The 121896-nt window shown below is 40.2% G+C and overlaps 6 protein-coding genes and 1 long non-coding RNA gene across 21 annotated transcripts; 1 reads left to right on the forward strand and 6 right to left on the reverse strand.

Annotated features, from left to right (window-relative positions):
* The first annotated feature begins 29599 nt into the window (after positions 1 to 29599).
* LOC121632287 lies at positions 29600 to 47603 on the forward strand. Its single transcript, XR_006008904.1, has 3 exons — positions 29600 to 29610; positions 35430 to 35436; positions 47524 to 47603. It is a non-coding gene; the product is annotated as an uncharacterized LOC121632287 (long non-coding RNA).
* exoc7 (exocyst complex component 7) lies at positions 44868 to 59902 on the reverse strand. 12 transcript variants are annotated; one of them, XM_041973615.1, is made up of 22 exons: positions 59667 to 59902; positions 59448 to 59513; positions 57004 to 57188; positions 56813 to 56918; positions 56205 to 56427; positions 53662 to 53829; positions 53297 to 53308; positions 51255 to 51347; positions 49373 to 49441; positions 49071 to 49216; positions 48394 to 48546; positions 48207 to 48305; positions 48071 to 48133; positions 47818 to 47884; positions 47123 to 47161; positions 46951 to 47016; positions 46754 to 46874; positions 46555 to 46650; positions 46419 to 46482; positions 45492 to 45533; positions 45274 to 45407; positions 44868 to 45127 (listed from the first exon to the last, which is right to left on the reverse strand). In XM_041973615.1, the coding sequence occupies exons 1-22, from the start codon at positions 59724 to 59726 to the stop codon at positions 45025 to 45027; spliced, it is 2175 nt and encodes a 724-aa protein (XP_041829549.1). In that variant the 5' UTR covers positions 59727 to 59902; the 3' UTR covers positions 44868 to 45024. The 12 variants fall into 12 exon arrangements, with proteins under 12 accessions (XP_041829549.1, XP_041829550.1, XP_041829554.1 ...); XM_041973616.1 differs by lacking the exon at positions 53297 to 53308 and having other exon boundaries at positions 59667 to 59901; XM_041973620.1 differs by lacking the exon at positions 49373 to 49441 and having other exon boundaries at positions 59667 to 59900.
* Positions 59903 to 61116: 1214 nt separating this feature from the next.
* On the reverse strand, positions 61117 to 65699 carry tvp23b (trans-golgi network vesicle protein 23 homolog B (S. cerevisiae)). The gene is made up of 7 exons (XM_041973832.1): positions 65621 to 65699; positions 63699 to 63775; positions 63446 to 63590; positions 62135 to 62224; positions 61910 to 62032; positions 61674 to 61802; positions 61117 to 61595 (listed from the first exon to the last, which is right to left on the reverse strand). Exons 1-7 carry the CDS (start codon positions 65630 to 65632, stop codon positions 61569 to 61571), a joined length of 603 nt encoding a protein of 200 aa, XP_041829766.1. The 5' UTR covers positions 65633 to 65699; the 3' UTR covers positions 61117 to 61568.
* Positions 65700 to 66735: 1036 nt separating this feature from the next.
* Positions 66736 to 75374, reverse strand: trim16 (tripartite motif containing 16). Of its 2 annotated transcripts, none has more exons than XM_041973828.1 (6): positions 74270 to 75374; positions 71196 to 71291; positions 70706 to 70939; positions 68995 to 69166; positions 68070 to 68165; positions 66736 to 67530 (listed from the first exon to the last, which is right to left on the reverse strand). In XM_041973828.1, exons 1-6 carry the CDS (start codon positions 74942 to 74944, stop codon positions 66926 to 66928), a joined length of 1878 nt encoding a protein of 625 aa, XP_041829762.1. In that variant the 5' UTR covers positions 74945 to 75374; the 3' UTR covers positions 66736 to 66925. The 2 variants fall into 2 exon arrangements, with proteins under 2 accessions (XP_041829762.1, XP_041829763.1); XM_041973829.1 differs by lacking the exon at positions 74270 to 75374 and adding an exon at positions 73567 to 74254.
* Positions 75375 to 79377: 4003 nt separating this feature from the next.
* On the reverse strand, positions 79378 to 89654 carry fads6 (fatty acid desaturase 6). Of its 2 annotated transcripts, XM_041973831.1 has the most exons (7): positions 89092 to 89654; positions 87186 to 87190; positions 86563 to 86703; positions 84148 to 84328; positions 83820 to 84007; positions 80515 to 80694; positions 79378 to 80337 (listed from the first exon to the last, which is right to left on the reverse strand). In XM_041973831.1, exons 1-7 carry the CDS (start codon positions 89333 to 89335, stop codon positions 80188 to 80190), a joined length of 1089 nt encoding a protein of 362 aa, XP_041829765.1. In that variant the 5' UTR covers positions 89336 to 89654; the 3' UTR covers positions 79378 to 80187. The 2 variants fall into 2 exon arrangements, with proteins under 2 accessions (XP_041829765.1, XP_041829764.1); XM_041973830.1 differs by lacking the exon at positions 87186 to 87190 and having other exon boundaries at positions 86563 to 86729.
* A 4654-nt stretch (positions 89655 to 94308) lies between these two features.
* On the reverse strand, positions 94309 to 102002 carry LOC121632630 (Usher syndrome type-1G protein homolog). The gene is made up of 3 exons (XM_041974278.1): positions 101725 to 102002; positions 95821 to 96268; positions 94309 to 95333 (listed from the first exon to the last, which is right to left on the reverse strand). The coding sequence occupies exons 1-3, from the start codon at positions 101886 to 101888 to the stop codon at positions 94512 to 94514; spliced, it is 1434 nt and encodes a 477-aa protein (XP_041830212.1). The 5' UTR covers positions 101889 to 102002; the 3' UTR covers positions 94309 to 94511.
* Positions 102003 to 103706: 1704 nt separating this feature from the next.
* On the reverse strand, positions 103707 to 120667 carry hid1b (HID1 domain containing b). 2 transcript variants are annotated; one of them, XM_041974979.1, is made up of 19 exons: positions 120513 to 120667; positions 119582 to 119731; positions 118696 to 118866; positions 117109 to 117231; positions 112787 to 112893; positions 111907 to 112023; positions 110084 to 110315; positions 109952 to 110008; positions 109722 to 109862; positions 108149 to 108239; positions 107870 to 108021; positions 107616 to 107694; positions 107343 to 107507; positions 107048 to 107266; positions 106496 to 106644; positions 106342 to 106425; positions 106164 to 106255; positions 103993 to 104151; positions 103707 to 103906 (listed from the first exon to the last, which is right to left on the reverse strand). In XM_041974979.1, exons 1-19 carry the CDS (start codon positions 120576 to 120578, stop codon positions 103843 to 103845), a joined length of 2418 nt encoding a protein of 805 aa, XP_041830913.1. In that variant the 5' UTR covers positions 120579 to 120667; the 3' UTR covers positions 103707 to 103842. The 2 variants fall into 2 exon arrangements, with proteins under 2 accessions (XP_041830913.1, XP_041830912.1); XM_041974978.1 differs by having other exon boundaries at positions 108149 to 108215; positions 120513 to 120656.
* Between the last annotated feature and the right edge of the window lie 1229 nt (positions 120668 to 121896).

The raw sequence follows: 121896 nt of genomic DNA on the forward strand, positions 1-121896 counted from the left end.
TCTGTTGTTGATTCATCATCATGTCCATGTTTTACTAGCAGTGCTAAAACTATACTTTAGTTCCCAAACCCACCTCACAGTTTGGGAACTACTGCCTTAATGTTACAGGAAATGAAACAGTCTGAGTCTCAAACTGACAGATCGGGTTGAGCTGCTCATTGTCACTCCCATTGTTCTTGCCAGTTTTTTAGATTCCATACCACTGGAAACAGATGACTAAATAAAGACAGATTTGACTTCATTTCCATTTTTCCACTCAGACATCAGTGCTGTGTGACAGGTTAAAGACATGACCACTTTCAAATGGCAGCAACTCCATTGTGGAAGCAGAGACCTCTGCATGACCGCATTCTGCATGCAAACAGCTCCGTCTCTCACCTCAACATAATCCTACACAGCTGAATCTAGTCACTGGGAGACCTCTGATAACACCAGTGCATCGAGCTAAAAATAATTCCAGAGGATTAAATCTGGTCTGTGCTGGAATCAAGATGAGTCTGAGACTTCAGGCATGTCCTCAGCCGTGTACTTTTTAATCACAGCAATAACAACAAGCAGCAGCGTGGAGCAGGCCTTTCTGTCCTCATTTCATGCCTCCTCTTGCTGTTTTCCATCATCCAGTCTCATTTGATCGCAATAATTTCAGCTCTTTTTCCTGTTTCCTGTTTGGATATCTGGCCTACTGCACTGACCACTACAATTACTCAAAAGTGTTGTTGAGAATGTATTGGAAAAGCTTTGAGAGAAGGAGGGGAGGCGATAGCATGACAGAGGTGAATACTATCGGATGATTCTGTTGTTGCCTGGGAAAAATACAATAAACAAACCTGTGGAAAAAGATGTTTGTCCCTTGACAAAAATCCCTTTTTCTCATCTTCTGAACCCCTTAGATGATAAACCTTCTATTTCCTGGTAGAAGGAATGTTTGGAAAGTGGACATGGAAAATGGGTTGTTTTTTTCCATCCAGCTATCACACCTGATTTATTTGAGATATTCCTGGAAAGTTTTGCCACTGCTGCTGGACTTCTGGCTCGCCAGGTGCCCACTTCTGAGTGATCCAGGCTGCAGGACTGTATTTCAAGATATCATGATAACTGAAAAAGGAAAAGGAAATTATTAAAATAATAATAAATTTTACAAAAGGAAGGAAAGGGGGAGCAAATTAGACACAGCTGGAATGTCGGTGGTAGAGTCAACAGTTGGCTGATGCAGGAGCTGTGGTCAGGGAAGTGTGGTGGTGTGGGACTATTTAGAGTCTTGAGTGTAACCAGCCTCATTACTATCAGTATTGCTGAATGTCTGCCAGGGATGTTAGCTTTAAGATGTCCAGCTAAAAGACAGTAAAGCATATTGATGTTTTCAGCTTTTTAGGCAGCAGTAGACTCAGAGTGAAGGTTTCTGTGTCCATGGTGACAGCTGTGGACTCCGTGCGTCCTGACATTCCACAATGAGGAGAATGCCGACATGTTCCACACGGCATCAAACATGGAGGGGAAACTGAGAGCTGCTTTGTTTATTTGGCTGAAGAAGATAAAGAAATGAAAAAGTTAAAAAGGTCGACTGCGTTTCCATGAACGGATTCAATCTGTTGATATTTTGTATTCAGATATTAAAAACTTTGCTTAGGTTTTGCCTTTTGTCCACAGCCTTGTCGCCGTCTGGATTTATTACTGCAACTCCCTCTTCTTTGGTCTTACTGAAATAATCCTGCATAAAACTACCATCCACCACATCTCCCCCACTCTGCAACAGCACCACTGGCTTCCACTTAAACAACACACTCAAAATCCTTCTGTATACATTCAATGTCATCAGCATCACTCCCTTCTATATTTTTCTGACCTGGTCCAGATCAACACTCCATCCTGCTTCCACAGATAATTTACATTTTAGTTCAGCACATATATGATCTGCATTGAGTCGGACCAGTAAAATAACTGCATAATAACCTATAAATAATTCAAACTCCACATTTTCCCCTTTGTTTTAGTCAAACATATACAAGTACATTATCAAGTTGGTAACATTTGATTAACTATATTTTTATGAAACATGATGAACAATCCGAAACTTCTGGGGAAAATAATTGTGGTTTTAACATTATTTTGCATCTTATAGTAAATATTTTATAAAACAAAAAAATACTACATATTTATAAAATACATGTAAACTTACAAGTTGTTTTATGTTTTTAATTGAAAAATATTTAAAAAATAAATCAGTTTATATATCTTTTAAAAATTTAATTAACTTCATATATTAATACATTTTATATCATATTATATACTCTGTTTCTATAAAGATTTTTTACTTATTTTGTTTACATATTTGATTTTTTGACATTTTTACTAATTTTCACATCTGCATTTAATGATGCATCTAGAAAATCACCAACATTTAATCACAGGCATCTGGAAATGAAAAATCCAGTACTTCACAATAACTATTTAAGATCTAGAAGTAATTTTACATGAGCATACGTGTACATTTCTACATGTGTAGTAATCCTGACCTGAACTGACTCACAAACTGAAGTCAGGAAGTAAGAAAGATATAAAAGTTAAAACATCATTTTTTATTTTCTCAAACACTCCCTGGAGTGTCTTCAAGCACGCCAAGAGGTACGTGTACCCCCATTGTCCTGGAGCATGAGCTGGACGTCATCAGGATCCTTCTGTACTAGACAGACGACATCCCCACCAATCCAGTAGCACAGGAAAATTAAAGAAACACCAAAACATGGAGAAAGGATGAGAAGAAACAGAAAAGGGAAGTTGTCATCCCTCATGTGGCTGGAACATCTGAGAAACTAAGGAGGATTTAAAAAAAACAAAAACAAAACACTAAAACAGCAAGCTGCTTTTCAAACCCAGCAACACCATCATACAGAAACTGGTTCATCTTACGGATCCAACACATTCATTCAGTGCTGGTAGGACTGCAGTGAGTTCTACACAGAAGAGACAACTCATCAGGACAGGACACACTTCTGAGGACATTAAAATATTAGACAGAGACCTTTTTGATCTTCAGTTCACGGAACTGGACTCAAATGTCATCACAGGTATGGTCCAGGACATGAAGGATGGGCCAAAGCAAAGTGTCAGGTCACCATCATGTCTATGTGAAGACTTGAGACGTGCATCGTTCTTCCTAATCCACCTCAGGTGTTATCAATCTTTCCAGTCACACCAGCGAGCTTTGGAGGTTGCTTTGATGACCGTCCAGATCTGACACCAGAGTTTTATCTGCTCCCTTACCAACACTGTGTTTTAGCAACCAAACACAGCGCGTAGGACGTGGTTGTTCATCTTTCTGTCATGCACAAGTGAAGCATGAGTCATGTGAGTGTTGCTTGGAGTTAAAAGAAGGCCTTGAGCAGATTGTGGTAGTTCAAACCTAAGAACTGAATCTATCTGGTCTACACATGTAGTAATCCAGCTGTCCACACCATCTGTGTAAGTGTGGACCATTTTAAAATTGAACTAAAGGAAAGGGTCATTTTATCATGATTTATTATAAGAGCATTAAATGTGATGCTACAGCTAGCAGAGATATCAGTCTAATACCCTGTTTTCACATGTAAGTGTTCAGTTTGCAGACGTCATACCCCTTGTGTTTAGTGTAAGGAAATGCATTTTTCAGTCTGGACAGACTTTACTTTAGCAATGCTTAATTGCTTCATTTAAGTTAATTAGCACATTAACATACTGTATTTACAGCTGATCCTCCTTTCTAAGCATCTTATTGTTTTGTGATCACATTAAGAGTGAAAACTGATCCCTGAACTTTGTGCTGCAGCTTTGCCCCTCTGACTTAGTAACTGTGTGGACAGGCATAAATGTGGAGCCATTTAATCCTGATAGTAAGTAGTAATGTCCCTTTTCAACATGAATGCATTATAAATCATCATTAACCATCAACAAAGTGTGCTCTCATGTATTTACTGGCGTTTACCATAACTGCATAATTAGCATCACACTTCATTGTTACACGGGGGAGGAACTGGTTTGGGTGTTAACTTTTCTTGGTTGGTTTCCCATCAGCTCTTGCCATAAAGGAAACGGTTCCATGATATCAGATATTTAGTTATAACCCTTTGACTGTTTAGGAAATAAAAAGAAACTTTGGGCGTAGATTCCCAGGCATCTGATTGGTGCAGCTCAGCAGTGCACCCTGGGAAGCTGCGAGTGGCCCATTGTCCCAATAAATGAGTCGATTCCTGAACAGCATGACCTCATTCCCTTCCCAGGAAGAGGTCCCAGCTTAAAGGCAGGGTGTTGAAAACACACCTATCTGAGCTTGGTGTGCTATGATGGCACATGTGAGTGTAAATATCTAAATTTAACATGTTCCGTATTGTGTTGCGTGGTTTTCCAGCTTCCTAACATTGCCTCAGGACAGTTTAGAGGCTGACTGGTGAGGACTTCCGTGGGAGGACACACTCCTGATTTCCCCAGCTTTTAAAGTCCATCGATTGTACAAACCTGGTCTACTGTCAATTAAAGGTTTCCAGCCAATTAGGAGTCCAGCACGTCAACATGCAGCATCCCTGCAGCACAGCTGAGTTGAAAGCGAGGTGAGTGCCATGTGCACAGAGCATTATTGTCTTTAGCCCCAGGGACTGGGTCACTGGCCTGCTTTGCCAACTCTCAGGGGCTGAACCTCTTTTGGGGCTCCATGACATCCCAGGATGACAGTTGCATGTGCTGCTGAGGGCACGTGTTGGCAGCATAAGCACCTTAACGACTAAATAATGCACATACAGGTACAGGTCTGTGGAAAAAAGCAGGTTGAACATGGCTTAAATTGTAATTGAGTGTGGTTAACGTGAACATCACCCAGACCATACATATTTAAGCTAACTGGACGGTGCTTTTAAAGACTTTTAAAGACTGATATATATACAGTTTAGAAAAAATTATTTCTTTTAAAAACCTTACATTTTCATCAACACGTTAAACACTTTTAGCAAACAATTTTAGAGATCCAATACCTTTAGTAAGGGATAAATAACATCCAAATGAAGACTTCTGGGACAATGTCCTTTCAACAGATGAAATCACAACAGAGATGTTTGGCAGTTATACACAGCAGCATGTTTAGAGAAAACCAAACCACATATGGGTCTGTGTTACTACAAGATTTGATATCGATCTGATACCAAGTAAATAAAGGTATTGATGCCAACACTTTTTAATAGGACTGTCAAAATTAACGTGTTAATGCAGAGATTCATGCTTGGAATTAACGTGTTATTTTTTTAATGCATTAACGCATAAACAACAAAGTTATTCCAAAGAAATGCCAAAGCATCATCACAGCCAGAGAAGCTGATTTAGGGCATGTAGGTGCCAAAATCATCCCTGTTTATCTTTAACGGGCGACATGTGACTGCTCCACGCTGCGACAGAGAGGCCCTTCACACAGACACAGTCAGGTCATTTCTCTGATAAAAAAGCATATAGAGGAGAGGAATTGGAACTATAGTATCAATGTTACGTGTTATGTTGTTATTGATCGATATCGATAACAGCGTTGGTATTGATATTTTTGATATTTGGACTCATCCGTCCATCACTAATCAGCACAAACACCAAATCAAACCAACTTTCAGCACTGTTCCAACTGCCTGCTCATTCTTGCCACTTGTGCACCGTTCTGCATGTAAATGCTTCCTCACTGTCACTGGTTTTGGACACCTTGCAGTCATTGAGTGGACCATGAATTCCTCTGGACACCAAAGTACTCCAGAGTGAAGTGTAGGACATCTGTCAACGACTGGGTCATACAACCCCAGAATGATCCCAAACAAAGCAGCAGAACTTCAACAGAATGACTGAAAAAGAAAATCAAAGTGTTAGCATGACCCAGTCAAGTTCCAGACCTCAGCATGGTTGAAATGCTGTATATAACCTTTATTTAACCAGATAAGAAGCCATTGAGTTCATAATCTCTTTCATAGGGGTGTAAAGAGACCTCCAGGGAGCTGAGCAGAAATTAATGCTGGAAACTTAATTAAACTGAACCAGCCTGAAGAAGAGTGGACCAAAATTCCTTCACAACAATGTAAAAAACTAATAACGTCACACAGAAAACAGTTATTTAAAATTATCTCTGTTAGATCACAATGCAATAGAGTATTGATTTGGTTTATTATGATTCAATATTTGCTGATAACACAAACTCTGTCATATGATTTTTATTAGATTGTAGTGTTCAATATATCACTATATCACATGCTGATTTAACACAATCACATCCATCCATCCATCCATCCATCCATCCATCCATCCATCCATCCATCCATCCATCCATCCATCCATTTTCTATAGTTTGTCTCGGGTAAGCTGCAGGCTATCCCAGCAATGTGCAGGTGAGAGGCAGGAACACCCTGGACGGGTCACCAGTCCATCGCAGGACAATCGCTTCCTTTCATATTAAATCATAAAAAGCAATAAAAAATAAACATTTCTATTTGTAGACATGAAAGCAGGTTACAGTGTAGTACAATCTGACTTTATCATAGTTAAACACTACATATCCACAAAGAAAACAAAAAAATTACATGTTCTTTGTTAAGCACAACTTTCAAATAATGACTGTATAAATATTTTGGCTCAATGAGCGTTGATCATATATCAGTTTTAATTGATGTATTGTAACACATATAGTATTTACCTCATTTTTTTAAATGTCCTGATACATAAAAAGTTCAAAATGAAAGAGGGTGTTGTTTGTTTTCCACATGACTGTAACTTTATAATTATAATGCGTCGAAACAGTGGACGACTATTATTGAACCTGACATGTCTCAGACTAAACCATTAAAATTACAACAAACATTTTGACTCAGCAAACTGATTCATCTCCAGCAGACTCAGTTGTTTCTGATGACAACGGGCTGTTGTAGATGACACAGGTTTGGCCTTTCTTTTGTCATGACACACAAGTTAAGTTATTTTAAAGAGTCAAACTGGTTCTTTAGCTCTAAACTACATTTATTTCATGGGAGTGTAGTTGAAATTGGCTCTTTTATTAGTAAACATTGCAGATCCCTGATTTAGTCGATGTTGTGGGATTTTTGGTGGCTCACACAAGCCTGAGAGGTTCATCCATAAAAAAATGAATCTCCATTAAAAGGATCAAATCCAACAAAGAGCTGTTGGTTAATTTGTTTTTTTTACTGTTATATTATCAGTATTCTGTAGCAGATTTTTTTTTTTCACGAGGATAAAGCACATTAATGAACACTTTGTACATTTTCATGACATTGTGTAAATATACCAGATTTAGCTAGAAGCTACTTTCCATCCATAGTCCTCAAACATTTAAAAACAACATGACAATCACAAATAACATTTACAATACATATACAACAATAGATATACAATATATTATGTACAATGCTGATGCATTTGGTTGGTTTTGAGCCATTTCTTTTAGCTCTTTTCTAAAAGCTATAAAAGAGGAACCCGACTTGTCCCATAGCCGTTCATCTAAGTGGCACCTAACAGTCCCCTCTAGAAGCAGATCTGGTCCTAAGGTTACTATCCTTATATCTTATTAACTCCTCCAGGAAAGAAGGGGCTAGGTCATAAAGTGATTTATAGATGACTTTTAAAATTGTCAAAATTTTAAAGATACTATGCTAGACTTTTATAAACAGTATCCTGACACTCAGCAAGGCTCTTGGACTTCACTCTGGAGACTCGAGTTGCTGCTTGGAAAAAATCTGAATCAGAAATTAAACAGAGTTCAGGTCTGAAGGGGTTAAATTGTTTATAAATGTACATACTGTAATGCTGTTTTATCATTAAACAAAGGTTCTGTGAAACTCTTCTGACAATATATTCAGAACTTACGCCTGTCAGGTGGTAATTTTAAACACACATGGGACTCAAACAACCTCTTCTCCGTTGAGAATTTCTTCTCATTGGCATCACAAAGAAGCCTCTGGAGCCCCTCCATCTTTAACCCTGATGGCGTCAAACAGGACAAAGATTGCTGCTTCTGAAAAGATTTGGGTGAACAACAGTGAAAGGAGCAGCACGGGGCTTCATTCACCAACAGCCACAGTGTCGTGCATGGCATAAAGCCCACCTGCTTTCACGCGGTGACAGACGTGCACGTGGGTGTAACATGCGCATGGCCACATAACACACACACTGCGACCCATTTATTCCAGCGGAGTTAGCTTTTTATTTAGAGATATTATACAGCATCAGACCAGGAAAGGACAAGTCACTCTAAGCGTTCACACACAGCGATTGTTCCGATGTGTAATGATTTATCTTTATAGAAATTCAGCCTTGTGTTTAAATGCTGGTTGGTTGAATTGAGAATGGCTTCATCAAATATAGGCTTTAGATTTTGATATATACACAATATCAAAAAGAAAACCAGTGGCCAGTAGGTAAAGAACACCATTTATCTTAAATAATAATAATAACGGATTACATTTATAAACTGAATCCATTATTCATTCATTCTTGGTGATGGTCTGTACGTCACATTCACCCATTCACGCACACACATTCACACACTGATTCACACACGGAAGCTGCTATGCAAGGCGCTCAACCACAACCCATCAGAAGCAATTTGGGGTTCAGTGTCGGGATCGAACCGGCAACCCTTGGGCTACCCACTGAGCCATGCCACCTACATGTGTAGCCACAGCTGTCCCACGGCAGACTGGTGGACACATGGCAGCCAATCGACAGCAACGGGCACTCCGACGACCACCAAACACATTCGTACACCAGCGATGCCGACACTGGTGTCAAGGCGGGTGAAGTGTCTTGGCCAAGGATGACACAATGACAGGTGACTGGGGGAGTGGGTGTTGAACCGCTGCCTCCCCATCTTTGGCATTATTACTATGCTAAGTTGCACAAAAGATCAGTTTGAGCTCTCTGCTAGTGCTAACTGTTTGGTATCTACAGGGATAGTTTAGAAATATACCCTATATTGAGTATTTTGGTGATATAGATGCCACATTAACCCTTCCATGCAAAGTCTCCACTATAGTGGACACCTATTTAAAGTCTGTTTTCTTGCATATGAAGGCATGAGGGTGGAATTTTCAAAATTAACTACTTCAGTAGAAATTGGTGAGGTATCCAGTACACTTATTCATTTAATGGTAAATTGTGCTTACCAACCAATCAATCCATCAACATATCAGCCAGTCAGGGGTTTTTATGCAAAGTCTGTGATCTGAGTGTTTGTGACAGACTAATAAATGCAGTTGTCTTCTGCCTCACTCACTGCACTGTTTTTAATAAGTTGAAAGGGGAAAGATTTGACTTCAGTGAGGCATCTCTCCTGGATCAAAAACAAGCTTCATGCTGTCCATATGCACAGTTAATAACACACAGCAGTAGTGGAAAAAGCTGCCCTTGTTTTCCAGACAAGAATAGGAAATCAACTCGCGACCTTTAACAGCAGGGGGAAAGAAAATAAAGACGAGAAGGAGATGAACAATATAAATAAATAAAGCAACAACTGTAGTAACAAGTGACGTGATCCTTAGGCGATGTTATAAAATCATCACACAGAGCTGGTCTCTATCACTGATGCTCAGCGTGTGAGGAAACTTTTCAACCTCCATTTCTTTTACAGTCCATACTGCTGAAACCGATAATAATAGCAGCAACTCGTAACACTTTGGGCATATCCATCTTCATTTGTCAGGTTAATACAGTGCAATAGAGATAATTAGTGGAAAGAAAAGCAAGTGCAGCAGGTTTGATTGGGAAATTGTTCCATTTGCATGACTGAGTGACTCATTTTGTTTGGAAAGTTCTTCACTGTCTGAGTTGGGGCTCTAAAGATGACGGATTGTGTTTTCTGTGCAGATTGTGAAGCCTTTAAGACAAACCTGTGGTTTGTGATATTTGGCTGGAAAGATCAAACTGTCAAACCCGGGATTCAGGAGGAGCAGTGGGGTTTTCACCTAGGATGTAGAACAGTGGATCAGATCTTTGCATATTTATAGTTACTGATAGGGACATGGGAGTTTGACCCATGTACCTGTCCTGTCCCTTTGTGACTCTGGAAAAGGGCTTTGACTGGCTTCTATGGGGGGTACTGTGAAGCATCAGAGCCATTGTTGCAGGTTATTTGGTCCCTGCACAACCAAAGTCGGAACTTTGTCCACATCCTTGTGTGTGTCATTGACAGTATGTTCTGGACTCTGTCAGGGCTGCACATTGTCACTGATCCCTTTCTGGTGGTCATGGACAGGATTTTGAAGTAAGCGGGAGGAGGGTATCTCAAGGTTTCACATCTGCTTTATGCAGATGATGTGATTCTGTTGTCCTCTTCAAGGTTTACAGCTTAGAGTGAAGCAGCCAGGATGAAATTCAGCTCCTACTGATCAGAATTTTGAGCCCCTGCTTCATGTGGAGGATTTCAAGTACCTCAAGGTCTTGTTCAAGATCATGGTAAATTAGAGTGGGAGATGGACATAGGGATTCATATTTCATCAACGGAAGCGAGCAGCATCGCATCAGTATGTTTTTGTGAAGTAGGAGCTAAGCCGAAAGATGAAGCTTTTGATTAACTAGCTCAGCTCTCACCCATGGTCATGGTATATGGGTAATGACTGAAAGAATCATCCAGTGGCTGAAATAAGAATATTGAGGCTTAACCTTTGGGATAAGGTAAGAAACTTGAGCGTTTGAGTAGAGCGGCTGCCCCTTCACATTGAAAATAGTAGGCTGAAGTGGTACGGTCATCTGATCAGGATGCTTCCTTGTCACCTTCATTAGGAGTTTAGATCACTTCAAGACTGTGGTATAAATTCTAGTTCACAGCTTAACCTCTTCTTCATGAGGCCTGTTTTTTCTTTTTTTGGCACGAGGAGGCACAACACAACACTGAGGAGACAGTAAAGTTTTTGCTGATCAGTCTATGTCTGCACCCATGTATGCCAGTTCAACTTATTGTGTTAAGATCTCTAAAAATCATGCAAAAGTTGCTAAAATAATTAATTATGTCACACCTACAGATGTATATGTTCTGCTTTGGTTCCAACTAACTCATTTCTTTTAGAGAAGTCCAACTGCAGAGATGTGTAGCACCAGTCCACACATTAGACGCGTTTAATAGGAGACGCAGACAGTAGTAGCTTGGACCTGACATCTTGTTTGGACATGTGACTGAGCACTTCCAGCTGATGTCCTTATGAAGCCAGATGTGTAGAGTACTTTTAAACTGCACTCTCTGTGTCTAAATGTTTCTCATCAAAACATTCATCCATTACAATTGTATGACTCAGTCCTCAGTTCAGAGTAACTTTTTATAAAGTATTTGCGTATGAAATTGTGTTACATTCCCAACCATAACAGTGGGAATGTGCCTGCGCTCTGATCTGATTTGAACAGATTTATTGGAAGAGAGCAATGACTCAGATTTTCCTTCATGTGTGAGAGATATACAGTGCCTCTTCTGCTGGAGGGTGGTCCTGTGTGTTCCAGGGCATCCACCCAGATATAGCCATTTCTCTGTTTCAACATAATTGTTATGGTGTAAAGTCTGCTTAATGAAAACAAAGCAAGATTTCAGCGTCCTTAAGATCTCAGGTGATATTCCCCACCACAGACTAGGTCACATGTGTGTCGGTTCCTATGCAGCAGGTAAATAATCAAGTGTCATTTGGAGGATACAGACCAGAGTGGCCAGAAGGACTGGGTCTGGAGTCACAGCTCAGCTGTGAGGGCCACAACCTTGCAGTCTTAGGGGGGTGGTGATGGTCAGTGCTGGGGGCCTAATCCATTTCTCTGGCCCCTCTCTTTATGGGCTGTTGTCAAGCCTCAGGGTAGGCAACTGTATCAACACAATGTCCAGCTCCGTGTGGTCAAGTTCACTCAGATCCCTCTGAACAGTCACCAAAGCCGACTGCGCACATCAAGTAAACATGGGGAAAAACAGCAGAAGTTGAATAACTATCGCCCTCGGGGGGCAGCTTTTTGGAGTTGTAGACGGAGTTCAGAACTGGTGGAAAAAATGTCTGTAATGCAGACAGCAGAGACCTGGACACGTGAAGGTACGGGTGTATTTTGGCAGTGGAGAAAACAGAGTTTCACATAATTAAAGGAAAATATTGAAATAGTCCTTGAAATGTTATTATATGTAATTGTTATTACATGGCTTGATTTCATAGTGGTATATGGATGGGAAAAATAAAAACAGTGAAATGGAATACAAAAAATAAGAGTATTCTGAAATGTAATGACGAAAACATAAACAATCCCAAGACTGAAAGAGGAATATCTGAAATAAACTGATGAATGTGAAATATTAATCATCCAAACCCATCAAATGTACATACAATGGAAATGAAGCAAAACTGTTACATACAGTATTACAAACTGACGTAAAAATTTAACACGTTTAAATATCGTAATTACAGCGGTGCTGTATATAGTCCACACATGAAAGAATCACTTCTGCAACATGATTAAAGGGGTAGTGCACCCTAAAATGTGTTTTTTGAGCAGTAAACAACACAGTATTAATTTACTAACTATAAATAAAACCACCTATACTGTAATTTTTTAATTTCTTTAAAAAACTGGATTTTGTGGACAAAAATTAGGCTCATAACGCCCCCTTCAGGGTAATACCGGGTTTTGTTTTTCACAATGTAGAGCCGTGCTAGTGCTTCTCGACGTCAAGAGAAAATTTTAAAAATCTCACAGCCCCTCCCTCCAGATGCAAACAGGCGGGTCTTCGCCTTGCAGGCATAGAAAACCACGCCCACCAACATATATGAAGAGATGTGAACTTAAATGATGAAGATTTGCTATTTTCTGATTAAATAATCCTGTAATGGGACGGATTTGTGCTTATGAGGGGTGTAAAAGTAACTACAGACTTTATTCTTTACCTCTTGATCCTCATCTGGTGACAAACAGCAGCTCAAATCGTAGCAGCAGCAACTTCCTGGAGCTGCCACAACTTGCCGCGAGTCTCCAGAGCTGCTGGAGCTGCTGACAGGCAGCTAACAGCGCTAACAGCTCAGACTGATACATTTCAGGACCACCTTGTTCATGTGTAGCTGAGGAGATTCAAGAGGGGGAAAGTGTTATTTTATGTAATTGTTATTACACTGCTTGATTTCATAGTGGTATATGGACCGCTCTGTGGCGTAGCTGAATATGTGAATCTCAGTTTGCATCTTGGCATGGAGCTTAGCTGCTGTCTGTCAATGATTTCTGCCTGGTATACCCTGACCCGCCCACTCTCCACCCCCTGATCACCCCACACGTCCCACCCTAACCCTCACAGTTTCAGACATTTCTTAAATTTGGCATTGGGTGGAGTTACGCAAAAAGTAGGTAAAGGTAAAGTAAAGGGAAAGTTCAATAGGAAATAAAAAGATTCATTTCTGTCAGTGATACCAAGAGGCTATTAGCTTAGCGTAGCATAAAGATGACTACATAGTACCCAGTCTCCAAATGAATGAATGAATGAATGAATTCACTAAAAAATAATATTGGTTGCCACCTAGCATGTAAACTTAGGTCACAACCAACAAGTAGGGGCACAAGCCTCAGCTTATATATGGCCCTGTTTTTTACATTTCTCAATGATCTTTTGTCTGACATTTTTTGGACATTATCCATGTTTGAAATACCATGAAGCAGGTTCAACATATCCAGAATATCTTTTGGTGATCTGGATTTATTAACCCCAACAATGGAAAGTTTATGAAGTATGTGTAGGTGATCCGGTTTAATTAACTATAGTGATGGAAAGTTTATTAAGCAGTACTTTAGCGCTTTAAACTCAGTAGGTTAACCTAGATTTTCCAACTCTGGATGCGTGCACATTCATGTAAACTGGGTGTTGGTATCAGATGATTAATTGCACAGGCAAGAGCAGTTGTCTACCAACCGGAAATTCCCGGCTTCCCCTGACTACATGCTGAAGTGTCCTTGGGCAAGACACTGAATGTCACAGTGCCTCCAGGTGTGTCTATGAGTGTGTATAAATGACTGTGAAAGTCAGTATGTACACTGGCTGTTTTAAATTATTTCTGTACGAACTGAAAATTCATTAAAACCAGTCAGTGAGCTGGATGTTTAAGGTCAGACTGATAATTTAGCCATACAGTGATTTAAATTAGGACATTAAGATAGATGCGGGTATGACTATGAATGCAAAAACATCACTTGATGCAGTTTGGTGAGTTTGATGCACTGCACACACACAGAAGACAGCAGGAAATAATTTAGGATTCAACTTTAAAGTGATCATTGTAAAAAAAATTAAATCAATTTTCAAAAAGAAAATAAAAGTCTATGTTGTCTTCATGATAAAGATAGCTAAGACATGATCACAAATATTAGTTCATGTTAAAATTAGTCGAATTCATGGGTTATTACTTAGCAATCATAATCTTGAGGCGTAAAACAAGAAATCACCCTCCTCGGAGACCTAAGTTCGAATCTCACAGGGACATATTACAATGGGGCAAATATTAACACCTTCCAGTTGGGTCCTTAGGCAAGACCCTTAACGCCACAGCCTAACCACCTCATCGTGAGTGATGCCACAGCCTAACCACCTCATCGTGAGTGATGCCACAGCCTAACCACCTCATCGTGAGTGATGCCACAGCCTAACCACCTCATCGTGAGTGATGCCACAGCCTAACCACCTCATCATGAGTGATGACTAAACAATCATTCTTTTTTTCAAAATCTTAGTAGTCTGATCCATCTCTGATGCCATTGTCATCCATTGTTCAAGTGGGAGATGACAACTCTGAGGCTTTACCTAACCGAGAACGAGGCAGCAGGGGTAAAAGAACGTAACACTAAAAAATCTGTGGCAGCAGCAGCAGTACCTCCATCTGTTTCATGATTTGAATGATGGGAACAGCCATTCACCACACTCACTCTGGTCTACAGTAAGCTAGGCTGACCATCAACCATACGACCACACAACTTACGAGGCTAATGTGGCACCATGTGAAACTAGCCATAAGTAGTTACCCCTCAGCAAGGAAGAAAAGAATAATAAAAACCTGCAAAAGAAACTATCCCAAAATCACATGATACACAGAACTGGAAACACCAACACAGATTCCTCAATTACATATATTTTATTTTAAAGCAGTAAAAATAAAAGAATTAATTTTACAAAGTGATTAAATATTAGAAACAGTTTTTCATACTACACTTAATTATTATAGATTATTGTTGTTGTTATACGCTGTAATACTTGTTGCTTGTTAGTAATAGTATTGACCAAAATTCAGCCCACACTCCTACTTCATGAAGATATTTGTCTGGGCACCAGCTCTAAATATGTTTGAATCACACAGATTAACGTTAACATCTCATTTCTTTTTTCTGCTTTTAAGGACAACACGTGAACTAATGTTTCTGTAAATGAGCCAGCGGGTGACTGCTGGCTGATTTCTCTACTGGAGTCATCTGTTGAGTTGCTCAACTAGTAAAGTCAGATTAGGACATTAGAAATGAGCAAATGTTAACAAAAGCAACACAATCACAGCACACAAGACAGTCATGCAAAGCAGAAGAAATGACCCATGAATCCACTGCACAACACCACCATAAATGGACGACACACTACGCTGTTGTGTCACAGGTGAAGTTCAAAACTGTTTATTCCTGTGGAACTTTTTGATAGTTTTCAAGGAATTTGTGCTAGACATCACTTTCTGGGAATGTCCTTTTGTTTTAATCCCATCCAGGGTTTTGGTGTCTGTTTTTGACACAGCATGACAGGAGGTGCTTCTACTGTCAGCTACTCTGTTGTAGCTCGATACATCATGCTGGTCTTTACTGGTAAACACAGTCACAATGACATGAAAGCTCTGTGCATGTTGTGGCAACACTAAGATCGAGGTGCAGCTCCTTGCATTGTGTTTTAGTAGCATCTATTTGCAGAGTAACCTTTGTCCTAGTTTGAGTAAATCTTTGTCTTCTGAAGTCAGAATGAGCGCTTGTTAGCATTTAGCTCAAACTGCTGTAGTGTCTGTTTCTGTTGTAATCCTTCCTTATTATAACATCCAAATCATTTTCAGTTGTTTTTAGTGTTTTGTAAACCCTGTTAGCACTGGTTGTGTTCATTTTGCAAGTGTTGGTGGGTGTGCACACCTCTGTCACCGTTCTTAGTGGGGCATCAGCAGATGTGCTGGATGATACACTGAATGGCGAACAGCAGGGATCATCAATCCTGGTCCTCAGGGGCCATTGTCCTGCATGTTTTAGCGTTTTTTTTGCTTGCTTGTTTGGTTTTTTGTTTTTTTTATTTATTTAACGGGGACAAATGCATAAAACATTACTTCATAAAATTATATCAAATAAATGCCATGTATAGAGGTTTCTAGCCAAGGCTAATTTGCAACCCCTGTCCTTGGTTTTTGCTGCAGAGCTTGACATCAAACACAAGTCTGAGTCGGGTGTGCTGCAGTGGGAAAACTTCTAAAACCTGCAGGACACCAGCCCTCAAGGACCAGGACTGAGGACCCCGGTGTAAAGACTATTCACTTGACACAGGGCAGTGCAGTGATTACTTTTACACTTATGGTTACATGGAAGTCTGGCTTTGTTTCTGTGTATGAGATGTTAGTCTTTACAACTCTGATAGACTTCAAAACATGGGCTCAGTCTATAGCTTTAGAAATGATGCCAACTTTAAAGCCTCAAGCCTGCATTCTGTTCTTTGGCCAGTAGGGCGTAACCAGGGCTAAAATTTCATCTGGTGTGTGTAAATGATAACTTACTGTCCAGTATGACAGGTGATGAATGAAGCAAATAATTTTTATTTGTCCTGGGAATGCTGTCACATTTCCCATGATGTATCATAAATATAGTAGCTGTTTGCTAACTTTAGCACAAATGTTGTCGTTTACAAGCTACTGCCTGAACAAAATGCAGCTAATTGTGGAGCGAAACTTAAACCAAGTGACATATAGAAGGAAAAAGGAAAATGTGGTGGTGGTTGGATGGTATAAAGAACGAGGCTGGTTACAACAAAAGAAAAGAAGTAATGGAGAATGTTTCAGTAATGTAGAAAAATCTATTAAGCTAAAGTTTTACGTAGGTCATGTCAAATGAGATTAGCAAATTTTCCTTGATGGAAAAAAAAAGTTCGGAGAATGTGGTCGTTTGGCATTATCATTAAAAAAAAAAATTAAGAGACATATGTGATTAAATTCATTCAGTTGCACTTCTAATCTGATGTGTTTTCCTAGAAAAAAATGGGGTTAGGGGAAATTCTGATTAGTTTTAACTTCAGGACTCTACCAGTAACATTGACTGGTGATACCTGGGTGCATCTCCTGCAGCTGCAGAAAAGTAAGATAATTAAATAGAAATCAGCTGAAAACTGTACTTCTCATTTGAAGTGGGACCTGAGAAAATGTTTTGGTTTGTTGCAAACTCATGGTCTTAATGGCTAGTTTTACATATTTAACCCTTTAATGCCTGGATTTATTTACTATTATTTAAAAACAAAATAAACAGTAAACTTTTTTAAAAAGAAAGAAAAAGATTGGAATAAAATAAAATACTATTACATATTAAATTTGTAAGAATTTATAAAGACAAACAATAAATAAATAAGAGTAAATAAAAGCAAATTAATAAATAAAATATATTTATTAGATACAACAGAGTCAGAAGTCAGAAGGTGTCAGGGGTTTAAAGGCGCTTTGTGCAATAAAATCCTAGATTGGTTCATCTGAAGTGCAGTTAACATACAGTATATTACCCTTGCTTCACTGGTGTGTAGTGTGACGTGTGGTTTGCACCTTTTAAGCTTGTTACATACACCATGAGAAGTGAGGCCGTGATGATTCGGCTATGATGTTTGTCCATGTCTACACGGTGAATTAAGAAATGGTAAAGTAAAATAAAAAGTAATGGCGTTACTTTTCAAATGCAGTAACAGGTAAAGTAATTTCATTACAATTTACAGAAGTAACGAGTAGCTAGTAACTAATTACTTTTTTAGAATAACTACTCCAACACTGTGTATATATAGGTGTGTCAGAAAAGCCGTGGACATGAGGACCCAAGTGCAGGCTGATGAGGTGGGAACGAGCGGCAAACTCCGGCGGTAAAATGTGAAGCCTCTGCGGAAGTGCAAAAAATTGCAGTTCATCCCTCATCCACTAGGGGCTGACTCCAAAACAGAGTCATTCCCCATAGACTCCCATGTTAAAAAGACCAACTTTACAGCAGAAAAAACATGTTCAAAGCCTGGTACAAAAAAAAATATTTTAGGATTCATAGGTCAAGTGTACCTTCATGACAACTGTGAGGGGGGGGGGGGATTTTTTTCTAACTCATCCGTTTGGATGTTATTTAATGTTGAAATTTGGCATAATTAGGGGTGTGTCCTTTTGATTAACAGGTATCCAATATCCACCGCAAGAAGGGAGAGTGCAGCACAAACACGGTTTTTAGCCAGCTAACAGAGTGCCTTAGCTTTAGCCCACCTACCTCCGTTAGCTAGTTAGCTACCGTTAGCGCGGTTAGCTCTTAGCTACAGGCAGCTCGCACTTTGATGGGTGTCTATCATCCACCCCCACCTTCACAATGAAATAGTCACCCCCTCTGCTCCACCTCTTTCCCCATTTTTGAATTTTGAATGACTATATGCGTGACGCTGCCAAGATGGCAATGGTGGGAATGCCCAATGAGCTTCAGTTCAGCTCTTCAGAAACCTACGGGTGATGTCACGGATGCTTCGTCCATCTTTTATATACAGTTTATGGTCGGGAAGCAGACCGAGGCAGTTCAAGGTTTTAAGTAGAGCTTACAGAACATAAGACTTGGCTGGCAAAAAAAAAAAACTAAACTAACAGCACTAACAGAAAGCAGAGTACAAACAATGAACTAGCAAGGGAGAAATTGAAACCAAGGGCTTAAATATACTGAGAAACTAACAAGGCACAGGTGAGGTAAATGAACAAATCCGACCAGGTGAACTAATAAGCAGGACCCAAAAAACACAGAGCATGACCCTACATACAAGAAACCAAGATCAAACCAAAAACATGACAAAAACATTCTCCAGACAAGACATTCTCAGATAACTATTTTTTATAAAACACTGAGTGCATCTACATGCATTTCTGAAATACCATAACAATACAGTGTTTCCCCAGATTCACAGTTAGAAATGTCGTGATAAAAAACAACAAATAGAACACTCTTGAATCTTGCCTTGGTCCCACCTTTTGTTGCACCAGGAAAGAGAAAGTGAACCCCAGGTAACCTAAAGAAAAGGATCAATTAATACAATATAAAAGTGATTTGATCTTCCAGTGTTGATGTTTGCATGCTACATCAACACTGCAAGGGGTGGGAAATTAAACTAATTTGTTAAAAAATGACTGTGTTAAATGGTGCATATAAGTGTTGTTGTGACTGCAAAGAAAATAAAGAGGAAACACATTAGTGGTGAGATGTATATATTACCATGTGTGGCCGGTCATCACAGGGATGCATCTGCAAGCTCTTTGAAAACAAACTAAAATCCACACAAAAAGGATGCAGAAGAAGGACAGGCGGCAACGTTGAGCATAAATTGGGCATTACAGTCAAATCGATGGTGATGCTGGATAAACTTTAGGCTTCTTTTATGTTGCAACTGACAAGCTACAGTACATTTCTTTGGGTGTTTTCAATCAGATGCACTTCTTATTTGTAACTTCTGGTGTCTGAGGACAGTACAATTGCTCAACTTGACACTTACAAAGCAATGAAGGACATTATAGTGACTGCGTCCATCTGCTTTACACAGTCTATGCTGTTATCAGGAGGTCTTGTCATCAGCAGAAGAACTTACATTCAAGAGTCTCATCTGAGGCTCAGAGGCCTGCCGTGACCTCCAGCTGTACAGCAGGACTTGCAGTGAAGGTTTTGGCAGGTTTTGAGGTTCCCGTGCAACTGTTTGCTAATGACCTGCACAGCTGTGAGATCAGGCGGAAAGATGTTGAATAACACAACATGACAAGCCAAAAGACCCCAAACATTTTCTCTTCTAAGTATTTTATTTCTTATGATCTCATTGTCAGGGACTCGTTTTGCTCTTTCAAAGCTTTTCTACATGTAATAGATCATATTCTGTGCTTATTTTATAACTTCCCATCGCCTGTCTTGGCTATGACAGAAATCTGGCCAAAGATCTGCACGTTGTTTGGCAGCTGTTCACAGACATAACATTTACATGGACTGTAAATTTTCCAGCATTAACATGATTAAGACAACACCCTGAATAAGGAACTCATGCAAACACCATTTTCTGATTATCCTGACCTGACAAAGGTTGTAACCACATTAAGATGTGGAGTAGATCAACTTTCACATTAGTGAAGGGTGAATAAAATAATAGCAGTCATTTAAGTTTTTAATATTGCTCTTGGTTACATACAGCAAATCACCTGTTGATAGATTTGTAAGTTCAGATGCTTTTTGGTTGAGTTTTGCAGCAACATTAGATAAATATTTCTTTCCTTTTACCTGCTTTCACTCATCAGACAGCTCTTTTTTGCATCTGCTGTACATTAGGCAGCTTTGGTGGATTTTTTGCATCATGGCGCAGGTTAGGAGCGGTTTGAAGACAGGAAACCAACCTGTCAAAACTGCTGTGAGACTACAGTACTCTCCAGTTACAGGTCAAACCTCAGCTTTGTGCAAAAATAGACACACATGTATACCACAGTAGCAGTAACAGAAAAATGGAGGGGTTGGGGTTAATGCTGGAACATTTTAGCTAAGTGCGGAGGCCACGCTGGTTGCATAAGTAACCCACAAAAACAGCTTTGATCAAATATTATTTGAACATTCACTGTACTCACTGTACTATCAGTCCGCAGTGGATCAATGATCAGATCACAACCGTGTTCATGAATATTGTTTTGAGTTTATTATGTTTGACCTGAACTGATTCACTCAAATGCCACTGTAGCAGCACAGTAATAACATCGACACTTTGTGGTTGCCTCATCATGGAATCACAGGTTTTACTAGGTCAGTACACAGTACAGTACACATAACATACAAAACAGAATTCTTAGACCTTTTACCTAAATAAGCTAAAAATAGTTGTGATTATTTTCCTGTTGTATGAACCAGTTTCAGCCAAGCTTCAGCTGTCAGACAGATGGACTCACGTCTGACTCTGACATCTGAATACTTTGGTATCCAGAGGAGCTCATGGTCCACTCAATGACTGCAAGGTGTCCAGGTCCTGTCGCTCCAAATCCAGCCCAAATCATCATCCCTCCACCACCCTGCTTGGAAGGTGTTTGTGCTGATATGCTGTGTATGTATTCATCTGTAGAGAAGAGCCTTTCTCCTGCAACCATCCCAAACAAGCCATACTTTAAACATTTAACATGTTAACCAGGCCTGTAGAGTCGGAGATGTAGCTCTCGTTTTTTGTTTTTTGTTTTTTGTTTTGTTTTGTTCTTTTTTTTAAATTTCTCTGATCATTGCATGATATGACTTGGGCTGAATTTTGTAGGGCGTCCACTCCCAGGAAGTTTGGCAGCTGTCTTGACTTCTTCCACTTGTGAAAAATCATTGTGACAGCAGAATGATGGACTCCACATTGTTTGGAAATTATCTTATAACTTTTCCCAGATTGAGGGACAGTTGCTTCTCTGAGATGTCTTCTCATTTATTTTTCTCTTCAGTTTCATGTTAACACACACCTGGACGCTGCAAAGCAGCAAAATGTAAACACTTGTGTTTTTAGTTGAATAAACTGATGACGATGAGTTTGTCAGGTGGATTTGATGAGCAGCACCTGGCTGCGACTGGCCTCTTAATTCTTCTGGAAACAGTGAGGATGAACTTGGTTTTTCACACATTGTTTCTACATCTTGGCTCAGTTTTGTTTAATAAATTATGACACAGTTAAATGCTATCATACGGTTTGTTGGTTGGTTTCATTCTTTCTTTGTTACTTTCTTTCACTTTGAATTTTCACTTCTTTGCTGTTTTAGTGACAAAAACTCCTTTCTTCACACACTGCATTGTGTCCACACAGGTTGAGGTAATTATAAATACGGTGGCTGTTTTTTTAACCTGTGTTACTGTAAGACTTTCTGACTTCCTGTATTTGCAGAGTGAATCCTCTGTGTGGCGCGAAGAGACAAAAATGAAAGGAGGATGGAAACTCACTCTGCAGTCACACATTACAGCTCTGGTTTTAACTGCAGAAACCTTTAAAGTGTATCTGTGATGAAACTGAAACTGTGCTGCTGTTGTTGGGGTTCTGCTTTGTGCTCTGAGACCGACCATCAGGAACAGACTCAGACCCTGTTTCAGGCAGCAGAAAGACAGCGTTCTGTTAGAGAAAGCAGCCGTCTGCATGTTTACAGTTGCAGATAAGTTCCGCTCTGCTTTCATATCCCTCCCCACTCCACCATAATGATTACATCTTTAAGAAGGGAAACTGCCCACCTTGCTTCAGGAATGGCATTCAACACAACAGGAAGACAGAAAGGACAATATGGGGTCAGACTGTGATTAAGGGCAAAAACAGGTGTATCACTGAGCTGTTTAGTAAATAGTAAGATCCAATCTCCCTGCCTTCCCGTTCCACTGTCTGTTTGAGGGTAAATACCACCATGTGGCCCTGCAGCATAAATAAAGAAAAGACTGGAGCAGGACTACTGTAATAACAATCCAAAATTAGAGCTCACATTGGTCGATAGTCTTTACTAGCTCCATCAGTCATCATGGCTCATTGTGGAGAAATCCAAACAGTCAAGTACTCGATGTTTGGGTGTTTTTACACCACTGGTCCTTTACTCGCAGATGTCTGTGCCTTGAGCGCCTGGTTGCATGCAAAATGACATAACGTTGACAGCACACGCTCTTGCACCACACTCCAGTGTTTAGGAGTGTTTTTCGCTGAAGTACATTACATTTATTTTCCATGCTGCTCATCTCTGTGATGTATTATCTGCCTAATTCAGCTCATTTTGAAAGCTTGTTTAATGCATTTAATCAGGGGCTTAAGACTAGTCTGATTCCACTTAGCATCTCTTGTTGAGTAGCTTTTTACTGGAGAACATGCCAGGTGGAAGGGGAAAGCTTTTTTCCTGAGTGCACCTTGCAGAACAACAATGGCCTTTTAGTGACAATGACACAAAGTCACTGCAAGCGATTAGGAAAGGATGTGACTTCATGATATGAGATTTTCTTTTTATCATGAAGAAAGGGGTCACATGTGAAAACAAGTTGGCTTGTAGAGTGACCCTCAAGCCCACTGCAGGATGAGGATGAGCATAATCCCTTTAAAGAAACCACAGGTCCAAAGTTTTTCTCAACCAGAGAAGCGGTTTGGGTTGGAAAAGGAGGACTGATCCCCTCTCCGCTGACCTCGATGTCCTTGCATTTACCTCTGGAGAAGAAAAGGGAGAAACATGGAAAAGTCTTGCAATGTAAATAGAAAAATATGTTCTCGCTGAAGTCATTATCTGAAATAACATGTTTGGATTTAACTTAAAAGGGATTTTTGATTGAGCTGCTTTCTGTGCAGATGCGACTGGAACATTCAGTCAAATACTGGTTTCTAATTTAATTTAGCTGCCGCAGCTAAGCTTCATGAGCTGACGTTTAGTCTGAGTTCAGCTAAAGAAATCGCCCTGAAAAAGTGAGATTAACTTACATTCGTGAGAACATGGATGTAAGTGCTTTTAGAGAAGATCGACTACACAAAGTTCAGAGATTCAAATAAGATTTTTCAGTATTTTTCTTAATAATAATTTAATCATTACTTCAATTTCTTGAAGACGTGTTTTGACTGAACCACTTTTCTTTCATTGCATTTGTGCTTCTTGTCAGTAGTATTATTAGTTGGAGATATCTGTCCTGTTTTTCAGCTCTTTTTGGACATTTTTCTTCGTTTCATCAGGTTGTGGTCTGGACTGTGGCAAGTTCGGTCCCAGAGAGTCGTAGTCCTGCAGGTTTTCAATGCTTCCCTGCTTTGGCACACCATTCAAATTAAATGGATCTAACAGCTTATTAAGTTCTGCTCAGGGGCTCATTTATTTGAATCAGATGTGTTGAAACATGCAAAACTTGCAGGATTGCGGCTCTCAAGGTCTGAACTTGCCTACCCCTGGACTGGATCATTGCAACTGCAGCTGTGTTTGGGATCATTGTCCTGTTGCACGAGCCAAATTCAGCCAAGCTTTAGCTGACAGACAGGCTTCAGATTTGACTCTAGAATACTTTAGTATAAAGAGAAGTTCATGGTCCACTCAAAGATAATAATAAGAAGAATAATACATTTTATTTGCTGGTGCCAGTCATATCACACAACCTTCAAATAATAAAAGCATAAAAATAACATCACATAATATCAAAATAAAGCATCAACCTAAAAGCATGTGTGCAGTCAGAGTGAGTGTGCCAGTTTGAACAGGTGGGTTTTGAGTTTGGATTGAATATTGTGATGGAGGAGCTTGACTGTCTTATATGGGGTGGGGTTCCATAGTCTGGGGGCCAAGCAGCTGAAGGCTCGAGCTCCCATGATGCTTAGTCATCCAGCAGAGGTTGAGCAGAGGGTACAGGAGGGGCTGTATTCTTGGAGGAAGTTGCAGAGGAAAGTTGGAGCTAGATGGTGGAGAGCCATGTATGTGAGGAGGTTTCTGCAGTAGATGTGGTCTTGAACCGCTAGTCAGTGAAGTTGGATGAGGATAGGGGTGATGTGGTCATCCGACAACAAGGTGTCAAAATCATCAGCCTTCCACCACCGTGCTTGACACCTGGTGTGAGGTGTTAGTGCTGATATTCTGCGCTTGGTTTTCTTTTGGGAAGATCGCTGACTGCTTTGATTGTTTTCCACTGCAGAAATAAATGACCTTATAGCTCTTCCCAGATTGATGGCCATTAGCAGTTGCTTCTCTCTAAGATAATTTCTGATGTTTTTCCTCCTTGGCATTGTGTTAACACACACCTGAATCTGAACTTACAAAACTTTGTCTATTATAGAGTTGATCACAGTGGTGATTATGAGTTAATCAAGTTCAATAGTCTTCTAAACGTGGAAGAGATACAGTATCACCCTTTAAACCCGAGCAGTTGTAATGTGGTAAAGGCCATTGAAAGAGTGACTAGGAAACAAAAAAACTTGAAGCTATTTATAAATTCATGTGTCTTTTTGATTGTAGTTGTTTTCACCAGTGCAAAGGAGCTACATGGAGTTCCAGCATACTGGAGCAGGCCAGGAAAGTCTTCATCATCTTGTCTTCTTCTACTATTATGAATCATTTGGTGAAAAAGGAAACAGAAAGCCATTCATTTATGCTAACAGCAGACCTCAGGGTTGTTTCTACTCACACTGTATAAATAAGTATTCTACCATGTGAAACCAGACGTGAATTTGCTTGCATTAGTTTTCATGTTACGTCTTGTTTCAGTGCAAACCTGCCAGTTGACTTTTTTACAACTTTCTGGGACAACACTGTTGATGTCAGCGTCATCATTTGTGTGCTTGTATGTTTACTTTGTGTGTATCTGGAGGCCTTAAAGCCTTTAGATGACACTAAAACATAAAACATGCCATGGGTTTGAAGTTGCAGAGTGGTGCAGGTTGAGATGGCAGCAGAGAAAACATACATGTTGCAGTGATGTATTATCATCCCCAGAGTCACTCCACTGCAAGACTGCAAATATGAAACAATTGAACAAGTTACAAGGAAGCTTAAAAATAAAAAAGGAAAAGCTACAACACTCATGTGGCACCTGAACCAATTCCCACAAAGTCTTTATGACTTAAAGAAGATAGAAAACTGAAAATGAGCAAAGTGGTTGCTTTCTCTTACCCCTAATGTCCCATGTTTCCGTCTTTTTCCCTCCATATGTTTTGAGGCCATGTAGAAATTCTAGGGAGGGGGCCGGCACTGCAGCAGAGAGATAGACTAAGCACAATTAGGGGTCTTGCATTCCTCTCGTTTTTCTATAAATACCCTCCACATTTCCTCTCTGTGATTCTCGTTAAAACAGTGGAAAATCTGCCTGGTTCGCATGGTACAGAGGGCCCCTGTTTTTTTCTCATGGCCTCTGAAAGGGGACATACTGGGTGGCAGTGTTGATGGGGCAGGCAGCCATGTGGGGAGGATAATTGAGCCCTTGTAGGCAACATTAAAGGTCTAAAAATTAAAAAAAAAAAAGAAAATACCTGCTGCCTGCAGGGTGAGCAAACTTCCTCTGATCAAACAGTGACACTTCTTTGCCAGTTGTTTTCTTATGTACTCCAGGAACAATGATACAGTTTATTGATTAGAACAGGAGTATTTACTTGCTGGGAGAAAATCACTGAACTACACTGGGTGGTTTTTCTCTGTGAAACAGCCAGATGGTTCATCCAGTCACTCACCAACCCACATGTATCTGTGCATCAAAGCATCTGGCAGATCAATAATAGTCCAAGAGGAAAAACATTCAGTCGTCAAAAGCAAATGAACAAAAACAAGGCGTGAGCCAGGTTTCCACTGAATTCTTTTTTTTTTTATTTTCATTCAGAAAATGAGAAGAAAAAGTTGAATGGAAAAATCTGCCCTTGAGAAGAAACTTCATTGTGCTTTTTACTGCTGAACAGTTTGAATGGATTTTTAATTTTACATCAGTGGTACCTCAGGCCTTGTTTACTATACCAGTGGCTGGTTTTCTATTGCTAATTTAGATTTGCACTTAGAAGATGTAAATAAGGAAGAATGAAGAGAAAATTAGAAAAAAAAACAACATATGGTTATCACATCTTCTTATCCCAAATAAAAACCATTAATAATGTAGTTTATACAGCAACATAAAAACTTTAGTTCTGATCAAAGCTAACAGATATGTAATTATTCAAATTATTTTACCCTTTAAATGTCCATTTAATTGCAAATTGTCATTGTTTTTTTTTATAGGGACATATAAATATGTATTTTACTCAGTCTCCCTACACTATAAGAAAGCTAAGATTGTTGGGATGATGTATACCATCCAGGCTACACACATAACTGTAGATTCTGTAAACACTTATTTCAGATCAGTCACAAATGCAACTTATATTTGGAGCCGTACTGTACTCCAGTAGCAGATGAAGTTGCAACAAAAACCGGGGGGGGGATACAGAACTTTAAGGGGTTAAAAATAAAAGCAAAAAAAAAAAAAAGAATAATCTGTAATGTTTTTATAGCAGCTCTGGGGGAGGACATTTTTGTCTCTAAAGATGTGAAATGGCAGTAAATCTGTCCTTGTGTTCTTCAAGAAAAATGAAATAGCCATGTAAAAGTTCTTCAAGAGAAACACTTTCTTTAAAAAAAATCATCTCATATGAGGTAACACATCCAAAATGGTGGCTAAAACTTACATTACATAAAATGACTTACAAAGGTTAAAAAACGTCTAGTGAATGGAAACCTGAATATGGCCATGTTATCACCCATTTTCACGTCATTATTCTGCCTTTAATCAGAACCACTGACATCTGCTATCTGTGTCAGGTGGAAACATAAACCTGTGTTGTTCCAGTTCTCCATCCAGTAGTCGTGATGCCTGAACCTAAAGCACTGGCACTGGTTTTAGATGTTCATTGTTCAGTGTTGGCTGTGACTCATTTCAGCTTTGTACCGTGACCCGTCCAAACATACACACTTCATTTGATGCTTTCTGTGCTTGTTGACAGAACTTTCCATCCCTGTGTGAGATGTTTCTGACTGTATGAGCTGCATACTGTAGTAGCAGCGTAGTTTTGGCTGTAACCATATTTTAACTGCACTAATAAAAAAAAAAAAGCGCATGCACGTGACTTGTGAAGTCATGGTACAAGCCTGAAAAAAGGCATGTATGAAGTAGTTAGAAACACTTTTAAAGTTAATATCAAGGAGATTTAAAACCTTATTGATGGCTCATTGTTGCACATAATGCACATAATTTACTGTAATTCCTGTTAAGACTTTACTTTAATTTGTCAGCCAGCTTTTGCAACTATTATAGACCTTATTGCAAAGAGCAAATACTTTGAGATGTTAAACTTTTTCCTTTTATTTTCCTTAAAAGTTCAAAGTTCATTTGGGTTGTATTTAGATTACATGTGGTTACAGGAATGGTAGGAATCCAGCTTGATAGGTTGATCAGAGGCAAAAATAATCAACAAGTTTGCCCGTAGAGGTTGAGTAAATAGACTTGTGTTCACACGGAGAAAAAGCCAAGCTGGTGCATCTCTCCCAGTAACAGGAAGTAATGATGCATCATGTGCTAGTGAATGCAAACACATTTATAGTACATATCTAGAAACACTCAGAGAATAAAGAGGATCATTTATCATGTAAATAATAAAAAGATTTTTTCATCATTGTGTTCTTTTATTTGTATAAAATCATAAAATTAGAGATACTTAAAGGGAAGAAGTCCAAATCACTTCAGTGTGTGTGAAATCTGTTAAAACATTTTGTTTTAAGGCATTCACAGGCTACAAGTATTTTGTGGTCCAAGGATCTGAAATGTTTGACTCAGGTCAGTCTTTTCCCTCAATCTGGAGCCATATGGACACAATAATAAATGCATACAAGCAAACACTTGATAGCACATCATCGGGCTTAAGTGCATAATAAACCCGCGGACATGAGACAGTAATAATGAGATGAGGAGACTGATCGATCCACCTCGGTGATATGAGGTTCAATCAAAGCTGCTCTGACGTCAAGAGCGAACAGAGCTGCTTCTCTGCAGGTCCTGTGGTTTCTGTGCTTGAAGGGGACGATGCAGAGTCCACACGAAATCCCCTCCAAGAAAATCTGCTCCTGCCTCTTCAACTCCAGCTGTCCTCTGTGTAGCTGCACTGAACTTCCTCAAACCTGATCCCACACCCACGGGAAGGGTTTTGTCATGACAATAACCACAAAGTACTAGTGTGAATGTGAAGTGGTTGCAAAATAGAAACAATGTAGAGCTCTTTGGAAACAGAGAAATAACATTAAGTAGAATTTTACCTTTTTTTAATGGAAAAAAAATGGATATTAATATTAATGATAATCAGTACTGTGTACTGATTAAAGAAGCCATAATGTTCTGTCCAAGATGTACTTAGTAACAATAAGAAAAAAAACTTTGTGAGAATTTCTGGCAATTTTACTGAAGGCTAAACCCTGAACACGTGTATTGTTATTTGTCCTAACAGTGAGAAACGAGAAACTCTGATACGTTTTAGTTTGTAAAATTGGAAAATGGAAATAACATTATAGTTTATTTAAAATTTTTAAAATAAAAAAGGCTAAAACGGCCGCGAATGGCAACGGAGGCCCCACTCGACACCGAGGAGGACCAGGCCATCCCGGACAGCCCCCTCACCCACCCCAGCCAAGCGCCCCGGGAACCAGGATGGCCCAAGTTATTATTACTTACTCAAAAACTGATGGTGATAATACAAATTTTGTACAGTGTGGGTCTACTTTTGGCAATTCACTAAAACTGTGCATCAAAGTTTCTTAGGAGCTGCAAGATTAACAAATTGACAGTAATGTCCAGCTAGCAGCAAGGTAATTGGCTATCTACATTCCTGTGGATGGCGTGTGATTTGTGGCCCCACAGCTGGTGGAATTTGTAACAGTATTCGGTTATACAACACATCCATGTAGGGAACGGATGACTTGAAAAATTTAAGTTTTCACCAATCACAGAGCTGATGGCTTTCCATAGTCTGCCTAGCAATGAAGAGCTGGAAAAATGTTGATATAATGACAACCTACCATCTGATATTAACCCTTTACATTCCTTCACAAACTGGAAAAAAATCTCAGGTTTAATTTCCTCATAATACATCAGACCCTCTGAGATCTGACAGATTTCTGACAGTACCCCTCTGGTTCGAGTTCACCTAGACTCTGTTGTTGGGTCCTGAAGTTGTTTGAAGAGGTCTCTTTCTTATCTATTACAGCTGCACACGCTGGACAAGAGCCTGTTTTCTTCCTAGTTGAGGCCATTAGGCCTAAATTATCCAAAATCTGTTGTTTGAACTCAGAATGCTAAGCCTGGGCTTTCCAGTCTGGTCCTATTTCTTGCATCAACTTTGCTCTCAAGTGACTCTTTGCTTACCAGTCAACACATCCTCTTAGCTTGCTCCCCCTGTTACACTGGTGATGTGAGACCATTTCATCAAGTCCTGGAAAGGCTCACAGAAACGACACATTGGTTTATAAACCACATCCTCCAACCTTTTTACTTCCTGAAAAGTCCAATTTGCCACACATAAGCCTCTGAGGAGAGTGGACACAACCACCCTGATGTAATTGCTCAAGGCAGTGCAGTTCCAAGCTGGCCATCTATCAGCTTCAGGTCTGCAGTGCAGCAGGGGTGAAGAAAGAAGTGACATAATGTGGGTGGATGTAGGTTTTTTTTTTTTCTTAGCTCTGCAGAGGAAACTTGTGTGGAGTAGCAGTGTGCAGAATTAAGAGGGGCCCATGGCTTTGTTGATTTAAGCAGCATTCCTCACGCTATGTCAGTGTGCTTATTACTATACATTTATCCAGATGCCTGCCAAGGAAGCACGTAAGAAATACGTGCAGCCCTTTGTGCAGGATTTAAAGTGCTAATCGGCAAACTAAAAGTATACAGTCATGCTAGCAGCCTCCCCATCATGCTGACATGCTGATATTCAGCAGGCTTCATGATTAATATGAAGATTCTAATGTAATTTAATTAGCTAGCGTGTGCACTGTTAGCCACTATCCTCTTATCGAAGCTGAAGAGAAATTATACGTTTTCTAAAATATTTTGGTCAAAACCTTCAATTCCAAACTTAAAAGTGGTTTTAGGAAACAAACTGCCCTCCACAGAAGTCAATAGAGGTCCCAACAGGGCCGGGACATTTTGGTTTTGACCCCAGTGTCAGAACAATTTTTGTTTTATTTATTATAAAATACTTTAAAAGAAAGAAATAATGTTTTCAGTCATTGAGGCCACTACTAATGATGTAATATTATTAAAAAAATAAAAAATAAAAAACTGTACAAAGCGTTTTGTTTTTGTTTTTGTTTTTTTAATATACCCACCAGCTTTTATTTATTCTCTCTCCATTGATTAATTTCTTGTAGAAATAGTGGTGGTGGCAGTTCCTCCCATCATCTCTTTTTGGATATGTAAAGTCTGGATTAGTCTGGTATGATCTTCTACTAACTAACTCAGTCTTTACTGCACCACTGAGGGATGGCCAGTCAGAAGGATCTATGGTGCTCCCAGGCTTGAGATGCCTGCAGGTGGCAAAGTATTAGCTGAGCATGATGTGATTGTTGCTCCTCCACCTGAAGGCAAATACATACATGCAAATTTGACGTTAGTGTACACAATATCAAAAATAAAAATATAAAATGCAAATACAAATGTTAAAATGTGTCATTTGGTTTTTGTCCATGAAATTCTCTTATTTGCTTGTACTGATTTCTAAGATTCATCAATATTAATAAATTACAACATATTGTAAAAATGCAAAAATGTACATAATAACTTCACTGTGATTAAGCTATTTTAGACTGTGCTTACGCTAAACATTACTATACTACATCTAATATAGACCAGCCAATAGAACATGATAGACCAGCAGTCAGAAAAATGAATGTCAACTTGGTTTGAAGAGAAAACAAGTCACTGAGGTTTTTAATTGTGGTTTAATAGATAGTATTTAAGGAACTTACTTGTTTCAGGCTGGGTTTCTGTGGTCTCAGTGGTGTGTGTTTAACTGGTGCCTGAAATGCTAGATGTGGCCACATCACCTGCATCAGCCAGATCAGTGGCATTCAATTAAATTTGCAATAATGATTAAAATAGTGGTTGTAATTAGTTTCAGAGGGATGAAATGTTATTGGGACTTCCATGTGTTTTCATTAAAGTCTAGTAAATTTTGTCAGATGCTTATGAGCTAAAATTATTCATACCAAATGACTTACTTGCTTCAGGCTGGACTCTGTCATCTGCGTTACACTGGTGCCGTGAATCCCTGAAGCTTCCCAGGATGTCCCTTCACTTTCACCCGTATTCAAGCACATTATATAGCCAGACAAGCAGTGTTTAATACAATAAGTGAACTGATCGTGGATCACTGGATCACTTTTAGGAAATAACTTTTGTATTTTATATTTATATATTTTAGTGTCGGCCTACTTAAAAGTATGAATGTGGCTTGAATAAACAGACTCATGTTCCTGACCTGTTTCACTGGTTCCTGGTGTACTACTACAGGATGTCCCGTCTCCTGCAGCTGTATTCAAACACAAAGTTGATCCACGTTGTTAATTAGGCTACTGCATTTGGTCATTTCTATCATCCTACCACATAATTGCATTCTTCGAATAAATGTTATCTGACATTGTACCACTACCACCACTACTATTAACACTAATAGGCAGCTCCATGGCTGAACACTACTACTAATAATAGAGATAATAACTATAGTAATAACTGCTAATAATAATAACACACAAAAACAGCAACAATAATACTAGTTGTACATACAAAGTTCAAAGGGGGGGGTGAACCTGAAGGTTCAGGACCTTTCTCCTGCAGATGCCGGCCTCTGTAAATATTGCCTGAGTGCATCTGGGCAATTAAAGAAAAAAATGGTTTTTAGTATTGTCAGGATTGTATTTTACTGTTATTTTGTCATGTTCTGTTTTTGTTACTTGTGGTTCAGACATCCTACTGGGCATGGTGGTGCTAATTGGAGATTCTCCTCACCTGGTGGTAAAGGGAGATGTCACTCACCTGCTGTTTGACTTTCCCAGCCTACATAACAGCCAGTTTGCAGTCCACTCGTCTCCAGATCGTTGCCTTACCCTAGTGGTACAACACTGGCCATTAAGAGATTTGTTTGAGTTTTTTTGTGTACAGTCTTACGCGTAACTTTTGTCCTGTCTACCTATCTTTGCAGAAGAGTGTCACCTTCCCAGTCTGAAGATCCCACCACAAGCTGTCAGTTTGGCCTGCTGCCCTGCCACCACCCCTGCCTCAGTTGCTTCCCAAGGACTCTGGACTCACTTTAAATAAACCTGTTACCGCTTTACAGAATCTGCTGTCTGCTCCTTCCTGGATCCTGCCTGTCTTCCTGCAAACCCTAACAAGTATACATCAGGAAGGGAACTGTAGCATAGGACGGACACCAAAAATATCCCCAAAATGGTTACCATACTGTATGTGTGTGACAGAGAGTTATTATTATATTGAATGTAGAACCACAGCTTAACCTGCACATGCTGGAAAAAACAGTCTGTGTTTCTGAAACATTCTCACAGCACCACTAAATTTATCGTTACAATACCTTTTTGACCGATCAGGACAGGTCAGGATATTTTACTAAAGGATGTGTGATAAACAGTCAAGTGATTTATCAGATGATAAACATTGTTTATTGCCTGACTCCTGCTACTGCATGTTAAAATAGCATTACAAAAGCATCTTTTATCCAGATATTGGGGATTTAACCCTTACATCCATGTAGGTTATATGAAGTTACGTTAGCTAGCAAAAGGATTAGCAAGCTAACAAAGTAACAGTTGATAGAAGCTAGCAATGAAATTTTTTTCTGTTATACAAAATACTATTTAACGTTTGACAGCATAATGAATAAGATGGCTTACCTCTAGAGTGGGCTTTCTTTTCTTCTTCTTCTTTTCTCTGTTTCCATCCTTGTGCACCAGAAGGTTTAGATCGCCTCTTCATTTTGACAATGTCAGTCAAGCTTAATAAACACCAAACAGAATCTTTCCTGACGTAACGTCGTAACGTTAAACGTCTGTGAGAGAGTGTATCATGAAATGCGAGTGTAGGGAAACACAACATATATCTGATGTAATCATATTTGAGGACACTTTTTGGACACTTTTTCTAAAAAAAAAAAGGACATGTCCATGTAAAAGAAGATATGTGGTCATCCTTCATTATCAGAGGAAGAAAGGAAAAAGAAAGAGATAAAGGAGCAGCAGATGAGATAAGACAAGTCAACATCAGACTGATTTTTACTGGCTGGAGAGATCTCAGAGAAGAGACAGGATGCAAAATGGATGCTGGATTAGTCATTAGCGGCGTCTCTGTGAGAAAACTTGCTAAAGTTCAAAAGTGGGGCTGCAAATATTTCATGTCTCACACCAAATTTATTTAAGCAACAACCCAAAACTACCATGCATCAGTGAAGAATGTAAGTCAGTGTATAGATGTAGGGGCTGCCTTTATGATGCAGATTCCTACCGGTGCTGAGCCCAGCTGCTGAGCGCTGACACCAGACTGCCCGGCCAGACGGAGTCGGCCGGCGGGTGAAGCAGCTACCGCTCCGTTTTATGAGTCTCCACAGCAGCTGAGCTGCAGTCTGCTAGAATCATTTTGGTGTGTTATTACCAACTGTGTGCATGTGTGTGCTGTAATATTCAAATAGCAAAAGAAAAAAAAACTAAAAAGGTCTCCATGGCCCTGCAAATTACAACTCTTAACAGGATGACATCTGGCTGACTTTATACACTGTGGGACTCGGAAGTTAAGTCATTTAAATCACATTTGGATGATTTCTTCATTAAGTGTGGCACAGTGATTGATTTCTTTATTTTCCAGTGAGGTTGTTTTTGATCCGTTCAGTAGATGTGATCCATGTTTGTGATCCCGGAGACGTTTAAAATGAGAGGAAAATGTGACATCATGAGGCACACCATAACTCAGTTTGTGGTTGGACATGTTTTTCAGTAGTTACAGAAGCCTGAGTCGCGTGTGCCTGCCTCCTTTGTGAATCATCTCTCTTTGACAGTGTTCATTTTCTGTTTAACAGTTTTTGTTTTGGAGGATGACTTCAGTTGATTTTGTTGCAGCTTTTTTTTTTTTTTTTCTCCTGTTTGGTTTTGTTTTGTTCTACTTGTGCCAGATCTTGTGGTTTTCGCATGACGAAAGTCGGCATAGCACAGCCTTTTCCGGAACGGGGTGAACACACTCGGCCAATAGGTCCTTGAGTTTCCACCGCATAACAACAATGTTTCAATTTGTCTAATCGGGGGTATTTAGGCTAAGTAAACTATCACTCTTCAGGATTTTGTCTCTAGCCACAGCCCAGTCATGCAGACCTCTTATTTAAACCATTTGTGTGCGGTCGAGAGTGGGAGTGAGGAGGGCGGCCAGTGGAGATGACAGGAGGGTTGGATAACTCAGGGAGAAAGTCTGGGATGCAGAGAGTGAGAGGTCTTGGCAAGAAGCTGGAAACCACACGCAGCTTGCGTGATTGTGGTTCTCTCACAGCCTTCTCTGCTTTTTCCTCTTTACTTCCTCTCGCAGCTCACTGAAGCACCTGCAGGCTCTGACTTTCTAACCCCTGAACTCTGTCGCAGACCCTCCAACTTCGATATGACGTCATCTCACCGGAGTTGGGTGGTCTGTGAGTAGCAGGAGAGGAAGAGATTTGTAGTTTGGCTCAACTCCTGTGCTTTGTTTTTGCAGTCAGTGACTGCGAGGACTGACACATGAGTATGCCAATGGGAAGAGAAGGTCAAATATTCAGTCTGATTGCTGCTAATTGAACTTATTATTCTGCACAGAATGGACATTCAGCAGTACAAACATCACACAGAAATCGTGTTTTTAAAAAGCTGATTCAAAATGAGCTTGACAAACACAGTAATCCAGTTAAAGTTCCCTTTTATGTACAATATTCCCAAAATAGGCTGCTAAAAGCATCTACATCTATTCACCTTACACTAACACAATACATTTTTTAAGAAGTACAGACTGAAAATAGTCACTCCCTCTAAAAGTGAAGCCAAAGTTCAGCACCGCTGATTGTCATCAGGTGCTAGCTTCACAACATCTCAGATAGAAAAAAAATATTTAGCACAAATATGGTCCAAATAAGCAGTTTTCTTTGACCCAAATTTGGCCTTGACTTACAGCAATAAGTGTGGCTGTTGAAACTCAGTCACATCACCACCAGATGTGGCCCACAAGGGAACTGCCATAATCTATGTCCAGACCAAGCAGCAAGCTGTAAAATGTGAAGCCTATGTATGCCAAAAATTGTAGTTCACCCCTCGTCCGCTAGGGGCTGGCTCCAAAACAGTCAATCCCCATAAACATAAAAAACCTCTAATGGTTTAAAATGAATCCTTATCTAATAACTGAGGATGTGTGAATACATCTGCCCCTGCCTATACCTCCGCCCACCAGCAGATGGCAGTGTTAGCACTTTTTATTTTAAATTCCAGCTCCATTTACGTCATTCTTTGTTTACTGCTTCTAAAATTTAAGCCATTTATCTGTAAATGTCTGATCCAGAGAAAAATGCTGCAGCTCCATACCTTATGTTTTTTACTGTCTCCTTCAAATAAATTAGTTTCTGCAAACATCTCCTCCGGCTTGCGCTCTCTTCTCATTTCATTGGTTCCTCAAAGCACTTTTGTCACTAGGTACAACATGCTCGGTGCAGATGGGTATTTTTTGCAAGCTTTTTGACTTGAAGCATTATTATCAGAGTAAATTCAATTACCATTGCACGTTGGTAATGAAGCCAATACCAATTTGAGTCAGATGTGTTGGGGCAGCGAAACATGGAAAACCTGCAGGTCTGCAGCTCTTGTAGGACCAGACTGAATAGCCCTGCTTTAACACCTAATGTATGTTTCTGAGACCTATTACATCATTTTATGGTATTTTTCTTCAAAGTCATATTGTGTACAGTCTGATGCTTGTCTTTGGCCCCCTGGTGGATACTTTTTGCACTACAGTAATTCTAATATTCATTCATTTTCTGTACCACCAGTCCAATTAAGGGTTGTGGGGGAAAGTGGAGCTTATCCCAGTGATTAGCAGGCGGTACACCCTGGACAGGTCGTCAGTCCATCGCAGTAATTCTAACATATTACATGGTAATAAACAGCACACATATGCAAATTATTTATTTATCTATCACATTTTATAAAAGCTGAATAGAGACTTCATATGTAAAGGAAAAAATTTGATTTTCTGCTCATCATTTTGTGGGTCAGGCATTAAAATGTTAAATAAACAGCAGCAGGGGTGGAATATTAATTGTGATTTCTGGCCTATATTAAAGCAGGAAATATACAAATGATCTCCCTTTACCTACAGAAAAAAAATCATTATACTCATTAATAACATCACCAGAATTAGGACAATTCACTGACCGGATTCACTTGAAAGACATCTTAGGAACAGAAGCTCCCACTTAACCTACAGAGGAGAGAGAAGAAATCTCAAAGACGTTTTAATGTTTTCAGAAGTACAGTCGAGTTTTCTTCCTCGCTGATTTTCCTCCCTTCTTGTCAGGTAGTTTGCACACTCGCTGGAACTGCTCACAACTGCTGGACGATTTTTACTTCTTGAAACTGTGTTTCAGGAAACTAAGAGCCACGAAAAGCAGAGAGCAGAAGTATGAGTTTGATGTGAGCTCAGTCTGGTAAATACAGCTGATTCGGAGTCTCATCTCTGGAGACTTTGCAATCAGACATCAAACAGGTCTTCGATGTAAACAGCCTGTGATTACAGATGTTTCTCAACATTTAAACATCAAAGTCCTTTCACTCACACTCATTGTACTTGACAGAAGATTAACCAGAATATGCCTAAAAACGGAAAAATGACTGATTTAACTCTTTTTCATTGCATATCAGTTTAATTCATACAGTACAAAAATGCATCTGATGGTGCTGTGCATACAGGAAACCAGCTCACAGTGTGTGGGTGTGTTTCTCTGCAGATACCCCTCTTTTTTTCCTGCTTTCCAATTGATCTGACCTGGTAGGAGAAGCTTTAAAAGGACATTCAGAACGTTGATCCTTCAAACTCTTCAATCCTTCTTTTTGCTATTTTCGTTCCGCCTCTTTTTTACATAGAAATGCAACATCCAGACACGATGTTTCTCAGCTTCACATTCTGAGGCTAAAATGATGTAAAATGAATGTATGAATAGATGTAGCAGCATAAAGGCCGACCAGAAGAAGAAAACAGAATTTATTCATTAACAGAACTTTGTAGAAATAACACACAGATCAACAGTGACCAAACCTTTTCTCATCTGCATCATTTTCTCAAGTCTTGGCTTTCAAGAGAAAAATATTGGCACTGAAACAAACACACAACAAGTTATTTCCATGTTTCCACTTTTTCCTCATTTCCAGTTATTCCTGCTACTATTTACCTGCTATCCTCACTAAACCAACTCCAGCTCAGCTGCTTTGTGGCGCCACCGTGCATCAGAAACGTCTTCTTGGCTTTATTCCAGCCATAGAGGAGCATTATTTTTCTTCTTTTCACACACACATAGAACTTTCTGCTCACTGGTTGATCTTTGGCTGCTCCTGATTGGACGCTACCATCAACCTAAGCTCTCTGATTGGTGGAACGTCTGACAGGAAGAGGCATCATCATCATTTCTAGGTCTAAATAGAGGTCTCTTAGCAACATAGTGTTGATAGCAAGCTTTTTTTTATCATGTAGATGTGATAAATAATGCTGTTGTCATGGATAATTGTGGATTTATCATATACAGTCTCTAAATAAACAACATTTTGTGGCTGGATTTTAAACCTCCTGGAAGCAATGTAAATGCCTGGAAAACTTTTGTAGACCACCTGAAGGTTAAACTACCCCGTCACAATTTACCCCACAGAGTTACACACTATTTCTAAGAAAATGTTGACAATATAAGTGATCGTGCTCAGGGGTGCCGGTGATCTAGCTTTAGAGTTTTAAGGGTTAAATTTATATCAATTTCAGTCCTCCACCATGTGTCTGCTCTTTAAGATACTTATATAAGAATGCTATTTTTACCTTTCAGACCCATACAGATCAAGGGGAAAGCAGCCTCGAGCTTTTCAGACAAAACCCTCAGAGGATCCAAAGGATGCAGAACCTGATGGTGCAAATATCCACACAATCACCAGCACTACCTTTTATTTGAGAGGTCATGGCACCCCTCACCAAGCCCAACTCCTCCATCTCAGTTTTCTGCATCGATTTAGGATCATAAATGGCCTCATAAAAGTTTGAGAGGGGACGTGAGAGCCAAGATCCAGACCCAGCCAGCAAGTTTTAATGGTACAGGTTTATAATGAAACACTCCCAAAGCACTGACGTTATCCACTGGACACACGCACACATTAAAAGAGCACGCTATTAATAAAGTGTAGGACTATCAGCGTGGTGAGACATCCAGCAGTGTGTGTGTGAGTGTGTGTGTGTGTGTGTGTGTGTGTGTGTGTGCGTGTGTGTGTGTGTGTGTGTGTGTGTGTGTAAGTACTCTAAAAAGACCATTAGCAGGAGTTTTATCTGTCTGTGTAACACTGGAGGATTGTCATGCAGGTCTTTTAGGTTGCTCGGGCAGAGCAGATGTTTTGAGGTCATTTCTCCTCGATCCGCCTCCTTGAAAACATCAGCACCAAGCATCTCTTCATGTGCTGTAATGACATTACCACTTCCATGAAGGAGCTGCAGGTAATGGTGCATTTAGTTTGTCCATGTTGTTCATTCCTGGTCAGAGCCCATTGCCTCCACCTGCTGCTACACACACATACACACTAATGATGTCTTTGAATTAAAGTTCAAATATTGCCATGTGTGGTCACTAGCAGTCTGCAGGCTCCTTTCAACATTCCTGCACTGCCCAGCCACTCAGCAAATGCCGGTGATGTCACTTCTTGCTCAGGGGGTTCCTGCCATTGGTAGCTGCAGACAGCTTCTCAAACATGACTCAGGTTAATCTTGATCTGATACCCCCGCTGAGCATCACATCCTGCAACAGTCTGAAAATTACACACTGATTAATTACGCACTGCTGCGACAGCTGCCAGCCGGCCCCCGACTTTTATCTGGCATCATTTCTTATGCTTCATCGGCTTTGACTAAACGCTCTCAGGAGGGCGTCGTACAAAGGCGAGGCCAGCATTTGTCAGTTGTAACTTTTATCACTGCCCAGCAGGTCTGACACATGGAAAACCCAAATGACTTAATGCATCACAGAAGCCGCTGCGTGCGAGGTTGGTGGATGCTGAGATGGAAGTAAACACAGAGCAACATCTGTAGCTCTTCTGAGGCAGCGTCCACCAGCGAGGAGTCTGTTCAGCAGCTGCAGCAGCGTCTCCCTGAACCGCTGCTGCCATCTGCTGCTGGACGGGCTACAGCGTCAGACCCAAGCATGTGTCTGCAGCATGTCAGGAATCTTTCATCATCATGCCCACGTTTACAGCAGAGATGTGCTGATTTCCCTCCAATCTGATACCATGAGTCAGTCTGGTACTGATCCCATACCAGTGCTCTTAAAACAGCCTCCATTAAGGAGAAAAGAACTAATAGTTTACATACACTTGAAATTGGAAATAAAATAAGAAATGCCACAATACTTTCCCAATACCTACATTTAAAGTTTTCCACTGCTGTTTGAATAGCCATTAACTGCACCAGTCCTTCCTGATTTCTCCTACTAGGAAAAGAGAATAAAATATAAGTAAAAAATTATTTTGAAACATAAATGAAGTCACTTTTATTGATTAAATAATTGTTAAAAAACAAAGTTAAAAAGGTAGTTTGGTTTTAAAAACGGTAACATTATATTTACCGAGAAGGGCCTGAAAAACCAGTGAGAGAATCTTTAAATCTTGTATGAACTCAGACACGTTACTCCACGCTGAACTCACAGTTTTTACTGTTGCATTTATTTATTCATGTAGATTTGAACAAAGCCTTAGTTTTATGCATGCAGGCAACTCATGTTGTTTTAACGTCAACACAAAAACCTCATCACAGCAGACAGACAACATCACCCAAAATTCCCCAACAATGCTCCATATCACCAGCAGCCACTCGTTTTCCTCCCTCTATAAATATTTCCATATCAATCTGCACATCCCTAGTTTATACAGGATTAATACAGCCTGAAGTTTAAAGTGCTTTTTTGTCCATCAGGACATCATCAGTCCAGTTCACTAACATCTGCAGCCTTTAACACTTTATACCTGCACCTCACCGTATCACGAAGAAGTGCAGCAGTTGTCGGCGCAGTCAGTGTTGCATCAGCTAGAATTACTGTGAAACTAAAGGAAAATATCAGAGGTTGGCCCTTTTAGCTCAGAGGAAGTTAAATATATAGTAACGAAAACTTTCCATCCTCATGTTGCTCCATTTTCACATCTGTGGCCCTGCTGAGGCAGTTTTCTGTTTTTATTACTCACTTAGTGGCTTTAATTTTAGCTCATCAAACATGCACAGTAAAAATAAAAGTGCACATTTGCAGCTACGATGTATGTATTTAATCCAGCTTCTCAGAAAATTGTAAATTAAAACTTGTCGCACATTATTTTCAAACTACCGCACGTTTAAACCTTTCCTGTCCTGCTGTTTGTAGGATGTTGTTCTTCTGGAGGAAACTACAAGCAAAACATGAACCCAATAACAACCTGGAAAAAACTGAGGATGTCAAAATCAATTCATCAATGCACAGAAGTTCATCTGTGGAATTAATGTGTTAGTTTTTTTTAATGCATTAACAACTAATTTATTACTCATGTCATAGTAAAAGTATGAATTTGCCATTATTTGCCTTGTCACAGCAGTGAATCAGATCCACCAAAAACTACTTTATCCTCCTTATTTATGAAGATTCTTCCAGTTTTCCTGCCTTATTTTTAGAGGATGCTGAAGGATGGCTCGTTTGATATATCACACAACAAACCAGGCAGTCATCACATCTGACATTCTGGTCCACACTCCTCACCAGCGAGCTGTAATGGCTTCCATTACTACTCGTATCAGAACTCGGTTTGACAAAATCTGGTAATGCATGTCTAGAGTTTTATAATGTGCTATATAAATAAAAGGGATTGGGTATCAGAGAAACAGAAAACTTCTCAGGAACCTGTGGATGAAACAAAAATAGCAGGAGGACAAAGCTAAGGTCAAATAAACTCTTCAGACATCAACAGCTGGTGGTTATAGCTAGAAATTTAGAGATTGTCTCACAGCACGATCAAATCAAACATCCTTTCTGTACATTTGTACAGTAAATGTGCTGATTGGTTTGTTTCAGGACAGTAAATGGAGGCCTGTGGGTGTCTGTTGTCTTCACCACAGTAAAGACTGCAGGGCCGATACCACCAAGTGGTAAAAATCAGGTCATTTTGTAGTAAAAGTAAACACCAAAACCCAGTGTTCAGTCCATCTCTCAGCACTGAGTTTGGTTTTTGTGAAGATGAGGATTAGATGAGTTAAACTGAGCTCTGCTGGGTCTTTAATCAGGCTTCCAGGATGTTCGATCACAGCCTCATTCAGGCTCCTAGAAGAGGAAACAAGGCAGACGCTTCCTCCTGGATAAAAAAAGCTGCCTGTTAAATTTAGTCAAGTGAGGCTGTGAGCTTGCAGCTGTTGGAGGAGATGATCACCCTTGTCGTAGGTGTGTGTGTGTGTGTGTGTGGTTATGCATGAGAGTGGGGTCATCAAGGGTCTTTGGGTGGAAACACTTCAGTAAAGTCCAACCAGCTGCTGAGACTGACTAATGATGGCTTTCTGATCAGATCGTCCTTCTGACGTGTTTTAACTCATTTCTGCTCAAATGTTTTAATCAAATAAATGTGGCACAGATTTATTTGGAATATTTTGTAAATAAAAGTCCCATAGAAACATTTTAATACTGTGAAATGTAACACTAAATGGATAAAAAAGTCAAAATGAAGCAAAGAAATGAACGCTGTTCGATATTCGCTCTTTCCGGTGCGCCCACGTGCGTAACTACAACAAAATGGCTGTGAACGGGAGCACGTGACATGTTAGCTCATGACGCACTTTCATGATTATGGTTTACTACGCTGTGAGTTTTGGTCGAAGAACAGCGTGGATAGACTGAAAATGACCACAAAAAGGTAAGGAAATGAAAAATGTGGCTGTTTGTGAGAATATCTTTGGGATTTGGTGTATTTGGTGATAAACATGCTGTCAGATAAGGCTGCTGTGATATGCGAAGGTTAGCTTTGTGTTTGTTTTGAGACTGACGTGAGCTGCTTGGCGAATATCTTTTTATGCTTGGAATCATATGAACGTGCAGCTTTTCTTGTTTCATTTGATACCCGATATGTTGGGGTGGAGTGAACGGATCACGCGTTGTGTTGCATTTTGTTTCGGGTGTTACTGGTTATGGTGGCGCTGTTTTAAAGTTGTTATTAAACAAATTCTTTGACTAAATGCCTTTGGAGAGTTGATTTAGTGGCATTAGGTATTCTTCTTTGAGACACATTATAAATAAAATATCCTTACATCACTAAAGTAACTTTTTTACACACATGAACTTGTGTTTCCACCAGTTGGACCCACGGGTGGGTCCGTCAAGCTTAAGAGGTTAAAGTATAAGATAAAAAGTTAAAGTCAACCTTTTATAAACTGCTGCACACAAACATCCTGTTCTCAGTTTGTGTCTATGCAGACCAGCAGCATCAGGGACAGGTCCAGTGTGGCTGACTCCTGCATCCTGTTCAGACATCAGACAAGAAGCTGTTTGTTTAAAGCTTCATCAGCAGTGACAGTCTGCTGAGTTTGAGAGGAAAAATTGAGACAATCTAAGATGGGAATGAATGTATATGTGAAACCTCAAAGGTCTCCAGACTGTTACATTCTAAGAATGGGAGAAATTGTAAAAGCAACGCTGACGTAATTAATAAACGAGTTAACTAAGTTATGGTTTATGGTTTACTAAAGTATGGTTAACAATAACAGAGAAACCCACGAAACCCTCAAGATCAAAGCATTTTACAGAGCAGAAAACAACAAATAAAAATGTATAATTATAACAATAATCTGCAAATAATAAAAATCATATAGACAGTGATGAAGGGAGAAGATTACCCTGTTCCCATGTTAATTAACTCACCACCAGTCAGAACTGGTTTTAGCCACATTAGGGATTCTACAATTAATCATGGTATTAAACACTATAAAGATCCCTCAAAACTTTCCCTTGAAAGTTATGGATAAATTCAGCCATTCGTATGGTTTCGCTGCAGCACCGGCTGGAACACCCAGGAACTACAAAGAAATATTATTTAACACTAAATAAACTGCAACCAATCTCAGATGTATCTGTACATGTTTATTTTATACATTAAAGCAAAAGACTACATTACCGGCATCATTACTGTCATTTAGCAAATGCTTTTCTCTAAAACCATTTACTGTGGGCTGTAGCGTCCTGCCTAAGGGCCCAAGTGGAAGGCGTTACTGTTCACCTCAGTGGGATTCGAACTTCCGTCTCCCGCACTGCGATGACAGCATCTGCCACTATTCTGTGTATGTCCACGCTGTCCCCACCAATTAAACATTTTTACGCTTCTCAACATGATCCATCAGGATCCCTGTCTCACCCCAAAAAATTCTGCTTCTTCCCTCCTGAGCCATCATGGAAATGATGTGGTGAATGATTATGTGCGTTCACCTGACCATTTATAGCCACCATGGGGGCGTGGGAAGGCGTTCCCTCCCATGCGCCTGCTTTAGAGTAGATTCTGATTTACAAATGGAAACAGGCATGGGGCGTGCATGCGCAGGCTTTTAGAAATCTGAAAGCTGAAGTGCGACGCATTTCCTTTTTGCGCAGCAGACGCCACAGAGCAGCAGCTGCAGAAACATTTTAATTTAATCTTGCCTCATTCTCCCCTGCTGGTTAGTTGTGTACAAGAAAAACGGTCTGGAAGATTTATAGCTCCTGTTTACTGCCTTAGAGGAAATTATTCTGTGATGCTTCGAAGCACTTCCTGCATAGAAATCCATTAAAGGCTCATAAGAAGTCATCATCTGGATACTCCCTGGTCAACTGAAATGCTGCATGTGTCAGGGACAAAAACTAGTCAGAATGATTCCGTTTATTTGCCTGAAATGTGAAGTTGGAGCAGCCAAGTTACATAAATACATCATGTGCACATCTTTGTAGGAAACATTCAGACACTGCGAGGGAGGCGGTAGTTTGTGGAGAGGAAGAGGAGCAGGACCAGATCTTCATGCAGCTCACGCGGACGTGTCGAACAGTTTCTCGATCATCTCCTCCACTTCTTCTGGTCGATACTTGTGATATTTCTCAGGGTTCTTAGTGAACGAAATGTTGGCACATCTGCAGGAAACAAAAGGAAGTTGGTTCAGTAAGAGGGAGACAAATTTTTCATGATGGAGCTGGTGGAGAGATGTAGTTTTCTTTAAACTGCTTCTCTGACCACCTGAAGAAAAGCTGGTGTGAGTCTTGGTAACAGCGCGTCTCACCTCTGCAGGAAGGCTCTGTAAGCATTAGACACCACCTTTTTCTGGGCCTGGCGGATGAAGTCTCGCCGCTCCTTGTCTGGGATGGCCCAACCCTTCTGGATCTTGCACAGTTCCTCCAAGCCGTCATTAAACCCCTGAAACAGAAACGGGTCAGATCTGCAGCTAAAAATCGACTTTTACAGGTCACAATGTTTTTCTTTTGGGATTTAATGGCTCACCTTAAATTTGTCTTTAATGACTTGTCGCTCTTTATCCTTCAGCTGGAAGAAGACATGATTCGGTTAGGTAACAGACACTTTAGTGACCATGTGACATGGGGCTTTTTAGTTTTTGTACTTTTAGGCAGTTTGTTTTTTCATAAATGCAAAAACTATATTTATTTCCTATTTTGTTTCCAAAGTGAAAATGGAAAAACAGACAATGTTTTGGAGTTGAATTGGAAAACGTTCCTCCTGTGGAGACTCGCTGTCTTTCTAACGCCCACATTGGACATCATTTCAGGACGAGTCATCACACGCTCACAATGACAGAGCAATCTGAGCGAGATTGGTGGTGCAGCAAAGTCAGAGTTTCTAGAGTCAGGAAGTTTACTCTGTTTGAACCTGCTGATCACCATGGTAACTGATGCTGGGGTCATCACCTGCTCTGAATCCAGAGACATTAAACCTAAGCTGATGTGTAACTTTACAACCACACTTAGTGTTACACTGATTTAGATAATAATATAGTTCTGATTTGATACGTCTGGGAGAACATCTAGAACAAAATTAGTAAAGAAGGAGCTCCCTTCCTCTGACCAAACAGAAGCGGATTCAGAGCAGGTGATGACTTCAGCATCAGTTACCATGGTGATCAGCAGGTTCAAACAGAGCCAGCTTTCAGACTCAAAACTCTGACTTGCAGCTCACTTAGATTCCTCTATGTGGGCACGTGATGAATCACACTGAAAAGTCATAAACAGTCGACTCATGTCAAACAGCAACGAGCCTCCACAGATGGAGGAACACAAATGCATAAAATACATTTTCATAAAGCTAATTTTTTAGTGCTTTATCATCTTGTTGTGAAAGACGTTTTATAAATCACAGGTGATTAATGAAACATCTGGACACTTGAAGGGACTGAGTGGGAGATGAACTCCTGACCTTTGTCCCGGGTTGGACAACAGGCATATTCCGGTCTGTCAGGTGCTCCGTGACTTTCAGCCAGCTGCAGCAGAGACACGTCGGGTTAAAACCAGCCAGAAGTGAAGGACGTAAACCCTGACGTGTTAAACTTTACCTGCGCTGGTACATATCGATCTGCTGCTCAATCAGCTCCTTGTATAAAGACTCCGCTTTTTTCTGAGTCACCGTGACCAGCTGGATCAGCTCAGACCTGCAGACACGAAGGACAGAATCATCATGGAAAGGATCAATAAACAAGATGTCGGCATGTTTCATTAAAGTGAAAACGGCCTCATTATCAGAGGGATGCTGACTTCTCCAGAGACTTGAGGATGTAGTTGTAGTTGTTGTGGAGGAAAATAGCACTCAGAGCTGCATCCTCGTACACTTTGGATTTACTGAGCAGGTTCAGCTGCAGGTTTCCTAAAACTTTACCTGAAAGAAGAAAGCAGCAGGTCAGTGGTCAGTTTGCAGAATAAAAGACATCTCACAGTAAACAGGAGGTACTTGCATATGTAAGTGCTGAGGAGCCGCTTGTTGAAGTCGGAGGTGTAGCTGCTCGCTGACGAACTCGTCTCTGGGAAAACCAAAGAAAAAAGGTTTCTTCTCATTCAGCTGCAGCTACAGTGCGACAGAAAACATTCAGAGCTGGACACTTCGGGCCTGCACAGTCTTCTGCTTACCTCGGGGGTCTAAAGGTATATTGTAAGTGTCCCCCAGAACTAAAAGGGCCGAGGCAAGCCAAAAGAGAAGAGACAGAAAAAGGCACAAGTGCAAAAAGGTTAGAAGAGATTTGTTAGTGCAGAGTAAGCAAACAGTCATCAGCCAGGCGAGGAGGAGGAGCGAAGCCGAGGTTAACCAGAAACACTTAAAACCAAAGAGAAGCTGCTTATAGATGGAAAGAGAAGCAGATGGAAAACCAGGTGGTTAAAGTGGGATGCGCCTTTAATTAATGTCTGAACTCACAGAATCACCTTCATGGAGCTTTTAGATCACGTATTCAGACGGTGGCGTGTTTTCTTGTTTCAGCTTAGAAAAGTGAGCAGCGTTTCCTGCTCACACGATGACTTCCACACACCCCCAGTTTTATCACTACTGTTAAACTGGCTGCTGCTGTCACACACTGAGTGAAATCCATCTACATATGAGCTGCTTTGGTGGAAATCTCCGGCCAGTAAAAACCTTTTGGCTGTACTGATTGTGTGATCAAAGGCTGCAGTTTTGTAGCTTCAGTTTCCATCAGTTACTACACAGTCTCCAAATCAGAGCTAAAACACTGAACATCACCGTCTGAATACTTTCAGCCGGACCAGTTGGTGATATCGGTGCTCAACCTGGGGGGGCAGCAGCAGGGAGGGGGGCGTTAATGTGACGGTACCTTGTGAGGCCAACATGGCTCCTGCTGTCTCGTGGAAGTCCAGCAGCTGCTGCAGGAACAGGATGGCCTGCAGACGAGAGAAGAAGCAGCAGCTCAGTTTGTTCATTAACCTGAGGCGCTGTGCTCTGTACTGTCAGCCGTTCCCGTGGAAACCGTGTGGACCCCCGCACACGAACAAACAGCAGAGTCCTGGTGGAAAATGCGTTCACTCTGACGAGCACAAATACATTTACAGGCAGGGAAGAGGACTCACATTACTGGTCAGTTCGTGGACCGTTCCGTCTTTAGGCATGTTGTATTCTTTATCAGGATCATTCTGTTAGAGAGAGAATATGGTAAGCGATTGATCAATCAGTGATCGCTAACATGTTAAAGCATAGGCATCGTGCCTTGATGCTGTCTGCAAACTCCTCCAGAGCTTTGGCTCCGATCGTCTCCATGGAGGTGATGAGTGTGGGCAGCTTGTTCTTGGTGCTCGCTGCTGTTCCCTGCACACAGAATGAGCAACATCCAATAAAAAAAGAGCCATCAGATCATTTTCCCGCAGCGTCTGAAATCTGAGCGTTCAGCTCGGACCTGAAGCGTCGAGTCGAACTCAGATTTGTTCATTTTCAGGTGTCGGAGGATGGGGAAGATGGTGAGGACGGCGGAGTAGTCGTGACGCATGATGGCCCTGCGAGCTGCAGACACGATGTTGTCTCCCTCCAGCATCAGGTTGTCCAGCGCCTCCTGAGGACAGAAGACAGGATGACACAGAGCCTGCAGGGAGGAGCTGGTCTGGTGGGCGACGGTCCGCCAGGAACCTTTCAGTCCTCAAACCTAAAAAGCTCCCCAGGAACTTTCACCTCATATGTCTGAACTGTAGAAGGAAACTTCCTAAAATAAACAGTGAAGTACAGCGTAATTTGTTCCATTTAAAGAAAAGATAATCACTTAAAAAGTAGAAAATAAAAAAGTTGGCTAATTATTGCAGTGATCTGAAGGTTACTGTCTGACGATGAATAATATCCAGTGAATATTTATTCATGTTGTGTATGTAAATGTAAAATTTAAATATTAGCCAGATGTGAGGGTGGTGGGTTTGGTACGTGGTCTCAGACTAACGTTTCTCTGCTGAGTTTATGTTAAATTATTCATATTTGTTATTGTGTTCAGGTCTGAAGTTAATCGTCATTACAACTGATCAAGATAAACATCTAAAACTTGCAGGACTATGGCCCTCCAGGACGGCGTCATCGCTGGGCATCTCTGACCTGAATGAGGGAGTCGAAGGTCTTCTTCTGGTGATGCTCGGGGATGATCTCCGTCAGGAGGGCGTACTCGCTCTGAGCCAGCTTGACGAAGGCACTGATACAGTGGATGTAGGAGTCTATCTCGATGTCCAGGACGTCATCCTTCCCTGGTGAGGTTGACGAGCAGAACTCCAGTCAAACAGAAACATGTGACAGCAGTTGTGGCATGTGATTGGCTAAAGAGCAGGTTATGTCCAGACTACATGTTGTGCCTCTAACCAGCCCGTTTTCCTTCTCTTCCCCCTCGTGTTCCCGTCACTCACCTGCAGCGGACCCGTGCTTCTCGGTCAGAGCGTCTGAGTGGTGTTTGACCCGCAGGTCGTGATCGTAACCTGGTGGGTGGGGCGGGGCAGCGGGGACACCAGTCAAACACTCAGGTCATGACTAGACAGAGGACAAACCTGACCCTGGAGCAGCTGTACCGACCACCACCAAGCACCAGCAGTGGGGAGAGCGGAAGCAGGGGACGCCCACCGAGATCAGGGGGCAGGAGGGGCCCCGACAAACTGAATCAGTCGGTGTGTTAAGTACGAACCAGAAACCAGCTTCAAATGTCACAACAGCTTTAGATTTGTTGCAGCTCTTTAAAGTAAATCACATCCTGACGCACGGACACTTTGCTCATCATCACGCCGGCCAGAAGATTTTACATCAACAAGAAAACCGTCAGAGATGTCAGTCAGATATGAAGGCTGAGAATAAAACTACGGTTTAGCCTTCGTCATGAATGTAATTATTCACGTACTCGCTGGTGCACTATGTTGGTTACCAGAGGAGTTCACATCATAAACATCACAGAGGGTCCCTGAACCTTTGATCATTTTTACTACTGTCAACCCTCAGAAGATCTGCCCGGTCAAATTGGTCCCCATGCCGTCCCTACTGGTTACTCGCACTCTGCAGCTTACAAAGGCGTAGCATGAATTTGAGGATGTGCACAAACGACACATCAAGCAAACACAAACGCATCATGCCTCATTAAAAGCAGGTACATTCTTAGCCTAAGAATGCCTTTAGCTGAACCCCTTCATTGTCTAGTTCTGCTATGGCTGTTTCTTATAACGCTAACAATGCTAAACAGTCATTAAAGATTAACACATATATACTTCTAAGATATAAAACATTTAGAATTTTAAGTTCCTTATGTCCACATTTCAAATTGATGTGTCAAAGTGTGGAGTTTGTGGACAGAAATAAAAGGATTACAACATTTATTATCAGTAATAAAGAAAGCTATATTTATGAAACTGACTTTTTTAAAGCGGCACTACTGAACTTTGGTAGATTTGTGCCCTCTAACGAAGGCAAATTCAGCCTCCATCTTGGATCCTGTCTGTCCTCCCAGCTCCCTGCTGCCAGTAAAAGTCAGTCTAATGTCGATTTTCATCTTATTTCTTGCTCTTTCTCCCTTTCTTTTCCTTCCTTCTTTTGATTATGTCTTCTTTTCTTTCTTGAATCAGCCGTTGTATCGGTATCTAGCTGCTGGAGTTTGATGTGGTGCCGTAAAGCAAAATGCTGCTAACTTGATGCAGCGTCCCAGAAAAAACAAAAACAAAACGGTTCTCAGCCTTAGGAAGCTCCTGAGCGATGACGGCTCCAGGAATGCAGATAATAAAAGTCACTTGTGCCAACAAGTCAAAAAAACCTACTTATAAAGGTCAGAAAGTTACACGGTGCTACCTGAAGTTGTTTCATATGAAAACGAACCACAACCCGGAGCAGGGAGGGCTGAACATGGTTAGTCACCTGAACTCTGCAGCAGGATTTAAATCAAAATGTTCTGAAAGTATAAAACTATCACTTTAAAACATTTGATAGAGAAAATGTAAACAAGGACTACTTAAGCTGACATGAAGGGCAAGTGTGCTAATTTACTTTTTAAACCACTGAAGAAGAAGATGCAGAAACGTAATGGTGAATTTATCTCCATGGAGGAGGTCCTGTGGTTGGTTTGGTACCTAAATTTTAAAATGAGCGGGTCGGAGCTGATGAGCTTTTTTAGGGGTGTCGAGGTGTTTCAGGATGTATGCTGAGTCATGAAAAACTGCTTTTATTCCTCATTTATTAATGTGTGCACTGTGAAAGCTGTTGCGACTGCTGGGACATTTTTTTATCTGTATGAAACAGCTGATTTAGGTGCTTTACCTTCCAAAGGAGTGAGGTTAGAACCCCCCTTTTTCCCATCCAGCCCATGCTGTGAGTACTGTTTCAGAAGGTTCTGAGCCTTGCGAATGGTCCCTGGTCCCATAAACGCAGAGACAGAATCCAGAAGAGGTTGAGGGGGGCAGCGAAGTCCAAACAGCCAAGAAACACAAAAGGAAGAAGAAGAAGAAAAAGAAGAGCTAGGAAGTGAGTGATGAAATGCAGACACCACATCCCTCCACCACCAGGCAGCTAGCAGAGGTTTGTATGTTGGGGGGAAAGAGCTTAGCACCACAGCTACATAACAGGACAACCAGGTGAGACATCAACTACAGCTCTACAGGGCAGCTGTGCTAAACACAGTCCCGGGGTCATGGAAGAGAATACACAGGTTAGATCAGTTATAAACAGCCATCACAGTTCAGTTAAACAGTCACATCAGCATCATCATCAACAATCAGTTACATGGTTTAGAGATCTGCAACATGAACAGAAGTAAAATGATGTTTCGATGAGTTAGTCAGCGGACGTGTGGCACATTTACAGCTGCATTCATCAGTCGGGCAAACCACACAGCTGGAAATGGTTAGCATGTTAGCAAACAGCAGCCTCATCACGCGCAGCAAACACAGCAACATTACCACTTTCCACAGCTCTGGCTTGGTCTCCATAAAGATTATTAACCCTTAAACACAATGGTTATCATATCTGATACAGTTTCTGAGGCCTACTGCATCATTTTCTGGTAAAAACTCAGATCAAAACCCTGCTGTATACAATCTGATACGCGTCTTCTGCCCCCTGGTGGACACCTTTTGCACTGCAATAACTCGGATGTCTCACATGGTATTAACTGGTACACATATGCAAACTGCTTCCGTTTTGTTTTTCTCACATTTTGTTAAAAGAGGCCAAATAAAGCTTTCAGACGAAAAACAGAAATTTCTGCCCTTATTTCTTGCATCAAGCTTTAAAGGGTAAAAACATGATCTGCTGTAACTGAAAAAGAAGTTTGTATGTAAGATAAGACCAAACACAACCTGCTTCTGGTAAAAAGTCTGGATGCAGATATAAAGATTAAAACTGCATTCTCTCAAATATCCAGCAGGGGGCGGCTAACGTGGTTTCTATAAACACTGCGTCGCCATGCAAAACATTTAATGCATTTTCTGCATTTTAACCCCTTAAATGCCACTTTCAGAGATTAGTATATATTTTTTATTTTATTAGTTTAAGGTATTTTCTAAACCATGGAGGGGATATTTTCCTAGAATTAAAATTTACCAGCAACAATTATTCTGATCATTTTTTTTTTTTTTTTTTTTTTTGGCAACGTTGTTTATCTATAAATTGCGCCACCTGTCACCCTAAAACACTAAAATGCTCCTTTAATACAACATGACGCCCGTTTTCCCACTTAGGATAAAACAAGTGATACCATGTTGTTTGTGTCAAACTAAAGACGCTGAGAAATGAAAGTGGTCAATTTATTCAAGAGTTTTAGGTTTTAAAATGTTCCTGTCTGACTGGTCATGGCGGGTCTGGTGTTACAGTTTATGGTTTCAGGAAAAGAAAAGTCTACTAACTGGTTTAAAGTGAATAAACTAGAGGTGGTGATTTAGACTTATTTAACCCCACATTATCTCTTTATTCAATCTATTTTAAATCAAGGGAAGGGTGAACGGAGCTGTAACCTGCTCACTGATGCAGCTGCGTCTTTGATTTCAGCACAAGCAGGAAGCTGCGAGAGCTTCAATCAGACTCCAGCAGCGACATCAAGCATGAAAAGATTTTAAATATGTTTCATGATTTAATCGAGCAGATCGTGCCAGGTGATCAGCTGTTAATTAGCTACAAGCTCCTCAAACACACAAACACATTTATCTCCACAAACACGGACAACTAGACACCAGCGACGTCTGAGCAGAGAACACATGAACCTCTGCGACAAACACAAAAACTGACACGGCTTCTGATTGGTTGTGAAATGTGGCGTTCCACGGACAGAAGCAAGCACGATGCACACACTGAGGCTTTGTGTTTACCTGGGATGTAGACTGTCATCACAACACAGGCATGATGAAAGAGGAAAGGATGAAGGATGGTTAGAGCAGAGTGTAAAATCACAGGAAGACAGAGTGGCTGGTGGAGAACTACGGCTCAGTGTGTGTGTGTGTGTGTGTGCACATGTTCGTGTGTGTGTGTTATCATCATGGAGGTCATGGAGGAACCAGAATCATGTGGCTGGATGGATCAAACAGACTCTGAATGTGGTGACGAGACGAACGCCGTCAATCAATAATAAACATGACACAGATCAGCTGGTTTGTTAGTCTCATTGTAAGAAACGCTGCGGATGGTGAGACACGCCAACAGCTGGCGTCTGGGTGAGGACACGGATGTGGCTGACCTGGTCTCTTTGGAGCCTTTTTGGTGGGCGTGTCCTTGCGTTTGGTTTGGACGGCCGGCGAGTAGAGAACCCCGGAGGAGGCGCTGTTCTTACGGAAATGCTCCTTCAGGCCTTTGATGGAGCGATCCAGCTGGTTGGACCGGATCTGGAAGTAGACGTTCATAAAATCTGTGCAGGAGAGAAGAAGAGAGGATCAGATCAAAGCTGGTCCATGAGTTGAAACTTCCTAAGAATGTAGAGCTTCGTTATTTCCTGAAACTGCAGGTTCTATTCATGCTAGGTATAAAAACCATGCCTCCAGCGTCCTGGTTCATGATCCCCAGAAACAAATGTGGAATCCTGAATAAAGGAACAACACAGACATGTGGAAGGAGGAAATTCAACAAGACATTCCTGAAGTTTCTACACTGTAAAATATAACCAGCTGCCTTTACTCAAAATAAATGTGCAAACTCGTTAGAAACGAGTTAACAGGAACTATCTGGGCTGGCATGGAGCTGAGAGGGGGACAGGTCTTTTAACTCGGATCTCCATATTTGTAAGTCTAACAAGTACAAGTCAAATTTATAAGTACGATTAATTCTGAAAGTCAGAAAATACAAGAAGACTTTAGTCTGAAAAAGCTGTGCTTTTCCACTAAATGTAAAGTTTGGTTTATGGACACAAAAGATCTCCACCCGCCTCTGACTGGAGAACTCTGATTGGTTGTTGAGTGGAAGGGAAATGTGGGCGTGTTTGTTTGTAAAACCAGCTTGTTTTTTCTGACCAGAATACTCTGCTGCTATCTTTACCGAGTTCAGACTGAAGACGTACATTCCAACAAGCTTTTAGTTGGACTTGTTTCTGGTGCCTGAAGTTACAAACTTCTATATTTCTGTTTTATGTTGTGAATTTTATTGGCTTCGTTTCTCGTGACGCTCTTTGTGACGAGTGTCTGTGAAAGGTGCTGTATAAAAATAAATGTTACTCATTTACTTTTCTGACTAGCAGAGTTAACCTGTAATCATAGATTTGATTTGTACTTGTACTTGTTACCCTTACAAATATGGAAATACAAGTTAGAAAATGTGTATAAGTTACAGAGCATACATCTTAAATTAATTCGTCTTAATTTAAATTAACTAAGAACGTTGTAAGTACATGAAATCCGTGTTAATTAGAGGTGATGCTTCACAAAATCTTTTCATTTTCAATACACATGATTTAAATTTTACCTTATGTAGATTAATTGATTAACTTAAATTAATTTTCCACTGCTTTGCACCAGGAACTTGGTGTGTACGTCGCGTGACCTCCGTTACGGTGCAGCAGCTGCCTGCACAAATGTACCTTTAGAAGTAGAGATCATCAAGGGGGCATGAGATGCATTTTTCCAGTCTCTTCTTCCCAAATAACTTCATTTTAATTAATTAAAACAAAGAGAAAAAAGAAAATTACATTTTTATGATCAGAAAATAAACATTAAATTGTTTTTTTTTAGCTTTTTTATAAACCTTAAACTTTTTGTGTCATGTGACTTACTGATCAACTAAAAGAAAAATTACTTTTAAAAACTACTGAGTAATTTAAACTACTGCCAAGCGACTGAGCTAAAAGTACAAAGCCACACGCAATGAATTACCTCTAATTGTTTTCTTTAAGTAAAAGTCTGCAGCATTGTGCGCTGATCCGCCCAAGTCTTAACAACGACTTGATAAAAACGAAGTTGTATCTGTTGAATATGTTCTACTGAGGCCTATGTTAGATTTTACAGCGTTTGTTTTAATCCAAAGCAGATCCCACAGAGCGTCTCATGAGCTTCCCACAGTCATTTCTCTGGCTTAGATTAACACATCGTCCCTGACGGGAGGAAATGTTCATGTTACTTAAACAGGAGAACATCTGGATTCGGTTGGGACTATTTTAGCAAATTAAAGCAGATATAATTATGTGAAGTGATGGTGATGTGTTTTTAAAGGGGGGGGGGGGCAGCCTAGTGGCCACAGAGGTGGACTTGGTCAGGAGAACCCAGGTTCAAGTCCTGGGCTGGCAACCAAAGTAAAAACCACTGTGGGTCCCTGAGCAAGGCCCCAGCCCCCAACCTGGAACCCGGCAGCCCACAGCCCCCACCAACCAGGAGGCAGAGGAAGAATTTCCCCACCGTGGGACTAATAAAGGTTTATTATTATTCTTTAACAGGCCGTCTGGTTCACGTCAGGCTGAATATGGCTGTAATGAATCAAAGAGGCTAAAAATAACTCCACCTGCCTCACTGCTGATCAAACATTGAATATCTCACCAATTAAAAGGATAAATGGTAAAACACGGCTTTAATAAGACTTTGTTTACACATGACTTATTTTAAATCTGTGCAATAAATTATGATAGATCGCAGCGTTGAAGCTTCTGCAGCTGACATGTCAGCAAAGATGAGACCATTCTTCTCTTTATTACACTGTTCTGGGTGAATAATCTAAAACCTCTGTGTGGGTGAGACCTGGTGGAGTAAAAATGAAGGAGATCCGGGTCAGACATGATGACTGAGCTGACGGAGACGGTCGTACCCTGGTTGCGTCCGTATTCCACCAGCCAGCCAGCGATGCAGATGATGTCCTGGAGCACGGCCTCAGGAAGGTGCTCCAGCACCACGTCCTCCTGGACCTCCAGCTCCTCGTCCACACTGATGGCGTCCAGGATGAGGATGGGGGGAACGGGCTTACTGTAGCGGGTCAGGAGGCTGCGGAACTCCGCCTCCAGCAGCTCCTTCCCCTTCTCAAAGCGCGCTTTCTGCAGACAGGTAACGATAATCTGAATGAGCACGTGAACCTGCAGAAACCTGCCTCTACTTCTCCTGCTGCCAAAAATACCCACATATTTTTATTTATTTATTTAAAAATGCACATTAATGGACATAAGGACAAATGCACAAATGTGAATGTGTCACAGAGTTAGCCTAGCAGCTAATTCACATCTGATTATTCACCACAGAAAGAGACTCGTGTACGAGTTCAAACTCCGCTGCTCTGGCTTCATTAATAAAATATTCATTAATCATATTGAAGGATTTCTGTCTGGAGGCTGTAAACTTCAGACTGAGAGGAAACAGAGATCAGAAGACAGGAGGATGGATAACGGAGACGTGTTCCTGAGGAAAGACAGGCTGATACTGTACCACTGTGTTGAGTTCAGGGCTGTCAGGGTTGTTGTCCTGAAAGTATTCCACAGCTTTCTGAATCTTTGCGATACAAGCCAGATATTCATCCAGTCTGCCTGTAGGGCTGCGACAGAACACACACGTTACGTTACAGAACCCGTTCACACCAGCAGTCAACTCGCGTCCCAGAGGACGGCGGCTGTCCTCACCCCTCTCTGATGATCCGGTCCGTGTCTTTGGCCACGTGATAGTAGCTGATGACGTGGTCCATGCAGGACAGAGTTTTGTCCACGTTCTCCTGGAGACGCTGCAGGTTCTCCGTCTGTTTGTGGACCGGAATGATGGAGTTCTCCAGCTGCATCAGGCGGCTCTCGAACGAAGACAGGATGGAAACCTTCCAGGACCACAAAGAAATCAGACACCAGATCAACAACTGGAACCATTTATCTGTGCAAACACGAGCAGCCTGACGTACTGCGTGCACTGTCACAGGATTTTGTTGTGATTTTAGTTTCCTCAGAGGGAGGTCATGAACATTTCCATAAGCTGCATCCTAAATTCTAAAGTTTCTTCATGTTTAAAATCAATATTATCTGAACTGAACAGTGAAACATGATTTTAGAATCTACAGCCCAAGTTTGGTGACTTGTTTTTTCTTTTATTTAGTAATTAAAGTTAGTAAAACAGGAAAAATAACCAGGTTTTTATAGAAGTTTTCATTATTATTATCATCAGGTTCAGGCTCATTTTTCATGTGAAGGTTGATCATTTAGCCGACTGCCTTTATGCAAACGTGTTTCATGATGACATCATCAAGTTGAGGAAGAAAAACCTCATTAATCCCCATGTGTTGATTAATGATTAATTCCATCCAACAAATAAAGTTTAGGATGTGTGGAAGTAAAATAAAGTCTGTATTTATCAAACACGTGCACACATTAGTACGAACGAGCCTTTAATAAATCCCACATGTTCTAAAGCACGGTGCTTGTGCACGTTCAGGCTCACTCCCATTCAGAAACACCCTCAAGCAACCAGACACGGTAGCAACACCCCTGTTTAAAATGACATGGAAATTTATTGTTTGCTGCTGAGTTTAAAGCAGAACTCGTCTTTCTTTAGTTCACTCAGTTCAAGTTAACATTTATTTTATTTTCCAATTTCATTTTAAGAACACGACTCATGACAACAGGCTCTGTCTTGGGAACCAACATTTGCTCAGGAGCCGCATCAGTCCTCTGAAGACGGCTAAATGAGGTTCTCTGGATTTTTCTAACCGTTTGGTAGGAGTTTCTTCTTGGGGAGGGAATGATTCTCTGTTGTCAACTTTCAGGCTTATTACTCTGCAGATCTTTAACATGAGCAAAGCTTTATAATAAACGAAATATCAGCAGATAACTATGTAAAGATTTATTTTAGGCTGAACAGTAAAATGATTGATTTCCTTCTGTATTTTTTAAAGAAGGTGCAAATGTTTAGAAGCCTTTTAATTCTATTATATTTATGTACATTTTTCATGTACATTTTTCTTATATCACATGTTATTTTAAGATGAAAAATAAAAAAACATCTTAGATATCAAGAGTTTGTTAAATGCTTACAGGAAACTTATTTGTAAGTCATGTCTCTTAAGCTTTATTTTCATATTTAACAATTTATAGAAAAAAAAAACAGGTTTCAATGATAATAATAATAATTTTTAAATACTATACGAACTACAGTGAAGTCCAAATTACCCCGACTTTGACGCTGCTGTCCGGCTTTCAACATGGAGCCTGGAGAGTCTACAGAAAACATCTTTCTCCACTAATAAACTTTCTTTATTTAACTTACCACAATAAGTGCATCTTTTTCTTTGCTGGATTAACTTCTTTGGAAAAAAACCTTATACTGATGGAAAGCCAGTTTATTTCCCTTTTGAACTGTGCCACATTTGTCAGGAAAATATGTTTATGGGATGAGCAGCAGAGTTGAGCATTTTCATGAAAAACTGGTCAAATCTTCTCTGTCAACACCAAACAGCTGATTCAGCTACAACAGCAGCAACCTCCAAAATTACAACGCTCACCCCCACAGAGCGGTCTTTATCTGAGACCTCCTCCAAAATTTGGGAGTGGAAAGGCAGTCCTGACCTCAACCCCACTGAGATGGCTTGAGTAAGCTGTTCATGCCAGAGTGACCAGCACATCCACACTGGCTGAATGGTGACCATTACTGGTTGAAGAATGGGACACCATCCCACAGCAGTGAGCCCAGCATGAGGAGGCTGTGCCATGCTGATGTGGCTGTGTAAGGTTTATCCATACGAAGCAGCTGTTTCACTACAAACATGTCTAGTTTCTTCACACTTAAATCACCCAATCCAGTAAAAACAGCAAACAAGTCAACAGCAGTTAAAGATGTGGGTCCATTCAGATAAAACAATGCTGCATTTAAACTAGTCACACCTCCAACACCTCCACCTTCCTGACAACCTGTGAGGTCCTTTTACAGCCTGTTTTAGACTAAATCACTGATTAGTTTCAAACTAAATAAAACGGCTAAACAATACAGCTTCCACTGTCCTGAACAATGCTGTTCTTCATCTGTGACGTCGTTATTGTGTTGATGAAGAAAAGTTAAATAAGCCACTGTTGTGCTTTCTTCGCCATACCATCCCCTTGGTCAGCTGATCGCTCTTCTCCAGGTTTTCTCGGATGAACGACAGCGTCTCTTGTTCCTGTAACATCACAGAAAAACCACTCATTTAAAATTAACTGAGAACACACATATTTCCTGTCAATTATTTTTCGTAACGTGTTTTGATCTGCTGTGATGAGTTAAAGCAGTAAAGCTAAGCTAGGAAGCCTCTTCCTCCACAGCTATGTCTGACCTGCTTCAGCTTCTCCTCGATCTCCCGCTTCCTGGCGGACGCATCCTCGGTAGGAATCATCCTGGAGCTAATTCCTATCCAAGGAAAGTCTCCGGTGGACTAAATGTGACTAACGGATCCGTTTGGATCATAGAAACTACAACGACCACGGTCAAAAACTGCTGTTTTGCTTAGCTACAACCAGCGATAGCAAGCTAGCTATGTTAGCAGTTGTAACAATAGAGCTTCCGGTTGTAGTTTCTAAATAATACAAAACCTCGCGATCAAACAAGCGAAACTAGTTTGTTCTCGGTATGTTATTGTGAAGGTAGAATACACATACTTCCGGTAGGGCGTGTTTGTCGTTTCCGCATCCAGGATGACACTCTGGGAACGTTTCTCCTGAATAAAACTGGGATCAGTTTTTTAGTGGCAAATTAAATGTCTGCGTTTTTCATCTTAGTGCTAACAAAGGAAATTTACGATTATAAAATGACAGATCGTGTAAAAGCATGAAGAGTATTGCTTAGTTTTACCAAAACTTCTGCAACGGCCCGTGCAAGGATCTAAACACCCCACCGGATGTCGCTGTTGAATTCAATATGAAATAAGAATAAAGGTAAATGTGAAATTAGCATAAAACGGGTAATTTCTTATTTTTTCCCCTTCAATAATACAAGCTGGTGTGTGTTTTTATACATGATAGGAACGCATTATTGATCACTTTTACAAAGAGATATATGTGTGGGTAGTTTTCCCTGCAATGTGCCAGTCTTCTGCAATATTCACCTGTTGGCATTCACTCTTAGTCCAAGCTTCTTGGTGGTGTGGATGATTACATGCCTTCAGCCATTTCAGATCTTTGGGGCACTACCCACACACTTAGCCAAGTTTCTCATTGCACAAATACAGTCCTTACAATATCTTACTATATAGGTTAATCTGCTTTTTCCAACAATGTTTAATACAATACCAGCGAGTATTATTATCACAGTATGAAATGCAAGAGAAAAAATGTTTCTTTGCTTTTTTTTCTTTTCATTTGCACAATAATAATCAATGTCTTAAATGCTTGAATGACAATAATAGATTAGCAATAGCTAAATAAAACAGTAATGAGATAATGAACTTACCCAAATCAAGTAGATATCACTCAAGCAGGTTTATTTCCTCAATTTTTTAAATAAAATTTATTAGTCACTAAAAATTTTGCTCTACTAAACGGTAAATCAGGTTGTTTAAAAGAAGCAATCGACCAAACACAAATTTCCCTGCTTTATGTGCTGCGTTTATATAATAAATGATGAATCTAATTAAAGGTTTAAGTGAGCTTAAAGTTAATAAAAATAAAGGGGGAAAATGAATACCACTAACTTTACTGTATAAAACTGCATAAAAGAAAACTACTCATTCGCATAAATAAAAAACTATAACTTTCAGAATAATTTTACAAATATATTTGCACAAAAAAGAGGTTTAATATAGTTTCTTTACTTACATATTTACAAGTCTCCTGGAATACTTTACAGTCTCTCAAACACCTCAAAAACTTCCATGAAGTTGTAAAAGAAAATCAAAAACACAAACTAAATACATGAAGGAATTTAGTCTAACACACAAACAATAGTAAGTCTAACACTTGACTCTTGTTATTCATGCTCCCCAGCTGTTTGTTAAAGACATAGTTTATTGCTGCGCTTCAGCTATTGAAAACACCGACCACACCTCACCACTGTATGGAAGAACAGGGAAACTTTTCTACTCAGTCACAAATTATATCAAAAAGAAAAAAAGAAGAGCAGAAAAAAAAAAATCAAAAACTGATATTTTCAGTTCATGTTGAAAAGGTTTTTGTGTCCACTTGTTAAGAGAAAATATATTATAGCATTAGAATAATGCAGGTTAAAATAGTGAGGCTGCTCTCTACGACTCCTCTTGCTTAGACAGCGCCTGGAGACAAAAACAAAGACTTTTCAGCAACACTTACAAACACATTCCTCATTGGGTTTTTCTCAGAAAACAGCTCACCTGCTTGAGAAACTGTCGGCTGAAGTAATTGGTGGCCACGTTCTTTAAGCTGGTCTTTCCTCCCACTTTACATTTCACATACCCGTAGAGGTTCGCTCCTTGTAACACCAAACCCATGATCACCACGGGCTGAGGAGGAAGACAGCGTTACGGTTCAATGGCACAGAAATATCTATCCTTTTTGTTTATTATCACAAAAAAAAACACCATGGTTATGTGCTCAGGTCACATCTTACCATCCATTTAATTTTAAGTGAAAACAATGTGCTGAAGGAAGAGATCAACCAGAGGATCGGGCAGATGATCAGTCCAAGCCAGAAGATTCGGGAATCCGAATCTGACACTTGCTTCTCAGTGCCCTGAAGGAAACAGGATATTTTCATAGAACAGTTAAAGACCTGCGTGTGAAGCAGAAACAACAAACATGAAAATCACAGAAGCAGCACGAAGTAGGACCTGACCTTCCTCGACTCAAACACCCAGTGGCTTCGTCCGTCATCATCCACCTGGTTCCACCACCGCAACCCAACCATCAGCCTGCCAGTGATGTTCTAGTGGAGATAAAAACCATCAGATGTGTGACCGTCTAACACATTTAACCCACTCACGCAGCATTGTACGTATTAACCCCAACCTTTACCATAAACCCACGCTCTGACCCTGTACTTGGCCCATTTATGAGTGATGAAATTTATTTCTGTCCCATAAGGGGAAGCAGGTCCTCAGATTTATGAATGAAACAAGCTCATGAGAACAGACAAGTTCATGAGAGCCCACAACATGAGAACAGATCGTTCTGTACGAAGTTCAAACTTCACCAAGTCATGCTCTCCGTTTCCTGTACGGCAGATAATGAGAGTACCTTTCCAGACACACATGCACTGTTTGTCCCTGCAACGGGGGAAAGTCACACAGATGCCGGTGGTTGCAGATAAGGTCTGAGAGGCGCTCGGACCTCGTCGTGTTCATGCTTTTGTTCGCATGAGCGACTCCAACGGTCAAGTCAAACTGCAACTCACACGACACGTTACCTCGCGTCAACACTGCGGCCTACATGCTAAACTGCTGTGGGAACGCATGGTAGCCATGATTCATGCACGGTTGTGTTAATGACGGCCCTTTCCCACGAGTACCAACTTACCCCAGCCCGACACCACCCCTCCTGATTTGTAGGCGTTTCCATCAGGATTTTCCCAGGTGAGTAGATAAGTTTTTAGCACCTACTCTGTCGGGGTTCTGAAGGTGCAGAGCTGGGCTGAAAATCGTGACGTGTCGCGATAGCGGGCCACTATTGGCTAGAATTTAACGACCATCACATGTATCTACAGCAGTGATGGAGAGGACAAGACGTCACCGGAACATTTTTATATTACTTGGACATGTGTGTAAGACACACCAGCGATGGCTGTGATCAGCTCTGACCTGAGATTCTTGTCTTCGTGTCTCAGGCTGACAAACAATGAATATTAATAAAACTTCTAAACGTGTTCTTAAAAAGATTAGTTGTACTTCTAGTAACAAGCTCTGTTGATATGAGGAGTTGAAAACCACATCTTTCACTTCAGATAATAAACAGCCTTTCAGCAAACTTTGATCAGATCTCTTAGTTTGGATTTCAGCGTCCTGATAAAAAATAAAACTTTTGTTATTCCTCAAATGATCCACTAAAGATAACAGCCCATTAAAAGAAGCACTGGTTAGCTCAGGCAGCAAAAAAGATCAACACACTCAGGATTCCTGGTTAGACAATGTAGAAGCAGTAAAATACACACCTTTACTGTCCAGAAGTCACATGACAGCAGAAGGATTATCGTAACCATGGAGGCGATGAAACTAACGCCAATAATGTCACAGAGCAGGTAGACGAGGACGCCGCTGACTCTGAAGAAGAGGTGGAAGAAAGACGCCACCGGGTGCCTGGCAACAGATTTAAAACTAAATGTGAAGCATCAAAGAGCCACAACTCATTCGTTTTTATATCTAATTCTACATTATGAATCCATTTTAAATAGACTGACAACTTACTTAACGCTTGTCTTCTTTGACCTTTTCCCTGCATCCTCCTCGGCATCAAACAGAGACACATCTTCATCATTGGCATCCTGAGGGATCAATAAGGAAGAGTTTGACCCGGTGACTGAAAAAAATCACTCTAAAATCAACTACAAGCCTCATGTGTCGACATGGAGGGGTCAGAGGTCGTTAATTGGAACAGTAACTTTAACAGATGCACAGATTTCTGGTTTAGACTCTTTCTAAAATTCAGAAGCTAAACTCTCCTGCAAATTCAGAAAAATCTGCATTTTAACTCCCTCTGGTTCACATTTAAAAAAGTACATTGATGTGTTTTTCAATAGAAGATTACTAAGAATGGTGGCACATAATGTGGATATCTTTTTCTTTTTTTTTTAAACAATCTATTAAAAATGAGACACAAAATGACTAAACTTAGGCAAATCTTAATTTAACACATCAGTTGCTCATTTAAATTTACAACCCTGCTGACAATTTAATCAGCTGATCGTTCAATCAATCCACAAAACACTACCAAAATTAAATCAAGACATACCACAATGCTGATTTTTTTTTTTTACTTTTAAACCATGAATCCACTTGTGAACATAACAGACTGAAATTGGGGTATTAAGTATATACCTAAAGTTATCCCTGTTAATTAAAAAAACAGACCAATACTTTCAGCAGTCAATTTTCTGTTCTCTGAAATGTTCAAGCTACAGGGATTCAAGACCAACTAAAGAAATATATTTTTACATTTGTGAATCAAGCACCTGTTTTTCTTTATTATTATTATTAATAATAATAATAATAAACAGTAGGTAAACATCTGCTCTAATTAAATAAGTGCAGCAGATCTACAATAAATTTAAATTAGCATCCGTCTCTCTAATTTGAGTCTAATTTAAATTCTGAACATATTCCAGATATGCAGTTTAGATAAAACAAAAGAAAGACGGTTATTCTCTGTGCAGGTTTCTTTAAGCAGTTATTTAACAAAGGTGTGTCTAAGATCTTTAGCTTTAGTTCTTCAGCTGCTATGCGCTTTATTAGCTGATGACCTATACTATTATAAATAAAGTAGTGGCATACATGTAACTTATTCAAATTTATCTAAAAAATAAATAAATGGTTAAAACAACAGACTATGACTCTGTCCATGTTTCTGAAAGAATAACAAGATTTTTACTTTTACAAGAAACTACAGAATCCAGTCACAATAACATCTGGTTACTTCACAGGATAATGACGAACACAGAAGTTGTGGCTCCACGTGAAAATCTGTTGTTTCAAGAGGCTGCTTCTAAGTACTAACGGGGAGAATTTAAGTAAAAATGTTATAATAAGCAAAGTAACGCATAAATAAGTTTATGATACTTGGTTAAGGTCTAAAGTGTTAGCGCTGTCAGTTTCAAACTAACGTAACTGGCTTTTGGGGCAACACATTACACCGCTAACCTCTCCATACTGAGACATTTTACCCATTGGTTTGTTTGGTTAAAACTTTTACAATACATATAACCCAACTCCACGTTAATATGGGAGTTGACAACGTAATTGTGAAGTTGTAATGAGTATATACAGGCTATGGAAACGTTAGCCATTGTTAGCTAATACGAAAGCAAATACACCAAGATGCCCAAGCTCAGGTTTAAACATTTAATGTACATAACACGAATAGCAAAATTCTGTGTTACTGGTTTAAATATTAAAACATAATAGTGTTTACAGAAACAATTATCTAAACCAATTTCAGATTAGCTCTCCTATAACTAGCATGCTACGTACATTAAAAATATTCGCACGACAGCTGTTAATCTCAGCTGAAGAACGTTCTGGGTTCGTTTTTTCACTACATAACACGTCTTTCTACTAGCTGCATGAAAGCTCCATGTCCAACACTCCATAAAACGGTATTACAAATCACTTACCCCTGTTAGCATGTTGAATTTTAAGCTAGCTCTTCCTGGTTACATGCTCAGTTCCACGTCACTGTACGCGGTGATCATGTGACCAATGCGTGCTGCGTCATTAAATTTTCATTTCAAGAGAAATATTGGCGTCAAATGCTTATATGTATTATAAATATGTTATGTTGGAATATGTTTTTATTTACGTTTGATTAAAAATTATATTCAGATTTTAAAGTCTGTGGATAAATGTATAAACAGTTATGATTTTTATTTATTTGTCATTTTTTTAAGTTGCTCATTTTCTCTCTTAAAACAAGTACAATTTTAATTGTATTTTCCAATTTGGTGCATTCTGGTTAACTGAATTTTAAAGATATATTATGTAAATTTGTTTATTGGAAGTTATCTTTTTCTTTGGGTTTACCTTGGAATTTTAATATATGTATCTATATCTATTATTCAATACATCAATTTAATACAGTTTAAATATTAAGTTTATGAACAGATATTTTTCTATAATTTTATTTATTTATATTTAACAAGAAGATGAGGACAAGAGTCATCTGAACACATTCACAGACACCAGGAGAGACACAAAATGACCATAAACTGTTCAGCCTATCACTTTTAGTCACTTCATGTTTAGTTGTGTTTCTTTGCTCATTCTGCAGTCGTGGTTGCAGTTTGTCAAACCTGGGATAAAGTTTTCTTTTTCCCAGTGATCAAAGCAATGTAATGATCTTATGAGTGTGCTCACTTCTGATTTTAGAATACCACTGGTTCAGTTTCCACAAAGTGCCTTAGATCTCTGTTCCATCCCACTGAGAATTCCCATCATGATCAAATGGAAAAAGCTCTCAGTCTTTCACTTCCAATATATATTTAAAGTTCTCATCAAAATACAGTTTGACCTATTATGTAAGACTTTTAGATCCATGTTGCCTTTATGTAGCAGCATTTTCGTAATAGAACAGACTGTTGAACAACCCAGGTAAGTAAGTTGTTTAAGCTCATCCTCGTGTACATTTCCAGTTTCATCCTAATTTCATACTGGCAGAAATCAGAGTAAATGGATTTTATTAAATAAAACCATTGATCTAATGCTGTGGAAGAACTTTGTGAATAAAGAAGACTTTTTTCTAAATGAAAATACTATTTTTATTTGCATACAGAAAATATAGAACATTTCCAGCAACATTGTTTTCAAAGGCACACATGGGCATAAATATGATTCAACCGTGAAATAAAATCTGCTGTAAACACATTAAAAATGTCAGGAGTTTCCACATTGTCCCTATTTTCCAGACGGTGGCTCTCACATGTTCATTTTTGTAAAACAATGGCTCCGTTTGCAGGTGAAGTGGGAGGAGAGGGGCTTTTCAGGGGTAAAGACTCTCCAGGTGCCACCAAGAAGACGACATTCTCCTTCTTGGACAGCCAGAAAGCTGGATACAGAGGCTCCAGGAACTCCGCCTGGTACTCATGGATGAGCATCATGGTGCCATCTACCCCATAAAAAGCCAGCAGGCCTCCCGTGTAGTCAACATAAACCCCGATACGAGTGAACTTCTCTAAGTTCAGCGGGGTCTCCACGTCGCTGTGCCAGGCGGAGAAGGTGCGTCCGTTCCACTGGAGGCACCAGGAGAAGTTGTTCCCCGTGATGCAGCTGGTGCTCTCGCTGCCCTTGCGGTTGATGCTCTTGTAGGTCAGACCGACGTGCGTGCCCTCGCCGTTGATGTCTACCTCAAAGTAGTGCCGGCCCAGGTAGAAACTTTCTGCAGCCAGAACTTGCCGCCAGTTCTCGAAGCGTTCAGGAAGGTCGGGATAAGGATGCTGCCAGGGGGTGGTGTTGGTCACCTTCCTGTTCTCCTCGGTCAGGCGGAGGAACTTGTGAACCGTGTCTGGATCGAAACTTAATGGAGAGGCATCTGTGGAGAATTGGTGAACATGTCAGTGTTGTGGCATACGTACAGAGGAAGGTGAGTAAGCAGCAGTATGTTTATTTACTGTGCTCATTTGTGCAACATCTTGGATCGTTTACACCCAGATGTGGAGCAGCAGCAGGAGTTGCTACTCATTCTGTGGCATCATTAAGTAATTCTTAGTGTGCAAATGTGTGTAAAATTGCTTCCATTTGGTTTGTTTAAATAGTCCGGATCAGTGGTTAGGCCAACTTCAGGCCCTGTGTGGATTTTCTTTTCATTCAGGGCCTTCATTTCCTGTAATTCAGCAACTTTTCACATCAATTAATTTCAAGCACCAGTAGATTAAATGTGGTCCTTGTTATCAAATGCTTGAGTTAAGCATAAAGCACCACTATCGTGTCAGTCAGAAGTTCAGGAGGACGACGCCCTTTTTTACCTTTTAGATTAAATTTTAAACTTTATTTTTATCAGTTAAACATAGAGTAAAAATGATTTGCAAACATTAATTTTCTTCTAGCCGAAGGATAAAATAAAACACTTACATTTGAGGAAATCCACCCGCGTCTTTGGATCAGGTAAAGACTCGTTGTGCCTGGCTGCCACCATTTCTTTGACTGTTGTCTTTATTCCCATTTTATCTGAAATTAAAAAAAGACATTTTACATTTTATTATATAATAACTGATAAAAAGAAAACAAAGAAACCAGTGTTGTAGAAAATCTACCAAGAGTCTGGAATGAGTAAAAGTAAGTAGAAGTTTTATTACGGGAGAAGTATAAAATACAGGCAATACTTGCAAGTTCGAGAGCTGTCTTGTTGACTCCGGAAGCCGACAAGAGGACTCCCCCTTGCTGCATTTTCGGAATCAGTTTTATTCAACCTGATCCTGGCTAAAAGCCAGTCTCTAAACTGATAAACAGAGACGGGAAACAAGAAGGCGCTGCTCTCCTACTGTCTCGCCCAAACAGGCTGCTATTTTCTAAACAACTGTTTCTATCTAGCAGCGGCCCACCAGTCTCAACTTTTCCCCATATCACGAGTCAGGAAGAAAAGTGGTCAGCCTGACCTCACACAACAGGAGAACAATAACTTCAATGTTCTATATAAGGAAAACACACATTATGAAATGTAATTGAGGGTAATAAATGAATAAATGTGTTATATGAATAAAAGAATGATCACACTTGTGATTATTATATGAGTAAATATGACTGATTACCATTTGCATTAAAATTACTTCCACACCAGGTAAACAAGTGTTTACAGTCTTTCTGCTCCTGCTGTTCAGTCATTTGTATCCCACACAAAGCAGGAGACTCATGTAGCTCTTATGCAACCAACGCTGCATATTTTGTCTAAAAATTCTTTACATGTGTGAACACGTCTGAACAGCCAAAGAAGCATCCACATCTGCAACTTGCTGCAGGTCGTGGGGTGGTTTCCCCGGCAACATGAGAGTTTTCTCACCGTTCCTGCACGTCTCTTTGATTTTCTCTGTGTATGAAGACACCAGCATGGCACAGAGATCCTGCGTGGAGTCAACAATCACCCGGCTGAAGGAGTTCAGGTGGTCCATCAGGCCGACGGAGACTCCAGGCAGGGAGTTATCGGGGGCTTCTTTCTTCCACTCTGCATACTCCTGTAAAACAAACACGAGGCTTCAGGCATTTCTGACTTTTTGTCGGTAAAGCCAAAGACAAAGCGCACAGCTCGCACTGGGTTCAGTGCGTTTGAGGTCACATCCAGATTTCTGTCAGAGGGTTTTGGACAAGTAAAGCAGGAGATCCGAGGCTAAATAAAAGCCTCTTGTTTTGTGTTAGTTTAATGTCTTTATCTGCATTAATCCAAATGACTTACTTCCTCACAATCTTTCAGATACTAAAAGAACAAAGCATGGCAACAACAAAGGAGCTGGTGTTAAGTTCATGATGTATCCAGGGTGCGAACCACAGGGGAGCTGTAGCTCCCCTTAATGAAACATGAGCTCCCCTAGAAACAGGATTTATGAAATGTTGGGGGAGCTATATATTACTGACAATAAAATGTATGCTGATTGCTCACAAATTCACTGTAGCCTAAAGTATGACTATGGATGCTGTAATTATTGTGACCACTGAAGCGTGGCGGCGCTCCAAGTTAAACTCCCTGTAGATCTACGTTAAATACAAAATAAAAGAAGTAAATGCGTAAAAGGTAAGGTAAGACCTGCTTTAACTATTTACAATATGGGAAACTATCATTGCTCATTATATTGTGTATGGCAAGCATCGCTGTGTACGTGTGTGATATGTGGGGAATATTAACTATGTAAGTTGATCTTCGCAAAAAGAGTGGTAAAATTTTTTTGCAAGGGACATTTGCACCTGTTATGTATTATTGTTGCATAAGAGTTGTTAAACATTATGTATTGGTACGCCTATGTTCTGTGGGGCAAGCTGTAATATCAGCTGGCATCATGTTCTTACTTGCCGAAAAAAGATAGGAAATGCAAAAAAGCGGCTCCCCCTAAGCCCACGGTATGGTTCGCACTATGGATGTATCCAGTCTTATTTTCTCCCACAGTTCATGCAGAATGGTGGGTGGCATTAGAGTAGAACCATGGAACCTTTAAAAGTGGACCAGAGAGAGTTCACTTCAGCCTTTCCTCCTGCCTCAACACACCAGAGAGCAGCAGAGGCCTTGGTCTGGTGGAGATCCATGTTTGGTGGGGATAAAAAAATCGTGAAGAGGTTGCTCAGGCAAAATAGCCAAGACATAAGGCATTCCGCAGCAGAATGAGTCATGCAAGTCCATTATGAAATTGAATAGTTTTCATTGTGCTTTTTTCAGTCTTAACTGGGAGACGGGTGGAGGCCTGCACTCCTGTCTCACCAGGTTTATTTATTTCTTTAATTTAACATGTTAGACATGATTGAACAACACCTTCTCCACCTTTGCCTTACTAGTTGAAATTTAGACTTTTTAAATTAATTCAATAATTAATGTATGTTTTTCTAAGAGCTGCTGTAACAGGCTCAGTTAAAAAAAAAAATAGGTCAGTCAGAGCCCAACTTCCCTGAAACAACTAATATAGATTGTATTTGTCTTTAGAAAAGAGTTCTTTTAAAATAAGAAAAATAAGATCCATGTGATATAAGTTAACATCATGATGATATGCCCTGGTGACTTGGACTCGTACCTGCAGGAAGTCCACATCATTCTTATTTCTGGAGAGCTTCTCCATCTGAGCCTGAGTCTTCTTCAGCTCCGAGCACCTCTGCTCCAGGTGAACCCGGATGCCCTCTGCCTGCTTCAGCGCCTGCTTCTTCTCACCCTCCAGGATCTCCGTCACCTCCCGCTTGGCCCTCTCCACCACTGCCTGCAGTTCCTCAAACTGGCTCTCGATCACCGCCCGTACATCCTTCACAGAGTGCTGTGAAAAACAGCATGTAGAAAATCCAGCTGAGCTGCATGATGGCGTTACATAACTGCAAACACATGGAGGGAAGTCGTCATTGCTCCACCACCACGTGACAAACAAGGCTTTGCTCTGACCCCTTAAGGAAACCTGTTTATCTGAGGAGGATCCGAAACCTCCAGGATTACAAACCAGAGGATGCTTGATCCAAAAATAGCTGCTTCCCACTATTGTGACATCTATGTGACACTCAGTCATGTGTTGCGTTTACCTCAATAGAAACTCTGTTGAGCTGGAGTTTGTTGATGGCGTTCTCGGCTGCCGTCACTGTCTTCACCATCTCACTCTGCTTCTCCTTCAGTTCTTTCTGAGATTACAATGCAGGGAAGCAGATTTCATGAGGAAACCACAATCCACACGGCCATGCTCAAAACATGTCAAAACCTAAACACAAAGGTCTAGATGGAAGTGTGTTTCTTAACAGCTGGGCTCTTTCCACTGATTTTCTTTATTTTGGACATCTTATACATCTAATCACGTTTGTAGCTTTTAAAGCTCCGACTTGTTTTCAGTCCAACAAGTGAAGTCTAAATTCCTCAGGCAGGTCGAGACAACTCGAGCTGAAGATGCCACTCTGAGATTCACTTTCAATGAAGTTCAGAATCCGAGGGACCACACCAATATCAGTGTTATTTGTTAGTGTTCAGATTTAATATTTTCTACTCTTTTGGATCTTTAGAGCAGTGATCCCCAACCCTGGTCCTCAAAGGCCCACTATCCTGCAGGTATTAGATGTTTTAAATAATGTTTAATAAAGTGAATAATGAATAATTATTATACTTGCATAAAAACATTACAGGTGAATATTTATTCCACTGTTTTTGCTCATTTATTTCAATCACCTTAAGTCATTATGAAAACTTAATCAAATTATTTTAATCCTTTAAATGCCAATTTGATTACAGTTTTGAGTGCGACTGAAGTTGACTGAAAAAATCAAAGATAAAATACATAAATAAATAAATAAATAAGTCTAAAAAGAATATATAAATCCATGCATCCATTTTCTTTCGTTTATCCGGAGCCGGTTTGCGGGAATAGCTGCCTAAGCAGGGAAACCCAGACTTCCCTCTCCCCGGCCACATTCACCAGCTCATCCGGAGGGATCCCGAGGCGTTCCCAGGCCAGCCGAGAGATGTAGTCCGTCCAGCATGTCCTGGGTCTTCCTCGGGGCCGGGGGACGTGCCCGGAACACCTCACCAGGGAGGCATCCAGGAGGCATCCTAACCAGATGCACGAGCCACCTCATCTGGCTCTTCTGGATGTGGAGGAGCAGCGACTCTACTCTGAGCCTCTCCCGGATCACCAAGCTTCTCACCCCATCTCTAAGGGAGAGCCCTTAGCTACGGAGCTACGGAGAAAACTCATTTCGGCCACTTGTATTCGTGATCTTGTACAATATTGTGTACAGTGGGGATGGGGAGCTGCTGACCTCGACTCGGGACGTTGTGAGGCAGTGGAGGGAATACTTCAAAGACCTTCTCAATCCCACCAACACATCTTCCGATGAGGGAGCAGAGTCTGGGGTAGCTGGTGCTGGCTCTCCTATCTCTGGGGCTGAGGTCGCTGAGGTGGTTAAAAAGCTCCTCAGTGGCAGGGCCCCAGGGGTGGATGAGGTCCGCCAAGAGTTCCTTAAGGCTCTGGATGCCGTAGGGCTGTCTTGGCTCACATGCCTCTGCAGCATTACGTGGACATCGGGGACAGTTCCCCTGTACTGGGGTGGTGGTCCCCCTCTTCAAAAAGGGGGACTGGAGGGTGTGCTCCAACTACAGGGGGATCACACTCCTCAGCCTCCCCGGTAAGGTTTATTCAGGGGTGCTGGAGAGGAGGATCCGTCAAACCTCGGACTGGGGAGGAGCAGTATGGTTTTGGTCCAGGTCGTGGAACAGTGGACCAACTCTACACCCTCTTCAGGGTCTTTGTGGGCTTGGAGAATATATAAATCTTTAAAGTTTATAGGAATTTTTAGGTTAGGACTTTTCTGTCCTCTAGTGATCCCAAAGGGTAGGAAATGTGTTCTCGGTGTCCTATTGACCTATAACAAAAATTTAAATAGGAAGTTCTTTAATAAAACACTTTCTTTCTAAAAGAAACATCCATTATTGGGTTACTATCTTTGTCCGTTCAGCTAATTTACCTGAATGGCCAAAAGTCCCTAATGACCTACAAAGGGTAATATTCAGGGGGCTGAAAGGGTTAAATGATAAAAAGTTTAGAATTTTATACAATTAATGTGTTCAGTTTAGTCTGTGGATCTGACCAGGCCTGACATTATGATTACAGATTTATGGTTTAGTGTTTGGAAGGAAGATTAATTCCTGGAGTGTGAAGTTATACAGTAAATTCCCAGCAGAAACTGGGAGATAACATTCTATTGTTTTCTGTGTTGTTCTTTTTGGCGGTTTCTATCCTGTGGAAGTGAAACTCATTTCCTCTTCGCGAGTGGCTCATTTGATGCTGTTGTCATGGCTCCCTTAATGTGTGTTCACAGTTTAAGTAGCATCAGCTACAGGTAGCTGCTGAGGTGCCTCTCCTCGTTTTACAGCTCTTAATAAGCAGTTTGCTGTTTTGCAATGACTTGCCAGGCATCTGCAGGAATCTGAGCTGGACCTGAGGGTCCCAGATCGCCGCAGAGAGACGAATGACTCCTCAGCTGAAGCTCCGGTTTCCATGCTATGACCCTCAGAGAGGACTGCAAGACAGAGTGCCTGTTGTGACCTGATTAAGTGTTCAGAGCTGAGAGAGAACAACTGTGATGCCCTGTGGAACAGAGCTATACACACACTTCATTAGACAGCAGCAGTGTGATTCAAAGGAATATTTATGAGAGCAGATTATAAATTAATAACACTCCTGCTGTCAGATTTTGTTCTTTTGATGCTAAATAATCATAATTACTCTAAATAAACTAAAACAAAACAGATGTAATACTTGGAAAAGTTCAGTTAAGCTGAAACTGGTCAGGAGGCTTTAAGATTGCTGGGAATTTCTGTTGTATATGGGTGAAACTATCTTTATAAATAACTCTTTTTTTTTTCTTTTTTTTTCCCCCAGCCTGCTAATAATGTGGTTTAGTGTTAAAATGTTGAAAGATGAAGCCTTTAGTTGCATCTCTATTGCTCAAAAGTCAGACTTACATTAAAAAATTCTTAGATAACCATGAAGGAATTTTCTCTTCCTCTGAGGATGAATTTGATAAATTCTTCCAGAAATGCGCTGATGCAGGAGGTTTGATCTGAGTCTAAAACATTAAGGTGTGTGTGAGGACAAAGAGGGGACACTTGCCTCTATCCGTCTGCGAGCGTCCACCACCGGCATGGTGTTGTGGCCCCGGTGGTCCTCCGTCATGCAACCCTGACAGATGCAGCAGGTGTCGGCGCAGCAGAACAGATCCAGGGGCCACTTGTGGCTCTCGCAGGTGCGCCTCTCGATGTCCCTGAGTGGCTCCACCAGCCGGTGGTTCTGAAACTTCTGGTTTTCTAGGTGAGGCCGGATGTGGGCCTCGCAGTACGAGACCAGGCAGGTGAGGCAGGACTTGAGTGCTCTGCGGGGACTCCCAATGCAGGAGTCACACACCACATCGTCAGGACCTAAAGGTTCCTCCTTCACCTCCTCATCTGTCTGTGGTTCTGTCTCCTTCTTGTCCCCTGCAGGCTTCTCGGGATCTTCAGATTCCTTCAGATCCTCCTGGAATTTGACCTCCTTCTTTATCTTTAAGTTCTGATTTTGTTCTTTTTTGTTTCTGATCTCAGGGGCTTCAGCTGTCAAGTTTTCTTTGGGAGTTTCAGGTTTGACCAGACTGCTCAGACACTTTGGACATCCTTTACTTTTGTCTCTGTGGCAGGTGGCACAGATACCGCATACGGCTGGATCATCTTCACTCAGCTCATCTGAGCAGACGCCACACAGCTGCTGTGCTTTGGAGATGGGAGCTGCCTCTACAGGTGCTGTCTCTGCCATGTCTTCAGCTCTTCTCTGCCTTCCTGCTCCACTCACACTCTCGTATGTTCTCAGTGGAAATAACTGGTTCAGCCGCTTTTGTGAACCAGAAGTTCCTGGATTCCTGATGAGTCTGAAAAGCCACACCTATGTCATGCGTTATAGTTTCACTCTAAATGCTGCTCGCTGCAGCAGCACTCACATGCAAACAGTAAAACATCCCAACACAATCACCACCTTCCCCGCCCAGAGAGGGTGGGGCTCAAACCAGAAACCCAGAGGTGTAGGGTTGAATCTTCAAACATTCTTTACTTAAAACTATATAAAAATAAAGAAAAATAAAAACTGAAACTCTCAAGTTGAACAGTCAGTGAAAAGCATCTCCGGAGATGTGATCATCCTGCTGATCTGACGGCTTTTTGTCCCTTTGCTCAGCGGCTCACCTCCTTCCTCTTTCACATGTTTGCATTTCTGCTTCAAAGTTCAAGTGGAAAGGCCAAAGCAACTTCAAACACTAACATGACCAGAGTTTAGAGCAGCTTCAGAGGAGATGCTGCCCCCAAGTGTTCAGAAAATCACACCACAGAGAAGAAGTTTAGGACTCTGCATTCTATATTTTATTTTAATAACTTTTTAATTTCATGTCACTGAAAATAAACACTGCTCACCTTGTTACAAAGCAGAGTCAACCACCTTCATCCAGCCATTCACATGGAAATTGCTTTCACAAATTCCACTCAACTAACCTGTTTTGGTAACACCAGCAGCAGGACAGCAGTAGATCCTGAAAAAACTGGTTCAATCAATCAATCTTTATTTATAAAACACTTTCTCATAAAAAGAAATTGCAACACAAATTCCTCTACATTAAAAACACAATAAACAAAAACATCTTTACCCATCAAATCGCTCCAACCACAAACCCACGAGTCACGTACACACACATACACAAAATACTATACATACACACACGCACACACACTCACGTGCACATAGAATGAAGATATCTAAAAGTCTTAAAGTAAAACACTGGAAGTTTAAATAAAAGATCTTAAGCGAAATAAAATTAAATAAAATTAAATAAAATTAAATAAAATTAAATTAAATTAAATTAAATTAAATTCAGTTGCTGATTGGCTTTTCTGGCCCAGCGCATCTCTTTTATAGTTTGTTTTAGGTCATGCTCAGGAGGAGGAAACTAGCAGGATATTGATGTGGCCCGTTTATGTTCAATAGCATTGTATTTGCATTTATTTTATATTATTTTTATTACAAGCTGAGGTTTGCTGGTGACACAGCTGTAAAATCTGCTGGTCACAACCCAGATGGATCAGGTTCAGATATCTAACGTGTCAAGATTAAACGAGAGGTGTCTTCTGTAACGTGCTGATGCTGTGCAGATGTTGGTTTACTTTTTATGAATGTGGTGAAGGAAAATTATAAACAGGCTCTGAAACACAAATTAGAGCAGAACCTTCTTTAACAGGTGGTTTACAGGTAATAGAGGGATTTATATGCAGGGGCGGGTCTAGAAAAGTTTTGATGAGGGGGCCATGCAGGGGCACTGATCAGGAAAAGTTTTACACAAATGAGAGTTTTTTTTTAAGGCCTAGATTTTAGTAAATAATTAGTTGCTTATTAGAACTTAAGTGGTCATTGAATGTTAAATTTGGAAAAACCAACAGCCAATGACATTTTTAGTGTTGATGTAGAACATATAGAAATATTAAATGCTGCATTCACTGACAATTGGGACATCTGAAGCTAACCTAAGTGAAGGTTATTTTCCACTTAATGTTTGTTATCAATTCACTTCCACCAACTGTGTGCCTCTCTAAGCAGATACACAGCCCTGTGATGGTGAAATTAGTATTTTCTTAATTTATTACCCCCAAGACACAGTTATGGTTCAGAAAAAAACTGTAGCTGACCCCACAGCTGATGGTAGACTGGTGCAGTAGACCTGGGCCGCTATTGCATTAGGTATTAAAAATACACAATTAGCTCTAAATGTCAGAAAAAAAATGAGTGGACAAGCTTAAGTTTTACACATTTTATTATTCACGTGTCATCATTTCCATCACATCACACGAACACTGGATGACAGAAAAACAGGGATTTGTTACCATCTTGCAATTTACAACCAAGGATTATGACACTACTGCATATTAGAAAAGTGGACAAATTTATGCATAATATATTTTCTGATTAAACAAAGACAAACGAGACCAGGGAAAACTTTTGTTGGAGAAAAGCAGATCAAAATAGTTCATTTTTATGTGAAAACAGGCTGGTGCTCAGCTGTGTCTCAGGAGGAAGTGTGGAGAACATGTTGTCCGTCGGTCATGTCTTGTGGACCTGACCATGAACCTACTGGGTTTTACTGTTTCACATCCTTCTATCTGAACACGATTATGGTTTAGGTCAAAACGATACCCACTTCATAAAGATCTTCCTGTAAAGACTGTTAGAAAACATTGTTTTTGGAGAAACTTTTGCCTTTATTGATATCAATAAACATCTTTATTGGCCTGATGACACTTTTATAGTGGAAAAGACGTGAGTTCAGTTACACATAACCATAATTAGCCAATAAGACAGAGATCTGTCTGTTATGGTATGTACCATGAGCAAAATTATATCTTACATTTCTATTGTACATCTCACTTTTGGACTTTTCTTGATGTTTTGTGTTTCTACTTATTGCTCTTTGTTTCTATTCTCCATTGAGAATAAATGAGTATTGAAGGAGTTTCGTTCCAGTGATTGTTTTCCCCCCAAAAAAGTGAAGTCTAGGGTAGCAGCTGAATGTAATCAGAGTAGGATCCCACTTCTTTTTACTCTTGACACAAGAACCCTTTTTACGCTAAAGGCGCAGACTGCCAGTAATGTAACACAACACCACAATGAACATGCAAATTTACTCTGAATGTTACAGAGTGAGGACCACCCTGAAACAAGTTTTAAAATCACAAGTTTACAGATGGATTTCTTTCACATTGAGGTTCAGAAACAACAACAAAAAAACAAGTGGATAAATAAATTACATCTGATGGATCTTGGGTTTCCATGGGAGATGATTTAAAGGTAGAGGGAAACTTCACTGTTTCCAGCAGCATGAAGGGTGTCAGTTACCTTGTTCAAGTGTAATCGGGGTCAAAGAAAACAAGTTGTTCACACCAGACTGAGCAAACGGCACACAAAGACTTTCCTTATTGGTTCTACCACACCAGATCTCCATCTCCAAGTCCTGTACTCCATCCTGGTCTAATAAAAATACAGGAAAATTAGCAGCTTTGTCGTATTAGACACATAAACCCGACCCCTCAGGTGATACAGTGCAATGACAGAGGTTCATATTAATAAGTAGGAGGGGATGGTAGTGGACTACAATGTTGTTTCTTCATTAGTAGTAAACCCAGCAGACAGCTGATAGAGCCGCTGACCCAGAACTGTCAGAAATGTAAAAACAAAAAAAGTCTCACTGAGTTGATTTTGTTTCATGAAACAGATCCCAGGTCAGTCTAAGAAACAGGATTAATATGAGTTTAAAACAATCCCATTAAAACAATCCAGCTGGTCTTTTATCCATACTCTCAAATATGACCCATGAGGTCCCTTAAACTATTGGTACCCACCCAGGGGTCCCCCAAAGAGCACAGGGGTCCCTGAGGCTTTGACTGCTCAGAGCCAGTGTGGTTTAAATTAAGACTATGTCCACACAGAAACGAGTTGAGGTGTATTTGTTTACGTTTTTCATCATTTGAGTGTTTTATTCAAATACCAGTGTTTTAGAGCCTGAAAACACAAACATGAAATGTCTGAAAAATGCCACAGTGCAGATGACTCGTCCTTATTTTGAAAAAGAAAAAAGAAAAAATAAGGCAATATGCTGGTAATTAGCTAAAAGGAAATAACCAGAATGCATCATTTATGGTGAGAAGCAGCTAATGGAAGCAAAAAACCAAGAATGCTTTTAATACGGGGTGGGACAGGGTCCTCAGGGAAAACAGACTGCTTTCAGCTACAGGCTGACAGGAGGGAAATAGAGTTTTTCACATTAAAATAAATGTTATGTTCAAATGTTTCCTTTAATAAGCCACAAAGTTATCTGAAAGAGAAAGGAAGGTGGATACTATACCCACAGTGCTTTCTATCATAGGAAGCAAATTACAAATCCAGTTATTTGTACTGAGGGTGCATTCACACCTTCTAGTCTGCTAGACTCGATACGACTGGGGACTCTGTTTCTGACCTGTTTTGATGTCACAGTGACATTTATTATGTAAATTTCTGGAACTGTCGGTGCCCTGCAGTGTCGTCTGAGACCAGGGCACCACGCCATGTTACAGCTGAGTTTCACTTTACGCACCACGTCACCATGCTAGCAGCTAGATATCAACACCCAGCTTTGAACACGCACTGTGGCCGATTCAGCAGATAAACTCAAGAGGACATTATCGGGGACATACCTGCAATTATTTACTTTTGATGTCATTATCTCAGGATCATCAGATATGTATTTAGTTATTCTGAGATAGAAAAGCTTGTTTCCAGGAGATCACAAGTTACGTTTTCTCATTATCTCGAGAAATCTGCATTTTCATTAAATAAAAACATTTAAAAACTTTGTTCAGGACTACAGTTGATCAAGGTGAGATTGAAAATGATCTGTTAACATCTGGTTTTATTGTTATTGCATTTGGTTAAGTTGAGGAAAGCATGTGTTTTGTCCTTACAAAGGCCCGCTTTGTTTTATCATAGACTTGAAAATAATTAAAACTGTTTTCTGGAGATAATGAGATAAATCATTATATAATTTTTGGAAAACCTTCTCCAGAAATGCCCAATCATGGCTGCTCTGAGCTTCCGTACCATCCCTTACGGACACTACTTTCACAGTGATATTGCAGTTGCTCTCGCAACCACTAGAGGTCACATTCAAAGAACTACTGTATAGATCTTTGTTGATGTTTGTTGTTTTGTCAAACAACATGTGTGGTCATTTTTGGGAAGAAAATTTCACAAATAAGAACAACCAGGTCAGCTATTGGTTTATCTTTGTGCTAAACAGGAAGGAGGTATTTATTTAGTTAACTCTTGTTAAAACTTCGGCTATAATTTTATTTATTACGTGTCGATTCAGTACCTGTGTTGATTTTAAGAGGCTGTTCAAATCCCACAGCGGAGCTGTGAGACCGCCACACCTTTCTGCATCTACAGAAATGATTGCGGTTTAGTCGTGTTCACACATCCTCCCTCCATCACTGCACTCCCACCAGCTCTGTGATGGACGGAGCAAACACCATCAGCTCCTGGTATTTATGGAAGAAGAGGTGGAGACGGGACAGGTAGCTGTCCTCTTGGTATGGAAGCTGCTTTTCAGTCAGGTATTTGGACACAACTGGCTTCACCTGAAAGGTGTGAAACAACATTTAAGGACACTTTTGTGTTTGAATATAGTAAAAAATTTTATGTGTTTTCATGAACTTTTATGATATTCTTCTGTCACTTCAGTAGTGTTTGATTTGTGTGCCTGTTTGTTTACATTTTATCTAAAACTGAGGTGTGAAATTAAGTGAGAAACTTACCTTTAAGCACATGTTGTCTGACAGAAAGGGGAAGAGATGGTGCTCCACATGGCAGTTGATTAGCGAGTGTCCAAACGTCCAGTCCAGCAGAAGGTTTCGTGGCAGGTTCAGGACTCCGTGGGTCATCTGGTAAATCCTCTTTGGTCGTCGGGTTGGAGAAAACATTGGCAGACCGATGTGCTGCAATCAAAGATTATGTATTTCTTATCAATGCTGTGTTTTAATCACTGGCTCTTTGTGTTCATCAGGAGCAGAGCCGGTTTTGCCACTAAGCAGACTAAGCGACCACTTAGGGCCCCGCACCACGAGGGGGCCCCCTACAGAGGAAGGTTGCTTCAGTGAGTGGTTTATGGGCTTTGTTATGAAGAGGAATTTGAAGATGATTTTATTTAGCAGCAGGTGCTACTAGGTTTAGCAACTGGTTGGGTACTGTTAGCCAGCAAAGCAGCTGTAGCTCAAGCTAGCGGTAGGGTTGGCAACCTTATTCCTTATTTGACAATTAAACGTCTTATCCCAACATTTTACTGGGTCAATAGGGGAGGTCCGTATTGAACACAATTTGTTCCGTATTTTCATAAATGTCCAATAATGCAGTCTATCACACACACATCAACACTAAATTTAACAATTATGGACTAAATAAAACACAGGAAATACTCAGGCCAGTCAAATTATTATGGAGGGATCTAGGCAGGACCCCTCTCTTTGCTGCCTGTGTGTGTTGCGTTCATGGTTGCCTACAGACGCCGGTGCTGCTCACATCACCTGCGCCTTTTTAAAACGTCCTCGGCACCCGATACTCCACCACATCCTCAGAAGCGAAAACACTTCCATCCATAGCTGGACAGCGTCCGTGGAGGTGTTTACAGGACAAACTGTGAAATGTGTCGGCGTGTTTTCAGTGGCACGATGGGCTGTCTGACATCATGCATCAGGAGAGCAACACTGGAGGCACGAACAAAGAAGACTAGAGCTCAGTGTCCCAGTCCTTCACCCCCATCATCTCCTGAGACTGATCCGGTGTTGGACATCATGTCATGATTGATCCATGTCCGGATTTTAGGATGATGAGTTTTTAAAGTCAAATGAATGATCATTTATTTAATTTACAGTAGTATTAACCATTATAAATATTATATATATGTCCATTTAAAGAAAAAGTCAGATTAATGGATTACAGGTTAATAAATAAATGCTTAGAGAAAATGTTTATTTTTAAATTATAACTTAACTTTAAAAGTTACATTAAGTTCTCAGTGTATTTAGTTTATATTTTATTCATTGTTGCTCCACACAAACAGTTCTCCTTCAGTTACAGGTGCTGCCGCTGCATGGTAGATTATACACTACCTCTTTAACTAAGTTAAGGGATTTAAAAAAAAAAAAAAAAACTAAGTTAAGTGATTGTGCAATAACTAAGTTGTGTGGTATTTTCTTATATATTTTCCTCTTGTCTGTTAAATAGGGATGCATGTTATTACAGCTTTATGGAGCCTAACACTTTATATGCAACAACGTTGTGCAATAATCAATGTGTTAATTGGTAATAAAGCATTTCAAGCTTTAAGTATAACTAATTGCTTGTTGATCACCCCTTTACTAAAAACATTGGCACAAAGTAAAACACCACTGCTGCAGGTTCCCCGGGAGTCGGGCCGTGGTGGTCGAGGCCCTCAGGAGCTGTTGTTGGCGTCGTTTATTTTCACCTCAGCTGGAGCCGTAACACTTCCTGCCTGCTCAAGAAGGCACACCAAGTACTTTACTTCCTCAGGAAGCTGCTGTGAGCTGGACTAGAGAGCTCTGTCCTGAGGAGCTTCTACCGATGTGTGGTCCTCAGCACCAGCATCATGGTGCAGCTTAGCAGCTGTTCGGCTGCAGACAGGGAGGCGCTGCAGAGGGTGGTGAAGGCTGCTCAGAGGATTGTGGGGGACAGCCTTCCTTCCACCACAGACATTTACACCAGCAGATGCAGAAAGAGGGCTCTCTGCATCATGAAGGGCTCCACGCACCCTCTCTTTGGGTCTCTCCTCAGTGAACTGGGAGCAGTGAAATCTTAGAAATCTACTGCTGCTTTCAGTGCTCGGTAGGCTGTTTTTTTTCTTTAATATCACCAGGTAAAGTCACCCTACTCAAACATGAGTCTCAAAGCTCTGAGTTCAGGGTGGAAAATGAGACACAGGCCAACATCAGCACTGGGAGACCCAGGAGACAGGTCTCCAGTCCAACCCCCCCTAGTCTGAGCAAACACTCCTCAGTTAGATCCCGTCAAGAACCTGTGTTTTCTAATCCGCCTTCACACACTTTGATCCGAACAATGCACAATGACCTGCAGGAGTCCTTCTGGGAAAATCACGGATGAACTGATCTTTTCATCCCTTTAGTTCGCTGACTGGAGCACAATGCAGCCTTCAGCTGACGTTTCTCAGAGGGCCCGTTGCAGGGAGCACACTCGTGACTGCTTGGCATGAAATGAACATGAGAAAATAAGAGAGAGGTGAAAACACGCGTGAAATATTGTCCTGTCTGAAAAAGAATACTCAGAGTCCAAACAAAATCCAGTAAAACAGGCAAAAAGTATTTAAACACCATCAACAAATACAATAAAAACAGGATGAGGTGTTAAAATTACTCTGTTAATTATTGCCATCACACATTATATATATATATATATATATATATATATATATATATATATATATATATATATATATATACATATATATATATATATGTATATTTGTGATTACTTAGTCATTAAAAACAGAGCCACATTTTTCTCACTTACAAAACATGTACATGTGATGCTTTTGTTTATTTAAAATCTTATTGAACTTTTCATTTAGTTTATTTATTTGTATCTATTCTATAAAAATATTTAGAAGATAATATGTTATATTTGTCATATTTATATAATTATTCTAAAATGATAGCTGTATCATTTTCTTGTCCTGTTGTTTATCATTGAGGCAAACTTGGTCATTACAATGTGAGTATATTTAAAATTTTACTATTTAAAATAAAAACTGAATAAAAAATAAAATGGTATAATAAAATTTATAAAAATGTAATAATATGTTTATTTATTCTTAAGTGAGTGGCTGTGTATCAGATGACCCACAAATGTAAAATGAAGTAGTTAATTTGTGAATATACCATCCCCTCCCAGGCATTTACTAGAAAGGCTTTTAAACGCTATGCTTTAAAACGTCAACCCTAAACGATGGAGTTTAAACATAAAGTGTAGAAAGCACGTTCAGGTCTCCTGACATATCAGACCTCCTCTGAGTTTAAAGTTGTGCTCTCACCTGGAAGATGTTGACATGGATGTACGGCACCGAGAACATGGCTCTGCACACCAACATGCAGAGCAAAGCGCTGAAAGCCGACCTGAACCCGGAGACGTTGATGAGCAGCCAGTACTGCGAATACAGGCCCAGCGTTACCATCAGGACCGTCCTAACCACAAGGGCCAAAGAATGCCCTTTGAGTTGAGCTGCAAAAGCAGAAAATCAGAAACCACCACATGCAGGATAATCAACTCACACTGCTGTGACAAAGACCAGGTAACAGAGCTTTGAGGAGGGTAGGAGGGTCAGAAAGCTTAATGCTGATTAAAGAATCGGTCTGTCTCACCGAGGGCGACGAGTGGAGTGATGACAGGCACGGCCAGGGGGGCTAGGAACAGGTAGACGGTGCGAGGCAGGAAAGGGACCTTCCACACGCTGGAGTCGCCCAGTCCAACGACGTTAGTGTGTGCGTGATGCATCTTAATGTGGCCGTGGACTCCGGCTTGTGCTGAGAATGAGCCGCAGACCTGAGAGGACCAACATGTTTCCACACAGGAAAACAGAGCTTACAACGATGCAACAGAAAAGTCTTGACTGCAGCATCCACATTAAACAAGCTGTGAAGATGATGATGATGTTTTACTTTAGTAAATAGCAGACTGTTAGGAAAACATCTATGTTTTCAGTGACTCGGGTTAACAAAGGTTGTTTAACAGTTGTCCCTTCATTTACTCTCACAGTTGATGTTGCTCGAGTCATAATCGTTTGTTTTTACCTCAGGCTGGGGCGGGACTTGTCACCATGGTAACAGCCAAGCGTGAATGGACCAACACATAATTTTAACACATTACAGGCTTAAACAACCTGTGTGTAACGCTGTGTCCTGAAACTCCGTCAGACTGAAAGGATGTAAGAATTCAGTTCTCTGAGTTACTTTTAACAGCGATATAAAAAGGAAATCCAGTCTGTAAATGCCAAGGTTTTCTGTAACAGAGGCAGTGTGTGAAAATCCACCCTTCTCCACAGGAATAAAGAGGTTAATTATCAGTCAGCTGCTGATGATCAATGCACCTGATTAACTGATCATCATCAGTGTGATCACCTTTTTTTTTTTCTTTCCCTGCACCTTGCTGTAATGTTTTTATGTTTTATGTAAAGCACTTTGAATTGTCTTGTACATGAAATGTGCTATACAAATGAATTCGCCTTGCCTTGCCTTTATAAAAGCAGGTGTTCTGGCATTTAGCTGTTCTACAGCATGCAGGTGTGTTATCACAATGCCAAGGAGGAAAGACATCAGCAATGATCTTAGAGAAGCAACTGTTGGTGATAAGGGTTATAAGGTAATTTCCAAACAATCTGGAGTCCATCGTTCTACAGAGAGAGGGTTATTTACAAGCATAAACCTTCCAGGGCAGCTGCCTCTGGATGTTCAGACTGTGCATCTCAGAGTCTGCAGCCCTCAGTTAACTGTTTACTGTTTTGATGAAGCAAATGTCTGGAATAATTTACAAAATACCCTCAAACTCACAACTTTGGCATCTCTCTCCACTTTCAAGTTGAAACTACAACAAATATATATATTGCTGTTGCTGTTTAAAGAGAAAACTGATGCTAAACCTGTTTATGTGCTTAGTGCAGGGGTCTGCAGCTTTTCCAATCAAAAGAGCCATTTTATCACAGCCAGCTAAATAAAACTTTTCAAAAAGGCAACTTTAAATATATTTTTTAATGAAGAGACACCATAGGATATTTGTTATTTTTGAAGAACCACATTCTTATTTCCATTTTTAGGTTTTAAAATAAAGAAAAACATAAAACCTTTATAAAAAGAGGATAGACAGACTTTCTTCTAAGGGATGTAGATATTTGTGGAAAATTATGTAAAGTAAAAAAAAGTCCCTGATTTACAGGAAAGATAGATTTAAAAAATATTTTAGCCACATATTTAGAGGCATTGTGGAAGGTCCAGAGAGCCACTTGCAGCTCCAGGTTGGAGACCCCTGATGTCGTGTTTGTAAACCAAAATTTACTGCATTTTCTTTATATAGCCGTAGGCCTTCTTTTAAAGGAAAGAGACATTTTGCACGTAACAATGCGATATATATATATATATATATATATATATATATATATATATATATAAACAGACATTCCTTTTCTTTTCTTTCTTTCAAATACACTTTCCTCTTACTCCTTTCATTTATATGTTCTTTGATTTTGCATGATGTTTTTAAGATTATATATATATATATATATATATATTTTTTTTTTCTTTTTTACTATGTTTACTATGTTTAAATGTACATATGTATGTTCATATGTCTCTGTATTGTTTATTTATTTGAATTATTTGACAGGGACATTGCATTTGCACATAGTCACAAAATTTAGTAGGTGATGCCACGCAAACAGAGTTTTTAGCCAGAGCTAATTCTCAACCATAAAACCATTACTTAAAGACACTGAGCTTCTACAAGCTGCTAAATCATGTGCTGGGTTTAGTGTGTGGAAAAACATTGGTGCTCTACTAGTCAATAATCAAAATTTAACAAATGTGCCACTGATCTACTTTCATGATAAACCAAGATCATGTTAATAAAGTTATTTATAAACCCAAACTAGTTGTATGAGTTTAAATACGGCAGCTGGTCAGTGGTTATGGTTCAGATCTGCGTGTGAGCATAAAAACCAAACTCCAGATTAAGCTTTGCCTCCGTGTTCTGAATGACAGCCTTCAGTTTATTTCTGTACATCTCACCTCGATGAAGAAGACAGCCCAGAACTTCCCCCAGGCCTGCGATTCGCTCAGCGCCCCGTGGCTGGCCAGATGTGTCCCTTTGACGGTGATGACGGCGTGAGCCACGCCCATCAGGAGCAGACCCGATGAAAACCAGAGCAGCTGAGAGGAGGCCAGGAGGAGGAAGGCTGCAAAACAAAACGCAGAGATTAACTTTACTATACAATTAACTTTTTATTCATCCTCCTCCCATCCGTATCTGTTGAGTAATTTATCCCTAAAGCAGCTGAGTGGATCTCTAATCGGAGTCAGTAAGAGGAGCAGGAAGATCATCTGAGAGTATGAAACTTTATCCAACGCTGAAGGTGACTGTGCAGTTTGTATCTGACACCTTTTCCTCACACTCCCAAGTCCTGTTTTAATTTACACGTTAATGTCATGCAAGAAGCTTGTCCAGCTCAGTATGTGCATGAAGATAAAAAGAGCTTCTGAGGGTCATGAGGTGAGTTTATGTTGAGGAAAATAATCACTTCATTAGTCTGAGGTCAAGATGACAGTTTGCTTAGTTTGACATCTTCCTCTAATCGGGAGCTTCACCTTCAGCTGTGTTATTTTTATAAGATACTGCCTGAAACAATGGTTACCAAGGCTGCCTTTTCTCTGGCCTTTTCTCCTGGTCAAGCCCTGAAGAGGCTGAAGAGTTATTGTAAAGGAAAAGAGAAGAAAAAATAAGAAAAATCCCCCAACTTTACAACATTTAGTGAATTTCACCTCCTTTCATACATAAAGTTGAAATGAAGAGGTCTGTTTGGTGTTTAATAGAACACTGGACTTCTGGCTGGCTGCAGGGTTTACATGATACATTCTCTCGCTAACCCAATAAAACTCTGCTAATATGATGCGCCTCATATTTCAAAGCAGGCTATTTTAAGGAGGTAATTCACAAGCTCACAGTGCTTCACAAATCCAGGCACCTCCTCAGTCTCATTCTGGATTTACATTCAGCTCAGACACGAGTTTTCCCACTAAATAAAAGGATTTATTTTGATAAAAAAAAAAAAATGAAAGTTTAAAAGTTAAGAGTCTCCAGCAGCTGCTGTGCTAGTTCATGCTGAACTGCAGCATTAAGTCTTAGTTACCTTCTGTCCACCTAAAAGCTATCAGACCCGAAGATCGAGTGACATGACTCACAATAGACGGCAGTCCTCATTAAGGTCAGCAGCTGACCAGCTGACCCACATTAAACATGATACCTTGAATGTAGAGACCTGCGGAGATGTGGAGAATAAGCTCTCCCTCTCTGCTGGGTTTGAGCTTCTTGTAGCAAAAGTTGTTAGGAACATACAAGCTAGTAACTATGGCAACTGCAGAAGATGGAGTGATTGAACCAGAGACTGCTAGACAGCTGACAGGTCTCAGTTTTCTAGAGTTTTCTTTCAATAGTCATCTCTTACAGTGGTCTCGAACAATTGCTCTCCAGCTTCCTGAATGTCTCTCCTTTGTTCGTGGCCATTTTCAGGAATTAGTTTTTGTTAATCCTCTTAACTCTGACCTTTGAACATTTATTAAACTGCAGAAGTGGAAGACAAAAGTAAAAGTTTCAGGACAAAAAAAAAAACTATCTACGGCAGATAAACGGGAGCTGAAAGTGATGTCCTGAAGAAACAAGAACAAATTTAACAAAGACCTCAACCAGGACCAGAGAGATCCATCTGGACCTTCAGCTGATCCATCTATTGTTGGCATCAGAAATGGTCTCCATGGAAACGTGGCTGTCGAGAAGTCATTAATAAGAAGAAGAAGAACAGGGAGAAAAGGCTGAGGCCTGTCACATGACACAAGAACTGGACTGAATATTGGTGGAAACAGGTCTGATGGAGGGATGGATCCTCCCCAGAACCCAGACTTCAACGTTACTGAAACAGTGTGGGATCATCTGGACAGAGAACGGAACAAAAGGCAGAAACATCCAAAGAAAAGCTTTGGAAAGTCCTTCAAGAAGCCTGATGACTACTTAAAGAAATTACAAGAAAACTAGTTTAAGAGGGTTCAGACTGGCTTGAAGAATAAAGCTGCTTAGAACAAATATTGACTTTCAAGTCTTAAATATTGTATTTCCATTTGTATTATGCACAAGACTTAATGAACTGCTGCACATATTTCCCATTTTCCAAGAGGGCTGGATCACACCTTTAATACATTCCTTTATCTGAACTGTTACAGATTATGAAGTAAAACTGGGACAAACTATTTCATAGACTAAATAAAGATAAAAACTGGTTAATAGATAATGAAAACAAACCGTTACAGGGAGGATTGCTGAACAGGCCTGAAAGGAATGTAACCTCAGTTTGACCTGTTTGAGTTTCTTATTGGAAAGCAAAAAATATAAAATGACCACAGTAATATGAAATAGACTGAAAACAACAACAAAAAAGAAAACCTGTGATTATTGTAATCATATAAACTCTACATGGATCGTGTGGTACTGATCTCACCACTTTCACCAACGCAGAGTGAACTTGTTAAAAACTGGATGAAGTTATTTACCAGGCGGCAGGCAGAGGAACGCTGCCGCCAGGATGCTGCAGTCCAGCCCTCTTCTCTCCCACCAGCTGCTCTCCTTCACCATCTTCTGCACCAGCCTGGTCAGCTCCATCATCAGTGACTCCTTCTCCACCTCTTCTCTTCCTCTGCCTCCATTCTTCCTGTCTGGATCCCCTCTGCTCCTCATTATCATCCCATCACCGCCTCCTCCTCCGTCCTCCCTCCACTCCTCTGGTACGCTCTGCATGTTGAGGAACAGTTCAGAACAAAGTCAGCATGCAGTTTTTAAGCGCTGCAGCCTGAGCACAAAGTCCACAGGTCAAAGTCAATACTGAAAAGCTCCCTGTTGTCCAGGATCATTGTCAGAGAAGCCCAGCCCCTTCCTGCTGCCTCAAAAGCCTCCAGGACCCTCTTCTTCTACTTCCTCCTCCTCATCTCTTTCGTCAGCTGACTCCTCGTACCAGCCAGTGGACGTGGAATTTATTGTCCTACAACCTGAACATGTGAGGCTGTCCTGCAATGAGATGGGCTGAGAAAGCCTCCTCAGAGCTGCAGCAGCTCTCTCCTCTCTGGTGTCTCATGCATTCTGCATGCCGCTCATCCCCCCTCTCTGTTACTCGCTCTTTGTGTGGGCTCCTCTCCCCCCTCCCCTCACACCTCGGTAACCTTGGCAAATGTCCTGGGAAAGGAGAGGGAAAGAGGAGTGATTAACAGAGGCTGTTGGGTTGTTTCTTCTTTCCACCACAGGAAGAGATTCAGGATGGAAAGGAGAAGCTAGTGATGTCCGGGAATGTTGGGGTGTGCTTATGTCTTGGCGCAGGTACATGTATCTGGTGTCAGTGCTGCTTCTCTCCGCAGAGGCCAGAGCGCTGGCTTCAGGCCATGCTGACTGCAGCATGCTCTTTAAAAGATGCACCGTGAGTGTTTCTTTTTAGTCAATAAGACAGCAGACACTGCAGAAAGGAACATAAGAGCACCAGACTGCCTGGCAGCTCCACTTACAGACTTAACTGCACCATTAATCGTCAGTCGGGTGTTTCTGTCCACGCGGACGGTCAAGGACACACTAGATGAGTTGAATTATAGAACTATGGAACAAGAAATGCTAGCAGATGCAAAAACTGCATCTTTTTAATGGATTTCTAATGTTTTTTTTTTGTTTGTTTTGTTTTGTTTTTGTGGCAGTTCAGAGTGACACAATTAGCCACAACAATAACTAAGAGAAATGGCAAACAGATACAAAATGCAAATATAGAGTGACAAAAGGCAAATATTGTCATAAAAAAAGACCCACAAATTCCTCAGAAGAACCACTGAGTCGCACAAAATAAAAGACAAACTAGACTACCAAAAGCAGACAGCTTAAAAAAGGAATCAGACAAAAAACTTTAAATTAAATTAAAAATTAAGATAAAAAAAAAAAGAAAATATTTTAAAAAAGAAAAAAAAATAATGCACAACCGTCACGAAGAGATACAGGATAAGTGTGAAGAAGCAAAACAACCACAGAGTGATGCAAAATGACTTCAGTAGCATAAAACAACTAATGAAACTAACTAATGAAAAATAAATGATCAAAAACGCTTAGAGTCTCCTTCCATAGATTAAAATGTCAACAAATATTCATAAAAACAAGAGAAAATGACTAGAAAGGAATGGCTAACAGATACCAGATGGACAACAAAGAGACAAAAGACAACCATGACGGCAGGAAAAAAGACCCAGAAAATGTTCAGAAGATCCACAAAGTGACATAAAAATGATAAAAAAGGCAAAACTGCAAACTGCAGAGATGGTCATTATCAAAGATTCAAATCGGGAAAAAAACAGAAATACAAACTCAAAAAGGTTTTTAAAACACAAAATTACTAGAAAACGAATGCACAACAATCACCAGCAGATACTGGATGACTGTGAAGATGCAAAACAACCACGAAGTCATGAGATAAGAGTAAAATGACCCGAAACAAACAAATAAACAGAAATATCAGTCTTTCATAGATCAAATCAAGATCAGGGAGAGAAAAGAAAAGAAAACAGACAGAAAGCAGCTAAAAATCATTTTAAATCATGCAAATGCATCTAAACGTACAGAAAAGCACTAAGAAGAGATTTATGACTGCTACACCCTCATAAAATCCCAAATCTGCATAAATTCACACTGAACAAGAGCAAGTTTAATTTATTTTTAATAACAGTGTTTGTGCTACAGACAATCATTACAAAAACATACAAATGGTCATTCATGCACAGTCATACAGACGTTCAGCTGCGGGCAACCTTCAGTGAAACCAGATGCAGTGTGGAGCAACCTGAGATAGCTGTGTTATCTAACACACCCTCACGTAACCTCACTGCGACAACCCGCCGTGTTACTGGTGCAACTGTGTTTGCACTTTTTTCATCCATCACTACCAAACTGTACAGTAAGTATTGTGTGAGTTTATAGTAAAAAGTATGAAAACTGTACAATGAAGACACAATGCAGTAACAAGCTTATATCAGCTATATTTAAATTCATATAAATAGTTTATTGATGTATTAACACGGTTACAAAGATAACCAGGTGTTACAGTAATAAAGGGACTTATTTTCTATTTGTGGAAAAGCTTTCCCATGAACGTTTACAACAACCTCAATTCCAAACCAGTTGAGATGCTGAAGGTAAATAAAAACAGAATGCAAAGATTTCCAAATTTCATCAGCATATATTTTCCAGTAGAACATAAACATCATATCAGATGTTGAAACTGAGACATTTTATTATTTAATAGAAAATATGAGCTCATTTTGAATCTGATGGCAGCAACACGTCTAAAAAAAGTAGTTCCAGGATGATGTTCAGCATCATGTAGCATCCCCTCTTTTTTTAACTGTCCGGAAACGTCTGGTAAGTGAGGAGACCAGGTGCTGGACTTTTAGGAGAGGAATGTTGTCCCATTCTGGTCTGATGCAGGATTCTAGCTGCTCTACAGTCCTGGACCTTCATGCTCCAGATGTTGTGTACTGGTGAAAGGTCTGGACTGCAGGCAGACCAGTTCAGCAGCTGGACTCTTCTCCTGTGAAGCCATGCTGTTGTGATGGATGCAGGATGTGGTTCAGCATCGTCTTGCTGAAATTTGCAAGGCCTTCCCTGAAAGAGACGTTGTCTGGATGGGAGCAGATGTTGCTCTAAAACCTCCATGTACTTTTCAGCATTGATGGAGCTTCACAGATGTGGAAGCTGCCCACGCCATAGGCACTAATGCAGCCCCATCCCATCAGAGATGCAGCTTTTCACCTGTCCACTGATAACAAGCTGGATGCTCCCTCTCCTCTTTAGTCTGCAGGACACGCTGTCCATGCTTTCCACAAACTAGTTCACATCTTCATCCAGGTTTCAGCTTTGCCTCAGACCATTTTAAATGAGCTTTGGTCCAGAAAAGACAGCGATTTCTGGATCCTGTTTATACATGTAGGGCCCTATATCCCACCATAAATATGTTTTATTTTCTTTTTCCAGACTGTGTTTTTCATTTTTCCCCTTGAATTCAGTGTTTTACTGTACAAACCCATTTTTTCTGAAGGGCATGTGTCTACTCAAGTAATGGTGCACAAAATTTCAACAGTTCAATAGGAAAATATAATTTTCTTAAAGATATTATCTTCTCTCTAGAGGCCTTGACGACACAGTTGCTAGGCAGGAAAGGGGGTCAGAGGAAAGGGTGCTCTCCTTTTCTGACAACACTCCTGGGACTTTGGTACGTTTCACCAAAAAGCAGATGCAGCTTTTTCATGTTTTCTAGAACCACTTAGACTAGAATTTCCTATTTTCTTGGACAGCTTTGGGGTTTCTGTTGACCTCCTAGCCGTACCTGGCTTTCTGGGGGAGACTCCTGCCAGTGCAGGTGACGTCACACCGACAGGAAGCTGCAGAGGTTTCACTCTTGTGTTGTTATCTTGCTCATCTGGCTCAAACACTGTGAAAAACTCTTCTATAAGTAGGCAAAACAGAAAACTCAAACTCATATAAGCCTCAAATTTCACAATATTCCACATTTTTTAACCTATTCAATTTTTATTGTTTAATGTCCACATCACGGGTCCTACATAAGGAGTTTGTTGAAGATTGGTGAACTTCTGCTCATATTTACATCTGAGAGACTCTGCTTCTTTGAAATGCTCCTTTTATACCCAGTCAAGTTACTAACCTGATGCCAGTTAACCTAACTGTCAAATGCTCCTCCAGTTGTTTTTGATTTCTATCAACTTACTTTTCCAGTCTTTTGTTGACCCTTTTCCAACTCTTTTTTTTAGGCGTGTTGCTGCCATCAAATTCAAAACGAGCTAATGTTTTCAGTGAAATGGTAAAATGTCTCAAATCTGCATCAGATATGTTGTTTATGTTGTATTGGGAATAAAATATGGGTTTATAAAATTTACACATCATTGCATTCTGGTTTTATTTACATTTCACGAACAGTCCCAACTTCTTTGGAATCCACCGAAAGTCCACTGACTCTGCTGGGGTCGGTCTAGTCCAACACCACACAGAACCAGAATCATGTGCATGTTCTCACTGATAATTTAGCTTACAAAAAAAAAAAATCATGTTATTTATCACAATAGTTCACAAGAGTAAACTCATGGCTCATGGAGCTCTAATTGGAATCCTTCTGTAGGTTGTAGTTATATCAAAGTGCCAGTAGATGGCGCCGTTCCATCAGTAAAAAATGCTATTTGGTTTATTGGAGCATCCTATAGATGTTTCCATAGTTATTGTGTGATCAGTAGAAATCTTAACATACACTACCAGTTAAAAGTTTGGACACAATCTGACTCCAAACTTTTGACTGGCAGTATATGTTTTCTCACTACTGAGTAAAACTTTAGGTATTTCTTTTTTAGCTTTGTCAGCTTAAGTTTTGAAAAAGTTTGAGTTTTCTCCGCAGGGTGGCCGGGCTCTCCCTTAGAGATAGGGTGAGAAGCTCAGTGATCCGGGAGGGGATCAGAGTGGAGATAAGAGATGAGGTGGCTCAGGCATCTGGTCAGGATGCCTCAAGGACGCCCCCCTGGTGAGGTGTTCCAGGCATGTCCTACTGGGAGGAGACCCTGGGGAAGACCCAGGACACTCTGGGCGGACTACATCTCTCGGCTGGCCTGGGAACGCCTTGGGATACCCCAGACGTGCTGGCAAATGTGGCTGGGGAGAGGGAAGTCTGGCCTTCCATGCTTAGGCAGCTGCCCCCGCGAGCCGACCCTGGACGAGTGGAACATATTGGATGGATGGATGGCATTGTTAGCTTAATTTGCTAATAAATAAAGGCAGTCCACATTCTGTTCCATGTCCCAGCTGTCATTCAGCCCAAATAACAGTGATCTAAAGGCAGGTAAAAAGCAGAAGAGTGGTGCTTCTCCAATAAAACAGTACATGAAAACTGAGGTCAAAGGTCAGTGTCTTCAATGGCCTCCGGTTCTTCCAAAGTGTCCAGACGTCTCTTGCAGGCATCTAGTAGCTTTTTTCTGGGACCTAAAGGTATGTGAATGCTGGTGAGGTCCTGATCTGAACAAAGCAACAGAGCATCCAGGTCGATCTTCTCCCTCCTGAGGATGGGCATGAACTCACTGAGGCTCTGAGAGGCCAGAAAGGTCTCTAGAGGATTGTTCTCAGGCTCCATGTCCTCATCCAAGCCGACGTCTGCCTCATCCCAGGGCAGCTCCTGCAGGTTTCTTTCCTGCAGACTCAAAGCGCTGCCAATACTATCCTCATCAAAGCTGGGGGAGCGTCGAGGAAGCTGTCCACGCAAACGGACGTTAGGTGCTCGTCCCACAGGTTCACTCCCTACAACACTTCCTTCATCCCGACCCCCGATCCCAAACACGCCTCCGCTCATATAGTTCCTCCTGAACACCATGGTGCCGAGCCCCGGTCGGGTGAACAGGGAATCACGCCCGGAGTCAGTGCTGATCTCTGAGTAAGCAGCTTCATAGAGGCCCGGGTCGCTCATGGCACGGGAGACGGCCTCAACGTCATCATCATTTTCCCGGGGGAACATGTCTCGGATGTTGAGGCGGGACCGCTCCTTCGGGTTGGCATAGGTACCTTGTTTGAGGAACATGACGTCGTTGCCGAGCTGCAGGCCAGACAGCGAACGCACACTTTTCCTCCCGTCCTCGTAGATCTTGAACGTTCCATCAACCTGTTTCTTCTTGTCTAGCTTCTTCTGTATCTTGGCTTTGCCCTTGGCTGTCGAATACAGAGTGGCCTGGGAAGAAAGCAGCACTTTAGAAACTGAAAGTGGGAAAAGTTTTTTTTAAGGCATTTTTAATAATATCCTGCTCTGTTTTCCAGATAGCTTCTGTTCCAACAGACTCAAACATGCAAAGGTTTATGAAGTCATCTAACCACTGCGGACACGATTACTCCTAAGCTCTCACCGAACAGTTCCTGCACCTTTATAAACAATGTGACAATCTTTCCTGACATTATCCAATAAATTTTAGTCTTCTTCATTTAATAAAACCTTGAGCTTGACATTTTTATTGAAAAATACCATCTGGGAACTTTACTAAATGTGTAAAGGGGTAAAAGTTTGACTGTGAATCACAAGAGCAGGACTTTTAAAAGTATAAAAGACACTAAAAAGGCTAAAGATTTTAAGTATGGACTGAAACTAGTGGAGTAAAAGCTAATCTTGAGATAAGCAGGATTTCCATTTTCTGTCATCCTCCACATCAACAAAGAGTAACTACCTGCGAGTATGGCATGTTGGACATGACAGTGTTGAACTTGCGGCTCAGTGTGCTGCTGCTGGTGTAGCTGGAAAAGCTAATAGCATCCAGGTTGTCGAAAGCCGTCGACTCTTTTGTAAACTTCCTCTCCATTTGTTCACGGTGCCTCTTTTGGAGCTTCTCGCAGTCTTTGATCCGTCGCTCTGCGGCACGAAACGCCTGGTCCTTGAGCTTGCTCACCAGCTTTGAGTTGAGGGTGATCTGCTTGGCGGCGATGGAGTCAAGGTAGCGGACGCAGTCCATGTGGCCCTTGGTGGCGGCCATGTCCAGCGGTGTGTGGTAGTCGTTGTCCAGACACCACACGTTGGCACCGAAAGCCACCAGGAAGGAGAGGCAGTTGTGGTGGCCGTTGGCAGCTGCCAGGTGAAGTGGCGTGTTCCCCCAGATGTCACATTTGTCCGGGTCACCTCTGAGCAACAGAAGAAGAGACGGCTCATTGAGTTAAGGATTACAGGTTTTAAAAATACAGTTTCCTTGTAGCTAAACTTAAAAGTACTGTTTCAGGTTTCCACCTGCCCCATGTTTGCTAGCTGGCTAATTTAAAGCCAACTCACCCACCTCTCAGCTTTTGTCCCAGACTTCCTTCAACATGTTAGAACTTTTATTAGGCTGCCAGTGTCTTGCTAAGTTTTTATGCTTTTTGGTAAATCTATTCAATTGATTATTTATTTTACTTTTTTACATCTGGAAACTGTAACTCTAACCAGCTGTTCATTTTTCTGGATTTGATTAAAATTTGTACTAAATATCCACTTAAAATTAAATACAATTACTAAAATATGTGTAACCAAACAGCTGTGACTGAAAATGCAGTCAGTCCTGGCTCCATACAGCATCTACAGAGGGGTGCAGCCACTACCAGTCAAATTTAACCCTATAAAGCCCAATCCAAGAGAAAATGGGGGTAAATTTTTTTTGGCCCTTTAACAAAATGAAATAAAATAATTAGCAAAAACCATTTTTGTACATTTACATTACTTTTGTGTGATATGTCAAAATGATTGTAGTGCAAAGGGTATCCACCAGGAGGCAGAAGACAATTATCAGACTGTGTCAAACAGGGTTTTGAGCCAAGTTTTTACCATAAAGTGATGCAAAAGATCTGAGAAACTATGTATCAAATATCATACATACTGCATTAAAGGGTTAAAACGTCACACATCAAAGTTTAAACTGAAGAGAAACCATTAGTAATAAAACAAGCCACAGAAGTAAAAATTAACAGAAAGATAGTAAACTATCGATTCAAATAGTCTTTTTCTTTTCTCTCATCACTCTCCCACTTTGAGTTAATAAGCTGTTAAAAGTCAACTTTTAGACATGGCTTTATCATTTATATAAAGTATTTAAAAAAGACATGACAATTTTTCTATAGTATAAATTTTTGTCTTACACACATGGACAAAATTGTTGGTACCCTTCGGTTAATGAAAGAAAAATTCACAATGTTCACAGAAATAACTTGAATCTGACAAAAGTAATAATAAATAAAAATTTTATGAAATTTAACTAGTGAAAGTCAGACATCGCTTTTCAACCATGCTTCAACAGAATTATTAAAAAAAATAAACTCATGAAACAGGTCTGGATAAAAATGATGGTACCCTTAACTTAATATTTTTGTGAACAACCTTTTGAGGCAACCACTGCAATCAAACGATTCCTGTAACTGTCAATGAGACTTCTGCACCTCTCAGCAGGTATTTTGGGCCACGCCTCTTAAGCAAACTTTCAGATAAAGTTTTCATTTTCAGATAAAGCACATCAGGGGTTTGGCAGCCATCATTTTTCAGCCTTGTGGCAGTAAAATTTGCTGAAAGACTGAAACTGCTGCTTCAGTCAACACCACCATCACATGCTAACTCTTCCTCATTCAGCTGTAGTGATGTTTATAGCTTGAAGTCAGTCCCTCCTCTTCCTCTCCCCTCCTCCTGCATGGCTGGGTACTGATCAATAATTGAAACTCTGCAGGTTAAACATGACAGTGGTGACTTTGCATTATTCATCCCACACAGACACCCAGCAACACTGTTACCACACTCCACATCAGGGTCACCACCTTCATCATCAGCAACCCAGATTTCTGCTCCTCTCTGCAGCGTAGCCTCCCGGCACGTCATGCAGATGTAACATCAGATATTATAGCCTCAATCGATGGGGCTTATTTTAGATCAGATAAGCATTTAGCTTCTGTTTGTTTCGCTGTTGGTCAAAAGGTCAATTAAGCAGATCCTGTTCCCAGGATTAGACTTGTACCACTGTAATAACACAGAGGCTGAATCACACTTGAGTAACACAGACAGTAACTTGAAGCTAAGAGTTGTTGATAAAGCCGTCACACAACAGCAACAATAAATCTGTTTACTGGAAACATGAAGGCTGCATGAAGGCTAATGTCATGACTAACCATTATTTGGCTTGTTTTTTAACAAGAAAACAAAAGTACTGGAGAACAGAGAAAAAGAGAAGAACATCAAAAGGTTAAAATGTTTTCTGAAGCTCAGTGCTGCAGAAACACAGCGGGTGAAGTGAAGGAAGTTTGAAGCATCTAGAACTTTTCTTTTAGTTGCCATCAGGTGAAAGTGGCCAATCAAGAAGGGCCTCAGTCAGGAGGGTTGCTGAGCAGCTCAGCGGACATTCCTGCATAGCTTTTATAATAACTCCGTGGCCAAACCTTCTCCTGTTTTCAAATTTTAACTACTTAAAACAGTAAATTCTCCTTCTGTGATGGCTTTGCAAAGTGGTGTAACTCTTTAATCCTTTGCAATCTTTTTTTCATGTCCACTACAATTAAAAAGAAGAAACTCCAAACACACAAATCTACAGAGCCACTTGGAGACATTGGTGGCGAAAAATATTATCGTGTGGTCCCAAATTAAAGCGTAGGGACATCAGTCGTGCTCATCACTGGATGGAATGTGATAACTAAACCGTGGCTTTAAGTCAGGAATATGATGTTTTGTTTCTCACAATACTAAACATCTCTGTTTGTTTTAATCCGGAAACTAATCATAATTGAATCTCTTGTGATTTATTCCATTTTAGTGGTTTTATTTTATTATAAAGCCGTGTTTTGTGTATATAAGTGGAGAGTTTATTGTTTGTGATGTCTTCTAGACCTGTCTATAGAGCTGGCAGGATGTGGGCGAGTACACGACTATAGGTGGACCCATGATGTATCCACCGGGTTAACTGCATAAAAGAGGGATTTTTTAATAATTCTTTATCTCTGGGTGGAAACTTCTTTAAAGGCTGGATGGTAAACCACATGTGACTTTAAATATATCAACTCATACAATTAGCTACAAAATATACATCAATAAGCATGAAGCTATACGATATAGTTACCTTTTTTATCAGCAGCAAAAGATCGCAGATTGAAAGTGAGACAATTATCTTCAGTTGTAGCAATACGTCGATAACCCCAAATCTTAACATGTAGCCACAACTTAATCATCTTATTCCCACAGATTGCGATGCTGTGTTCACACAAATATCTTATTTCCTCACATGCATGTAACCCTGCACTAACATTTCCCCACCAAAGACTATAAAATAACAATGTTTTGTGAGTTTTACGTCCTCTTGTGAGACTTTATTGAACTGAAAACAGTCATTCTAAAGCAGCACTGGTCAAAAACCACATACACCTGCTAACATGTGGTGTTTGAGTACAATATGAATGCTTTTATGACCCATTTCGGACTTTTAGAATGTACAAACACTAAATAGGCTGACCTTTAACCTTTCTAAACAGAACTAACACACTGAGATAGTGCGGCTGGAGGTCACATAACTTCTACACATACATGCTCAAATAGACTTTTTCTTGTAAAACCAGTAAAGTTTTAGTCTACATTAATGCAGCTGAGTTCATATTTTTCAGTTTCTTTTCTCAGACGGGTAAACACGTGATGAAAAGCAGCCCATTAAGACAACATGCCAACATGTGTTGAATGAAACATTTCTTCACCGTCATGCTAACCTAATAATCAAACGCAATATAGAAGGAGGGATTATCGTTTATATCGAGATAGCTTTCTTTGAGTTAAAAGCATCTTTTCTTTTGCATTCTGTACAGCTGTATTTTTGTTATGGTTATTGAAAAGTAATTTTAATTTAATATAAAGGTACTTTAATTTCAGTCAGCTGTTTTAATGCACATGTGCTGCTGATCTTTAATTAAAGTATATTTAGCCCTGAAGGCTGTAAATTGGAACTGTCTCTTTGGTTCCTTGACAAAAAAAATATCAAGATATGTATCATATATCGTGATTCAGGTAAAAAATATCAAGATATAAGATTTTGTTCATATCGCCCAGCCCTAGACCAGAGCTCAATCAGCTGTGCATGTAACTCCAGTCACTGTTTTATCATCATGTAGTCCTGCATCAAATGATTCTGCAGTGGTCATTGATATTTATCAGCTCTGGTTTCATTTGGCATTTATAGGAATACAACAACTGGGTGCACACGCTAATGTCACAGCATGCTTCAGTTGATAGCTTACAAAATAAAAGCTTTCTGCAGTCCAGAGACCCGGGACTGATCGTTCACATTTTAGCACCACAATTATTCAAACACCCAAAACACTTTCTGACTTTCCTTAAACGGCAGAGCAAACATCAGGAATTTAACACATATAATTATCAGCGTAGCTCCAGGATGGAAGTTCAGGTACATTACCACCAAATCTGACTCCGTCCTGAGGCATGGTGGAGAGGAAATAAGGAAGAAGGACCAACAAAACTATGAGATAGGAAGCGTGGTCACTCTAAATTCCCCCCAGGAGTGAGTGTGAGTGTGAATGGTTGTTTGTCTCTCTGTGTTGGCCCTGCGATGGACTGGTGACCTGTCCACGGTGTACCTGCTTCTCACCTGCTAAATGCTGGTATAGGCTCCAGCTTCCCTGAGACCCTTAATGGACGAAGCGGTAATGAATGAATGACTGAACATTTATCAGTTTCATTATAACTTTGCAAGTTTCAAAGCAGTTATTCTGTCTGCTTCTGACAGGAAAACATTAGGTTAAGTTTATGAACTGAAATCTCGTTTTAGAAGTTATGCATTTAAAATGAAGCGTGTAATAAAGTGCAAAAGTCTGCATCATTAACAGTAAATATGAATCGAGTGGCTTCTCTGTATCTCAGACTACATTGTTGCTTTTAATTTACTTTTTGTTGAACTGTATGATTATTTCCACTTGATCCATCACACTGACCTTTCCAGTGCCAGCAGCTTCACTGCACTCGTAAACCTGCAAACAGCTGCATGACAAACAGCCAGCCTGTTAATCTGCTGCCTCAAAGCACAAGCTGTAAATATACCTGGTTTATCTGCACCTTAAAAACTTTAGCATAAAAGTACTGATACTTACTTGCAACTCACTGACTTATCTTAAACCCATTGAAGGCATGTCTCAGTCCTCTCAGATTTGTCCTTTAGTATTTAAACCTGCATCTGTACACAGCTGCTATAACTTCATCTGAGACACAGAAGACTGAGATGTCAAACATGAACACACGTGGTTTATTGAGTGTATTCATGTATAAGTGACCTTTCTTTGTAATGAGGTTGTTAAAATGTAAAGCCCTTCATGTCCTGCAGCTCTGATTGGTGATAGAGGGCAGAGGCATTTTAGTTTCTGCATTAATATCAGCAGACACACATAACATCCAACAAACTGATAAATATTAAATTAAAAATCAAATTGGTAGAAAGACTGGAGTGTTTTTAAAAGTTACAATCAATAAAAACAATAAAATCCACCCATTTCAGATGTAAACGTGACATAAAGATGATTAATATTCCTTTATTAATAGTTTGGATATTTATTTTTAATTTACTGACACTTTCGGGACTCACCCTCTGCCCACGATGAGCCGGAGCGCCTCCAGGTTGCCGTGGTAAGCGGCCCATAAGGTCGGCGTCATCCCATCCTCGTCCGGGGCGTTCAGCTCCTTCCGTGTGGCCTCCTTCAGCACGTCCAGGTAGCCGTCCCGGGCCGCCCGGTGGTACCGGTCGTTCATGGCGGCGCCTCAGCTCACTCTGTGCTCGGTTCCATGGAAGAAACGGACCGTCTGCCGGGCTGTAGAGGCTACGTTCAGTCCGGGACGGAAAGGTTCCGGACGGCTTGTGCTGTCACAGCGCGGGTGACTGGCGGGTTGCTAGGAGACGGCAAGTGGCGTGTCACGTGGGCATGAACCGCGCTAAGATCCGCCCACACCATAAACATGTGCCGCCCACTCCCACACAAGTAATAACGTCTAAGTTAAATAAATAAATAAATAAAATTAGTGTAAAAATAGATCAAGTGTAAATAACTGCAAAAACGCTTAATTAAAAAAACAGAAAAATAAAAAATAAATGAATAAACAACCAACTATAAACTAACTAACTATAAACAACAAATTAGTTTATTTCAGAATTTTGACTTAAGTTAAAACTCTGCTTTTAATAAGAATTTTGCTTTCACTAATTTTGACTTTTTAATAAATATATAGGCTACTCTCTTTAAAAATGAAAAAAGTTTGTCTAAGTTTGTCTGTGTCAGCTAAATTGTTATGAGCTTATTTATCATTTTAAACTTTTATATTGATTTTCCCCATTAGAGAGAGAGAGAGAGAGAGAGAGAGAGAGAGAGAGAGAGAGAGAGAGAATCTGCTCCAAAGTTGGACATGTTTTGTTCAGAGATGTTATTCTGCATACCTTTGTTGAAACCAGTGCTTATTTAAGGTTTAAGTCCCTGTTGCCTTCCAACCAGTTTGCCCATTCTCCTTCAACTTCTGACATTGGTTGAAACCAGTGCTGCTCTTTGGATATTTTTTCCTTTTCATACTGTTCTCTGACACATTCATTCATAGTCACTTAAATCCCATTTAATCATGCTAAGTCTGAACTTCAGCAAGCCATCTTGACCATGTGACATAACTAAATGTATGGTGTTGCTGCCATCTGATTGGCTATTTAGTTTTTAAAGATTAAAGCTAATAAAGTGCTCAGTGAGTGTATTTGGTAGATGACTGTATCTCTCCTCTCTGAAATTAGAGGTGGATATAATGAGGAAAACAATAAAAATGATAATGAAAACACCCCCAAAATGATCCTCTGATGGTTGTGAGTGTGGACGGATATCTTATGGTCCATTTTTGCCTCAGAAATTCTGAAAAAAGCATCTCTTTGTACCTTGAAGCTTTAGTCTTTAATTCACAAACATTTAAACATTTGTGCCATTTTCTGCTTCCTTTGTTGTGTGAATAAATACGCCGTTAGGCGTTAGGTGGATGGTAAAATTCAGTTCTGATATCATACCACTCAGGGTCCTTTCATTTAGATCCAGTTTTCTAATCTTTTTTTATGTCCTTGAATTTTCTTTTCAACAGTTTAGTGCTCTGGAAGCAAGAACAAAGATGCAATGAAGCATTTTAGCAGCATCAAATTAAATGTCGCTGTTGTGTGTTTAATGGGGTAAAATCAAAAATATTATTGGTTTTTATCCTTTTTTTGTTTTCAAAAAAAAAAAAAAAAAAGACAAATGGATGTTTTCTGAACACACAGGAGGACCAACTTCCAAATATGAACTCATGGTGAGATCACTTTAAACTCTCCTAACTTTTAGGGATTATATCTCCTCTGTGTTGACATGAAGTCATTCAGGTCTCCACACTTTAAATTTATATCTAATATTCTATTATAGGGTGAATGAGATAAAGTATCTGGAACACATCTGGCTGTGTGTGAAGGAGAAGTGTGTTCTTCCTCTTTTATTGTTGGCAAAAGTAATAAATTAATGTTCAATAAATGTCACGACTGCTGGCTGCAAGTGGGATGCAATAAATAATTTATGCTCACATTTAGACATTCTTTATTTTTACAGAAGCCGACTGATGAGAATGAAATGTTTCCAACTGGCCGGTCCAGGTGATGAAGATAAACCTGCACAGTTCGCACGTGAGACAAACAGGTGATGGTCATCCTCAGCAGCTAAATCCTCTGGATCTCAAACAGCCTTATGTCAGTGTCGTACCAGATCGGAGGATCTACGTTGCTGTGGCAACAGGAAGAAAACAACTCTCATAAGATAACAAGTAAACTGCATTCAGATGTTAATATAACCGGCTGAGGTGTGTTTACCGTAAGTAGATGACCCCCCACATGTAGGTGCGGAACCACATGGCCGTGCCAGCGTTGGCTTGGTACTTTCTGATGAGGATGGGGTGGGGGACGGGCAGGAGGCCGACCAGCGTGCCGTGCTGCAGGAACTTCAGGATTTCTGACTCATCAGTTAAACCCCTGGAGATGACAACAGTTTTCATGTCATGTGGATCAAACAATTTGGAGTTTGTGAACAATGCAAATACAGCTTAGCTGCTTCTCAACATTAAAAGTTTAAAACATTAAAAAGTTTATAATGTGCTGCTTTTATAAAGTTGGTATTAGAAGCATCTCAGCACTGTAAATGTTTGTATTTCTTTCCCCATTTATGTGCTTTACAACCCGAAATTAAAACAGATTTTATGCGGAAATTTGTGTTTAATCTGTTTGGAAGTAGCAATATATTTAGATTATGAAATAAAAAAGAAATAAGCGACAAAAACGCTTAAGAACTTCAACAAACATGAGTATTCAACCCCAAACAACACTTTGTAGAGTCCCGTTTTACAGCCATTACAGATTCAAACCTTTTGTTTGTGTAAATTTAACTCCTCTTTTTTTTTTATTACCACAAAGAAAGCAGGTGTACATAAACACACCATACACAAAACACTACTTTGAATTCCATTCTGTTACATTCATATCAAACATTTTATGGATAGTAACTAAAGCAGTAAAAAAAACAGAAAAACAGAAAGCACCTGCAAATTTTATGGTTCCTTACCACCAACCAATACCACCCACACAGAACATTACAAGTCACGTCACACTGGACCTTCAATTAATCCATACACAGCTAAACCTAAACAATAATTAAATCATAGTTTTAGCTACGTTAACTGCCTCCTTCCTGGCCTTAAGGACAGCCTGGCCTGCCCCATTCATTCTGGCCACAGAGAGCTCCAAAGAAATAATAATGAATATAACCATTGATGTATTGAAAGTGTTTGAGGTGGTTGCCATCGGCAACATTTTCTTAGCCACAATACGTGATGTAAACCATACAAATCTTTGCGTGAGGTTTACGTTCTGCCTGAATCATCATTCAACAGCATAATGTTTGGAGAACAGCTAAGTTCTCGTCCAAATGCTTCAGAGAGACGATTTGCTATTTGTTCCCAGAAATCTTTAACTGGTGGACATTCCCAAACTATATGGAAAAAGTTCCAATTTGATTCAAATTACATAAGTTACAGTTTGATGAGGGAGAAACTTTAATCATAAAACGTCGCTTTGGTGTAAAATAAGAACAATAAATAAAATTCAAATTAGTTATATTTATTATTTAAGTTTTGTGACGTAAGAGGGACATTCCTCCAGACTCTGAACCAGTCTACAGATGTTTCAGAGCAGTCTTTATTCCACACTTTGGTTATCACTAGCGGGGTCTGTGTAAGTTAAAAAAAAATGTTCTAAATTGTTGACAAATGCCCTTTAGCTAAGTTTGATAAGCTTGATAAATTTAACTCCTCTTAACACTGATTTTTACCCAGAAGTGCTTCACCTCACCTTCAATCTGGATTTATTCACCTGGTGTTAAACATTTTTTTCTACAGATTCCTTATTAGACTCTGAGCTTACTTTCCTTCAACCACTCGAGTGTAGCTTTAGCTTTAGCTTTAAGGTAATTGTCTTGTTGGAGTTCTTTGAGAATTGTAAGTAAATAGTAGCATAAATAATTATAAATAGCAAAAAAAAAAAAAAAAAAAAACAGTTTGATGATTAAAGTGTAAATAGTTTCTGTTCTGTTTTTTTTTTTTTGTTTGACAATATTTTTCTCCTAAAAGCAAAGACTTGAGAGAACGATGTGCAGATGAGAAAAGGCTTGGTCACTGTTGATCTGTGTGTTATTTCTACAAAGTTCTGTTAGTAATAAATTCTGTTCATTTTTTTGTTTGTTTTTGTTCTTTATGCTGCTGTATCTATTGATTCATTCGTTTTACATAATTTTAGCCTCATTATCTGACAACTGAGGCTGTCCAGGAAACATCATGTCTAGAAGTTAAGTGGGATTAAAAGGGTTCAGCTACTACATGTTTTTTTGTTTTTAATACAGGCAGAGCAAAAATAGCACTGAGTTTTAAATATTGTGCCATGAAAATGATTCATTAAATCATTAAGTTTTAGTTTAAAAGTTTATTTTTTCCTACTTGTCAATGCAAATCTTCTCCACTTGAGGAACCAGCACTTGCAGCAGCCTCATGATGGTCTGCAGAGGAAGTTTGGCTTTCCATGACAACATCTGAGAACAGATAGATGATGGAGGGATCATATGACAGGAACCATCACATAATTAGATAATTAGCAGTAGGTCGGCCTAGTTCTTACCCAGTCTGGATTAGCGCTCCATGCTGCTGTTGATGAGACACTCGACAACCGACTCCTCGATGTCTCTGATGGTGTGAAGTAGGCCTGGTGACAGAATAAAACACTTGGATGGCAGAAAGAAACAGGTGAAGTCAGAGTGTGGGTGATGGAGTACCTCATGGTCTCTCTCTGAGTTGGATTCGGTGTCGCTGGCTGCGGCGATGGCGCTACTGTCGGCAGGTGTCTGTGGAGACTGCGAGCGCGGCACAGCAACCATTGTCCCATCCTCACTTACCTGAGACTTCTCTGTTATCTTATCAATTCCTGCAACACAGAACTATATACTGAATCACACTTGAAGGACAGGGACTACCTTGTGTCCGCTGGTAACAGGTAACCAGTTAAGGACCGCTTAACTGGTTCAGGTTAAGCTGGTTTATGAGTCTGTTTTAGGCCAATGTAGTGGCCATTTGTAGCCCATAACCTTTTAATTTTTGCTCATTTTTGGCCCTTTTTGCATTTCGCTTCACTTTTGATCAGTTTTGTGTCTTAGCTGCATAATTATTGCATAATTAATCATAATAATCTTATTTTGGTGATGTTTGCGTTTCTATTTATGGCCAGTCTTTGGGCTTTGTTAGTTATTTCAAGTCAGTTTACAGATTTAATTTAAAATGTTATGCATTTGATCATATTGAGCCCTCCCCCCAGTAATTTGACTTCCCACCTGGGGTGGCCTCTAAGGTGGCTTTGAGTGTGCCAGGCTCAGCAGGTACTGCAGGTCTGGCGCCCTCCATAGACACATTGTCTGTAGAGTTAATTCTGGAAATCCCTGACTTCTTCTTCTGCAAGGCTTTCTGAATCGACGTCCTGTCAGTCGGCAGGTTGGCCAGCTGGTGGAACACATTCCTCTTACGGATGATGGCGTACACCAGGTTGGAATTACCTGTGAGGGAGATTTCAGATTTTCACTCGGTGTCCCGAACAGTGTCTCACTGATGTGTCCATGTCCTTTTTCTTACCATCAAATTGATACTGGATGATGTTGTTGAAGACCTCCAGCAGGAAGAAGACCAGGTGGTGATTCTGGGGGGCAGACAGGAGGAACCAGGGTGTAGAGAAGGCCTCCAGGAGGTGGAGCAGCTTGTTGGCTGCCACCATTGACAGGCTCTTGAGGTAAGGTGAAACTGTGGAGGGACAACAATGTCTCAGATGTGGATGTAGAGAAGAATAAAAAAGCTCAGCAGGTCTCCTACTCCACCAGCAGGAGGCAGCATTTCAGTTGTGATACCCACTGTTCACTATGATAGTAAGCAGGCAGTCAAAGAGAGGATGGAGTCGTTGGTGTCCACAGGTGATGATTTTATGAAAGATCTAATCATGATAAAATACAAGAAATAAATGCAGTTGAAATTTGCAGAGTTGATCATTTTAATTTTTCCATAGTTTAAAGTAAAAATGTGGAAATGTGTCATAAACAGGTGGAGTAAAACACTAAAATAGTTCTATGAAGACAAGCTCACTGTTGTTTTAGTCTCTGGTTTCTCACCACTATGAGCAGGTCGGCGTGCGTTCCTGTGAAAACAGGCATGTCCATGGGCACCCGAAGAGTGTACGGCTTGTTCAGACGAACACCAAAGTTTCTCTCTCCACTCAACAGCAGCAGGATGAACACGCCGATATGCATGAGTCCCACCCGAGCTGCAGATGCACAGAAACCCAGTTTTCACAGCTGGAAGTTTTCAGCAACGATCCTTACGAGTTCACCCACAATACGCACACTTAAATAACTTCACTTTCACACACACACACACACACACGGACTTACACTGATCTGCTCTGGCATCGTTCAGGTAGAAAAGAATTGGAACCAGCATCTCCAATACATCGCTGCTCTTTAGGACAAAAAATAGGAATTTCTAAAATACACAAAAACAACTAAATCAGCATTTTGAGTCTTCTCAATCACATAAAATAATATATTTACTTCAGATAGGAAGTTTTAATTTTGCAAATATCAACTAATTTTAAGAGCAAGAATTTATTCACAATGTAGAGCAGCTGCTGAAACCGTGACACCATTTCTCTCGATAGATAGATAGATAGATAGATAGATAGATAGATAGATAGATAGATAGATAGATAGATAGATAGATAGATAGATAGATAGATAGATAGATAGATAGATAGATAGATAGATAGATAGATAGATAGACAGACAGATTTTCCTGCTAATATAATATTTACAAAGTAGCTGATGTCACATTAAACAGCAGGCAAAACAGTTAAATGCTAATACCAACATGCTAAGTATGCTAACATGCTAATGTTTTACTGATAAGTTCTCTGTCTAGCATGTTAGCATTAGCTAATTAGCACAACATCTGAGCTTAGCAGTGGCTAAGAATCTGATTCACAATTTCTCACATTTTTAAGTATTTGAATTATTTCTGACAAAATACAACAAATTCCTATCAAGACAAAACTTTAACTAAAATGGAAAAAAATCAGCAAAGTAATTTTAAATGAATCCAGAAGCAACTAAATTACTGAGACTCGTCTGCCCCATTAGTTTTTATAATTTATTGTGTGTTAAGTGAATATTTAGAGGGAAAAAAAAGTAAAAATTTATACTAAAAGATAAAAGAAAAAGTCAGCAGTCCCAAAAAGTATGGAAATGTGATAATAAGGGAATAATGTTTATATTTTAATCAGATGTCCTTTACTGACTGGCTTTTCCATGAGTGCTTTAAATTTTAGTGCATCTAACTCCAAAATACAGCATAGATTTATGAAGAAAAACTTTTTTGGACATTTTAAAAATCTGATTTTAAACCTTCCAAGTTGTGATTTTGCTGTATTTTATTTCATGAAAATCTAACTTATCTTTTTTTTTGCATTTATTGAACATCAGTGTTGTTTTTAGAGGACCCCTTGGTGCATGTCATTCCCTGTTCTCTCTGACCCTTTTTCCTGTCAAGCTACTTTAATTTAAACTTATTCTCAGAAAGCATCTTTGAATTGCTTTAGTTTTTAGCAGGTTTTATTTATTTATTTGTTTTTAGATGTAGCTTGCATTTGCCTTTTAAATAACTAATTCATATTGTAAATGAGACTTTGTGTCTCAATGGGACCACCTGTATAAATAAAGGTCAAACACAAAGTAAAAACTCTGAATAGCTGTGGAAATGACCTCAAACTGACTTTAAAATAATTATAAAGACAGACAAGGTCACCAGTTTTGAAAAGTTACTAACACAGATCCTGACCTGGGGGTGCAGTGTGAAAACCAAACTTAAAAATCAGACGCAGATTTGTTTGAACTCATGACCAACATGTGGAAAGTGAGATGAACCAGTAACTGCATGAAGCTTTGTTTTCTAGAAAATGTAGCTCTACACCTTGTTGAAGTCACAGAACTTCCAGAACAGGATGAACAGCTCCTGGTGGAACTGGATCTTCTTTGTGGATCGAGGAAGGTAGGTCTGGATCAAGGGGTTGTTGAGCAGCTGGGCCAGACCTTTGAGGATAAAGCTCAAGTCCTGAACATATATATAAAAAAAGGACACTTAAACATCCCACTGTGTTCATCCTAGTCACTGTTATAAGGGATGTCAGGACATCACAGTACCTCTTCTCTGTGAATCCTGGAGAGATAATTCACAAAGAGGTTTTCTGGTCCAGCTTCCTGAAAAGAGACCATTATCATCTCAGCATCTAAATTTAAACAATAAATTGTTTACTGATTTCCTTCTGATTGTACCTCCGGCCCCTCCTCAGCGGAAAGGGATGTGGTGGCGTCCAGAGCCCGCAGGGCGGCGCTTGCTGCTGTTCCAGCTTCGTGCTCCAGAGTAACGATAAGGATCTGGACTGCCAGCTCCACCAGCTGCTCCCGGTAGTCGGAGAACAGCAGGTGGTTGTAGGGGATGCCGTAGCCCACAGGGTCATAGGCACACACCACGTTGAGCAGGGAGGTGAACAGAGGCAGGGCATGTCTGAAGCATTTAAACACATGTGGGAGTCAGTGGTAGCCTGAGCTGTGTGCTTGTACCAGACACAGAGTGGTAGGATTATATTTCTGTAAAGGACTATTTCTCCTTTACACTGACTTAAATGTAGTCCTTCATATAAATTCTGGTTTTTACAGCAGGTACAGACTTGTGTTAGCCTTGAAGGCAGCACCTCCTGCCAGGTAACATACTGGACATGTACCTATTAATACTCACCCCTAAACTGACAGCCAGACATTGCTATATTTAAATAACAGATTTTAACTTACTGCTTCAATTAAGTAAAGCATTAAACTAAAGTATCTTTGGTGTACTGTTCCTCCTTCTAATATACTGATTCAACAGCTTTGGTCACAAGTTACTTTCTGATTAAGTCCTGTATAGTACAGCTGAGATGCTTTGTTTTCTTTCACCTAATTAGAAACCATCTCTGATGACCATTTAAATAGTTTGTACTGCATGTAAATTTACCAAAATGTTCCATTTACACAAGTGTGTCACTTTACAGTGCAATACCAGAGATGTCCACTTGGTGCTGACTCTTAAGCATCTGACTCCAACACACTGGTTAAAATTAAACACTAAAGTCAATAAAATTTCACATCTCATTAAAGTAACTATCTAAACAGAATGTACTTTTTCTGAGTCATTACGAGAAAAAATGTTGGAAAAACAAAGAAATATGTTCAAATAATAATTATTGTCAAATTAATCCAAAATATGCTTTTAACAGGGTGAAAAAGATTACTTATATTGTGGTTAACGGTTAACAGAAGCTGCCTAATTCTGCCTTCATAAAAACATAAATAAATGAATAAATTTTGTTAGACTAAAAATGAAAAGTAGAAAAACATCTTTAGGTATGTTTTCTATGGAAGCTGAAAGCATTCCTGCAATTACTAATTTTTATTGTCATTATCTCAAGACCACAAATGAATTATTTTTGTTATTTTGAGAAAACAAAGCTTGTTTTCACTTATTAGTTAAATGTTCTCTTTATCTCTAGGTAAACTTTAACTGGTTATTACAGGATAAATTTGCTTTTTTGAGAACGTGAAATGATAAAAATATAATTTGAGGGATGCACGTGTTATTCGTTAGCTTCTCGACATTGGCTTTCTTGACTTTATCAAATAAAAACTTTGTTTTATGATAGTTTTTAAAAATAATCATTATCTGGAGATAATTAAATCAATTATTCTGTTATGAGAAAACAATCCTTGTTTTCTCAAGATAATGAGATAGATCATTATCTAGATGTAATGATGTTTTGGTTTTTAGTTTGTTTTTTTAAACCATGCATGGCCATTTTTAGCTTCCATTGTTTTCTTAATGAAAATGATCAGTATGAAATCAGTAACTGGGTCATTACAGAAAATAGGACACAAGATTTTAGAGATATATTTGTTTAAAGTGGAGCTGGTTTAACATATTTTATCACACACTGTACATTAAAATCTGTTTAGTTTGGCTCTTTGTCAAAGTAACTAAAGATGGAAAATAAATCCAATTTCCTCTGAACTCTTGCAGTTTGTCAAACTGGAAAAAAGCACATTTAAAAGGATCAACTGTTTACCTGTTTTCTGAGGAGCAGAAGAAGGAGACCCAGGGGTTGGGGACTCTGCTGTCAGTGGAAGGAGGGAGGTACATGGCTTCAGAGAAGCAGGTAAGAAGCAACTTCAGAAGTTCAGTCCTGAAAAAACACAAACACGAGTCAATGATGCTAAAATGCTCATAAGAAGACTTCTTTAGAAGAGGAGAGTAAGAAGATGACTTTCACCATGCAGAGATTAGATTTTTTTTTATAAAGGTGGGTGAGTAGTTCAGGCTACATGAAGTTACAAATATATTTACAGGACTACAAAAATGTAGAAGCTGTTGTGTCTAAACATACAAATTAAAGCCCCACTAATGAACTTGGACAGATTGTCACACTTTAGGGCCCCCTAATAACAACTAATTCAGCATCCATCTTGCATCTTGTCTCTTCTCTGAGCTCTCTCCAGCCAGTAAAAGTCAGCCTGATGTTGATTCTTCTCATCTCTTGCTCTGTCACTTTCTCTCTTTCCTCTCTTCCTCTGGTAATATTTCCTTGTGTTTCTTTGCTGAATCAGCCATGGTGTGATTTCAAAATGGCCATTGTATTGATAACCAGTGGCTGGTGTGTGCTGCGGTGCAGTAAAATGATGCTTCAGGACAGGAAAAAAATGTTATGAAGAGCGGATTCTCGGCCTCAGAGCTGCAGGGAAACAACACCTCTGGTGTTGTACATGAAAAATTTAACAAGAAAATTGTTTAATAAATTGTGTAGAATAATTTTTTTGTTTTTGTTTCTAAATATCAACATATTTGTATGTTTTGATCTTGCACAAGGCTCATTCAGTTATCATAAAGCAAAACAAGGGTCAGAATACCCAACAGACATAATCTGAGCTGAAATGGTGCCGGAGTCTCACCTGTTCAGATCATGGATGTAGTTCGGAGGGGGTGACTGAGCAAAGCCCACCCCAGCCTCCCAGATGTACTCACAGCTGTCCATGGATCGCATGTCCTCAGCTGTATCCTGCAGCAGAGACGAGGGTTTTAAAATCACTCATGTCCTTTGACCAGAGACTCCACGTCTTCTGACCCCTCAGTTCTCATTAGCACAACCCAGAAAGCACTCCTGAAAGTGTTGTCTGCTTTTTAACCTCCCGCTTGTCAGCCAGCTGCATTGCAAGTGTAATTGTTCACATGCACTACACCTACAACAGGATTCCACTAAGGGCCGCGTTAGAGCTCCCTGACCGAGTAGGGTTGCTGAATTTGTACGGTGTAAGAAAACAAACTATGTACTACTAAGTGGAAAATTAGTCTCAGGAGACTGAGAGCTGATGAAACTGCTGAGTCAACTCAGGTGTCTGATGACCTACAGTGTAAATGTATGGGGCAATAATTTAAAAATTACAATAAAGTCACTATTTTTACTACAGAAAAGGACCATATGAATCATTCAAAAGGCTGGGTATCTGGAACATAAAGCAATGTCAAAACATTTACCATCTCAGATCCCTTTTTAAACAGAATGTCTGGTCACAATACAGAGATATTGGGGCGGAGTGTCGTGGTTGAACGCCTTGCATGGAAGCTTCCGTCATCAGTGTGTGAATGTGTGTAAATGGGTGGATTTTATGTATAATGTAAAGCGCTTTGGGTATCGTTTCAGGTATAGTGAAAGTGCTATATAAATACAGACCATTTACCATATTAAAGTTTATTCATGTTTGTGTCGTATGGGCAGTCGGATTAGCTGTTACGTACCCTTGTGGTATTCCCATCACCACTGTTGGTAGTTGAAATCATGGTTAGCTGTGGTGGTGGTGGGGGGGGGGGGATCAACGGGGAAACTGACCTCAACAAAACACCGGTCTCTCACCAGCTATTGTGACAAGCATATGTCAAAGTGCAGCAGCAATAATAAGTCATAATGCTGCAGGTGGTTTTGGATTTGTCTTTGAAATGTTCCATAATCTTTACCACTGTGTAACCTGTGACCTTTCATCAAACTGGTCCCTGCACTGCCTCTACTGGTCACTCACATACTGCGGCTCGTGAAAACGTAGTGATTATTTCTATTCAGCAGTTAAACACTCCCCAACCATGACTTTCTATGCAGATAAACAGCCCTCTGATAAAATACGTATTGTTGTTATTAGTAACCCCCAAGCTACAGTTATGGTTCAGAAGACAATCCTGACTTTCTTCAGCAGTGGGATCATACCAGAAGTAGCTGTCTCTTTTCACTATACACCTCCTCACTCGGTGCAGTCATTAGCTCTCATGGTTTCTCCTACCACTGCTATGCAGATGACACTGAGCTTTTCCTTTCTTTCCCACCTGACAATACAACCGTCTCAATGCGAATATCAGCATGTTGCTGATATCTCCACATGGATGAAGGATCGCCACCTTCAGCTAAATCTGTCCAAGACTGAGCTTATTGTCTTTCCAGCCAATCCTTCCTTACCGCCACAGATAAGCGTGCAACTTGACTCTATCACACTTGCGCCTACGTCTTCTATCGGGAATCTTGGTGTCATGGTAGACAACCAGCTGACCTTTAAGGACCATGTTGCCTCGGTTGCTCGATCTTGCCGATTTGCTCTCTACAACATTAGGAGGATCAGACCCTACCTGACTGAACACACGGCCCAGCTCCTGGTCCAGGCTCTGGTCATTTCACGCATTGACTACTGCAACTCCTTACTGTCTGATCCGCAGAGACTCAGTTGTTTAAGGAGCATTTCCACACTTAGTTTAACTCTTCTATTCAACAGAATGAGTTAGAAAGATTTGTCCAGCTCTTTGGCTCAACTAAGTACTGAATAAGCTGTGTGCAACTATGCCCAAGATGATATTGTCTGATGAAATTGTAATGTTTGTATTTAAACAAAATGGCTTACAAAAACTACAAAAAACAAACAAACAAAAAAAAAAAAGTTATGCACTGCCTCTTGCACTACATGGCAGCACCTGGGTCCAACTGGAGTCACAACAGTCTGACTACAACTTAATTATGACGTCCCATCTTGTTTGAATTCTTGCTTGTGTTGTTCTTACTCTCAAATGTAAGTCGCTTTGGATAAAAGCGTCTGCTAAATGACTGTAGAATAGAATAGCTGTAAACATAGAATAACCACCCCTTGCCATATAACTTTCAATATAAAATAAAAGCAAGTTCTTCTCTTAAAGAACTTACTTTAAAGAATTAAGCTGAGTAATTACAAATGCTTCTTTTAGCTTTGAATTGGTCTCAGCAGGTGACTCTGTGGAACAACAGATAAGTATACAGATGTATATTTAATATGGCAGCTGGAAAGTGTGTGTTTGAATGCTACCCGTTGCACACACTTTGCATTCACCCCGATGACCGACTGAACCACCAACCGCCATGACACCGCGACACTCCATTACCTCACTGACGGCAGAGGCACCCCACAAATTACTACCCGCTCAGTGGGAAATGCTGTACAAGTCTACTGGGAAGGTGAAACAGCTCTACTCAGTTCTCAAAGAGGCCCACTGATAATAATCAATACATTTACAAGTCCTAATATCTTGATGTTTTGTTGTAGATGGGCTGCTGAACAGGAACCTGAGGCTACAATTCACACACACTCACCAACACTGGACAATAGAAGATGGAGAAACTTTGCTGGTCTGATGAGTCTCCATTTCAGCTCCACATTCAGATGCTAGACTCAGAATTTGGTGGAAACATCATGAAAACATGGATCCATCCTGCCTTGGATCATTGCTTTAGCCTGCTGCTGGTGTAATGGTGGGGGGATATTTTCTTGGCCCACTTTGAACCCCTTAGTACCAACATGACCTGGTTTAACCACCACAGCCTACCTGAGTATTGTTGCTGACCATGTCCATCCCTTTGTGACCACAGTGGAGCATCTTCTGATGCTACTTCCAGCAGGATAATGCACCATGTCACAAAGCTCAGATCATCTCCACCTGCTTTCTAGAACATGACAATGAGTTCACTGGACTCCAACGACCTCCACAGTCACCAGATCTCAATCCAATAGAACAGCTAGTTGAATCTATGACACCAAAAATAAGGACAGTTCTGCAGAAAAAACTGGGGTCCAACCCGGTACTAGCAAGGTGAACCTGATAAAGTGAGCTGTGAGTGTATATCTGAGCTAAAACAACAGCAGTGGGACTGTGTTCACACATACTTGGACCAAGCCGAGTACTCGGCTGACAATATCTACATATGACACCTCAGCACAGATAACTACAGCTTTATGAATAGATGTGACAAGGTGCCACAGTTGTTTGTCAGAAGCAAACTGACAGCATAGGGCAGTGTTCCACGCCACATTACAGCTGACGGGTGGTTTAACCAAGCACCCTGAGCTCATTGTCTAAGCTTTTAGTAAACCATTTTTCCTGGATGCTTTATCTTTTCAGCAGCTTAAAGTAATGAAGTGCTGAGAAATGACATTAATACTTAAGCAGCATGAATAAAACTAAAACTTTCTGCACAAATGGACACCACAGAGGCTTTTAACAAATATATATATATTGTCCTCCAACAACTTTTGACCTGTAAAAGACCAAATCCTGACAGGGAAGTGAAAGTGCAACATGTCACCTGTGCTTCTTTGTGCACGTCATGCTTCACGCTTCACAGGTCAGAGAGGCAGGAGGGAACAAACAGCCGCTGGCTATTTCCTCTGGAAAGGAGTGAGGAGTGATGTGATCACAGCACAGATCACCTCCCGGTCTCTCAAGTGTTTGCTGAGCTCAGTTAAGAAGCATCCACCCTGCTCAAACACCCGCTCCCCCCGCCGCCCCGCCCTCTGCGTCACGTAGAGTCACTCATTAACTGGAGCTACTGCCTGAGAAGATTGCATGAAGGAGATAAAGGCACTAACACAGAGCTGAATATCAGACTAACCTCTTTATAGCAGCTGTAGCTTCAGGGATGAAGCGAAGCAAAGACTTGGCTGAAGCAAGATGTTTTCCTGCTTAATGTTGGAATATCTTAAAGAATTACTGTACTGTACCACTGTACACTGTACTCTGTACTGCCAAATAGTGTGCAGATAAATACATCCCACTAGCCTCCATTATGCTTTGTGTTTACTGTTTAGCTCTGTTATTTGATATGAAAGCATATCAACAGTTTGCATAAGCAGCAACAATGTTAAGGCTCAATTATGTGTAAATTTTCTCTCCATATTAGCACAACAGAGCAACCAGGGGACGGCGGACTGACCGGGCTGCTCTTCTTGTGGCTCTGGATGGTGAAATCTGGACAGAAGAGCAGGTCAGCGATGGCCAGCAGCAGAGACTCGGCCAGCGGGCGAGCTTCATTTTCATCAACGTCTTCATCCAAACACTGGAATATAAACACACAAGTGAAGGTTATGATCTCATGTTAGCGGTAAATTGTTTACGTTTTCTGCTTCTGTGCTGCCAGACATTCACATTAGTGATTTTTTCTTAACTGATATGTCACATCACACCTTAGACTCAGATCTGAGAACGAGTGGGTGACTTCCACTTCCACTTAACCACCTTCCAAAATCTGTCCCAGGAAAATCTTAAAGGCAAAAAGCTTTTTTTTTTTTTTATATATTTGCTAAATTTTCATTTATACCAGACCTATACATTTGAGTCTGACTTATGTAACGCAGCTGTGGTGCTCTTCCTTCTGTCAAACCATTTCACAGGGGTTGGAGTAAATTAATGGGATAATATGTGGATAAAATTATGCGAGGCTTTAGAACCATGGATATATGTCTCGTACATCACAAACACAGGAGGTTTATTGGAATTAATCAGGTTTAACAGGTAGTAAAGCAGACACATGTAAAAGCAACATGTAAATGCACCAACAAACTTCACATGAATCTGAATTGAAAACTTCCTGCACATTAACAGCACCCTGGTGCCACATATGTGTACTCTGATTGTTCCTAAAATAGTTCTAATTATTTTATGTCATATACCGTCTTTAATGTGTTCAAGATTTTGCCACATTTCTGTCAGTATTCTTCACTTTTCTTCAGCAAACAATCATCTTCTCAGCTTTAATTCTTGGTTTCAGGATTCTTTGTCTTTTTCACTCTGTATGGTTACGACTGTCTAAGTAGCAGAAACCAGCAGTTTGTTCCTTGAATGTTAAATCCCAAACCAAACGGACTTCCCTGACAGGCATGCCGGTTTAGGCATTATAACGTGTCACATATTTTTGTTTAATACAGTTTTACACAAAAATATAAAGTTTTAATTTCTTTCCTTATTTAAAAACAACAAACTGAATTCAGATGAGCTGCAGCAGCTCTGCGCTTTACCTCAGTCCCACACTTTCATTAAGAGACATTCAATCCCCCCTTAATTCAAGCGCTGGCGAAGGGGATGGGGGAGATACAATATGGGCAGTGTTTGTACTTTGGTCCCCTGTTGACCAGGTAACCAGAGACCCAGCAGCCGTCAAGGATAAGGGAGAGAGAGGAGGGGGAGTCTGGCTTCTTAGATTGCACTGCAGAGCCTGCTCGGAAAATCAGGCAGCACCATCTTTTCTAAGGAGGGGATTATTATGGCTGCAGATATGAAAGGGCCTGAAGTTGTCAAGTGTCTACAGAGATGACGAATCAAACTCTACAAACTGTCTGCAGACAGATAGGATTCCTCTGGCAGCAGCTTCCAGTGCAGATTTGGACAACTATAGGATTTCCTATTATCGCTATGCAATTTATTCAAACACGTCTCCATCAGTAAACACCTACTCGTGTGAAATTAAGATAATAAAATGGAGGAACGTGCATCAATGATGCAGATATTAGGGTCAGAGTTTTACCCCTGATCTGCTGGCTCCAGGGATGGTGGACCAGAAGAAGCCCCTCCAGTCTGCATCCTCGAAGATGTAGGGCAGGATCCGGGTGAGAAGCCGGGTGCAGTTCACCACAATCTGACGCTCCTTCTCTGAAGGACAGCCGGAGTCTGCACACTGGACCAGCCTCTCCACCGCCTGAGAGCAGGACAAATGACACATGGAAACCAAAGAAAATAAAGATTAACTTATTCATAAGAACTTAGAAATCAGAAATAAAAAAATAAATAAAAACTGGACCAAGATGTCACATTTTCCTATAAAATAAAAAAGTTGTGGTTCAGTCACTTTAAATTAGATTCCTTAGAAACATAAACTGATCTATGCTGATATGAAGCCAGTTTTTCCTCCTTTAGACAATATTTTTCTTGTTTTTGTTATAAATTCTGTTCGGCCTTTATGTGAATGACCTTTGCACTCTGGTGTGGGAACAACAAACATATCTGAATTCCTTTGAGTCCAACTGTGTCCAGGATGGACAAAAGCAGCCGTAAAGCAGCTCACAGGCGTCCTCGCTGCCTGCAGCAACTAACATCTGAAACAAGACGTCCTGTGGATCCGACAGGGGAGCAACAAGGCTGCAGGGAGGATCAAATTCATTAAAACGTTTCAAACTTGATAAAACTTTCCTAACTCTTTTTGGCTTGTACATTTTTTACATGGCTACACCTATTTCCCATTTTCCTGGTGATCTATATTTAAAAAGGGACGGCAGCTTCACACCAGTGGAGACGGATAGCTCCTCCTCCAGAGGATGTCCAACAACAAAAGTACAATAAAACCAAATCTTAAAGCTCCTGCAGGAACTTACTGAGTCAATCTTTATGTTTACTTCCAGGTAAGCAGAGTTTACCTTGTAGCAAAGGGTTGCCAGGTTTGACGGAGACTCCTCTCTGACAGCTCGGATCTCAGCTGCAGGCACCAGGGCAAAAATATCCTGGACGGCGATGGAAGAGTCGACCCAGAACTGATCCCAGAACACGTCATCTGTAGCTTCAACAGGCTGCAGGAGAGAAAACATCAAACATACGTGTGATCAAACACCACAAGCATGACAGTGTTTAACATGTAATGTTGCTTCAACTCAACATTTGTTTCCTCAATCTTTAAATGGAATTCTTATATTTTGTAAATCTGCTGCTAACTTAACTGATTAACTAAACAGAGGATAATTAGCTTCCTGGTGATTCACTTACCAGATGAATAAGTTATAGTTTCACTCACAGAAGGATGAGCCTTACAAATAACACCTCGTTGAAAAGGTGACTTATCAGGCTTTCCAAAGATGTTTAATAAAATACAATCTGGTGTTATTAAAGGGAAGAAAAAAATCAGCCAAATACAAATTTCCTTACTTTAATGTTTAGTTTATATTTATAATGCATAAAAAATGACTTAAAACAAGCTGGTTGTTATTTCACATGGTGATAATCTGCATCTGGAACTGGAAAAAGTACTGATAACAACTAGTTTAACCTTCAATGCACCTGCTGCCACTCAAGTATTTCAGCATTTTTTTTCACGCCACGTTTCTTATCTGTTATCATTTCTTAAAACATGGCAACTCCAGAATGATCTAAAGAGTCATTAAAACTGGAAACGTTACAAAAAATTACGAATATTTCTGCAAATATGTTTGTGTTTAGTTTAAAGAGTGTTTCCCATGTTTTTTTCTCCACTTTGGGTGATTGCGCTGCTACCATCTGGAACAGTCAACTTTATCTCCACAGGCGCGCGTCCAGAAAACGCGTCTTTATTTCATTTCAAAGAAAACACGAACCGACCTGTGTTTTTGTCGTCAGCTGGATCACCGCTTTCCTGAAATGAAGTTTGGTATCAGCGTTCCCCATTTTCAGTTTCCAGCCTGCAAGATCCGCGTCATGCGGAGGACAATCCGCCTCATCCACCGCGCACTGCGTGCTGATGCGTTCATGGGCTGCTCGGAAACTGCCCACTCTGTTGTTCCTCAGATACTTGAGTGATAAACACTGTGGTTGTGGTTCATGAAGTACATTATGAGTTATTCAGTTAAATCTGACAAAAAATGATTGATTATAAATATATCTACACACAACAAGCACGAGCTTGTTTAAGTCCCATAACTGAAAAGAAAAATGAACTTTTTCAGGACATGCAGGAACCCAAAATGTTATTTTAAATAAATAAATTCTCAAAAGGAAAATTAAAATTATCTACACAAATTTAAAAAAAAAATCCAATATAACTTGATTAAAACTTGTTTAAAATTGTTTAAATCTAAATAAGTTAGTAAAAAAAACAACTTCAAGGAAAACAACACATATTTTCAAGTTTTTGTTTCTTACATTTTTTTTTATTATTTCTGTATGTTAATAACTTTTAAATGACTGAATATCCCTTTACCTTCCAATCAAAATAGCCATCTATTATCAACTGATAACCAAACACAATGAAGGCAAAGAGGAGGAACGCGTGGAAAAGTGAAACTGAAATAACAGAAAAATGAAAAAGAGAACAATCAAACAAAATTATCTGATAATACCAACACAGAATTAAAAACAAACAAAGACAAAACTAAACTAAACCTGTTTAAACTAGGAGAGTAAAACATCAGTGACACGTCTTTTAAAATGAATGAATTCAGCTGACTTATTTGGGTTGAACAGGATGTTTTCATGTCGTCCTCCTCAGTAGGATCCAGTTTCAGGGGATGTTTAGTTATACCGAAGAGGACAAGTCACACCAATCATCCAAATAATAACTTAAATGTTTCAACGTGGTTGAAAAACTCAGATTAGTTCAAGGAAAATTTGACTGATGATCTCGTTAGAACAAACATTTTTATGTAAATCCAAAAATTTGAAGTGAGTTTTTTTTTATATATATATTAATGTTATCATTTTTATTTATTTGTTTGTACGTTTATTTACTTATTTTTCCTTTGTGCAGTATCTAATTGATTGGAGACTTTTTGTTTTAGATCATAAAACCCCTTAAAATAATGTCTTCAGTATCATCAAAAGAACATGTAATAAATCCGACGGTTCATGAAGGTAACATCAGCTGAGCAGGATCCAAACTTGGAAACTTCCGGGATACTAATGTATCTACCTGCTGTCATGTTTGATGCGTTGCTCACCTGCTGGACCTTCCTCCATCTTTATTCGAGATGAAAATTAGGTTGGAGTT

This window comes from Melanotaenia boesemani, chromosome 21, assembly GCF_017639745.1.
Source record: "Melanotaenia boesemani isolate fMelBoe1 chromosome 21, fMelBoe1.pri, whole genome shotgun sequence".
NCBI classification, from domain to species: domain Eukaryota; kingdom Metazoa; phylum Chordata; class Actinopteri; order Atheriniformes; family Melanotaeniidae; genus Melanotaenia; species Melanotaenia boesemani.

What these genes read in the sequence shown, in the direction of transcription:
- trim16 (XM_041973828.1), bottom strand. Translation starts at nt 74,944, where the DNA reads ATGGCAGAGACAGCACCTGTAGAGGCAGCTCCCATCTCCAAAGCACAG. An exon ending in TCAACAGAGTTTCTATTGAG is followed by an intron (nt 70,940 to 71,195) that starts GTAAACGCAACA and finishes TGTTTTTCACAG; the next exon opens with CACTCTGTGAAGGATGTACG. An exon ending in ATGATGTGGACTTCCTGCAG is followed by an intron (nt 69,167 to 70,705) that starts GTACGAGTCCAA and finishes TTTGTTTTACAG; the next exon opens with GAGTATGCAGAGTGGAAGAA.
- hid1b (XM_041974979.1), bottom strand. Translation starts at nt 120,578, where the DNA reads ATGGGGAACGCTGATACCAAACTTCATTTCAGGAAAGCGGTGATCCAG. An exon ending in AGCTGACGACAAAAACACAG is followed by an intron (nt 119,732 to 120,512) that starts GTCGGTTCGTGT and finishes TCTCTCCTGCAG; the next exon opens with CCTGTTGAAGCTACAGATGA. An exon ending in CATCCAGTATCAATTTGATG is followed by an intron (nt 107,267 to 107,342) that starts GTAAGAAAAAGG and finishes TCTCCCTCACAG; the next exon opens with GTAATTCCAACCTGGTGTAC.
- LOC121632630 (XM_041974278.1), bottom strand. Translation starts at nt 101,888, where the DNA reads ATGAACGACCGGTACCACCGGGCGGCCCGGGACGGCTACCTGGACGTG. An exon ending in CGGCTCATCGTGGGCAGAGG is followed by an intron (nt 96,269 to 101,724) that starts GTGAGTCCCGAA and finishes TCTGTTGCTCAG; the next exon opens with AGGTGACCCGGACAAATGTG. An exon ending in CCAACATGCCATACTCGCAG is followed by an intron (nt 95,334 to 95,820) that starts GTAGTTACTCTT and finishes CTTTCTTCCCAG; the next exon opens with GCCACTCTGTATTCGACAGC.
- tvp23b (XM_041973832.1), bottom strand. An exon ending in TCAAAGAAGACAAGCGTTAA is followed by an intron (nt 63,591 to 63,698) that starts GTAAGTTGTCAG and finishes ATCTGTTGCCAG; the next exon opens with GCACCCGGTGGCGTCTTTCT. An exon ending in GCCGACAGTTTCTCAAGCAG is followed by an intron (nt 61,596 to 61,673) that starts GTGAGCTGTTTT and finishes TTTTGTCTCCAG; the next exon opens with GCGCTGTCTAAGCAAGAGGA.
- exoc7 (XM_041973615.1), bottom strand. Translation starts at nt 59,726, where the DNA reads ATGATTCCTACCGAGGATGCGTCCGCCAGGAAGCGGGAGATCGAGGAG. An exon ending in ATCCTCAAGTCTCTGGAGAA is followed by an intron (nt 46,651 to 46,753) that starts GTCAGCATCCCT and finishes TCGTGTCTGCAG; the next exon opens with GTCTGAGCTGATCCAGCTGG. An exon ending in TCATTAAAGACAAATTTAAG is followed by an intron (nt 45,408 to 45,491) that starts GTGAGCCATTAA and finishes TTTCTGTTTCAG; the next exon opens with GGGTTTAATGACGGCTTGGA.
- fads6 (XM_041973830.1), bottom strand. Translation starts at nt 89,335, where the DNA reads ATGCAGAGCGTACCAGAGGAGTGGAGGGAGGACGGAGGAGGAGGCGGT. An exon ending in GGGCTGTCTTCTTCATCGAG is followed by an intron (nt 84,329 to 86,562) that starts GTGAGATGTACA and finishes TGGTCCTCTCAG; the next exon opens with GTCTGCGGCTCATTCTCAGC. An exon ending in TCCATGTCAACATCTTCCAG is followed by an intron (nt 80,695 to 83,819) that starts GTGAGAGCACAA and finishes CTTTGATTGCAG; the next exon opens with CACATCGGTCTGCCAATGTT.